Raw genomic sequence first — 115,543 nt, 5'->3', positions numbered from 1 at the left:
TATTTAGCAGTTATCCTTTCTTGCACCAAAGAGATTGACACAGATGGTTCTGACTTTATCATCTCTACATTAAAGAGGATACTAGAGCCTCGATAACATCGAACGAATTTACACACTGGCATGCCAATACGGTAAATAAATACGTACCTATGACGAGATCTGCAATAACGTCCGCATCGAGCTGTCTATGACCCTGGGAAATGTGCTCATTCACACATTCGTGTTTTCCACCCCATCTCGTAATCTTCCAATTTTCACGAAACATCGGTTTGATCGCCCTTACGCGCCACGGACAACCTTGATCATACGCACAACATTTCATAGACAACTTTGCAGGCGTGCTCTCAATTACAATGGCTTCTTGATGCTCCCTAATGAGGTTGTGCTTAAGTGCCATTTGGACATCTTTTTTTGTTGCAAATTCTTGATTGACAAATAACATGTCACCCAGTTGCCACGGACCTTGTATTGAAGCCGATCCAAAGACAGAACCATCAGCCGCACCCTGGAGAAGACGCCTCATTGGGGCGTCACATGTGACGCCCAAAAGTGGCGTCACATTGTGCAGTAGATGTGTAATTTTTTACAAAACATCATTAAATGCGTAATTATTTAATTTAAATGCATTATTTTAATTTTTTTACCAATGCATGTGAGATGTGACTAATATAAGTGGAGTGGAGTTGTATAATACGGATTACAATAATGGAAATTAAAAAAAAAAAAAAAGCGCTTTCCCTTTGGCTTTTTTTTTTTTATGTTCCGCCCATGTTTTACGGGGGGGAAAATTAGATAAGTAGTGTAGTAAAATCGGTAGTTAACATATATGATACTTTTTTAGAGAAATTCATTTAGGACTAAGATAACTTTATAAATGTTAACTATTCATTTCAGTATTTATAATCACAAGAGAAATATATATATATTTTTTTAGTGAGACCTACATCAAGTTCCAATAATAATAAAAAAAACATATTTAAAATGTAGCACTTGCATTTCTCTAATAAAAAACGCTTATCTAATATTTTCTACAACTTTTAGTTTCTTTAGTTATATCCAACGGCATCATCATATGTGATGAAAGCTAATACGTGTAAAGTGCATAAGATGGATGCAACAAATAACTAGCCATGAGCCATAATTTCCCTTTATTATAAAGATAATAATCTAAGAGAGCTAGCGAGTTTTTAGGTGTAAGAAAGTCAAATGAATCGAGCTCAACTATGAAATGAACTATGAATTGTTTTTTTAAAACTGGTTCGGCTTAATAATCAATTACTATGAAAAAATTAAATGAATTAAACGAAATTGCACCATATTTTTCTGAATCAATTTAAGAATTGAACAACTCTGAATCGATTCAATAATCAATCTACTATTTAAAATTGGTTCAATTTGCATGAACCGAACCGCTTTTCCTATTCAATTCAATCTGATATAAAAAAAAATCAAATCAAATGTAATTGAACTGTGCACACCCCTAAAGTTTGGACTTGGCTTTTACATGATTTTGATTTGAGGGTCCACCTGCTCCAACACACGTGACTAAACTTGATCCTAGATACCACCATGTTTTAGGTCGGTTAGCATATTAATTAACTTGTTCCTACTAATTAATGAATCCCAAAAACGTATGCATCAAAACGTGCTACATAATATCAATTTACTCGGCCATAAATTTGGTATTGCAGATGAAGGGAGATCGGGTGAGTAGGAATGTTTTGGTGATTGTGTTATACTTTTTTCAGTTTCCTTTTCTATAAATTTTTCTTTGTTTTGTGATTACACTAACACGTGTTCTAGACGAGTGAATTTTGGTTATCACCTTAGTACCTACAACACTTTCCAAATTAGTAAATAATAAGGACATAAAAAGAAATAAATAAAAAACAAGGAATTCATATGGTATAGAAAACTTTTAATTTTGGAAAAAAGGGATACCGAATTCGGTGCGGTATTTAAAAAATTTCAATTTTGTATGCATTTATTGGGTCTCACATTATCTATTAGTAATGACCTAGTAACAAATAAGCAACCAGCCTCGATACTTATTCCTTAATAGGTTGACTCTCATTCAAACTCTCACACTTAATTATAAGTAACTCTAGTTATAAATAATGGATTAAGTCCCTTTGTGCACAATGATCTATCATCTCTTGTAGCATCTCTTCCCTAAACTACCGCGAACATACAGATTCCATATTGACTAATCATAAGGTCTACATTAATGATCCTCTTGAATCGATCACGTTAGATTTCAGACATATTTCAAATAATAACAATATTATTCGATTCAAAAGTTATTGTAAATTTTAATAATAAATTGTAATAAGAGAGAAAAAAAAGTGTAGGATTAAAATTAAATAAATGACTTACAAAATGTAATATTTTTTAAATTGTTTACTTTTCTTCAATTATGAATTGTTTCACAAAAAAAAAAAAATCGTATTATTAAGTTTTGTTTTTCAAATATTTTAGGATATATTAAGCTATTTTATCTAATCACAATACAAGAAAAAGAAAAGAATTGGTTGTTGTTGTGAAAAGCCTCCTTTTGATTATGGACCACAAGATGGGATATATTTGCGTGCATAGAACAATTTGCTTAGCCATCAGGCAATCAACGCTGCATAAAAGCAAATTATGATGTGATATCTGTTGAGTATCAAAACGTCAATGGCCATTTTTGAATCCCCTTGCATCTGCAATGAGCAAAATCTCAAAACCTCTCACTTGATACAGTTATTAGTCCCTTCTCAATGGCCCATCACAGCAACACTTGATTAGGATCACTCACCGACCCACCCAATTCCCGATCCCTTAAATGGCCAATTAACTTGAGAGTGATTTTTTTTAAAAAGAAAAATTTAACAGATTGATAATTGTTTAATAATTAAACTGATTAAGTGAAGTTTATTGCAATTGGTGTATTTTGGTAAATAAATCTAGGAAAAAATATTTGTCTTTTTAAAGAAGAACTAGGTTATACTTACAACCTTTTTTTTATAACCTCTTACAACCATATCTTAACACCGTTGATTTCCACCAATCAACGGTTATGATTTTTGTAAATTAAATTTATTAATTAATTATTAATTCACAATAAATGATAACCGTTGATTGACGAAAATCAACGGTGTTAAGATATGGTTGTAAGAGATTGTAAAAAAAAAAAGTTGTAATTATAACCTTTCTCTTTGAAGAATATAAATTTATGTTCTTTCATCCCTTATAATTATATACTCTGAAAAATACATAGTTATAAGGGATAGGATCCGTCTTCCACCAGAGCCGAGCTTTGGGGATTCCTCCTCGGCCTCCAACTTGCTTGGGATGCGGGTATCAGACACATGTGGCTAGAGGGGGATTCTCAAGTGGCTGTCATTCTTATCAGTAAGAGGTGTGAGCCTCAGCATCTTTTTGAAGACCTCGTATGCATTATGGAATATGAAATATATATTTTGATGATGACAAAGGATTTACAAGAAGTCTCAAATTGAAGTTGGAGTTTGAAGATATAAGTGGTTAGGTATTTCTAGATATTTTGTTACACCTATATTATATCATATAGTATCTACCTAAGCTCCAATACATATCATTGCATTTCATTGATTTAATTTCATTTTAAATATCTGTTTTAATAAAAAAGAAAGAGAGAAAAGTATATTAAAAATATGTTTTAATAAAAACCAAAAAGTAAAAATAATATATATATATATATATATATATATATATATATATAAACTTTGGTTTTAATATATAATATTTTACCAATCCTTTTAAACGCCGAATTCATTCTGACTGAAAGAATAGAAAGCTTTTCAATTTATAAAAAGCCTTACAAATTGAAAAGGAATCACGTGGGTGGATCAGCCTTTTCTTTTTGTAGTTATTTTCAAATTAATATAAAAGGCACATGTGTGGACAAGCTAAAAGATCAATATACAATAAGAAGCCACTTGCCCAACAAGTGGTATCAGATCTTCGTGCTCTGAGTGATTGGCCATTGCCAAAGAGTTAAAGATCCTATGGCTTCTTTCCATCAGGATATTCCTCTTGAGGGTGGTTCCACCTATCGCCCTCCATTTTTCAATGCGATTGATTATCCCTACTGAAAAACAAGGATGCAGATTTTTCTTAAGTCGGTAGATCTTAAAATTTGGTATAGTGTAGAGGAAGGATATCAGCCTCCAACCACACTAGATGACAATGGAAAAAATGTGCTTAAAAAATACACAGAGTTTACTATAGCAGAATTAGAGAATGCCCAGTACAACTCAAAAGCAAAGAACTTAATAGTTAATGCACTTGGTAAGGATGAATACTACCGAGTATCTTCATGTAAGACCGCACGTGAGATGTGGCTTATTTTAGAAACAACCCATGAAGGTACTAGTGAAGTAAAGCGTTCTAAACAAAATGCATTATCTAGGGAGTTTGAGCTCTTTGAGATGTATGAGGGTGAGTCTATATTTGACATGCAAAAATGTTTCATGCATATAGTTACATCAATGAATGCTTTAAATATTTTTCATGATGATGAATTGTTAGTTAACAAAATTCTAAGATGTCTTACTAAGGAATGAGATGCAAAGACTTCAGCAATCTATGAAGCTAAAGATCTCTCCACAATGTCCATTGCTACTTTATTTGGAAAGCTTCAGGAATACGAGTTGGAGTTAAACAGAAGGGCTAAGCGTGAGCTTAACAAGAAAAATTCAAAGAGTATAGCTCTAAAAGTTTCTTTTTCCCAATCCAAGCAAAGTAAGACAAGTATTGATACTTCTTCAAGTGAATCAAGCACCGGTTAAGACGATGAAATGACAATGTTCGTGAAAAAGTTTAACAAGTCGTTCACCAAGTTCTTCAACAAGAAATTCAACAAAAGGAGAAGAAGGGCTAACAACCCAAGTAGAAAAGAAAGCAATTCAAACAATGCTTGTTTTGAGTGTGGAAAGGAAGGTCACTTCCAAAAGGATTGCCCGAACAAAAAGAATAAATATGAAAATGGCAAGTTCAAGAAAGGTAAGAGCAAAAAGAAGATAGCTTACATGGCATTTTCGGATGACACTTCAAGTACTACAAACTCCTCATCAAGTGAACAAGCTAACCTTTGCTTAATGACACAAATTGAAAAAGATCAAATTGAGGTATATTCTAGCCACTCTTCTAGTTCTATGTGGGATTCTGATTCGGTATGTGATTCTAATTCAATGTGTAGTTCTAGCTCCTCTTGTGATACATCTTCTATGGTAGGTCCATCATATGATGATTTGTTGTATGCTTATAAATGCTTGCAAGTTGAAAATGAAAAATTAACCTCTAAGGTTAAGAAAATTAAAAATGAGAAAAATTGCTTGCAAGACAAAGTTGATAGTTTGACCAGCATTGTAAGTGATCTAATGAAAGACAATGAGGATCTTAAAAATGAAAATCTTTTCATGAATTGTCTTGTTGGATCATGTGATGATGTGAAACCCCCTTCCACTATTTCATGTGCTAAATGTGTTGAATTATCTAATGAAGTGGATAGTTTGAAGGTAATGGTTGATAGAATGACTAGTGGGAGAGACAACTTGAATGTCCTCCTTGGTAGACAAAGGGTTGAATCTACTAAATATGGACTTGGTTTTCAAAAACCTCCCTTTGCTCAACCAAGAAAGACAAACCATTATCCCCCTAGGTTCATGTCTAAGCTACCATTTAAGAAATGTACATATTGTTGCATGAGTGGTCATCTTGTATATCAATGCAATATTAAGAAATATGGCCTAAAAGGAACTAATCTTAAGTGGGTTCCTAAGAGGACTATAAATGGGAGAAACATTGCTTCAACATCTTATGGACCTCAACCTAACACATCTAGCATGTTCTTTAGCCCCAAGGTTAAGAACATGATATATGTTCCTAAGAAAACTTAGTGAGCATGTATGCATCATGTGCCATGGACTATATTTTTTTATAAATCTTTTTGCACATGATGTATAATTGTTGTTTGGTGTTTAATATTACATGCATAGACTATTTTTAACACATCTTATGTTGTACATGTTCAATATAAATGTTCTATATGTGGATATAAAGCTTACTTCATGCACTACATGCCTATGTACTTGAATACTCCACCATTTTACTCTTATATTCAATTATATCAAAACAGGACAGCAAGCCTATTTCAATGTATCTTTCACAAATAATGCCTATTATTCATACTTGTACTATTTGATAAATGTTTGATCTTGCTAATATGCCGAGAAAGGAAAGTGTAAAAGATGATGTTGTAGGTATTTGAAAGAAAATGGATATGAATGAAAAGAAGAAGATCACATTGAAGAAATTGGCAAATTGAAGAACCTCTTAGACTAAGCCAAAGAGTTACAAAGAATCAAACTTGGTACAAGAAATGGTTAATCTTTGGATATTTGATATGTTTGCTATATACCTTATCCATCTTTAATCCTTATTATATGCTATAATTGATTTTGATGATGTCAAAGGGGGAGAAAATATAAATATCATCAAATTGAGCTTATGAGCTTATGCATATTTTTGAGGGAAGATTTGAGAAGTCTTGAGAACATATGTATGCCTTACTTTTGATTAGCATAATAATTCTTAGTATGCATATGTTTAGGGGGAGTATGTGATTACATGATTTTAATATCTTATGCTACTAACCCTTACTTGTTTCAATTTGAGTATAAATTGCCATCATCAAAAAGGGGGAGATTGAAGACCTCGTATGCATTATGGAATATGAAATATATATTTTGATGATGACAAAGGATTTACAAGAAGTCTCAAATTGAAGTTGGAGTTTGAAGATACAAGTGGTTAGGTATATTTAGATATTTTGTTACACCCTATATTATATCATATAGTATCTACCTAAGCTCCAATACATATCATTGCATTTCATGCATTTAATCTGATACGAAAAGATAAATATCATCAAAAATATAAATATCATCAAATTGAGCTTATGAGCTTATGCATATTTTGAGGGGGAGTTTTGAGAAGTTTTGAGAACATATGTATGCCTTGCTTTTAATTAGCATAATAATTCTTAGTATGCATATGTTTAGGGGGAGTATGTGATTACATGATTTAAATATCTTATGCTACTAACACTTACTTGTTTCAATTTGAGTTTAAATTGCCATCATCAAAAAGGGGGAGATTGAAGGCCTCCTATGCATTATGGAATATGGAATATATATTTTGATGATGACAAAGGATTTACAAAAAGTCTCAAATTGAAGATGGAGTGTGAAGATACAAGTGATTAGGTATTTTTAGAATTTTGTTACACACAAAATTATATCATATAGTATCTACCTAAGCTCCATTGCATATCATTGCATTTCATGCATTTAATTTCATAGTAAATAATAATGGTTAAGTTTAAAATCTAAAACAATTAAATTAATATAAAAGGCACATGTGTGGACAAGCTAAAAGATCAATATACAATAAGAAGCAGTAGCGTCCGTCTTTCTCATATATCATCTCTCTCTGCAAAAAGTTTCTCTCTCTGATACGAAAATCACATTCTTTCAAAAAAATCGATCACTGCATTCTCTCAAATTGCAATCGGCGCTCAGTGTGTCTTCACAGCGTAGTAATTGGTTGATACGCTAGTTCTGGAAAATCACAATTTCTTGGTTCTTTCTTGCTGCAAACTGAATCAAATTTTGGGGCTCTTGCTACATCTCTTCTCAGTGAAATTTCCAGGTTCTTTAATCAAAATATTTGGGGCTTTTTATGGTATACTCAAGAAACTCAAATCCTTTGTGAATCTTTGATTTAAAGCATTTAATCTGAAATTTCCAGATCTGTTATTTCATATGCTTTAGGGATTTTGAGTTGTTTAATCTGAATATTAAATTCTTGAGTTGTTCATTAGTATAAAAATTTATTGTTAAAATTTGGAATCTGATTTTTGCATCTTGATTTTTCTGTTTTGATTTTATGTGAATATCTTAGAAACCTTGATGCTCTTTGTGTAAGATTTGTGTTTCTAATTTTTGGGAAATATTGATTAAAAATATTAAATCTGAATTTATCTTTACATCTTGTTATACATTGTGTTAATTCAGATTTTTGTTTGAAATTTATTGTTTAGAAACCTAATCTTGAATTGTTCTAGAAATTTTATTGTGCTAATATGGAATATATATTTTGATGATGACAAAGGATTTACAAGAAGTCTCAAATTGAAGTTGGAGTTTGAAGATACAAGTGGTTAGGTATTTTTAGATATTTTGTTACACCCTATATTATATCATATAGTATCTACCTAAGCTCCAATACATATCATTGCATTCCATGCATTTAATTTCATTTTAAATATCTGTTTTAATAAAAAAGAAAGAGAGAAAAGTATATTAAAAATATGTTTTAATAAAAACCAAAAAGTAAAAATAATATATATATATATATATATATAAACTTTGGTTTTAATATATAATATTTTACCAATCCTTTTAAACGCCGAATTCATTCTGACTCAAAGAATAGAAAGCTTTTCAATTTATAAAAAGCCTTACAAATTGAAAAGGAATCACGTGGGTGGATCAGCCTTTTCTTTTTGTAGTTATTTTAAAATTAATATAAAAGGCACATGTGTGGACAAGCTAAAAGATCAATATACAATAAGAAGCCACTTGCCCAACACTTTTGGCTTCCTTGGTTAATAGGATTTTCGAGTTGCTTCGTAGACAATGGCAGACCAAGGTGTCGTATGCCTTCAGGGAGAGTAATACTGTTGCTGATAGACTTGTTGTGTTGGGTCATGAGTCTACAAATTGGGAGACGCATGTGCTGCATGTGCCGCCTTTAGGATGTTTGGATTTGTTACAAAGGGATGCGTTGGGTGTTTCCTACCCAAGATTTTGTATCGTGTAGTCTTTTTTATTCCAATAATTTCAACAACAAAAAAGGGATAGGATTGGATACAAATTTTTTTTGCAAATTACACTAAGAACGACCGGTCGTACACTGCATGACTAAAGTATGACCGGTCGTGCTTAGAGTAGTTTGTTAGAGTTTGTAAGCAAAAAAGTTTGTAAATATAACCTGCTCCTAGTTATAATTTTAAAGTTACTTTTTCTCTCTTTTCAGAATCTTTTCAGAAACTTGTCAATTGATGTGGAGGAAAAAAAAATATTTTTTATATTATAACTATGTATTCTTATATAATTATAAGGAATATAATGATATAAGTTTATATCCTTTGCACACACTCTAAACCCATAGATTTGAAAATGTAGGTTGAAATATAGATAAAACGATTTAAGGGGATTTTGACTTCAAAATCAAACAATTTCTAAAAACATTTCAGTGTCACTTGAGCAAAACTCTAAAACAATTCTTTTATTAGTATATATTTTCTCTTTAATTTCTTTACACGTTTAGCATTTTTATTTATCATTTTCATTATTTATTTAATTAGTTTTTATTTAATTTGATTTAATTTAATGTGATAATGTATTCCAAGTTCTATATATTATGTTTATTCTTTTTCTTTCTTCTTTCACATAATTGCATAGGCTTATCATGCACAATAAGCGCATTCACTATATCTAATCGACGTAAACCACATTCAATCTTCCTTTGGCTAAAACCTGTATGCTTTTCTTATATCTAGCTAGTATCTTAGGTGCTGTTTGGTTGAGGAGATCTTGAAAGATCCCTAGAAAAATCATCTTGGGAAAACACAAAGTCTACGTTTGGTACACAGATTTATTAACCTTGCCCATCTATTCCATTTGCATAGCCATTCTCCTTTTGGTCGATGATAGCCAGGCATTTGCACTATTTAGAAAGCATTGTTGGACATGGTTTTTTGTGGATAGCCAGCGAAATTGCAAAAAGCGAAAATGAAGCAACCGAAAATACCCTCGTGATATTATCTTTGTTGTGTGTTCAGCAGAAGCTTATCTTCGTTGTGTGGACATTGGGTAAGTCAGAGCAGAAGCATCACTCATCGTATCAGGAGGCGGTCCAACGTTATCTGTGAAGTCTGATTGGGTAAGTGTTCGTTGGATCCATTGTGTATGAGTTATATTTTTAGTTCCTGAAATGGTTGAGTCTTGAGTATACCTGTACATCCCAATATTGGTCTCTCTCTCTCTCTCTGTATATCTCTCTGTCTGTGTGAATCTGAACACCGATCTGTGCCATTGTTGTTCACCCCTGTGCACTGGAAAGGTCTTCTTCTTGTTTGAGCCGAGTATCCTTTTTTTTATGAATTTTTTTTTTGCTTGGGATACTGCTTGCATTATGCGACTGAAACATGCATTATGAAAATGTGAACCACACGAATTAGTTAACCTAAATCTCAATATTTTATATATAATTTGTCATACTTTCTTATGCATAGTTGTAAAACCTTGTTACTATGACTCCATTGATTATTATATTAAAACTATCTAGCTATGTAGCACTGTAGCATTCACCTATTTTGTCCCAAATAGTCCCTGTAGTATAGTCAAATACAAATACTGACTCTGGAAAATGATTTTTTGTATGAGCCATAACTGATACAGGTTGCAAATGAACATTGGGTGAGGTCAACTGATTTTACTTACAAAGCAATGTAGCAGGTTGAGTAAGAGTACAAGCCTTCATGTGAGTAATCGGTTTTGTGTCTTGAAGTTGTGATCCCTATGTAAGTTATGAGTACAAGCATTGGGTCTATAGCACTTTTATGCATCATCATATAATTATTTAAATCTGTTTTGGTTGATATGCAGATAATGATGTAGTATGATTGATTTGTTGCTTGTTTTACTGAATATGAATTCTACGTTACATTTGTTCCTATAGCACTGCACATCAGTATTTATTCTGTCACCATGATCTTCATTATTAGTACTATTGTAACCTGGAATGTGTTTAACTTGCATCACATTTCTGTGTTTGACAGTGTTTTTGTGATGCTACATTGGCTCCATAGTCATACAATGTGGAGGACATTGGAGTGATCGAAATCATGGGTAATGCTAATTGCATCAGGTTGGCTTGTTTGACTTGCTTACCTTCAAGGGTTGCTGATTATTGTCTTCGAACAGGCTACTCCAAAGGACATGTCATTTAGCAGCTTGTTGATAACTCTGTTTGGTTTAGATTGTATAATGTTGTATTATATAGGGGTGGCAATATGGGTTGAGCCCGGCGGGTCAACCCGCCAACCCGCCAAAACGGGGCGGGTTGGGTTGAGGTTTTCAACCCACCAACCCACCTCAACCCGCCCTGCCTGGAAGTGGGTCAAAACGGGTTCAACCCGCCGCGGGGCGGGTTGACCCGCCGGGTTATAATATATATATATATTTTACAATTTGATAGTATTTCATTAATCCTTAAATTTTTGTGATATCTAATTTTTTTTTATCTTAGTACTTCCTAGAAAAAATAAAGAATAACAATTTTATTTATGACAAATGTTATCTATATATAAATTCCTAAAGAATGTTTGACAAATATTAGTATACATTTAAGATTGAGACTAAAAAAATATAGAGAAGTGTGAAATAAAATAAAATAATATTAGAAAAATTCATAAAATACAATTTAATTTTGAATTTTAAATAATTTTTTTTTAATTGGAGGGTTGACCCGCCAACCCACCATAAAACGGGGTGGGTTCATTTTTCTAACCCATATTTTTTGGCGGGTCAACCCGCCCGGCCCCGTTTTTGGTGGGTTGGTGGCGGGGCGGGGCGGGTCAACCCAAATTGCCGCCCCTAGTATTATAGCAACGACTTGTCATGTAAAAGCTGTGGTGTTCTGAATTTATTAACCCTGTTTGTGGATTTGCTGTATCTTCATTGAAACTTTTCTATCCTTATCATGCATTGAAGTTTGGTTATCTGATAATAATTCAATGAGGAGAAGGGGCTACCATTTATTTTAAAACAAGTGTAGCAGGTTTTATAAAAGTCATTCATGTTTACAACAGGCAACAGGCAAAGGAAGTCTTCCTCTTTCAGGTCTGAAACTATCAATGTGCAATACAAGAAACGAGAACTAGAATCTGAAACTCACTGTGAAGCACAAGTGCAGCCCTACGAAACTTGTGCATTCTAGATTGTTAACAAGTGCAGCCAGCTATTAATTATTTTGATGAGCAATATCTGTAATGTTAATATCAATAACCTTTCACTTTTGTTAGTTCACCGTGTTGGCTGACCTGTAACTCAATCAAGTGCAATTTATTGTAAATGTAGTTATTCGCGGTCATTTTAGCCGTATGACTTGCATGTATCCTAGGAAGGAAATTGCTGTGAATGAAATTCTTGTTTTGTGGCTTGCTTCATAACTGAATACATGATATTACTTTGTTTACTGCTCTTTTGGTGAGGTCAATGAAGTACACCATCCGACCCTATAGGTTTACCTTATATAATTGAATCACGTATATCAGCTTTCTTTTTCTTTGTATGGCTAAATAAGAATTTCTGGATCTAGTTGTTGCTTCATAGTTTAGAGAACCATTGCACTTGTGATTTAAAATGAGGAAATATTAATATAGAATTTTACATATTTTCAGCATGTCAGAATGGGTACAACCATGGAGTTCAGTTATCCATTTCCCTCAAACAGAATTTGTTGAGCAACCATTTCCGTTTTCTTAATTACAGGAGTATATCTGTATAATAGTATAGGAAACTATACAAATATGTAACTGTACAAACAATTTACATATACTGGAGGGTGATATTATTATTTATGAATTGTTTGGACCTGGGTCGCTTCATCTTTACTCTTAAATTTGAACATGATTTTAGGCTCGTATAATTGTAGAAGCCAGATGTGTGAAATTGGAACTTATTTTGCTCGTAAACAACTTAATTAAACTAAAGCTTATATATTCATTTTAAATATTTAATATGATAGGATATAGTATGATTATGATTTGACCAATTCGTAATCTACTTCAGCTTTGCTGAGCTAGTTGAGTAGCTGGTGAATGGAAAATTGAGTAAGTGTGCGTTTGGATGGGCTTCTTGCCTTCCAAAAGCTACTTTTTTTCAAAAAAAAAGTACTTTTGAAATTTTGTAACTTATTTGGATGTGGCTCTTAATAAAAGTAAAACTCAGTTAAAAAGTTAAAATTTAACTTTTTTGAGAAGTTAAAAAATTTAACTTTTGAGAAAAGCAGAAGTTAAAAGTAACTCAAAAACCGTCCTTTCCAATTTTATCCATCTCTCTGCAACGTTCTTCTTCTTCCCTTCAGCCTTCATTTTTTTTCTCATTTCCCAACATTTCATACCTTCAACCAACTACAATATACATCACTTCAAAATTAAACAACCACAACACAGCTTAACAGTACCCAGCAAGAGTAGCGATAATTTTGGTAATTTCTACCTCAAATGAACCCTGAGAATGTTGATGGGTGGTTCGGTATGCAGATGACCGTGAACAAAAGTATCGATCAAATCGGTGTAACTGGAAAAAGGGTACGCAAAATATCCCTTTTACTTACTCCAACCAGCAGCAAATAAACATATCAAAATAGCAAATCAACAATACCAAACCAAACCAGCATCATGTGAAAATTGAAACATGAAGTCAGCCTAAACCAAACAACATCAATTATGTAGCGGAAAGACGTCGAACTAGATGGTGGTGTGAAGATGGGAATCGAAGGGTTTGGAGAGGGTGACTCTTGCTATCCTTGATATGTTTTAAAGAATAGGAAAGAAGAATTAGGGTTAAGGTGACAGGGAAGGAGAGATTTTTTTGGGAAAAAAAGGATTTTTTTAAGGGCATAATGATAATTTTATACTTTAAAAGTGCTTTTTTTATTTTAACATCCAAATAATATTTTTACTCAAAAGTACTTTTTAAATATTACATCCAAACATAAAATAACTTTACCTTTTAAAATAAGTTCTTTTAAAAGAAGCAACTCATAAAAAGTTCTTTTTTCAAAAGTCCATCCAAACGGATCCTAAAAGCAGTATCTTCCAAGTTTTACGTAAACAAATATTACACCAAGCCAACAATAGTTTAACCACACCCAATTAGATATATTATCAATGAAAAAACTGATTCCTTTCGGAATAATGTGTTTGTACATTGTTTTGATGCTAGTCCTTGGCTTAATATGAATCACAGGGACTAGGATTGTTAACGCTATCAACTATGCTTTCTTCTCTCGTCAATTCTGAATGCCAAGTTAGCAACGAATTCACGCCATGCTCTCCTCGGTTGCAAGTAATCTTGTTCGTTATAAAATCTATATTGGTTTCTCTCTATCTTCTTTTTGGTTTTGACATTTTCCATTGTCTCTGTTCTCTATCTTCTTTTCTTTTTCTTTTTCGTTTTAAAAATTTTAATAACAGGGATATTTTTCGTAATTGTCACTTATTTTCCCATCTATATTTTACCTCAAACCAAACACAGATTTTATAAATCTTACCTAATTTGCCCGGTAAAATTTGTTCAAACCAAACAACTTTTTTTACATTTTCCTACCTAACTCACTTTCCAACTATTTTCCTATCAATTACATTTCCCTAGTATTCAAAAAGTTTCTCCTCAACCAAATGCCCCTTTAGGTAAAAGAGAGAACAAGGAAAAGGGAAGTGAAACTAGTTTGAATTTTTTTTTTTTTAAAAAGGCGTAAATGGTACATGTAATGATGTAAAGATTTGGGGGTAAAAATAACATCACTCATAGTACAAATTAATTGTACAATACATACACTGGCGGACCATATAGTTGTCCGTGTGGGCAAGTGCAGACATAAAAATAATTTAATGTATTTAAAAATTTCTTTCTCACCCTTTATTATATAAGAAGTCTTGATTTGATTAATTTTAATCTCCACAAATTTCTAAACTGACATATTGAGTAAAAGAAAGAAAATGAGAAGTACATGCAATATCCCAAGTTATAATAAAGTTAAAAAGATAAAATAATGATTAAACCCAAAAAGAAATACAATAGAAGTTTTAATATATTTTTTAAAATTTAATATAGTTTTAGTATATTTTTATACAAAAAAAACTATTATGTGGACTTATATAATAGTTTTTTTTTGTTTATATTCTTTTATTTTTTAATGCATTTAAAAATTTATTTTAAAATAAAATTTGGAGACGTTGTCCCTGAACCCCACCACTAAATATGTAAATATAAATAAAATTTTCTAGATCCGCCACTGAATAGATATATTGTGTTGCGAATTGGTCCATGGCCGGCCCTATATAAATCCTTTGCTAATTTCTTATTACAACACAAAATTATCACAATAAGTAAATATTATCCAAATAACAACCTTGATCAGGAGATCCCCCAAATTCGTTTCCCCTTGCTCACTCTAGCAGTGCCAACTCTCCACATGCTTTACTTACTTCATATTCTACACATTTTTTTTTTTTTTTTTGGCTACAATAGTCTACATATATTAACTTGAACGAGTGTTTGTAGGTACACTATTCCTCTCTTGCCCACCGGTGCACACGGAGAAGCCGCTTGCAACCACCATCCGATCTCCATCAATAAAAGCTCAAACACAACATTTCATTATGTCGAGGTACATATACTTGAACACATTGTAATTATCTAAATGAGTCTTAGGACTCCAAATAAGCAAAATAGACGATAGATACACCTTCACACAGGACTAATGCTTTTAACAAAATAAATCTTCTTCATTGATCCATTCAAATCTGTATTCGTAACAGAGAAGATATCTCCATTACCAACAAATTAAAAAACATCCAAATATTTTGAATTTCAATCAAGATCATTGTATCTGTTTAATTAATCTATAAACGCAAAGATAGATTAATTGATTGGCTTCCTAAACGCGGGAAATCGCATTCCAGAACGCAAAAATAAGTTTGTACCACACTAATCGATTAATAATGAACCCCCAGTGGCTTGTAATATGTTAACTCTCCAATCTATTTTTTATTTTATTTTTGGATAGAACTCTCTCCAATCTATTATATCAACCCGAGGATGATTCCTTTAATCTCATATAATCGAATAGAGCACTTTCTAGAAACTATGATATTCAATTAGAAACAAGGCCTAAGTGATTAAGACCAACTTAAAAAGGGTTCTTTAAATCAAGGTTGGTCTGAGTTGTGTTAAATAATGCGCCCTATAATTGTCATAGCTAGTTTTATTTATTAAGCTTCATGAATCTTGGCAATAGAATGCTTACCTTTAGGTGTGTTTGGTACAAGAGAAATTTTTTGGTATCCGGGAATCATGATTATTGGGAATTCAGTAGAAATTGAGTTTACTTAGAATCTTACGAAAGAGGTGTTTGGTTCGCCAAAATATTACCGGGAATATAGGGTAAAAATTACTGATTTCATGTTTGGTTTAGAACGAAATATGACTTGGAATATGAGGTTATTTTACAAAAATAACCCCAAACTATTTTTACTTTTGTAATTGATAGATTGGGTCTAGATTTTTACGTATATTGGGGTATTTTTGTCTCAAAATTTATTGTTGTGTTTTCCCTTTACTTGGTATTCTGATTGGTAATCCGAATTACCATATTAGTTTTGGTAATCTGAATAGTGACTTTTCTTTATAAATTAAATTACCGGTAATCCTTGGATATCCGGGAATTGATTTTTATTTCTTCTACCAAACATAATAATTACATTTACCAAAGAAGGATTACCGGTAATCCTCTTCAAATACTTCAAACAAACACCCCCTTAAAGCTTTGGTTATGCTCTGCGCTACCTATAAATTCTTTTCAAGCTACGACAAAAGTTCTATTTCTACACATCAACTTATTATTACAAATTCTTCTCTAAATTCGATTATAATTGACCCCGTTGATAGAAACTCTATTGTCCCTTTTCTCACGTCGTCACTTATAATTGTTAGAACCTGAATAAATTTGTCATCATTGCAGACTTTGAAGTATATGTTGAAGAATTATCTCAAAAGGTAGGACCCAAAAAATAAAAGGGTGCAGATGATACCACGTTATTTTTCTCCTATTTTGTTTTCATTCTTTTAATTCAATATTTAAACTCAGTTTTTTCTTAATACGGTATTTAAAACTAGATTTCATAATAAAAACATTGATCGTTGAACATATTGAATTTATTAAAAAAAAAGTGCAAAATGTAAGCTAACACGTTAATGCTCTACATAGGGGTGTGCAAAATGACCAAAAAATTAAACCGAACCATAAATCAAACCATGAACCGAACTAAACTCCACTTAAAGTAACCGGTTTCTAAAAATCAGTTCATGAATCGAATCAGTTTTTAAAATCAGTTTAAAAACCGAACCGTTTTGAACCAAACTGAACCATTTTCAAATCGAATCAAACTTTTTTTTGTTACTTTATTTTTTAAAATTTTTAATTTTTTTTCTTTTCAGAATACGGTCAACCCGAATCGGTTCCAAACCGAATCAAACCGTTTACAATCAAACCGAACCACTTTCAAACCGAATCGAACCATTTAAACTAATTCAGTTCGATTTTTCAAAAAATTCGGTCCAGTTCGACCTATGCACACCCCTAGCTCTATACACCAATAGCCTACATTTTTATTTTTATTTTTATTTTGGTATGAAATTATTTTTTAATATAAGGAGGTTAATGATTAAAATAGCATTACGAGAGGGTTACTTCACTATTAAGAATGAATTTATTACCAAAAAGAAAGTGAGTGAATTTTTTATTACACAAATAAGATAGTGTACAAAGAACAACAGATTGTTTGCGATTTGAAAAGAAACATAAGAAGACTTTACGTTCAGTTTTCACTTTTTCTACGAGATGTTAAAAATTGAAAATAACATGTTTATAAAAAATAATTATTAATACAATTATTTTTATAAACTGTGTACATATCAGAAATGCATTTACTTCTATTCTTTCCTTCTTCTTTTTTTCTCTTTAAAGAATGTTATATTGTAAGAGATTATCTTGCATATCACTGCAGTACTTACCATTTATCACATTTACTCTCTATTTTTTATTCTATCTATCATTTAAAATTTTTTTCCCTAATTTTAACCTTAGTATTAATAAACAATAAAAAGATTAATAAAATAATACTAATATTTAATATATCTTAATAAGATATGTCAATCAAATTTATTCTTTTTTCATCAAGGTTATTTAATATTTCAATTATTATGTAGTTATTTTATGGGTAAAGTATTTCTCATTTTAAATGATACAAAATTATATCATTTTTAATGAAATTACGTTATTTTGGTGTGCTTTTACCTTCTCTCTCCTTCACTTTTTTTTCTTCCTAATTTTATAAAAAAAATGATAAAACACACTAAAACGACATTATTTCATTAAAAATGATATAATTTTGTATCATTTAAAATGATAAACATTTTTTTTCCTAATTTTAAACAATAAATAAATCAGAATGGAGAGAGTGTGATTTAACTATTTTATTTTTATCAAGTAGCTAGTTGCCTTTTTTGTGCGTGTTGTGACATTTTTTTTTAATCAATAGCATATTGTCTTTTTTTAAGATATGTATCTAAATTTTTATTTTTGATTTATTTTTTAAAGGAAGGAAGTGGCACATATAGTTTGCATTATTTCCATTTCTGGGTGGTCAAAATTTGGTCCATTTCTTTATAGAAAACAACCAAAGCACGAGTCAACGATAATATTTGACCATCGTGCTGACTGGGCCTGACCTATACCAACTTCTTCTTCAACATGGTCCAACTTCGTCGATTCATCTCTAATTCTATCATAATTCTTGTCATTTAGATCTAAGAAGAATCATAACATAAATCAGTAATATTATTTGAAACAATTTTTTTTATAAGAATATTATTATCAATATCTCTTTTTTTTTTTTTTTTTGGTAATAATCAATATCTCATTGTTAATTATAGTTAGATAGAAAAAAGGTAAACTTAAAAAATGATAAAAAATAATAATTAACCATTTGTATTATCATCTTTTAATATGGAAGAGTATTAATGTTATTTTAAAACAAATCTTGTACCAAAACGAAAATCATGATAAAACAAAGGATTTTACTTTTCTCGTATAATAGAAGAAAAATTATTTTATATTGTGAGATAAATAAAATGAAGCCTATCGAATTTTATTTTATTTTATTTAAAAAAAGAGACATATTTTTTTATATGAGATTAAAATATGAACCTCATACAATATGAGATGAGAGTATAATTTTCCTAAAATAAATAAGGTGATGTAGTGGGACGCTCCTAGGTTTGGAGTGAAAGCTTGGTGGCCGTTGATCTTGTGGCCATGCTCACATCAAAGGGTGCATATTTAGAGTCAAAGACCTATCTTGAATTCTTGATGTGTCTCTTTGTTCACCATGGAAACATGTTATTTCTTATTCAATTAAATAAGTTAATTAAAATTTCCAACTTTGACTGCGGTGTCAAGGTGTAGGGGTACACTTCGTTGAAAATGAGGAGCACTTGAAATTACCAACTTGGTCATTGAGCTCAATTTTATTTTATTTTTTCCTTTTAAGCTTGATATTTGGTATCATTCAAAATGTCCAATAGGTCCCTCTTCAACAAAGAAACATAGGTTTATCCCCCAAAAATAAAGTTCTCATGCCAATAAGCTCATGCTCCAAGTTAAGAGTATCAATGTAAGATCACAATGAAAGAGATAAAGGAGAAAATAAGATGAAGTTTTTTTTTTTTCAAAACCTTAATGGATCCGATTAATTTAAGTTCGAGTTTGAGTCCCTTCATCCTCTCCAAAGAGTAAATTTAATCTGCTTCCGACACACATGATTCGAAAAAAATAAAAAGAGACAGAAAAAATGTAAAGAGAGAGGAGGATCATTGAATTAATTTCTCTGTCCAAGAAAGGATATTGTCAAGAACTAGATTTAATATTTTTAAGTAAAACAATTCTAAAATTTAGTTAGAACATCACTGAATCAATAATCTTGAGTGAAAATAAAGTTTTTTATCCTTACATTACATATGAACATTCTTCTTTGATAGATTTATTAATTTCTTTTATATAAAGCCAAAGATTAAACCTTGGAATTGCGCACCGAAAGGTCATGTCTTCAAGCTTAAGAACAACTTTTTGATGAAATTGCTAACCCTCCTCGCAAGCAAGGAGTTTTATACACCCAGATTTGTCCTTTATATGAAATTAAAATTAAAATTTTTGAAATTTATTTAATGTTGGTTCATGGTTGCAAGTCACAATGAGTCTATGAAACAATAATAACTCTAAATTATCTTGTATCACTTAATCTCAACATTGATATATTGTAAAAAAGAGTATTTGTTCTTTTTTATTATGAAAGTGAAGTAGATTGATTGACAATAATAGTTGTAAAGATTTTATAAGGGCATAATTTGGGTGTAACAATTAATCGATCAGAATTAGTTCAACTAATAGAAATATAGAATTCAACTACTTTGATTTCTTCATTAATAATTAATTAAGGAAAATATTACTCTCATGTTACATGAGAATAGTTTTCTTATGCTATAGAGAATATTCAAGTGTGACTCACCATTAAAAAGCAGAAAAAAAAAGAGTGCAATTTTCGAAGTGAAAAAATATAAGATAACTATTTCATGTAAAATGAGAGTAGTATTTTTCATTAATTAATTAGACACTTTTTTACTATCTTTAAGTTTTTAATAATTAGAAAAAAAAGTATTAGGATAAAAACTCATTAGCATACCATAAAATGTATAACCCTCCACTGCTCCACATCATAACGCGGAATTGGATATGTGAGATTTTGAATATTTTTTAGATTTACCCTTGGTCTGATTCAGAAAGAAAATTTTAGAAATTAAAACATTCTTATTTAAATGGAAAAATATAAAGAAGAAAATCCAAAACAAATTCAAACTTTTCTGTTCTTTCTTGACATTCAAACGAAGAAGATTAAAATGTTCTCAACGTACCACTAAGAAAAGAATTAGTCAAAATTCAAACCAAAAGGTACACACCACCTATTTGTGGAATGTTAGAAACGGCTTTGACAAGCCGTCAAAGGGATATTCAAAGAGATCATTCAGACACGAAACAATAATGGCAGCTTCATTTGAATATATATATATATATATATAGGGAAATTATACTCTTATGCTACATAAGAGTCCTATCTCATTTTACACTCACATAAAAAGACGTGCCTCTTTTTTCTTTCTTTTTTTTTTTTTAAAAAATTGATGGGTCCCACTTAATTTATCTCACAACATGAGATAGCTTCTCTCATACAACATGAGAGAAGTAAAACCCATATATATATATATATATATTGTTTAGGGGACAAAGTTGGCAACAAGGAGTAAAAGAATTCCCATTTTTGTTTGTGTATTTTAGATTCTGGTAATGATAATAATATTAGTTTAATCACTAAATTAAATTCTGGGATTTTGATCACTGCTCATTGATTTTCCTTTCCCATTTGAGACCATTTGTTTCTTTCTACCATTCCATATTTCCACATATATATTCATCTCTCTTTCTCTCACAAAAAACATCACTTCCAGGCCTTTCCATTTTGCTTTCTTTGACTTCACAAGGGGTAGTTCGTGGTCGAACGAAAACCACAAGTTATAGTTTTCAGTCTGAGTTGCATGAACAGCTATCTTATAGGTGTGTTAAAGTTCCTTCCTTTGAGCTTTTGTTTTCATGTTATTTGAACCTTTTGTGTTGCAAAGTTTATTGGTTAGTTCATTTTTTCTGGTTTTTTTATCTGAAAAACTTTGGTTGTATTGTAGTTTGATTCATTAGCCAGTTTTGCTTCTTTCTTTTTTTTTAAATAAATAAATTGAATCTTGATTTATTTATTTTTTATACCGGGTTGAAATTTCTGGGTATGTCAAATCATTTGAGTTTTGTGAAACTAAATGAAATGAGTGGGTTTCTGTGAAATTTCTTTGATGTTATGGATCTGAATTGCTTTCCATGTGGTTGAATGGATGAGAATTCATGGGTGATTTGTTATTTTCTGGGATGAATTGGTTGTGCAGAGCTCATGACTCCATAGGAATTGAATAGTTTGGTTCATTAGCAAGAAAGCATTTGCCCACTTGCTTTTTGTTATTTTTGTTGTCAAAATTGGCCAATGACGTAGGAAAAATGAAGCAATTTATTGTTCTAATTTTAGGAATGTGATGCTCAATTCTTAGTATCTCTAGTATTTTTACATTTATTTGCTATCCACTGGTGAATATTTGACCATGAAGTATTAAGGGTAGCTGGGAGGAAGGAATGAGAGAGGGAAGGGGGAGATTGTTCTGAGTGTATTCATTTTATTAAGTTATGATCATTAGAGAAGCAAAGAATCAAAAAATAATTATATGATATCACCTGTCTTCTTAGTTAGACACATTTGCAAGAGAAAATCTCGTAGGAAGCAAATGCTTCACCATTTTCCCTTGTTTTTACCTTCTTCTTTTTTTCTTTTTCTTGCAAACATGAATATGCCAAGCACATCTAATATAAAAGAGAATCTTTTTTCCCCCCCATGTATCTTTCTCCTTTGAACCATTTGGTGAAATTTTCCATAATGACATTCTTTCCTGTGGGTTGTTAATCTATGACATGTTGAAGTCCACTAAGTTTGTTTTAAGCCATAGTTTTTTTGGTGCAGAAATAAACAGTTCTATACAAGATGGGATGTTTCACTGTCTTAAAGAGCAAGAAGAAAAAATCTGATCAAATAATGTACCGAAAACGTGTTTGCCATAATGAGCATGTTCCTACAGTTCTGCCTGAACCTCAAGCTCACTCTCGCTCATTGCAGTCTGCACCTCCTAGTTTTAGGACTCGAGTGAAATCCATTCACCCCATTAACAAAGTTAACAACAACAGAACAAGGGCATTATCTGCTCCATCAGCTCTTGATGCAGCAGAACAAGATGCTTTGGCCTCAGTTGAGTATGAGGAACAAGAAGAATCAAAACAGCGAACCGGATCAATGAAGGAGCAGCGTTCACCTAGTCCACAGCCTTTACCTCTTCCATCTCCTCAGGGCAGTGGTGCATTGAAGGCTTCTAGCAGCTTTAAGTCAGGGACTGCTAGTGGTCCTCTATATGCTTCTGGACCTTTACCTCTTCCACCTATTGGATTGCTTCGAAACTTTCAGTATGAGGAAATTGCTGCTGCTTGCCACAATTTCTCTTCGGATCGATGCATGTCAGAATGTCTTTCTTCCACCATATATAAAGCTTCCTTTGGCGATGATGCTTCAAGTTCAAAGAAGTTTGAAGCCACTGTCACGCGCCTTCACCCATCAACTCAGGTACTTTTGTCCACACTGTATTACTTTCATATCTTGGTCATCCAAATTGGTGATGCTTCTTTACCAAATATAGAGAATTAATGCCTTCTTATCTTAAAATGGCTAGAAAGCTAGAATTCAATGTTTTATGTACTTTTTGATATGAGGTGTGTTATGCAAGAGTTTAGGTTTGTCAATTGGTGTCATCCAACTTGCTATTTAGCAGCAGCTTCTAAACCTTGCTCTTCTTGCTGTTCTCCTTACTGTGTTATTTCTCCATGCATATTTGACTGTTTTCACACCATTGCAAAATCAAATGTTGAAATTTGTTATAAATTGAATTGCTGCTGTTCAAACATAATTATGATTTATTGTTAGCCTTGTATTGAGAAGTTTATGCTTTTTGTTGATTTTCCATGCTGAATTATTGTTGCTGAAAGTTTATGATTTGAGCAAAAATAATTGAAAAGAACTGAGAACTTTCTGATGTGGTCTACATACTTGTTATGTCTTCTTTCAGGGCTTGAAGGAATTCATAAATGAGGTTAATACTCTTGCATCTTTACAACATCCAAACGTCTGTAAATTGCTAGGATTTCATGCACGTGATGGCTCTGAACCGAGGATGTTGGTTTATGAAAGGCTATGCCATGGAAGCTTGGACCGCCTGTTGTTTGGGAGATTTGGTGGCCCACCTATTGATTGGAACTCAAGAATGAAAATTGCCATATGTGCTGCACGAGGTCTTACTTTCTTGCATGAAGAAGGGCCTTTCCAGGTAATGAACTTTATATTTAAGCTTAATTTGGTGTAAAATATATATCAAATATACAAAACTGAATAGCCTCGTTTGGTCATGTGTACTTATATGTATATATATATATATATATATATATATATATATATTTTCATGTGGTGTTTAGACCTCATTAAGTTAGTGCCATTGGTCCTGAGTTATCGTGTGTTTCTTAATATGGATTGAACAATTATAGGATAAGTGGATATTTTTATGTTCCTTTAATACATTAGATTTCAATTAAGTGGAATGTTTCTATGTTTGCTGATATACCTATTTCTCTCTTGTAGGCAATGTATAATGAATTTTCAACAGCCAACATACAGATTGACAAGGATTTCAGTGCAAAGCTTTCGGGGTATGGTTGTGTTGGACATATTCCAGAGGAAGAGATTTCAAGCAGTTCATCTGTAAGTTCTTTGACTCAGAAGTGCACTGTGTGTGTTATTATAAAATATTCATATACTATTTTCTATCTTTGTGTCTGGCATACATTGTATATTCATTCCATTGAATTTTGTTCTCATTATTGTACAGGCTGTTGGAAACCTATCAGTGGAGACACTGGAAAGAGGAATGCTTACTCCAAAGAGCAATGTATGGAGTTTTGGAATTGTTCTTCTAGAGCTACTTACTGGCAGAAAGAATGATGATATCTATTACCCCAAGCAAGAGAGGAACTTAGTGAAGTGGACCCGTCCCTTCCTGGCTGATGATCTTAGACTATCATTGATTATGGATCCTCAACTTAAGGGTAGGTTTCCTTCCAAAGCAGCAAGAAAAGTAGCTGACATTGCACAAAGATGCCTTCAAAAGGAGCCATCAGAAAGGCCTACCATGAGAACTGTTGTTGAGCATCTCAAAATGATTCAGGATATGAAGTACTCTTGTTGGTTCCCACTACAAGAGCCAGCATCCAACTATGGAAAAGAAATGTCAAGATCACCAAGTCTTAATGGTATCATATGTCACACACCTAGATTGAGTCTTTCTATATCACCATCATTTGTAGCTAGACCATGTGTTTCACCTCCAAGATGGTCTGGTGTGCCAACCTTGCTTCCTCTTCTCGCTTGTTCCTCACACCAAGCAAGAATTCATCATCCTCAGTATCTAGGAGAGCTAGTGTTGAAGGATATTGATTGTCTATAATGATCATTTTTATTATTTTCTTAATTAATTTTTTGGTGTGATTCAATACAAATTTATAGGAGATAAAGATGTGGTTCTTCCACCTTTGCATTCCTTAGTGATGCTGAGAAGATGTTCTTTTGTAGATAAATGCAAAGGTTGGTCTTACTGGGTTCATTTAGTTACCCCATTTATATACAAATTTACAATGGTCTAAAACACTTTGTTGCTTTTTCTCCACTCAACACCTCACCCCACTCTAACCAAATATATGAATAATGAACTGGTTTTGAAACTTTTTCTTTGGAGGGAGGCCTAGTCTGTAAGATGATTTGGAATGTGGCTTGACGATGCTATTTTTGACTTTTGACTTGGAGCATATTTGGTAGGTTGAATTTATTTATGCGCATTAGGAATAAGAAATGTTTGATATACGAAATCTCTATAGATTGGAATGAAAAAATTGATTAAATGACAAAAGCCTATGATAATAAAAGATCATACTTCAACAACTATGCAAGATTTTGTAGTAAAGTTTTACAAAGCAATGTTGAGCTACTATGAGAAAGAAAGAAAAGAAGACTTTGAGCACTCTGCAACTTTATGTGTAGTAAAGACTCATTTATCGTTTGTGTGGATCTTGGCACAGGTTACTAGATGTGGCTGTCAACTTTATAAATTTATGGGGATATTATTAAGGCACATCTTGGTGATTTTTCAAGCAAAAATTGTTGTTCAAATTCCAAATATTTATATTTTACAATGTTGGACAAAGTATGCTAAAAAGGTCACTGGATTTGTTGGAAGTGAAACAAATTTTGTCTGAGAGAGTAACAATTCAGCAACTATGCGAAGTATGCATGTGCACAATCAAGCAAGCATACTCTTTGATCTTCCTAAAAAATCCGAGAAGATATAGAGAAAAACTTGTGTGCACCGGAAGTACCGAACTCAGTGTTCCTTTTTATTATAAAGAGAAATTTTTTTTTCTTATTACACATGTTTCTTTTTAAGTCTTAAAAAATTTTCCTTTTTAATAAAAGGAAGCACCAAGTTCGATATTCCCGGTGCACCAAAATTTTTCTCGAAGATATATAAGTTTATATCATCAAGGTTGGAGAAAATGGACAAAAAAGGCTGCAATAATAGATTATGAAACGCAAGCTAGAAAGGCATACTTCTTTTAGAGACGAGTTGCCAAGATTTGATCATGTTTGAGCAAGTAAGAGAAGTCCTTGAATTAAATATTGAAGATGCACTCATCACAAACTAAAGGAAGTTTGAGGATGTCTGCCTTTGAACTTGTTCCTTGATCACATTTTCAGCTTTGTATGATTTTTGTTTTAGTTATTGGGGTGTCATGGAATGTACCACGGCTTTCCTATTTTAGATTTTTTAGAACTTGTTTTCTTCTCGCCAAATCTCCAATTAATTATTAAAACAGAAATTCAACTAATGTAACTTCCGACTTTCCTTTATAGGGTTAATTTCCTTTGAAATTGTAATTTCCGGGCTACTGCTAATAATTCATATATTAATCTCTGTTTCCTTCCCACTTTCTATAATGGGGTCTGCCCGTCCTCTTAAATGTGATTACTTTGTTTTATTGGCAAGTTCAATCTAATGAAAAGGATTGAAGCATAGTAGGGTTTGAGTTAAAGAGGAGTGCAATAATAGATAAGTAAGAATCACAATAACCTTAAAATTTCATTCAAGCACAGATTACAATTTGAAAAGGTGCATATGAATCTTGATTTGAATTTCACATATTTTCCTTTTAGTAAATTATTAAGTAATTGATGGAATGACCACGTTATTTGAATCCGGCAAAAGATAAAATAGTATTTTTTTTTTTTTTTTTTGTAATCTAAGGGGATTAACAACAACACCCCAAAGAGATCAATTCAATAAAATCGTTCTGAAATTACGAGACAAAAATAAATCAGCCCAATACAAAGGCCAAATACCAAGAGGGAGGTTTGAAAAAACACAAAAATTATTCTCAACAGTATAATCTAAAGGATATTTAGAAAGTCAATCGGCACAACTATTTCCTTCTCTAAAAACATGAACCGGTGAACTTTCCAATTCTCTTGTAAAAATTTACGAGTAAATGAGGAATACAAAAAAAATTAAAAAAACGTCTTCTGCCTCTCCAAAAGCTAGGCCAGAACTTGATGGAAAACCTTCTTTCTCCCTTTGCCACTTGGAAGAATGGAGAAGGGGAACCTATTAAGTAGAATATTAAATTTTAAAGACGCGTTAACCATTGAATGTGCTACAAGTTGAGCAGATGAACACCATCAAAAAAATATAAGCCAAAGGATCGTATTAAACAATTAATTCTCAGCTTTCTGCTTAAATATTTTGCTGAGAATCCCAACGTATAGTTAAATATGGCCCTAATTGGATAATTTTGGTAGAGGTAACAATCAAACTTCAGCATATCAACTGCCAAGACACATGATCCTTTGCATTTTGCAGCAAATTATTCCATTACAGTCTATACTTGCAGTTCCAAACCAGTTATGACTTCATCATAACTCAAATCACAAAATGCAGAAAAGAGCTTCCTTCTGCAATTTATTCTACCAAAAAGAATCAGGTTGTTTTCAAATACAATACTAAATGATTCACTACCATGTGATTTCCTCAACCAAATCTTAAATTTCAAGCATGCTAATTGTCCCTTGAAGTCATTATCAATTGGCAATATTCTGGTAACGATGTGGTTCTAATAACAGCAAAGGGAAGGATGCATCCCACAACAAAAAATCTAAATACCATTAAAGACACTGAATTAAAAATCTAAAAATGAACTTAACTTCTTGCCTATCCCCTAAGCCTCCCTACGCACAAAATACAGCTTGCCCACCACATGAAGGATGGCAACAAATGCTATAAAGCCAATGCTCATTACAAGAACCACATTTGGGGAAATCTTGAGTCCAGGGGCATCATCAGTGTAAAACTGAAGCATATTCCCAGCTGCTCCTCCAGAGGCCCCGCCACTGGTTGTTTTTCTTCTCCTCATGCTAGCAGTAGCTGCTGCACTTCCTCTTGGGGGAGCTGGTCCACCTAAAGCCATTTTCTGAAACACAAATTCATACATTTCGAATGTTAAACTAATACCTACATGCAATACCTTCTCAAAATCAATAAACACAATTTCAGCTTCTCATAACTCAAGACTACCACCCTTCAAGAGCAATTTGAAAAACAATTTTGTTACTAATCGTAAAGAAAATCTTGACTACTTAAGCTCTGAAAAGAATGAAAAAGTAATGCATAACATAATCACATAAGCAACAGAAATCAAGACTTGGCAGGTAAATATTGATTTTAATTTCTTATCCTACATCTTCTTCAAAATTCACAAAACTCAAGAAATTTTGATACAGTCCTGCACCGTTACATCTGCTATGATTGCATATATGCATATCAAACCAAAGGGTACTGATATTCAAAACTTAACAACGTTATAAGTCATAAAACTACAAGCAAAATTCAACATATGCAAAACCTTGTCTTCTCTCTAGCACAGGAACGTCCAAGCTCGAAATAAAAACAACCGATTTTGCCAAATTGGTGGCACTACTTTATTTTCTTCCAATCCAATTAAACAACTAGAAACCCTCAAAGCAAAACTTTCGATTAGAGAGATTAGAAAACCTCTTGTCAATTAGAACAAAAGCGCTTCGAATTAGAACCATATGGTAAATAAATATTAGTAGTTCATATCAATTAGAACAAAAGCGTTCCGAATCTCCCTATAATTTCAGAGCACTAAAAATTGCATGGAAAAACCAGATCTGTGATCAGAACTTGGAATTTGAGATAAATAAGAGAGAGGAAACCGAAACGAACCTGAAGGGTCTGAGATGGACGGAGAACTCGCCGGACACTGTTTTCGCGAGGTTCAACTGAGGGAGGATTTGAAGTGGCCCTGTTTGGGAATGAGATACCTAATTGCTATCACAGATTAATTGAACCAGGTTTTGATTAAAAAATTGTTAGGAAAACTATATTTAAGTTTAGGTTTTAATGTTTTTAAAGTATAAGTTCTAATACTGTACATTAAGAGGTGAGAATGAGAGCATGTATTCGATCATCTCCACTATTACTGTCATTTTTTGAGAGAAATTTAAAGTCTTAATATCAGAATCTAGTTCGAATTGGACTAATTACAAAATAATAGACCGAATGTAATATCTTAAAATAAAATAAAAAGGCAATTACTTGTACTAGAAGAAAAAGGAGGCAATAACTTGTACAAATTAAAGTGCGTATCACTTTCTATGCATGGAAACGTTTTAATAGTTAACCATCTGTGATTGAGAGAGTTACAAGTCAAATTAATTACAATAATATACTCAAAGATTGTGCTCAATCTCCAAAAAAATATAATTTTTTTATATAATTTTTATTTACAATAATATATATTTCTTAAAATTATCTTTCTTGAAAATTTCCCTCAACATATCCTATATCTCCTCTTGATCCCCGTATCAAAGAAGGATGTATAAAGATAATTAATCTTGAACCCGAAATATTAGATCTTGCCTTCACCAAATAATACCCAAATTTTCTCTCAAGGTTGGGGTTAGATTCCAAAATCTGAACATCTTGAAAAGAATATAAAGTTTTACGAGTTTATTCTAATTGACACTCATTCTGCAGAAGTAATTTCTAAAGTAGACTCAAATGATCCCTCTAAAATAATTATTTTAAATTAAAAATAAATACTATTTTAACTCCGAGTGATAGAACCAAAATCCTCTCACTTTCAAGAATTTCTATAGATCATGTCCTCCCTCTTCTTTTAATTATTTTGATTACCAAGAAGCTTGGTATGGTATATTACTTTCATTAAACCTCAAATATACCTTCTTGGTTTTTAGACCGATTTCAACAAATGGGGCAGGTTAGAGCAATGCTACCTATTATGGTAGTCCAACTTTTTGATAATTATAAAAAAGAATTGACACCTCAATTAACCAAATCATCTTAAATTCATTAAATTTTGCTCTCAAACGGGAGTATTGGTTTCTTCAAAATTTATATGAATACCATCCAGAACCAAGCTATCCCAAAATGTTAAGTCTAAAGATTAAAGTTTGTTGGTGGAAGAAATACAAAATTTAATTCTTTGAAGAAAAATTTAAGAATTGGAAAGAAAAAATTAAAGCTAATTCGTCAGGACCAACCAAGTTTCAAGTTGATGTTTAGGCAAATACTAAAGAACAATATAAGAAGTTTTTACAAGCAGCATTATCTTCTTCACGATCAGAAGATCAAGTAGAAGATTCAGAGCTCGAAGCAGAATTTAATCCTTATTTAGAAAATGGGGATGACCGACACAGAATTAAACTGGACCCCAATTTGACAAAATCTTAATTAGCGATCAGAAAAGAAAAAGATGCTACCCACATCAATGCATGAAAACAATAAAAAATAATTTGCTTTGACAAAATCTTTGATAATAAAGAAGGACGTGATAGATTTGAATATGAAAATAGAGGTACTGAAAATTACTGTTATTTTCATTCAGAATAAAAGGTTACAATATATAAACCAGAAAAGTAAGCTACGGGGAGAGGAAAAAAGGAATTAAAAAAGGATAACTATACCTAAGCTTCAGCCTATAGACAGAAAACTACCAAAAATAGAAAAAGGAATAAATTTGTAACTATTAATCCGACGATTTCGGGATTAATCCAATACCTTAATCCTTGTGATTCTAATTCGGAATCCAACAAAATCAACATCTTTTAAACATTTAAAATGATGTGACCTGAGAAGAAGAATAAAGGGTGGGGTCAGCATCCAAACAATATGGAATGATAAATTATCTCATCCAAATAAAATACACTCCGTACTTCAACCAATCCCTAAAGAACATAATAAGTTCTTTAAATCATTTCCATTCTTTAAATCTCTTTGACAAACGCTGATAGTGCTTCCTTTCCTGCACCGAAAAAACAAAATAAGTTCTAATGTTAATTTCAAGGGGAAGGATATTGTGACAACCAAGTTGTGTTACTACCAAGTGATTACCAATCAATCTGACCGTTAGATCGATTATATTGATCCAACGGTTATATTTATTTTCATCTTTGTATGGTTATGATTTCCCAAATTTAATACTTTATATTTATTTTCACCTTTGTATAGTTACTACCAAGTGACTACCAATCAAGTCTGACCCTCAAGTCGATTGCGGAAGCGAAACAATAGAATGCAAGAGGAAAATATATGAGTGAGGTGAAGAAATCCTCCATGTGAAAAAGAATTTGAATACCTCTAGGGAGAAGTTTGAGTGAGACATCTCTAAGGAAGTTTGAATACCACCACTGTAGGTGATGCTTGATTATTTAAAAGTACCTCTAAAGAGATGTTTGAGTGTTAGACCTCTTTAGGGACGTTTGATGTTACCACCATACTTGGTGAAGCTTGATTGTATCTCTAGTGAAAGACTAGGGAAATTTGATTGTTGTAACCCATTACTCTTATAGTGGAAGTTTGATTCTGGATTAATGTCCCGTGGATTTTTACTTCTTCACATTGGAGAAGGTTTTCCCACGTTAAACAAATTGACTGTGTTCTTCTCCATCTCTCTCCTCTTGCATTTTACTGTTTCGCTTCCGCAATTGACTTAAGGGTTTGACTTGACCCAATAGAGGTATCAGAGCGGTTTCAATCCAAGGACCAGGAGCTTGGTTGGAGACACGATGAGTACTTAACTTTGGGAGTACGAGAAGAGACTTCTACTTAAGGGGGAGCGAGTACTGATTATACTTGCTACGAAGGAGCCGATATATAGATCCCCTGATTAAGTCGAAAAGGGGGAGAATTGTTGAATTATTTCTCCTTAATTAGATACAAGTTCCAATGCATGGAAGCATGAAAAGGCTTCATGAGAAAATGAAAGGACTTTATGGGAGAACGAAGAGTTGTATTAAGATCCTCCACATTAAATGAGAGGTGTTGGGTCGTGCACTGGGAGCTCATGGCGGGGAGAGACCGCCAACCATGGGCCAAGTGAGCAACAACATTAAGTGGGTTTGGAACACCACAATCAAACCCAAAAACTTAAGGCATTAGGTGTATGGGACCAATATCAAGCATCTTAATCCATGGACCGATAGGATATGGAAAGACACTATTGACTCATGCCATAGCCAATGAAACCTGTCTACACCGATGTATCAGATAATAGGTAATTAATGCAAAATCTCGTGATACACTTTCATTTTTGTTAGATTCAGATCTTATTTTCTTTTTTAATCAGGTGCAAACACGACATTATGAATGTTTATGATGTAGCTTTGAAGAACGCTCATTCAATCGTTCTAATCGAATTTATTCATTCAATTAAGGCTGAGTCTGGAACAAGATAATTAATATCGTATATAGATGGCAAATAGTTGTTATATACATGTCGGTATGTAAAAGATTTAAAAAAGAAATACACCTTTAAGTATGGGATGAATGAGGTATTGAAGGATTTGAAGTCCAATGGGATCGGGCCATTTTTTCTCTCCAGAAATTGCTTGGAAATTAGGTGCGAGGCCAATACCAAGTATCTTGATCCATGGACCGCTAGGATCTGGAAAGACACTATTGGCTCATGCCATAGCCAATGAAACTCGTCTGCACCGATGTATCAGATAATAGGTAATGAATGCACAATCTCGTGATACACTTTCGTTTTTGTTAGATTTAGATCTTTTTTTTTACTCAGGTGCAAACACGACATTATTGAGGATTTTGATGTAGCTTTGAAGAATGCTCCTTCAATCCTTCTAATCGAATTTATTCATTCAAATAAGGCTGAGACTGGAACAAGACAATTAATATCACATATGGATGGCAGGTAGTTCTTATATACATGTCGGCAGCTCAACGATGTAAAAGATGAAAAAAAAATCTACACCTTTAAGTTCATGATGAATGAGGTATTGAAGAATTTGAAGTCCAATGTGACCGGACAATTTTTTCTCTCTAGAAATTGCTTGAGAATTAGGTGCAAGGCCAATATCAAGCATCTTGATCCATAGACCGATAGGATATGGAAAGACACTAATGGCTCATGCCATAACCAATGAATCCTGACTACACCGATGTATCAGATCATAGGTAATTAATGCACAATCTCGTGATACACTTCCATTTATGTTAGATTCTGATCTTATTTTCTTTTTAAATCAAGTGCAAACACGACATTGTGAATGTTTTTTATGTAACTTTGAAGAACGCACCTTCAATCGTTCTAATCGAATTTATTCATTCAATTAGGCTGAGTCTGGAACAAGATATTTAATATCTTATATGGATGGCGAGTAGTTCTTATATACATGTCGGCAGCTTCAGCGATGTAAAAGATGAAAAAAAAACATACACCTTTTAGTACGGGATGAATGAGGTATTGAAGGATTTGAAGTCCAATGTGATCGGGAAATTTTTTCTCTCTAGAAATTGTTTGAAATTAGATGCGAGGCCAATACCAAGCATCTTGATCCATAGACCGCTAGGATCTGGAAAGACACTATTGGCTCATGCCATAGCCAATGAAACCTGTCTGCACCGATGTATCGTATAATAGGTAATTAATGCACAATCCCGTGATATACTTTCGTTTTTGTTAGATTCAGATCTTATTTTCTTTTTTAATCAGGTGCAAACACGACATTATGAATGTTTTTGATGTAGCTTTGAAGAACGCTCCTTCAATCGTTCTAATCGAATTTATTCATTCAACTAAGGTTGAGTCTGGAACAAGATGATTAATATCGTATATGGATGGCGAGTAGTTGTTATATACATGTCGGCAGCTTCAGCGATGTAAAAGATTTAAAAAAGAAATACACCTTTAAGTATGGGATGAATGAGGTATTGAAGGATTTGAAGTCCAATGTGATCGGGCCATTTTTTCTCTCCATAAATTGCTTGGAAATTAGGTGCAAGGCCAATACCAAGCATCTTGATCCATGGACTGCTAGGATCTGGAAAGACGCTATTGGCTCATGCCATAGCCAATGAAACCCGTCTGCACCGATGTATCAGATAATAGGTAATGAATGCACAATCTCGTGATACACTTTCATTTTTGTAAGATTCTGATCTGATTATGTTTTTTAATCAGGTGCAAACACGACATTATGAATGTTTTTGATGTAGTTTTGAAGAACGCTCCTTCAATCGTTCTAATCGAATTTATTCATTCAATTAAGGCTGAGTCTGAAACAAGATAATTAATATCGTATATGGATGGCGAGTAGTTCTTATATACATGTCGACAACTTCAGCGATGAAAAAGATGAAAAAAAAAACATACACCTTTAAGTACGGGATGAATGAGGTATTGAAGGATTTGAAGTCCAATGTGATCGGGCCATTTTTTCTCTCTAGAAATTGCTTGGAAACTAGGTGCGAGGCCAATACTAAGCATCTTGATCCATGGACCGCTAGGATCTGGAAAGACATTATTGGCACATGCCATAGCCAATGAAACCCGTGCACCGATGTATTAGATAATAGGTAATTAATGCACAATCTCGTGATACACTTTCATTTTTGTTAGATTCAGATCTTATTTTCTTTTTTAATCATGTGCAAATACGACATTATGAAGGTTTTTTATGTAGCTTTGAAGAACATTCCTTAATTTATTCTAATTGTTTGTTATTGCAATGGAGAAATTGTCACACATTAAAGCTACTGCAACTAGTGGTGGTTTATGGAAGCCAATTCGGGTGGGTGTTAAGGGGCCTCAAATTTCTCATCTAGCCTTAGCTGACGATCTCATGATTTTCATGGAGGCCAGTGAGAAGCAGTTGGATGTATTAATGAAGTGCTTATGTTTGTTTGAAGAAATTTCTGGACAAAAACTTAGTGTAGATAAAACAACTATTTTCTTTTCCAGAAATACAAGTGATGTGGTGGCTGATAGGATATCTCAACGCAGTGGTTTTAGAATAGTTAAAAATATTGGTCGTTATTTGGAGTCTATGATGCAGCATAGGAGAGCAACTAGAGACTTGTATAAGAGTATTGTGGACAAAGTAAGGTCTAAACTTAATTCTTGGCAGCAACAGTGTCTATCGCAGGCAGGTCGTATCAATTTGGCTCAATTGGTAATGACAGCAATTCCATTTTTTCCAATGCAAAAAGCTGTAAAATTCCTCAAGCAATTTGTTTAGAAATTGAAAAAATCCAGAGAGGCTTCATTTGGGGAGATCGTGAGCATAATAGGAAGTACCATGACATCAGTTGGGATTGTATTTCGCGTCCTAAGTGTTGTGGCGGGTTGGGGTTAAAGAGACTGAAATTAATGAATGATGCTTTTATTGCTAAGAGAATTTGGAGTTATCACGTTGGATCTAATCAGCTTTGGGTTAAAGTGTTGCATGCTAAATATGAAGCAAGGAGTACCCGGAATAGCCCTTTTGCAGTGAAAAATGGTGATTCAAATTTTTGGAAAAACATGTGTAGACTCTGGGAGGAATTGGATTGCTGTCTCATCTAGGTTCTTAGAGATGGAAGGGAAATTAATTTTTGGCAGCATAGATGGTTAACGCTTCAATCATCTCTGCAAGAAGTTGCATCTAATTGGGATCAAAATATAGATAAAACAGGAAGGTGGCTGATATGATAACAGTGGAAGGGGAGTGGGACTATGTGGAGTTAAAGCGCTGGCTTCCAGAAAATATAATTAATGTATTTAGGAATACTTTGCCTCCGAATAGTCTTGATGGCATTGACAAGAAGATGTGGGAGAGTCAGTTGATTTCTCGGATACGAGCATGGATTCAGAAAGATTGGTCGGTTAGTTTCAACCACACGTTCAAGGAAGGAAATGCTTGTGCGGATTGGATGAAAAATTTTATCTTGGAGAATGATGAGGGTGTCCAATATCTTTTTTGTGATGAACCACCACCTGGCATTCACGTTATTTATCTGGCTGATCTTACTGGAGTAGAAAGACTGCGAGCTCTGGTGATCCAGTAGCTTTTGTTTCTGTTTTGGATTTCCTGTCGTTTCTGTTTTTTGGGCTCTGGCCCTGTTGGGTATAAAATAAAATAAAATAAGAATAAGTATGAGCAAAGAGTCATATATAAGGACATATTTTAGATGCATTTTTAAACATGGAAGTCATGAAAAAACAAAGAGTCACATGTTCTGAACCATGTGAAAGGTCATCCGTAATCCATGTGAAAGGTCATTCATAATCTATGTGAAAGGTCATCCATAATCCATGTGAAAGGTCATCCATAATATTTTACAATACCCCTTTGGATGTATTCTACAATTCAACACACCATTAGTGTGATGATTATAGCATATATCAAAGGTCATGAAAAACACATAGTCACGTGTTATGAACCATATGAAAATTCATCCATAATATTTTACAACAAAAATAAATTTTTCAGTAGTGATATGTTTTAGCAGAGATTTTCATCTGCGCATCAATAAAAATAAAATTTTCTATTGACATCTAAGCATGTTATACATCCAAATTTGTATTGAAACATATTGTATACAATGCACTTTAGTAATTTCATAGATAATAATAACTAAAAAGTTTTTTGTAACGGTAATAGTTAAAGAAAATCAATTATTTTACTTTTAAATATATAACATACTAAAAACAGTTATTCAATATTGGTATTAAGAAAATCTTTATTTGATGACATCATTTAACAATGAATTTAGTAAAAGTAGTAACTAAATTTTCACTTATATTAAAATTTTGTTTACATTTTCACTTGTATATTTATGTACAAATCTTATTTTATTAAAAAAATTAAATTATAAAAAATTTATAATTTGTATAAAATATGTTAAGTGTTAAAATTTTATTTGTTAAAATATTTTTTAAAGTATTGAATATGATAAAAAAATTGTGAAATTATAATTTTGGATGGCCCACGGACTGACCCTAACCAATTGGGTTTTTGCCCCATATGGGTCTTGATTATTGAGGTTCATTTGGTTTTGCGGGCTTTTTGGCTCTAACCCACACGAGTTAGGGCCAAATGGGACGGACTGACCCATTTTAACAGCTCTAGCATGTGCGTGTTCTCTTAAATGTGATTCCTTTGTTTTATTGGCCATGTTCAATATAATGCAAGAATTGAAGCATGGTAGGGTTTGAATTAAAGAGAAGTGTAATAGATAATTAAGAATGACAATAACCTTAAAATTTCATTCATGCACAGATTGCAGTTTGAAAAGGTGCGTATAAATTTGATTTGAATTTGAAATATCTTCCTTTTAGTAAATCGTTAAGTAATTGATGGAATTATCACATTTCTTGAATCTGGCAAAAAGATAAAATAGAAGAAAAATTTATAAGCCCTAGTTTAGATGTACAGATTATGATGTTATTATGATGTACATGTTAGTTTAGATGAATAATACTAAGGCTTTAATATTTCTAAAGTGAATGTAGATAAGTTATCTACATTCGTTCCCAAAACGACGTCGTTTTGGGTTGAAAAATTAAAAAATTATAATGAAAAAGATTATTATAACTCTAAAATAAATTATAATTATTAAAATATCTTGATTTTCGCCTCAAAACGACGTCGTTTTGGGCTCAATGTAGATAAGTTATCTACATTGACGGTAGAAAAAGCAAACCCTAATACTAATTATGTAATTTCTACACTTATAGTTATGCAAAATTTATGCATTGCAACTGGAGTTTAAGACGAAAAAAGTTTTAGTGGAGTATCTCAACACATTACGCTATTTACATAGTTATACATAAAGTTTTAGCGTAACATGTGCACAGGTGATGAGCAAGTCAACTATTAGACTCACAATTTAGCGCATGGCTCTAATGAACTAACTAGGGTAATGATGTTTCAATTTTTTTTTTTTTCATATAATCTCGAATTAAATCGCGTGAAATTTTCTGGCATATATAATTATAGTTAAATTTAAGAGCAGCTAAAACCATTTGGACCATGTGTCGTGCTAAATCTCGTGAACTAGTAGTATGTATGTTTTTGTATAGTTATTTGTAAATCCACGCTGCAATGCAAGTCTAAACATGTATATAGAAAGTCTTCTGGTTGCAAGATATTTTCTAACACAAAAAAGTAAAAGAATACTTGTAACTCAATGCAATATATAAGGTCTTTTTGGTTGCCGTGAGAGGAGCAAAGAACCACCGAACCCTGCTTGCCTCGTTTCCCCATAACATTGAAAAAGGAATACAAACAATGAATATTCAAACTTAACACATGTACTAAAGAAACAAAAACAGATGTCGTCTCTCTTTCTCTATAACCTTTAAAAGACGAAAAATGTTTATTCAAACTTACCACATTCCACGCATATTAAAGAAACAAAACTAGGTGTTTTATGACAACGCAAGGAGATGCTTTCCTTCAAACTCCTTGCCTCACTAGTTTACAACCTAAATCGCAAACCACAGCATATATAGCTTATTGAGTTTGGGGGGGAAATTCAAACCGAAGGACACAAAAAGACAACGCAAAGACAATATAGATATCCCAATGAACCTCCTATAATTTTATAGTTCATGCAATTAAGGTTTCTTGTAAAATGATTTCGGAGTTAAAAAGGAAAAAGGAAATGAAGGTGGCAGGACTTCATGCGAGTGAATTGTTTTGGCCTTTATCTTGCTCACTGTTCTCTTCAGGACTGCTTTCTTGTTCCTGAACAGCAGAAGCAGTATTATGGCAATTCTCATTATGTCTTCCCTCACTCTCATTGGTTGTCTCTGCCTGCACATTTGAAGCTGAATTTGTTTGCTGTTCCGATATCAAACTAGAAAGACCATTTTGCTTCAGGTAAGTGTCCAACGGGAGATTTGCTTCTTCAAGAAGACTCATCATGCTTACACTGTTTGGCCCAGCCTGCATGTCTTCTCGATCAGGTTGGCAATTCAAGTCTAATTGTCCCTTGGCAGCTTCAGCCACATGGTCTTGACTCCTTGAATCCAACTCATCTGGCACCCTTGCTTCATTCTCCCAACCATCAACTGGAGTTAAATGTCGAGAGGTGCTGTCTACTTCTGATTCATCCTTGGTACGCCATGATAGCTGATTTCTCTGAGCAATCTCCGCTTCACGTTCAGATTGACGCTTCTTTTTTCGCATCATCAGGGTTTTAAACCGACGTTTAACTGTCATGCACACATTGCATGTGCATGTAGGTTTGTGTTTGCCTTTCCCACTTGGTGGCTGGATACAGACAATGCAGGAGCACCCAGGTCTATGCCGAGGGTGTTTTGTAGTGGTAACGACTGGTGCACTGCCGCAGTCACTTGCATCATCTCCAAGTGTAGCAGCATTTGCCAACGCATCGAGTCCAGATGATGCATGTTCCAGGGCCGGTCTGTGGCTTGCTGCTAGTCTTTGTTTCTTGAATTCTGTTCCAAAATAATGGATTTAAGCATATTTGATATCAAGAATTGGTTGAAACGAAAAATGTCACCATGCATTTACAATCGTAACAAAATCATCATCCTTGATCGTGCAGCATTATTTGGTTTTACAGATTTGCCAACTTGTTCAACAAAAGATAAGGGTAAGCACAAAGGCCACGGTAGCAAGACAGAACTGGTTAATACAAGCACCAACTCTACTGTAGCAACTCCATAGAATTAATCATTACTGTCCAGCACAATTTTGTCATCTTACTGGCACAAAAAGTCAGTTCTTTCAAGTGGCGGCTCAAGATCAGTTATAGTTAAGAATGAAAAAGGTACTACCATGGCATTTTGAAGTCATTATGTAAAATACATAAGTATGTTTATTAGTTATGGTATATCAACAATTAAAAAAAAGGAAATATAAGATGCACAAGTCAATACTTCGATATTTCCTGTGCATATTTTAAGTTATTTTTAATTTACATAGCAGTTCTGGGGATTTTCAATTCTCCTAAATCTTATATGTTCAATAGTATTACATTCCCATGCCAAAATGCAACTCCAAATGACTTCAAAATGATTATACTGACATAATAAAGCATTGATACCCAGGCATTCAAACAAATGCAAATATCCTTGTCCTCAATAAGTATGGATGAGCGCCTATATAATGAATTGAAGTTTCCCTGTTTGGTGTCCAATTAATACAGTAAGTAAACGGCTAGACCAGTTTTGACTAAACTACATTGGTAAACAACATACAAAAGAGGCTTTTAAAATTTTCAGCTGTGTGTGTTTTCCTCTTTTAGAGAGACAAAAAGAGAAGAAAGATAAAGACAAAGCTAGGAACTTAAATACAGATAATCATCAATTATAAACCACTCATCAACAGCCGCATCTCATACCAATTTAAATGGGAAACCCATTTGAGAGCCCCAATCAACCAATATCCCTAAAAAAAAATATTTATTCAAAATACAATTTGTGTTAAGCTGTTAGGTGAAAGCTGCATTAATAATTTTATATTATATTTCTGTAACACATTTTCTTCACAAAAGAGTCCATAGAACTTGAATAGTGGAGAATGAAAAGACCCATCTATCTGTGCTAAAAAACTCCATAATATTAAATTATTTATCAATAGAATGGGGGAGGTGAAAATTGACCTCAATCACTTGATCATAGAGACTGATACCATGTAAAAAACCATTTTAACCCAACGTATGCAGCTATATAAAGGCCACATTAATGATTTTATAATATATTTCTCTAGCACTATTCAAAACTTAAAACTTTGCAAATGGCATTTATATTAAGTCACAAATAGAAGTTTGTGGATTAAAAGAAAGTCTAAGTAGTATGCTATGCAGACAAATTTCAGTACTTTTGCAGATTTTCTTCCAGCATTTATTGATCAGCAGTGAAACAACAATGGGAAAGTAATTAAACAAGACTTAAAAGGAGTAAGAAATAGATTGCCGCATTGTTTGTCGTAGGATGGAATAGAAGAAAGCTATTGGCACTGTGGAATAGTAGGCCTGTTATTTCATATGTTCAAAATTCTATATTTTTTTATTCATTTACTTTTTCTCTCTTGTTTATTTTTCTTTTCTTTCAATTTTTTCTTGCTTTTTATTTGGGTTAATTGACCAGTTTGAGACAAAGGTGATGTTGGTGTTGATTTATTTTCCAGCACTATCTGGAAAGCATAGTGAGGGCGAGCCTCGGGGTTTGCCCCTTTTATAACAAGAAAGCATAGTGTGTATTTAAATGAATGGAAGAAATGGAGAAATACCCTTGTTCAATCTCAGAAGATTATCCAGTTCCCTTGGGTTCAATTCATTGGGAGCAGAACATGAACACCTGCTGACAGCATTGCAGAAGTATAAAGGTCTTACCAAGAACATGTTTTCATAAAGACAAAATTGCACTAGAAATTCTTCTGCTCACCTGATCTGATCCCATAAATTTTCCGCACATGTCCACTTAGGGGGAATAAGTACATCAACTGGCAACTTCCGCCATTTTGAGCAATTATCACACTCTGTCCACTGCTCATTTATCCTAAATCATATTCCAAATTGAAAAACTCAATTGAAATATATAAGCAGCTATTATGAATCCAGAAATGGGTTTTGGGTTCTCAGGTTTAAGAGATAGAGAAGAGTAAAAAAATACTTTTGGGTTCTCAGATTATCGATCCGTATAACTAACTCTGACTTCATTCAAATCTATTTAGCTGTTATATTGGTATAATTTGTAAAAGAAATCGTAAAGTTCAATAGAATATAGAAAAGAAATGGGAGGGTTAGTAAGAAGGGGGAAATCTGGTGCATGCAATAAAAAGAAAAACCACTAAAGCAAATACTCATCCTACCCGGTTGATCGGACAACGAATATACTCCTCTTTCCAAAGACAGGAGGTTCCTGCATAAATTGAAGTAAGTCAACTCCTCTGCAGGATCTTAAACAGGCTGTATAATAAGATTTAATCCTTCTTTTTGTAGCCTTTGAGTGGAAACTTTAAGACCTAGAAACCAATTTCACATACCTATGCTTTACCCGTAATCCACATAAATCTAAGCACCACAATGCATGAAGCTTAAGATGAGCTGAGACACTAAAATTTGTAATCCTAATACTTGTTACTGCCTTGACACACACTGATGCATGTAAAGTCCTTTTTTTTTCAAAAATGACACAGGCATCCCCACCCATTAACTAACTTGTTTTTCTCCTATACATACAAACCTTAAAAGCAAAAACAGGTTTTTGTATAATATGAAACTAGAGGGGTATTTTGATAATTCTGCAGATTGCGAACCTGAGGGGAGGTCAACAACAGATGTATACTGAACTACCCAATTATGAGATTTCATACATTTTAGAAGTCATATTCTTATTTAGATTTAGAAGATTCACCTATATGGAAGAACTTTGGATAGCAGATGAATGCATTAATAAACTCATTATAACTAACAAAAGAATGGTATATTTTTGGGTCAAAGTTGGTGTCTGCATTAAACAGACACCAAAACCACCAACTTAACCTCGTCCACATATATATATATATATATATATATATATATATATATATATATATATATGAAGAAAAGAAGAAGTGGAAGAAGTGTTTTATCTGAATAATACTTTCTTGATTCATTGAGAGACCCAATGGGTCCTTTTTATATTGAGTATATCCAACTACCTCAACTACTTTAATAAATATACAACCACCAACTACATCAATAAATATACAACTACCAACTAAATATACAACTACCAACTACTTCAATAAATACTATCTAGAATATTCTACATATTCTACACTCCCCCTCAAGTTGGGAGATATATATTGATCATTCCCAACTTGCTGATCAAATTCTCAAAGGTCGGCTTAAGTAATCCTTTGGTGAGGATATCCGTCGTCTGTTCCTTGGTAGGTATATATGTCAAGCATACACTACCGTCTTCTAATTTCTCTTTGATAAAGTGACGATCAACTTCCACATGTTTTGTTATGTCATGATGAACAGGATTTTGAGCAATGCTGACAGCAGCCTTATTATCACAATATAATCTGATAGGTAGGGAATAAGAGATCTTCAGCTCCTCCAGAAGCCTTCGTAACCAAATTCCTTCACAAATACCATGGGCTAGAGCCCGAAATTCCGCTTCTGCACTGCTTCTTGCAACAACAGCTTGTTTCTTACTTCTCCAGGTCACAAGGTTTCCCCAGACATAAGTACAATATCCTGAAGTAGATCTTCGGTCCATTGCAGAGCCAGCCCAGTCTGCATCTGTATAGATTTCAATCATCCTTTTGTGCCCCTTTTTAAAGAAAATTCCTCGACCAGGGGTATTTTTGAGGTATTTGAGAATTCTATAAACAGCACTAAGGTGTTTTTCCTTAGGAGAATGCATGAATTGGCTAACCATGCTCACAGCAAAAGCAATATCAGGACGAGTGTGAGACAAATAGATTAATTTTCCCACTAGTCTCTGGTACTGCTCCCTATCAACATCTTCCCCGTCCTCAACTCCCATCTTGATATTAGCTTCAATTGGAGTCTCTGCCGGCTTGCACCCAAGCATACCTGTTTCTTGCAACAGGTCTAGAATGTATTTTTTCTGAGTTAAAGAAATTCCTTCCTTACTCCGAGCAATTTCCATGCCAAGGAAATATTTGAGAGATCCAAGATCTTTTAGTTCAAACTGGTCAGCTAAACATTTTTTTAAAGAGGTTATCTCCTCGCTATCATTACCAGTGACAATTATGTCATCAACATAAACGATCAGAATAGCAATTCTTCCTTTGTCGGAGTGTTTAAAAAATAAAGTGTGATCAGTCTGAGCTTGGGTGAACCCTCTTCCTTTAACAGCTTGAGTAAATTTCCCAAACCATTCTCTGGGAGATTGTTTAAGTCCATAGAGAGACTTTTGCAACTTGCACACAGAACCATCCCCTTTTTCAAAACCAGGAGGTGGATCCATGTAAACTTCCTCATGGAGATCACCATTCAAGAAGGCATTCTTAACATCTAACTGTTGCAATGGCCAATCAAGGTTGGCGGCAAGAGATAGCAGAACGCGGATAGTGTTAAGTTTGGCAACAGGAGCAAATGTCTCCTGATAATCTATCCCATGAGTCTGAGTAAATCCCTTAACAACTAATCTGGCCTTATACCTATTGATGCTATTGTCTGCATTGAATTTTATTGTGAACACCCACTTGCAACCAACAGTTTTCTTTCCTTTAGGTAATGTCACAAACTCCCATGTTCCATTTTTTGTAAGTGCATCCATTTCTTCTAATACTGCATTCCTCCATTTTGGGTCATCAAGTGCTTCTTGGATATTTTTGGGTATCCTGGTACTATCTAACATAGTGTTGAAAGCACGAAAACGTGGAGACAACTTTTCATATGAGATATAATGGGAAATAGGATGAGCAGTGCAAGATCTAGTACCTTTCCGAAGAGCAATAGGCATATCAACGTTGGTTGTACTAGTACATTCAAGTGGGTTGCTGGAACAAGGACTCGAGTCAGGATCCTGGCAGTCTAGAGTATCTTCATGTGTTTTGCGCCTGCTGTAAAATTTTCCCCATTTACCAGGAGGATCACAAGGAGGATAATTAGATTCAGGTATAGTTGCTCCCCCTGTTTCCTTCCCAATAACTCCACTTGTTTCCAAAGGCCAAAGTAAGACAGCAACATCATTTGGTTTCCCAGGCTTATCTTCATTAGATTTAGGTATAGTTGCTCCCCCTGTTTCCTTCCCAATAACTCCACTTGTTTCCAAAGGCCAAGGTAAGACAGCAACATCATTTGGTTTCCCAGGCTTATCTTCATCCATACCAATACCAATAGACTCCCCCTGAAGAGAAGTCGGGGAAAAAAAGAATTGTCTCATAAAAGGTAATATCCATGGAAACAAAAACCTTACGGAGAGAAGGTGAGTAACACTTATAACCTTTTTGATTAGGGGAATATCCTATGAAGACACATCTGATGGATTTAGGGTCAAGTTTGGACCTTTGATGGGGAGGAATATGCACAAAAACCACACAGTCAAATATTTTGGGAGGAAGAAAAGAAAGAGCACTGAAAGAGGGAAAAGATTTAGTAAGACGGGATAAAGGAGAATGAAAATTTAGTACCCGAGAAGGCATCCGATTAATGAGATAACAGGCTGTCAAGACGGCTTCCCCCCACAGATATTTAGGGACATGCATCGTGAATAAAAGAGCTCGAGCAACTTCAATTAGATGTCTATTTTTCCTTTCAGCCACCCCATTTTGTTGAGGGGTGTTAGGACAAGAACTTTGATGAATAATTCCATGCTGGTTTAGGTAATCTCCAAGAACTGAATTAAAATATTCAGTACCATTGTCTGTTCGCAGAATTTTGATAGAAGTCTGAAATTGAGTTTGAATCATAGCATGAAAGTTTTTAAAAGTGGATGCTGTCTCAGACTTATCTTTTAAGAAATATACCCAACATACCCTAGAATGATCATCAATGAAAGTAATAAACCAACGAGCACCCGAGACATTTTTTTCACGAGCAGGTCCCCAAAAATCACTATGAATCAATGTAAAGGGAGAAGATTCATGATATTTCTTAGGAGAATAAGTGACACGAGAGTGCTTTGCAAGCTGACAAATATCACAAAGAAGGGAACTTGGCTTTTTATTGATAAATAAGTTCGGCAATAACTTCTGGAGATAAACAAAATTTGGGTGTCCCAACCTACGATGCCATAACAAAACATCATTACAGTCATCTGATAAACATAGAGAGTGGTTCGAAAAAATCCTCTTTTCACAATGAACATCTGTAAAATAGTATAGCCCTTCTTCCTCTCTAGCACTGCCAATCATCATCCCCGAGTCCTGTTCTTGAAAGATACAAGCATTTGCAGAGAACTTAGCAACACAATGCAACTCAGCAGTAAGTTTGCTAATAGAGATGAGATTACAAGTAAGAGAGGGAACATGAAGTACTGAGTTCAAAATAATATGCTCAGAAAGTTTAATGGATCCCTTTCCCGCAATAGTGGAGAAATTCCCATCAGCTGTTCTTATTCGTGACGGGTGATAGTAAGGGGTATAGGAGAAAAATAAGGTTGCATTACCTGTCATGTGATCAGAGGCCCCTGAATCAAGGATCCAACGATTACTACGTTCAACATGGAATGCCATACCTTTTTGAGCAACATGACTAGTTGCCTCAGCAGGTTGAGACATCAATTTCTGAAAAGACGAATTTTCAAAATTTTCAACGTCCATGGTTTTCTAACAACAGGTACCCAGAAAAAAGTTCCTCCAAATACAATGAGAGCAATCTTGGCTACAGTGAAACAGTAATTGCTGCAGTAATGAACAGTACTGCTACAGTAATGAACAGTACTGCTACGGGTCTTCTGTGGGCTGGCTCAGAATCTTGTTCTGAACCTAATGGTGGCCTTGGTTTCGTGGTTGGAGGTGTCTAGGTAAGGATTCTGGCTTGGGCAGTGGCTAAAACGAAAAAAAAAAGGAATAGGAAAATGACTTAAAATAAATCAGAACGGGGAAGAGACTGGAATATAACCAGCTCTGATACCATGAAGAAAAGAAGAAGTGGAAGAAGTGTTTTATCTGAATAATACTTTCTTGATTCATTGAGAGACCCAATGGGTCCTTTTTATATTGAGTACATCCAACTACCTCAACTACTTTAATAAATATACAACCACCAACTACATCAATAAATATACAACTACCAACTAAATATACAACTACCAACTACTTCAATAAATACTATCTATAATATTCTACATATTCTACAATATATATATATATATATGCATATGAACAGATGAGAACTCTATAAAATAATACATAGAAAGAATTCACCAATAGAATGGGTTGATTTCATAAAATTACTGGTTCATATAAATGGTTTACTTACTTCATATTCTTCGAATACATGATCCTCAATCATGACAATGCTTGGCTTAACTGTTGGAGGTGGACGGAGCAAATCCTGAGCCTCTTCCCAAGTAAGCTTCAGCTCCAGTGCATCCTGGCTATCAATAAGCAACCTCTTACTTTTTGACCCAATATTCCGAGTTCTTTTCTTCTCAGGAACCAGCACAGGTGGCAAAGGCAATCCCTCTCTTTTCCTGTTTTCAGGCATGTCAATATTATGCCAATTCATGTCACCACCAGCTGAGTTCCAATTTCTAGACAGCGCATTTAGGTGGGTTTCTGAACATCCCTTTTGTGACTGAAGAAGGTCAGAGTAACCACTTAATACAAGTAGATTCTCATAAACACCAGAATAGGAAGTTTCACTTGAATGAGAACCATTGGGCATATTAGACAGAAGTCTTTCCTGCTTAATAGGCGATAAATATCAATCTTAAAAGTTTGAGTTTGCTATATGAACTAAAAGTGGCCGTTACCTGTATTGCAGCAGAATTTGTAGCCTTCCTATACCCCATTATAAGTTTCCCCTCAGGTTCCATACGGCTAAATGTTACTGCAGCATTTTCACAAAAAAAGATTATTAAACATTTTTGTAATCAAAATTTGAAGATTAAACTAAAATTAAAAAAAAAAAAAATGTTGCAATAGAAAGTTAGAAATGGTTCATAAATCAATTGCTTTTCGTTGAAGAGAATTCAGTTTCCTATATCACCAAAAAAGGAGCAGCATTTGGTTCAATGCAGTAGGAACTTTGTCCCAAGAACAGTTAAAAAAAATAGCAGCAAAAATTAGAAAAACTTCATAAACTCTCTCAGAAGATAAAGAAAAGAAAACAAAAGACTTTAGGAAAATTATTTGCAGTCAGTATCTTAAAGAACAAGTCTTCTAGGTATGATTATTGATTAGTTAACACATTGAGCCATAAATATGGAGAAATTCTGATGAATGTTTCTGTAGAAGACAAATGTAGAAGAAATATAATAATCTCCAAAGTGAGCAAATGTCGCAGTACAAAAAGACTATCAGAAAAGAAAAGTTTCCATGTGGTTTATATATTCTTAGAATTGATAATTTAACAAGTTTAATGATTCTCGGTAGAATATACCAGTATCTCCAGCTTGCAATTGCATAGACTGAATGCAGGGGGTTACACCTTCCAAAACATACATCCTGCTGTTATTATTTGGCCAAAATCTAAATTGAAACATCCATTCTTTTCCTTTCACATCTTGGATTCGTAAAGGAAGACCCTCTGGTTGAGAGATATGAGGGAAATATGCCTGCACAATGTCCTCCTCTTTCAGTTCTAACGAATTACAAGACTCATCAAGAAAAATAACTTTTAATGAAATTATTGTTTAATACAAAAATGACAACAGTAGATGTCAGTTCAGCAGCTAAGTTAAGAGAACCTACTTCAGCACATGCTTTTGGTAGAACCAAGCGACCAATTCGACCAGCATCACTTGCACTAAGCATCTTTTCAAATAGTGGCACAATGGTGGAATTTGAACTTGAACATATCATGAATCATGGTTAAGGAAATATTTTTCCAAGGTAAAGATTAATCATCAAAACAGTAACAGGTTTATCACCCTGCATAAGTATCCTGCCAATAATTAGCAATTCATAGAACTAATTACAATGCTGGATACTCTCCTGATATTTGCTGCAACTCTTGATCTGTAATCCTAGGCCAATAACGTGGAAGCAACTGATTCCTTCCCCGTCCTTCAGCAGGAGGCCTTGCTACTCGAATCTGGGACATCATGCCTACATTTGTTTCTAATCCCGTTGCAAGAGTTGACCTCGGGGGCTTAGGTAAAAGATGGCGAGAGCTGGACCCCAATAGAAGTGAAGGTGATGTTTTACTTTGTTCCCTTTCATCAACAAGGGCACTATGAAAGGGGTTTGAATTTCCTAAAGGAGCAGCAAGGGTCATACTCAGATTTGTCTGTGCCAAAGATTCATATATATCTCGCATTTCAGTATCTGTCTTACAGTTCTCTACTTTGGCAGCCTTAGATGATCCATTAGACTCACGAAGAAATTGTGATACCAAAGTGCTTCCAAGTTCTCCAACAGCAGGCAAAACTACTTCTGGTTTCACTTCTGTATAAGGCCCATTTGCATCAACATTATGAGGTTTGAGCCAGCACCTCAGTCCATCATTCTCTGCATAATGTCCTCCTTGCATACCCTTCACATTTATTTGGTTAGCCAGAGATGTGCACTGCTGTGCACTGATATTTTTTACCTTCAATATCCCAGATCCATTAGACTTTTCATTGCTTGCAATCTGTCAAATTATCATTGTCAATTTTGGTAACTGTAGTTAGACTCAAAATTTCAAGCATCAACACAAAATAACCTACATGCAAGATGCAACAACCTATATATGGCAAAACAGAATAAAATTGCAGAGCTGGCATAACAAAGTTTTTTTATTCTACCTAGATTATAGAGCATTCAATTTACCCTCTAAATGATAATAAATAATTAACTTTCAACCTTACGATAAAACAAGATTCAGTCAAAATTAACCTGAAAATTAAGACCAGCTATCTAAGATCATAAATAATAATTTATTTGCGGAAGTTGTGAAGATCAATAAAGGTAATGATATTTCATCTGTTTCAGTAGTGGTGAACATAAATGATTAGTTGAATTTAAATAAGTAAAATGATAAATTTATCTTACGGGTTGAAGTCCTGAATTACTTGTGCAGTTTATACAGCTTACACCACAGGTATCTAGTAATTCAAGCTGAGACTTAGAAGCAATGCATCCGCAATGGAGACGCTGCAGATAATGAACATATAGGATCATTAAGCATAGTGTAGCAAATGGAAATACCGAATTTGGGGTAAACACACACACACACACACACACACACATACAATCTACCTTGCCACATGAAGTGCACTCTCTCCAACCAGAATCGTTTGAGTGGAACATATCACAAAACGTTGATTGCTCATAAGCAGAACTAGAGAAAAGAAATTTCAAAGTGAGAATCTGACCATGAAGTTGTCTCTTGGTAATGTCCAACTTCAATTAAGTAAATAAGGTTTGCAAACTTATTGATCAGAGTCAATAATAATCTAAAGGACACATGTTATCTAGATAACATATTACAACTTATACAAGCACAAGTGTGGAAATGAAAATTATGAGAGCAACTTGTCACGATGTTTTCACTCAGTACTTGCTTGAAAACTATATCATCAGACCCCACTAGTGGAAAAATTTCAACAATCTATTATGGAATTATCATATAATGTGATCCCGTGCTCATTCTGTGTTTCCTAACCAGATAATTATTTTAGGAACCGCTCAAGTTCAACATGATTTTGAGAATGAAATTTCCAGCCAGAAGAAAACTCATTTCCAGTGTATCTCAAACAAGCTTCATATTCATACGAACCGATTATACAATTATCTGGTTTTTCATTTCTTTTGTTTTTGTTTCTTTTCCCATTTTTCAGGAAATCTTATGTTATTTCGTATTTATTACCAATAATTTATTTTGGTCATTTATTCAAAATATCAGGAAAATTAATACCGTATAACACGAATATGCGCCATAAACAACGTTTTAATCGTGGTCCGGAGCCACAATTACGGCATAGAGACCCAATTTTACCTATGATGACAACAACAACCGACTACACAATATTTCACAAAAAAATAAATAAAGAAAAAGAAAAAGAAAAAGAAATTAAAAAGCAAAAAGGTGTGTAAACACAACTACACCACCAACTTTGATAAATCGGGAGGAAAATAACAAAGTAGCCAAAGATAAAAAACTTCGGTTAAGAAACAATGAAAATAACAACTTTAAAGTAAATTTGGAAAAAAAAAAAAAATACAAAATACAAAACAACGACCAATTGACAATAAGAAAGTCGTAAATCACATATACTGTTGGGTCCGTACAATCTCATATCAACTCACGCGTGTTAATTTCAGCTGACGCGCATTAATTTGAAATCTAGAGTATCATTACCCGCACTTATCACAGAGATCGGCGAAATCGCCGGATCGCAGGGCCCAACCTTTGCGCCACCGAATCGACGTTGAGGTGGCGCATGCCACGTTCATGCAACTTTTTGACTCCATGTTCAACCTTAATTCCACAAGCTCCACTACACTGCAACATCCAATCACAACAAAAAACAAAAAAAAAATCAAAATTAAAAACCCTAACACTCCCCTCACCTACTCTCCGAGTTCGAAACAGGGAACGAAATCTAGCAACGGAAAAGCGACCATACCGAAATTAAACCGAAGAACGAAGCTCGAGTTGCTACTCCTAGTCACCGGAAGTTCACGAGAAGCAGTTTCGTTCGCCGGCGGTTTCTAGGGAAGAGGCGGCGGCAGCGCGAGTGCTGCGGTTTCGGATTCGCATTCGCGGAGCAGAGCGGGAGAGCGATTTTGATCGGGATATTGTCGGAATCTGGCCGGAGAAGCAGAATCAGATGGAGATTTGAATCGACGGTGACCGGAGAGAAGAAGCTAAGGGTGGAGCAGAGAGAAAGAAAGAAGGCGTGTGCATGCAGAATAAGAAAGGATAAAGAAAGAGGCACCAAAATGCATGCACGATGTGTCGATGATTATACTTCAAGACTCGGCCAACTCTGCCACTTGCTCCCCTTTTTTTATTTTTTTATTTTTTTTTTCATTGTTATTTTGGTAATACTTTTAATTATTATTGTCATTATTATTCTTGTTATATTATTGTTATTTTTTAATTTCTTTTTTAAATTATAAAATTATTAAATATTGATAACAAATAAATAAAAAATTATTTGACTAATTATTAGGTCGTGTAATAGTCTCATTTAATTCATAATAATCTAATAATTATCAAATAAGGAACATATTTATCTTATATTTTTTGTTTTCCTTTTTCTTTTGGTAAACATTTATAATTTTCACTTCTTGACAGTTTTTCTTTTATTCAAGCATTTACTAAGTTTAATTGGAGTATTGCATAATATTTTTTAATAAGGGAAAGGGATATTTTGATTATAGTGTAAGAATAAAAAATCTTATTCAATCATGAATCTCGATGGATTTAATTGTTGTAATTTATTTAGATTAATAATTAATTAATTGGTACAATACAAATAAGTATAATTGATAAATGTACATAGATCAATAGTTGAAATGTAACGTAAGGAGATAGATCTTTTGATTTTGATAATAATATTTTTTACTAATTATGTGAACGTTGATCTTTATGGATTTGATGGTTGTAATTTATTTAGATTAATAATTAATTAATGGTATAATTTAATAAAGGAAAAAATATTTCTCCTACAACAAAAGATAAAATTATCTCTAACAATCCTAAAATGAGTTTTAGGGTTTTAAGAAAAAAATACAGGGTTTTTTGAAAATTTTATTTTTCTCTTATATTATGAATTTTATTAAAGTATCCTGTATTTTTTTTTTAAACCACCAAATAATGTCTTTTTTGAGATTTGTAGTAAATAATTTTATCTAATATTACAAAAAAAAATCGTTACTCTCTTTAATAAATTATAACTATCAAATGATAAATCAATGATTAAGATTTGAAGTGACACTTTTTATTTTTATAACAAAATTAAAAGATCTTACCCCTCTTACAAAAGGAAAGAGATATTCTACCCGTAAGAAATCAAGTATTTTCCTTTTTCTCTTGTTTTTCATTGCGATTGATTGGTTAGTGATAGGGATTAACTAAAATTTTATGTTTTAACTATACCATGATTTTTGTTTTTCTGTCATAAAACACAGTAATTTTAACTAAAAATTTATGTTTTTTAAAATAACAAATACTAATCTCATATATTAAACAGCCGAGGAATGGTAAGAATTAATTAAGAATATTTTAGAAATTTTATTTATTTTTTTGTTATATGAATTTTACTAAAATATATTAATTTTCTCAACCTTTAAAACCATATAATTTTAAAGTTGTTGAATATAAATTTATTTCCTCCGACGAAAGGATAAATCCTTTTTTAATATACATAAAATATTTCAGAAGAAGTTGAGTTGTTACTTTTTATTATTATTGACTCGTTTATCAAAATTAATTAAATTAAAAAAAATCGAAAGTCCAAAGTAGCAGATAAATGGATTTATCATCTATCATTTAACATGACCACAAAAGATTTCCTACACACAACATTTTGTGGAGCTCGCAGCAAAAAAAAAAAAAAAACTTCAGCACGCAAAACGAATCTCTATAACATAATACAATTACTTTTCTTATAACATAATTTTTATAAAATCCCAATAAATACGTAGAAATAAAGCGTGTAAAGGGAAAATGCGACGGCTAGCACGGCAAAATGCGCCACTTAAATATACTTCCTTTTCATCAATTTACTATATTATCCTCCATTAAGACAGCATCGGAGCATGTATTAATAGATCAAAGAGGTTTGTCGTTTTTGGTCCATTAGTCCAATTTCAAATTGAATGTGGACCCAATTTGACATTGGTCAAGGATCGTGAATTGGTACGATTGCAATTTCGGAACCATGTTGCTAGTTACAATTTTTAAATACAAATAAACCATATATTAATTTATATTTAATGTAATTATATTATTTGAGAGGATTTAATCATATAAAAGTAAATTAATTATGATAAGAGAAGAAAAAAATTAAAATAAAAAGATAAAATTATAACTATTCATTTATTCGTTAATGGTTGAAATCATTTTACATGCCCATGTTTAATAACACATAAAAGAATTTATTTTTATTTATTATAATAATTATTATTATGACGTAATTGTATGGGGTGATGACGAGAGGGAAACGTAAATGATAATGAGGAGTCACGTCGATAGTTGAAGGACAATGACAGAGCCATCTCCATCAGAGTTTGCGGCACGCGTGATCGGTGCGGCAGCGAAATTTCAGAACGTTAACCAAACTTCTTCTTGGTTTCCGTTTGTTTTCCACTCACCTAATATAAAGTCACGATGTCATAATTTTAATTTTATTATAAAAAGTTTGTCAAATAAGGGATAGGATTCGTTTACAATTTTTTTTTTACAAATTACACTAAGTACGATCGGTCGTACACTGCATGATTAAAGTATGACCAGTCGTACTTAATTTAGTTTGTAAACAAAAAAGTTTATAACCAAAAAAGTTTATAAATATAACATGCTCCGTCAAATAAATAATATCTTTAACAAATAAATACGTGAAGGTTATATTTATAATTTATTTTTGTTTTTAATTTTTTATAATTATATTTTATTAGTTAATTTTTGTCAATTAACTATTATTATTTATTATAATTTAATAATTAATTAATTTAATTTGCAAAAATAATAATTTTTAATTGATAAAATTCAACGGTTAAGATATAATTATAAAATATTATAAACGAAAATAGATTATAAATATAACTTTCAACAATAAGTATATATATACAATGAAACACACAGCAGAACTTGTAGAGTTAGATTATAGTGTATTTTTATTATACCAAAAAAAAAATAGTGTATTTTTGTGGGGTTCGATTTTTCTGTATTTATTATAGAGAAATTGTCAATATTGAATTCAAAATAGCATCATTTTGAGACAAAAATTAAGATATTTTTATAATTATAATTTATTTCAGGATTATAATAAAAGTTTGATATTTTTCATTTTAAATGACATAAGTTATGACATTTTAAGAGATAGATAGACACAAGGAATGAAAATCATGGGAGAGAAAGTGGATGGTTTTTTGTTAATTTAAATTTTAAATAAAAATATTTTTTTGTGTTTATCTCTCTCTTAAAATGACATAACTGTATGTCATTTAAAATGACAAATACTTTTTTCTTATAATAATCTATCACATTATAATTTTTTAATTTCTTAATTATTTAATTCAAAAAGTGAATAACCAGAGATAACTTATCTAACAGAAACGTTAAAGCCATTTTTGGAAGGCTTTTTTTTCCTCATGACCTAACATTTTGTACGAATCATATTCATCAAAAAATATCTTGTTGTTATAAAAAATATATATATATATCTTGTTGATTTTATCTGGTTGTTATTGGAGTTGAATTCGCAAGAAAGGCAGAAAGTTTTGTCTTCAACAACCTTATGATCGAAAAAAGGACAGTTCATTTACGATGTTGGCACTTAATTGCTATTAATTGGTATTCAATGGATTTATGTTGCCGCAATCAGTGCCTTATTATCAAAGCATGGGTTTCTTTTTCTTTTTTCTTTTTTTTAATAAAATTCTTTTTGTTATGACAAAGTCGGTTTTTTTGACCTTTATGACCCTTAATAAATAATTAATTACCAATTTGTCCTTCATTTGAAACTAATTTGAAAATTTAACCCCCCTCAAAAACATAACACCAATCTGCCCCTGTTTGACCGTTGACTACAAAGCCTACCCGGGTACACTCCTTCCTACCCGGGTATTTTTTGAAAATTTTTATCTACCCGGGTATAGTTCTTGAATCTGAGAATTTATTTGAATTATTTACCCGGGTAGGGAGGAGTGTACCCGGGTACGATATTTCACTTGAAAGAAATTAGATACCGATTTAATTCAGCATCAAGCTTCTGAAAACTTTGAACAACGCATGCATCTCGAAAACCACAATTGCCCTTCTATGCAGATGTAGCGTTAATATTGGAATTCGTTTCTTTTTAATTCGGGAACATGCTTTAGAATGGATGGCAGGCATTAAAACTGCACTAATTTAAAAGTAACATTTAATACTAATTAAGCGTAACATTTAATCTGATAAAAGTGACGTCAACTTAATACAAACCGCCACCGCCAACATCAATTGTAACGTTAATTTTATTGACGTTTCGTCTTGTAAAGGGCGCTAGAAATAGTGTCTTTCTTATTTGCAAAAATAAAAAAGAAATAGTGTCTTTCTCATTTATTCGCAACAAAATATTCGACGTCACCACCTAAAGTAATGTTTTTGTAACCCGATTATTGTGCTTTTTTTTTAAAATTTATTTGTAATCTTTTTATTGATTTAGTTTTTTAGCCAGTCACGTGCATACGAAAACGAAAATAGAAGTTATGAATAATCATAAAAAATGTAAAATTTATATCCTGTGGAAATATTAATCTACACGTGATTGAACATAGTTCTGTGAGTTACTATATAATGATTAATTTATTTTGTATTAAAAATAGCTTATAATAGATTAAAATAATTTTCTCAATTGTCTTTTAATCCTTTGAAGATAGAGTTGAACCGATTGCTCGAGGCTAAATAGTTCGACGTAGTAAATTGACCGTAACTTTTCATTGGGACGTCAAATTTAGGTGATTGCACTTCTTTTTTTCCATATAATTTGCTATCTTACATAGGGCTTTGTCATTGATGAGATTTTTTTATTATACTAAAGATAAATCCCACTGATGAGTCAAAGTGATTAATGACGTTTGACTTTCAATTCACAAATGTTATTATTTTTTGGTTCAACATCCCAAGAGTTTTTTACTCATGGGGGGGCGCAATAAAAGATGCATATGTGGGAAACGAATGAATCGAGAGATATTTCATCGTAGTTCACCAGCAAAATAAGGGTTTGTTCAAGAAACAACAACTTTTATTATTTCAGATGACCTTAAGGTGAAGCCTGATGATTTTCAAAACTCTGTTTGTCTACCTATAAATCTTGGATCCAAAGACTTCGATACAATCAAACTAGTAACTGTGAATGTCACTCAAAAAGAGGTATTTTTCCATGTTATATTATATATATTTATGTTTTTACCTGGGTATACTCCTCCCTACCCGGGTAAATAATTCAAACAAATTCTCAGATTTAAGAACTATACCCGGGTACACCCCTACCTACCCGGGTAGATAAAATTTTTCAAAAAATACCCGGGTAGGAAGGAGTGTACCCGGGTAGGCTTCGTGGTCAACGGTCAAACAGGGGCAGATTGGTGTTATGTTTTTGAAGGGGGTTAAATTTTCGAATTAGTTTCGAATGAAGGGCAAATTGGTAATTAATTATTTATTAAGGGTCATAAAGGTCAAAAAGCCGACAAAGCCTGTTATTAATAGATTGGCTGAAATTAAGATGTTATCGCAAAAATATGATACGTAATAAAATTCAATTGATTGGGTTGCGTGTATCATGTTATTTTTTTAACTTGTATAAAAACTTAACAATCTTTTTTTTTTTTGGTAAACTATAGTTAACAATCTTAAACTTGTATAAATAAAGGAACGAAAAGATTAAGAATTTCTAGTGTTAAAGATTAAGGGGGTGTATTGGATTGAGATTTCAAAGAATTTTAATGGATTGTTTTTGGAAAAAAAATCTGTTGGTATTCGATTAGGATTTTAATGGATTGAAAATAAGTCACGTGGTATTCGATTAGGATTTTAAAGGATTATTTTAGAATCCGTTGGTATTCAATCAGGATTTTAAACAATGGAATCACAGTCTCGTGGTATTCAAAAATTCGACAATTTTAATGGATTTTCTATTGGTGAGACTTTTTAGTGAAAAATATAAATAAGATGTTTCTCTCACAATCTCAACCTAACCCCTAGGATTTCTTAAGATTCTTCTATTGCAGTGTTTTCTTCTTCCTTTGGCAGGTTGACTGCTCGAAATTGGATTCCGCCATGGGAGCTTAAAAAAAAACTTATTTTTGAGCGATTTTCATCACAAAACAACCCAGAAACAACAAACCAACGAGATTTTAATATAATCTATCTCAAAAATAACATATTTTTGAGCCATTTTTGAGAAATTTTGAAAGTTTAACAAGTGATTTTTCAAGCTATGGGTCGCGGTTTTTCTTGACACAAAAACGTGTGATTTTTGTATTAAAAACAACATAAAATAGTGAAAAAATAACAAGGGAACTAAAACTCTCAAATCAATTTTTGTGTCTATAAATAACTAAAAAAAAAATCCCAAAGCAATTTAAGGTTTCAATGTATCGACTGAAGAAATTTGAGAAATTTTCTAAACTTTCATGTAATTAAACCAAAAAATTTAGAATATTCAATGAAAATATGCATATTATGATATATGGTTAGAAAACTCTCATCACGTAAAACAAAAACCCCAAGGTTTTCAAGATCAGTTGCAAAAAATTCCAAACGAATTTTTTTCACGAACTTTAGGTTCTGTATGCAAATTTTATAATCATATATGCATAACTTTGATACCAAATAAAGAAGATAATTTTCAACCCATTTGATATGTGAAAAGCTGCTGTTTAGTAATTTTGAATGTTTGTTAAAAATTATATTATGTTTTACTAATTGAGAAAATTATATTAGGTTTTTTTTATTAATTTCATTGCATTTCTTCGTTATTTTTTTATGGGGAATATTATACTTACAACTTATTTTTGTTTACAATCTTTTACAATCATATCTTAACCGTTGATTTCCGTCAATCAAAGGTTATTATTTTCGCAAATCAAACTCATTAATTAATATTTAATTTGGAAGTTAACCGTTGATATATGGTTATTATTTTCGCAAAGCAAACTCAAACTCATTGAGAAAATTATATTAAATTTTATTGGTATGTGGAGAGTTGTTGCTTAGTAATTTTTGAGATAATTTCCAACCCGTTGTTAAGTTTACTTTTTTTTTATTAATATCATTGCATTTCTTTTTTATTTCTTTTTATTGACTCTTGTAATTTTGAATATTTGTTAAAAATTCATATAGTTTTTTAAAATCTTATAAATCCATACTGTCCTTTCAAATCTTATGAATTCTATTAAAATCCTTTAAAATTCAATTCTATGAAATCTTGATTGTAAAAAAAGTCTTTTAAAAAAGTCTATAAATTCTCTCCAATTCTAAAATATTTTTTAAAATTTGTAAGATTTTTTATCTCAAAAAAAATCTTTTAAAATCCTAATCCAATACACCCCCTAAATTAATAATACTCATTTTGTAAAGACTAAATTATTAAAGAATATATCTTTCAAATTCTACAATAAATTTTATTCGAAATTTCAAAGTAGTTGAAGGAAAACAAAGAGATTCCTGAGTCCTCTTCAAATAATACTCTGGTTAGAAAGGAAACACGGAGAGAGGGAAAAAAATATATTTTAAATAAAATTTAATTAAATCAACCTAATTTGCAAATTATTTATGAAACTAATGTAATAAATTTTTTTATACCAACTCTAATTACCTTTTTGAGGCTAATAGGATTTTCAGGATATTTTCATAAGTTTCGGCTCTTTGAACTGACTATGAGACTAATTCTGAATTTGAAACGAGTCATGGAATAAAATTTTATATCCCGCAAAGATAATATTGGTGTAAAAAATTATTTAGACGTAACTAGTTGTGCAATATAATAAATACTGAGTGAAGCATGTTTCTGAGTTACGGTGGAGATGCAAATTAAGAACTTGTGATCCTCTATAGTAATTAATAAGAAATTTGTCAGTCAATTAGCACGAGTGTTTGTTTCTCGGTACAAATGTAGCAAATGAACATTCCATGATTTTGCTAGCAAGGTCCGAATTCAAGACACCATATGGAACTCACGAGTAATATTACCCTTTGAGATAAGCATAGAGAGAGGATATTTATGTGAAGACGACATGAGAGTGGAAAATGGGTTGTATAAAGGACCAATTCATTAGTCCAAAATAGTTATTTACACATTAGTTTTTTTTCATTCTTTAAATAGAAAATAAGAGATACTCATTTTAACACATTTTTCTATTTTTATTTTGCTGATTTTTTTGGAGAATTCTTATTTTATTTTTTTGGAGAATATTATTTTGCTGATTAAAAAGTGTGAAAGGTAACATAAAAATTTGACGTGCAAAACAATACAGGTTTAAAAAACAAAAGAATTAAAAAAAAAATAACTAAGGTTCAAAAACGCTTGATTGCATTTGACTTATGCAATATTTTTTATAAGACACCACAAATTTAAAGGCAGATTTAATATTAGAAACATGCGTGAGTGCAAGTGTAATTAGTATGAGTCAAATTATATTGATGGTCACTGGTAGACCAATTTATACCAGTGAGAGTGCTATGATACTGAAAATTACGCCCCTTGATAATGTGGAAGTCAATAATTCGCTGGCTGCATTCTTTCCCCGCTCTCGGGAACCAACATTTGGGAAGAAATATAGTACGCTATTTGATACTTTCAATTTTGTTGATACGACCGCATCATACAAAGATATATTATTTCCCGAATATATTGTTGGGACCCATCAATCACATGCAATCGTAAAAAAAAGAAAAAAGAAAAAATAAAGAAAAAAATAATGATAACACAGTTGATACATAGAAATTGAGAAAGTAAGAGTGATCTTCTTCAGTATTATTTTTGAGAAAAATTTAAAGTTTTAATCATATATCTGTCCCAAACTCCATAGTAATCCATAAAAAATCTATGAAATTATCAAGATGAGAAATCCAAAAAAAAAAAAAAAAACTAGGGATACAAATTTATATTGGTTCATCGAGTTCTATTCAAAAATGTTTCACTATATTCTCATTATACTTTGTTTATAAAGGAAATATAAATAGATTTTAAAATTCTAAGTAACAAGCTATTCATGGTTACAACAAACCTAAACTACTAAAAAAGTGAAAAAAATAAAATAAATATGAGATTTGCAACAATATCAGCCTCTGCGGATGGTTTTTTTTTTTTTTTTGCATTCTATCAACAAAAGTCATGAACAAAAGTCATCGGAATGCTTCCCCCGGGACATAAGCGCAACGGAAAGGGTCGAAGCCCTAAGGTCTTCGTGGCAACAATGCACCAAAGTGTCCGGGTTCAATTCTTGCCCAGCGTGCACATCCCACAATTTACATCCTCTCAGGATTCACAAGGGCGTGGGCTTGAGGGCGGCAGTGATGGGCCGTAATCCAAAAAAAAAAAAATGTTATGGGAATGCTAAGTATGAGTTATATCAATCAAATATCATAAAAATATATTCGATCCGATCAATAATTATTATTTAAGTGTTACCTTAATTAGATATCGCGAAGACCAGAAAAAGAAAAAATATTGGAACAGCCGTTCTTATTATTCACTATTCTTGAACAGATTAAACTGATTTGGATTAAAAAGAAATAAATATTCAATCTCGGTTTATGCAATTCCTTAACCTGTGAATAATTGCCTTCAAGCTGCCTTTCAGCTTTTGAACTTTACACGTTCAGGGAAATAAAATAAACATTACATCGTTCAATAAAATGTTGTTTCATATAATTCGATTATAGCCTATATCGTATGTTTAATCTTGAAAGCATTGATCATCATAAACATTAAACAATGGTTAAGCCTTTTAACATTCAAAAACAAGGTCTAGTCATTTTAACGAAGTATGTTTCTTTCATTATTCAATAGTCACTACAATCTTCGCATACTAATTGAGTATAGTCAGATATGAAACTAGGTTTAATCATAAACAAAAAGACAAAAAAAAAAAAAAAAAGCAAAGAAATGAAAGAAGAACTAAAAAATTATGCACTAGCTCTTAAAATCGAATAAACTGATTTTATGTACCGAAGATTCAGTACATCTATCATTCGTTCTATAACACGTGAACAAAAAATATTACATCATCTGGGAAAAATGAAAATTAAATAACTGCTGATCAAATGATATGATATTTTTTTATCTATATGTTATAAAATGAATGTGAGATGCACTCAATCTTGAGTGTTGATTTATTCTTCAGAATCGTAGTGATCTGCCGAAGGCCTTCCATGAGAGTGGATTTTTAGGATCCGGGGCCTGTTTCCTTTCTCCACTCTTTCTACCAAAAATGGGTTTGAGCAATTTCTTGAGGACTTTGTGGAAACCTGACCTACGACTTTGCTTCACCTGAGTCAACAGAGGCATTGTTGGAGCCATGCTAATGAGTCTAGGCTGTGACACTGACCTTGGCAATCCTGGTTCTGATAGGCTCCTCTGCAGCATAGCTTTGTTGAGGTGAGACTCAAATGAAAGCCTCTCAAATTGGTCCAACAGAGTGCTCTGTTCATCTCCAAACCTCTTTCGAATCATTGCTATCTCATCCATTTGTGTTGTTTGTTGCAATATCGTTTTCACTAGCTGATATCTTTATAATGTAGCATTGGAGACTTAAAGGGGTGTGTGTTTTCTTTTGTATTATCTATTTCTCTTACTTTTTGAAGTGGAAGATAATGAAGTGTAAAAATGCTAGGACTCATTGTCTAAGTAAGGTATCAGATACATCAGTGGTCACAGGAGAAGTGAAAAGGCTGCCAAATATTTATCCCAAAAAGAATGATTAATTGGGAACGTCTCTTTTTCCTCTAAATTATAACAATGTCATTTAAAAAGCACTTATGATTTTATGCAGAGCTAGTTAACTTCTGCACATGTAACGATGATACGTGACTCGAGAAAAAAATTGTGTAGCTACTAGTTTTTTTGGTAATGTAGCTACAAGTTGAGTAAGTATTGATGGAATTTTTTTTTTTCATGTTAAATAACACAGGATTTAATATTTATTTTCATTTTTTTAATATATTTGAAGGAATATAATGAAACATATTTTTTTTATAAAATTTCTTATTATAATTTTTTTTATGATGAATAAAAATAGAATAAAGTTAATCATGAATAGTTTTTTCTTTTAAAGATATATTTCGGTTTTCCTCTCTTTTGATTAAATTTTTGGGAAAAGTTCACTAATACTGTGGTTTACTTCAGAATCACTTATGTCCCTGTGATTTTTTTCTTATCACATATACCCTTGTGGTTTGTAAAAGGGTATGTTTTTTTATCACATATACCCCTGTGGTTTCTTATTTTTTACAAAACACAGGGCATATGTGATAGGAAAAAATCACAGGGGCATAAATGATTCTGAAGCAAACCACATGGGCATCGGAGAACTTTTTTCTAAATTTTTTTATTTTTTTTTCATTTAAAATTTTCATCTTTAAAATATTTATCTTTTATTTCTTTTCACATTAAAAATAAAGATTATGAAAATTATTTCACCAAGCAATTTACTTTTATTTTGAGCTTTGAAGTAACTTTTAAAATACAAATTTTAAATAATCACCAAATAATTTTTATTTTATTTTATTTTTAAAAATGAGTCTAACATTATTTAATAACACCTATAATCTCTAACTCATATCCTTGCAACTTATATGTAAAAGTAAAAACAACCCTTTTTCAAAGAGTATAGATAAGTTTTAATATGCGATTAAAAAAAGTTATTGCTCTGGACTCAAGCAATATGTCTATGCTTTATCAATTAAGGGTTTTATTCATAAAGGGCTTTATATATTTATCTATTATATATAAAAAGTACTTCAGGAGATAATGGGTTTTACCCATTATATATTGGGAAAAGTGTCTATACATTTAAATTACACAACTTACATCCTTTCACTCTCACAAAGAGGTGGGACCCACAACTTTATTTTTTTTGTCAACTCTCTCTCCTCCTTTATCTATCTCTTTCTCTCTCTTAAAATGACACAATTTTACATCCTTCAAAATTATACACACTTTTCCTTTATATATTTATCCATTAAGGGGTTTATCCACATAAATGATCCACTTAATATCTTTGAATGACGAATATGATGTCACAACAAATAAAGGACAAATATGATGCCATTTGCCACCCATACATTTAAAGAATTGAAATAGGGGTTTTTTTTTTATTATCCTTTATTACACAATACGAATCGTGCATAATCTCTAATTCATATTGAATAGTATACACTAATTACCTAGATAGTAACTTTTTCTTTTTCTTTTACTTTTACTACAACATTTAAATTACATAGACAAAATGGATTCTTGAGGCATAAAATATGTAATTCAGAAGCTATAATATACACCACTTTATTCTTTCTTGCTTGAAAGAAATTATGTTTCATCTTTCACATGCTACTCTCTTTAGGAGGCTTATGTGCCAAACAAGTTGCACAAATGAACATTAATAATGATTGATTCGTATATTCCCTATTCCATACTAAGGTTTATTTTCGCCCTTTTAAGAAAGTAGAGTGGGAGCTTTGTCTCAATGGTAGCCTTAGTGCCTACCAAAATGTCAGAGATGCAAGTCAAATATCGAACTTTCCTAACTAGCTATGTTTAGCTCCATGAAAACAAAAAGAGGCCTTATTTGCTTCTTTGCCCCCTCTCTTTGCACATGTTGTGATTAATTTACCTTCATTGTTTGATTAAAACACATTCTACCCCTAAGGAACTGGCAAAGGTAAGTTTTCTGTTTTTTGTTGTTGTTGTTGGCGGCTTTTGTTTTATAGAAAAAACTTTAACAGCAAAAAGGGAAGCTAGAAAGCCAATTCATTGTAATTGAATACAGGCCCATAACAGGACGTTCTCATTAGCAAATCTCGAGCCCAAAATATAGGAACCATCCTACCAACAATCACTTGTGCCATTCCCAATTGGGCAGCATTAGTATGGGCTGTATGGCCAGTCGCAATCTTACATATTTAAAAAACATATTTATCTAAAGCTTCAAATAGTAATTATAATTTCACATTAACCCCTTAATTTTTATAAAATATTTAACTTAGTCACATTTCACTAATTAAATGTGAAATTAAATATCAATGGAGATTGAAACGTGAATAATGTACAAGCCTACTACTTTTAGTTTTATATGAGGGATGTATTAGAGAAATTTAATATAGAATTATTAATGTGGCATTTACTTAAAAAATTTAACATTTTAAATAAGATGGCCGCTTATCAATTAATTTATATTTTTTTATTATGTTATACGGGATGCATGAGGACATTTTTATTATATTTGGGATTTTAGCTCATGAGATATGGGAACTTCACATCCTAAAAGACATGAGGGATATTATTTATGTTAGTGTTTGGTTAGTGACTCGTTGGTTATGCTTCTTTATTTTCCTTTAATATGTGTACAAAGCTATTTATTCTCCTTTAGAATCATTCAAGCTATATAATATTTAAAGAGCAATCATAATTCATAAGTAGGTATCATGTGCTGAAGTACTTGTCTCATTGTAAATGAGTATTAGATTTGAAACTCCCTGCTCCTATGATAATGCATATATTGCCATAAAACTTTGAAAAAATTAGAAAATTAGAACAAAAACTTAGATTTTTTTAATCTCCAAATGGTTTTAGAGAGTCAGAAAATCATATTCATACATCATTTCGAAGTTCATGCATATATATCTCTTTGGCTCTTCTTTCTCTCACATACGCGTGGGTTGGCAAAAGGCATAGGCACCCAAGAATTAATGCGGTTCCATATTGTAGGGTACTCTTCCCCAAAGCCCAAGAGTGGCTTTGTTCAATTTTTTATGCATTATTGTTCATCCTCATTGAGGCTTTGGGTTGAGTATCATTGTGTCACCACAAAGTAAACCAAAAGGTAGGAGGGTTGCAGGGGAATCAACTCACATTTTATTGCACACATTTGATTACCAAGCTATAGAAAACTTCTGCATCAAACTTCATATTAGTTATTTCTTTCTTCTACCAACTCTTAATACTCTTCTTTTGTAAAAACTAATAATAGACAACATATAATTATTATTGAATAATAAGGACAAATCTCAATACATAAGGCTTCTCAACTTACCAGGGTAAAAGTGATAATTAATTGTATGCAGTCTTATTTTTGTATTTTTTTGTTGTTGAAAAAACTCTTTCTCAAGTTTAAATCCGTGATCAGAAATTCTTATCACAATGAACACACTTAACGTTGCTTGCTAGTATTATATTTTTATATTTTTATTAATAAATTAGACACATTTAAACATTTAGTTTTAGGATTTTATAGCTCTTTTGTCACTGCAAAAAAAAATTATGCAACAACACTAGAGTACGGTTTTGTATCTTGGCGTGCTTTTTTTTTTAAAAAAAAAAAAAGCAAGTGAGACTCACTTACTTGTATCTGCTGCCTCCAATAAAATTTTGCAGCGACAACAGAGATGCAAAACCCGTAGAAAGTACGTTAATTAGATAAAATGATATTATAGCTTCTTATTACTTAGAGTAAATACATTTTTTGGTCTTCAGCAAATTTCACGATTTCCGCTTTAGTGCCTAGCAAATAAAAAGGCCCATCATGGTCCCTAAGAAATTCAAAATGTACTCAAATATGGGTCTTTTTTGAATTTGTGAGAGACCACGATTTCAACTAAATAGGTTCATTTTGAATTTCTTAGGGATCACGATAGGCCTTTTTATTTGAGCACTAAAGCGAACATCGTGAAATTTGCTAAGGACCAAAAAGAATATTTACTCTGTTACTTAATTGGAGGTATCCGTTTTTCTTTCCATGCTAATAATGTTCTTTTGGGTCTTCTACATTTTCTGTCTTTTACATGTATGCATCATCATCTTAGTATATGGTAGCGTGAATGTAAATCAATAATAAGCTGCACCAAACATTATATCTGATTATTAAACTGTGGTATACTCTTTCAATTAGACAGCAGTAAGAAACAGTGCACCTTGTTGGAACATGGCCGTGATTATCATGCATTGCACCATATGTGGCCAATTGAAAAAGGTTCTAGTTGGTGGTCCTCTTAAGGATTCTTTGTGACTCGCGCTTTTGATAATATCAAAGAAGCATATTTGATAAGGTTGTGTCGTAGTCCTACATCTATTTATCCAAGCTGTAACATTAATTTTGAACTTTTGACGCATAATGCAAAAAAATAAATATTTTACTGATTCACTTTTTTTTTTTTACAAATCATTTATCAATCTAATGCGAGTCAAATATACATGAGGCACGACATATGAAAAAAACAACACAATGTAAGATGTGCATATTCGCACTCCGCATTCAAGTCATGCACATCTTGCAAAAAATGATGTGACAAATATGTTTTGGTGGCTTTCATACAAGTCGCGAATGAGGTGATGCGCTACTTAAACACGAATACATCACATGCACGTCTCACTCGCACTAAATTGATAAATAATTTATCAAAAGATTAAACAGGTAATATGTCTTAGATTTTTACTTCACATCCAAGCGTTTATTATTAAACTTACTAGCATAAACTCACATGCCAATTAGGCAAGTAAATTATTATGTTGTATGTGTTGGGAATGGAATGAGGGAGCCAAAACCCTTTGCAAATGGTACATCCATTAATGGGCCAAATGACAAACCACAATAAGTGGGCCGACACCACATCTCAACCCAAAATCTTAAGGCTGTAGGTTTATGGGTCTTTTGCACTTATATGGTCATCACTTGGTCTATGTCTAGTCTATGTGGTACTTCTTTACAACTCATACTTGATTATTTCCAACATCCTCCCTCAAGTGTGAGGCCCAATATCATTCTTACCCTAAGGGCAACTTCTGCGGAAGTCTTTTTTTTTTCTCTTTCAAATATTAGGGTCACACTAGCCCTCTGCAGAGGCCTTCCAAACACAGAGCCAGGTTGAGAGTTAAACACGTGAGGGAATTGAGTTGTGAAAAAAAAAGTGAAGAGTAAAGTGAAGAGTCATGGCCACAGATTCTAATTTTGTGCAAGCAGCCATTCCACGTTTCGATGGTCATTATGATCATTGGAGCATGTTGATGGAGAATTTCCTTCGATCCAAGGAATATTGTGATGTAGTTACTAATGGTGTTGCTGAACCAGCACTAGCAGAAGGAGCTCAGTTGACAGCAGCACAACGAGCAGCTCATGAAGCAGTAAAGTTGAAGGATTTGAAGGCGAAGAATTATCTCTTCCAATCCATTGACCGTTCTATCTTGGAAACCATTCTTTCCAAAGAAACTTCCAAGGATATTTGGGACTCCATGAAAAAGAAGTATCATGGCTCTGCAAGAGCAAAGAGGCAGCAGCTTCAAGCTTTACGCTCGGAATTCGAAACACTTCGAATGAAGTCGGGAGAATCAATTGCAGATTATTTCTCTCGCGTGATGACCATTGTCAATAAAAAATGCGAATTCATGGAGGCAGGACTGAAGAAATAACTGTCAGAGAAAAAATTCTTCGATCATTAACAGCAAAATTTAACTTTGTTGTTTGTGCTATAGAAGAATCTAAAGATATAGATGATTTGTCACTTGATGAATTGCAGAGCTCATTGGTGGTGCATGAACAGAAGTTCAAACAGGAAGACACAGATGAGCAAGCATTAAAGGCTTCTACCGATACTCGTTCCAACAATTTTCAAGGAAGGAGTAAAGGCAGAGATAGAGGCAGAGGCAGAGGTAGAGGAAGGTCCACTAATTTCAGAGCCAATAATGATAAATTTCAAGGCAGAGGCAGAGGAGGAGCCCTTGATAAATCCAAGGTAGAATGTTTCAGGTGTCATAAATTTGGTCATTATCAATCTGAATGTTATACTAGGTTGCCAAATAGCAAAGAAAAAGGAGAAAGTTCAAACTTTGCAGAAAAGGAGGAAGGTGAAACCTTATTGATGGTTGCTAAAGATGAAAAGAAAATTGAGCTAGATGTTTGGTATGTGGATACTGGCTGCAACAACCACATGAGTGGTAGTAAGTCTTCTTTCTCTCATCTGAATGAAAATTTTCAATCTACTGTGAGTTTTGGTGATCATTCTACTGTGAAAGTAATGGGAAAAGGTGACATTAAAATAAAAACAAAGAATGGTTTTGTGGAAACAATATCTAATATATTGTATGTTCCTGATTTGAAAAGTAATTTATTGAGTGCTGGCCAATTACAAGAAAAGGGTTATGTGATCACTATTAAAATTGGTGTTTGTGAAATATATGATTCTGTTAGAGGTGCTATTGCTGTTATTCAGATGAGTTCAAACAGATTGTTTCCATTAAAGATTGAAGGAATCCAATCTAGTTTAATGGCTGAAATGAAAGATCCTTCATGGTTGTGGCATTTTCGCTATGGCCATTTGAGCTTTGGTGGGTTGAAGACGCTCCAACAGAAAAATATGGTGACAGGCCTCCCTCAAATCACAATTCCTCATTCCTTAGTATGTGAAGAATGTGTTGTTAGCAAACAACATCGTTCTGAATTTGCAAAAGGGAACTCATGGAGAGCAAAGGGAATTTTGCAATTGGTGCATTCAGACATTTGTGGTCCAATAAATCCAATTTCTGATGGAGGTAACAAATATTTAATTACCTTCATTGATGATTTTTCAAGAAAAACGTGGGTTTATTTTTTACAGGAAAAGTCAGAAGCTTTCTCTACATTTAAAAATTTCAAAGCTCGTGTGGAGAATAAGACAGGAAGGATGATTCAAACACTTCGCACAGATCGTGGTGGTGAATATTGCTCAAAAGAATTTGATGTTTTTTGTGAAGAACATGGCATCCGAAAAGAGCTTACAACTACATATACACCACAACAAAATGGTGTATCAGAGAGGAAGAATAGAACCATCCTCAACATGGTTAGAAGCTTGTTGGCAAGAGGAAGAGTTCCAAAGACGTTTTGGCCAGAAGCAGTAAACTGGTGCATTCATGTCCAACCTTTGCAGTTCGAAATATGACGCCAGAAGAGGCTTGGGAGAAAACCAAATGTGGATCACTTTAAAATTTTTGGATGCATTGCATATGCTCATGTCCTGGATCAGAAAAGAAAAAGACTTGATGACAAGGCTGAAACTTTCTAGGTGTAAGTGATACATCTAAAGCATATAAATTATTTAATCCACTGACAAAAAAATTTGTGGTTAGCAGGGATGTTGTTTTTGATGAAGAGAACACTTGGGATTGGAATATGCAGTAGCCTACCCAAGTTCTTTGTGATATTGATTCTGAACAAGAACAAATTTCAGCATCTAGTTTTCTTGAAAATTCATCCATTGCAACTTCTTCAGCTAGTCAATCCTCACCGACAGTAGTTGGAGTCAACGAAGAAGGAACTCAATCTCTTCGTCGTGTTAGAAGAAGGCCTGCTTGGATGGAAGATTATGAGGTAACTGGAATTGAAGATCCAATTACTCACTTTGCTTTGATACCACTGTTGGGAATGGAACGAGGGAGCCCAAAATCCTTTGCAAATGGTACATCCACCAATGGGCCAAATGACAAATCACAATAAGTGGGCCGACACCACATCTCAACCCAAAACCTTAAGGTTGTAGGTTTATGGGTCTTTTGCATTTATATGTGAAGGTATATCATCAGAAACGCGGAAGCGCATCGTACCGATGTGATGAGGAATGAAGAACACCGCTTTGATTACCTGAGATGAAGCAGCGAGCGTGATAATTTCTCACGTTCTGTTCTCCTCCTCAAGCTTCACGATCTGCAGCAACGCACCACGAACGGTCGCAATTCTGCTCTACAGTTGATCTTCCAGGCTATGACTCAAGGGGATCAGGTGATAGTGTGGGCAACCGTTCAGATGATGAACGTCTGCCTCTTAGGTATGTTTCTGATGTCTGTAACCCTAGGAGGCACAAAGGATAAAAGAGTGTTTATATACCATGCCCAATCCAAAACTAACCCTAAACTTCATGGGTTAATATTGGACTTTGGGCTCACTCTCACTAAAACTATTGGGCTTAAGTAAAAAGAGCATACTAAACCTAACAATATGGTCATCACTTGATCTATGTCTAATCTATATGATACTTCTTTACAACTCATACTTGATTATTTTCAAACTTTTTACTATCAGAACACAAAAAATTATAGTTCTAGCTTTAAGTGTCAATAAAGCAAGCGAGTGTTTTTATTACCTTTATTTTTTCTTTTTCTTTGCCATTCCCTCTTATCTGCATTATTTATAGTCGTGGCATATATTTAAGTTTTTTGTTTAACATGCAAAGGAAAAGTAAAAGTAAGTTGTGTACCACTTTTTTTTTCTCTTTCTCCCAGATTCATGTGTCTCTGTTAAAACAAATAATTCTTTGATGTATTGCAAGTAATGGTCATAATCAATGGTTCATAAATATTTTTGAAATTAATTTAATCAATATGTTAATTAGATAAAATGATATTATAGCTTCTTATTACTTAGAGTAAATACTTTTTTTGGTCTTCAGCAAATTTTACGATGCCCGCTTTAGTGTCTAGCAAATAAAAAGGCCTATCGTGGTCCCTAAGAAATTTAAAATTTACCCATTTTAGTCCTTTTGAAGACTAATATGGATCTTTTTTGAATTTGTAAGGGACCACGATTTTAACTAAATATGTCCATTTTGAATTTCTTAGGGACCATGATGGCATTTTTATTTGCTAGGGACTAAAACAGGCATCCTGAAATTTACTGAGGACCAAAAAAGATATTTACTCTATTACTTAATTGGAGGTATCCGTTTTTCTTTCCATGCTAATAATGTTCTTTTGGGTCTTCTACATTTTCTGTCTTTTACATGTATGCATCATCATCTTAGTATATGGTAGCGTGAATGTAAATCAATAATAAGCTGCACCAAACATTATATCTGATTATTAAAATGTGTTATACTCTTTCAATTAGACAGCAGTAAGAAACAGTGCACCTTGTTGGAACATGGCCATGATTATCATGCATTGCACCATATGTGGCCAATTGAAAAAGGTTCTAGTTGGTGGTCCTTTTAAGGATTCTGTGTGACTCGCGCTTTTGATAATGTCAAAGAAGCATATTTGATAAGGTTGTGTCGTAGCCCTACATCTATTTATTCAAGCTGTAACATTAATTTTGAACTTTTGACGCATAATGCAAAAACATAAATATTTTACTGATTTAATTTTTTTGACATATTATTTACTAATCTAATGCGAGTAAAATATGTATCAGACGCGACTTATGAAAAAATCAACACAATGTAAGACGTGCATATTCGCACTTCGCATTCAAGTTGTTCATGCACCTCATGCGTATCTTGCAAAAAACGATACGTGACAGATGCGTTTTGGTGACTTTTGCACAAGCTGCACATAAGGTGATGCACTACTTAAATGCGAACATTTCGCATGCATGTGTCACTCGCACTAAATTGATAAATAGTTTACCAAAAAGAATTAAATGGTTAATATGTCTTAAAATTTTACTTCACATCCAAGCTTTATTATCAAACTTACTAGCATAAACTGACATGCCAATTAGAGAAGTAAATTATTATGTTTTATGGGGAGGAACTTTTTACTATGAGAACACAAAAAATTATAGTTCTAGCTTTAAGTGTCAATAAAGGAAGCGAGTGTTTTTATTACCTTTACTTTTTTTCTTTTTCTTTGCCATTCCCTGTTATCTGCATTTTTATAGTCGTGGCATATATTTTAGTTTTTGGTTTAACATGCAAAGGAAAAGTAAAAGGAAGTTGTGTACCACTTTTTTCTTCTCTTTCTCCCAGATTCATGTGTCTATGTAAAAACAAATAATTCTTTGATGTATTGCAAGTAATGGTCATAATCAACAGTTCATAAATATTTTTGAATTTAATTTAATAATCCATATTTAACCACAAATACCACATGTCAAGGTCTGTGTAATCTTTATATATTAAACCTAAAATATATTAGATTTTCACTTCTAAACTCAGGAATATCTAATTCATTGAGAATTTTTCTTACAGTCAGAAATAGTTTGATGTTATTTAGTAGGGTGCACTAATAAGATATGTGGGGGGTTCCTACCAACATGAAGCACAGTATGTCCCAACAAGAACATAAACCAAACAAAATTGCAATGAAAAATTGAAAAAATGCAATTTGTGTTTTGTAGGGAAAGAGTATAAGGAAAACACCATTGTATTAGCTACCAAAATGGTGAAGAAAAATCCAGTACTACAACTTGAGATGAACAAAAATAAAAGAAAAAGAAGAGAAAAATACAGTGAAACAAGTTACAACTTCAACAACAAACTAAAGTTGGGAAAGGAATTGACTGAATATTCTTTGTATGTATAGCTTTAAAGCCAACAAAATGGATTGTTCTTCACCAAGTATTGCAATATATATATGCTGTAGCCTGTATCTCAATCTCTACAACTTAAAATTCATAATAATTCCTATTATCCTTCTGAAGGGCATTGTATCAACTCTAATATGTTGACTACCTCAGCCATATCAGGACGGTTTGATGGTACTTGTGATGCACAAACTAACCCCAATTTCATCACAGGAATTGCTTCCTCTGCAGCAAAATTACCCAAAAGCTTCTCATCAACACATTGCTCTACCTTGCCACCCTCCAATGCACCTCTCACCATGTCACAGAGAACAACCACATCATCCTCCATATATTCCACAGGTCTTTTTCCTGTCACCACCTCCAGGACCAGGATTCCAAAACCATATATATCACATTTTTCAGTTACCTTAACTGTGAGGCAAGCAAACTCAGGAGCCATGTATCCAAGTGCACTTTGAATTTTGCTACTCAAAATGCAATGCTCTAGCATTGGCAATAGCCTCACCAAACCAAAATCTCCTATTTTTGCCTCATCAGAACAATCAATCAAAACATTAGTTGATTTTAGATTATAATGGATTATGTTCATTTGGTGCAAATATGCCAACCCTTTTGCCATTCCAAGAATAATCTTGAACCTTTGTTGCCAAGAAAGGACAATTTTGCTATTATCATCATGTAGAAGCTTGTGCAAACTCCCTCTAGCTATGTACTCATAAATAAGGAGTTGCAAGGATGAAGTCCAATAATAACCTTCAAGTGCCACAAGATTCTGGTGCCTAATCTTCCCAAGCTTATTAACCTCTCTCTCAAAGTCTTCTTGGGACTTGATAAAACCAGACACTGTAAGCTTCTTGATTGCAACACAATTCCCATCTTGAAGGACAGTGCAATAAACAACTCCAAATCCACCACGACCAATTTCATTGCCTTTGTTAAGAAGATTATGAGCCCCATCAGCAAAGTCAGCATCACCAGAAAACATCACAAGCTTTCCATAGTTTGGATCATTTGCAGGTGAACAATTATAGTCCTCACCACCAGTGAATGCAAATGGAGCAGCAGAACGTGACATTGAAGACTGCACATGGATATTTAGGACAATAACAACCACCACACCAATGGCAATAAAAATAGCTGCACCAATAGCAATAAGGACAGAGATACTGAGCATGACCTTATGATGAAGATTATGTAAGGAAGTTCTTGAGTTGGAATAAGAAGAATTGGGGTTTAGGACTAGAGGTTTTGGATGGAAAGGTGGGCAAGAGTGATTAACAACAGAACCACATAACAATGGATTACCAGATAGATATGAAGGAGAGATGGTATTGAAGAAGCCACCACTTGGTAGCTCACCTTGAAGGTGGTTGTATGAAACGTTAAATGTTAAAAGTTGGGAAAGATTTGTCAGCTCCTTGGGTAAGCTTCCAGAGAGTTCATTCCATGACAAATCTACATACTGAAGATTGGTTAGGTTTGCAATGGGTGAAGGGATTGAACCAATAAGCTTGTTGTGAGAAAGGTTCCTGTCCATTGAAATATGCACAAAGAGAGAAATAATTAGAAAAAAAATGTAGACTCTTGAACTCAAGATTTGAATTTTCACAACTAAAATACAATCAGCCATATTAAGTTATAAAGTATGAAAGATTTCAGCTATGATAGAGAAGCTCACAAAGAGTTTAGGGCTGAACATTTCTTAATTTGGCTTGGAATTCTCCCACCTAAGAAGTTCTTCTGTAGCTTCAGTTCACTAAGTGAAATTGCCCCTTCTATTTCAGAAGGAATGCTTCCATTAAGCTTGTTATCACTTAAGTCAAGAATGTACAAAAATTTAAGCTCTCCTATACTCAATGGAATAGAACCAGAGATATTGTTGGAGGACAAATTTAAGACTTGCAAGCTACTAAGACCTCCAATGCCAGATGGAAGTTCACCAGAAAATGCATTTGATGACAAATCCAAAACTTGAAGACCATGATAAGATACAGGTAAGGAAGTAAGTGAAGGATAACGGCTGTTACTGAAGCTGTTCCCAGAAAGCAAGGTACTTTGTAAACCCATCCTAAATATCCATGAAGGAAGAAGGCCTGATAAGTGATTGTGGCTGATGTCAAGAGTCAAAAGCATAATGCAGTTTACCATTGACTCTGGCAAGTTTCCTGTGATCTGATTCCTGGAGAGATTTAATCTACTCAGCAAGTCAAGGTTTCCTATTGATTTTGGAATCCAACCAGAAAATCTATTTGCAGAAAGATCCAACATCTCTAGACTTTTCAATTCTCCAATCCAATTTGGAATGCCTCCTGTGAATAAATTCCCTTGCAAACTAAGGGATGTGCATGAGGTGAGTCTTTGTATTGAATCAGGAAGCTTCCCAGAGAGAAAATTATCACTGAAATCAATGGACTTCAAAAGCATGCAGCCTCCAATATCTCCAGGAAGCCAACCAGTGAAACTATTCTTTCCTAGCCTTAACACCTTCAAATCATATAGACTTTGAATTCCTTCAGGAATCTCTCCCTCCAGCAAGTTATTTGAAAGATCAAGTGACTGCAGTCCCCTCAAATACCACATCCAAGATGGTAATTCCCCTTGTAGCTGATTAGAGGAAAAGTTCAAATTTGCCAATGAGAAGCAAGAGCTCAAAGAATCAGGAATCTTACCTGTAAGGTTGTTTTTGGCAAATGATACTACTCTTAGAGACCAACATTGCTGGAAAAACCCATCTGGGATTGACCCAACAAGGTTGTTCTCACTCAAATCAACAACTTGTAAATTCCAAAGGCTATGAAAATCAGGGTTTATGGTCCCTGTCAAGTTATTCCTAGAAAGAGACAAAATTTGAAGGAATTGCAATCTCAAAAGCCCTCTATCAATATGCCCAGAAAGAGAGAATCCATCAAGGACAAGAGCATAGACCCTATTGGTTGCAGGGTCACATTTGACACCAACCCAATTGCAGGGACTATAATCATCTTCATTCCATGTAGAAAGTTTACCTTTTGGATCTTCTAGACCAGCTTTGAACACAATCAACCCCATAATATCATCGTTGAAAGCTGAGTCTAATGAGGTCACAAAAAGTGGCCCAAAAAGAACAAGAAACAGGAATAGGATGAATTGCACTTGCATCATCACAGTAATATCTAGAATGCAGTAAAGTATTCAAAGAAGCTCCTCATGAATTTGCATAAAACTATTCCCTTTCAAGAACACTGCCATTCCATTTGCTTGCATACGGTAGAAAAAGGTAGGTGGGTCCCAACATAGTATATGAACCAACAACAACAACCACCACCTCCTTGTCACACACATATATAAGAAAGTTTCAGATGCAAGAAACAATAATGAGTAGAGAGAGAGAGAGAGAGAAGGTGCTATTACTACTTCTCCTACAGTTTCAAGGAACAGTAGCCACAGAAAGGACACAAAATAGAAGCAAGAGTTAGAGTCAAATCTCAGTGGATATAAATAAAAAGAGAAGAGTGAAAACAAACAAAGGAATAGACTAGACAGACAATAACCATGTGAGGGTGAAAAAAGAGAACAAAGTAAAGCAACTTCAGCACACTCACTTTCCACTTTTCAAAGTTTAGAATTTTCAAAGAGGAATATAGAGGCTATTGCACTCACAAAGGAGCACAAGTTTTGAAGTTTATGACACAATGCTTTTGGAGAAAGAAATCAGGAAGGTAGTGGTTGTGGAGAAAAGTGCAACTAAATTCTATGAGCTAATTAGATACAAAGGAAGATTTTGATTTTTGATTCAGAGAAGCGTTAAAAGGGACACATAGACAGGGAAGAGGCTAATAAGAAACTGGAAGGAACAGAATGAGTATTTCAGAATTGAGAGAAAATAGCATAATATATTGTGGTTCAATTCAAAGTCTTGTAGTTAACTGTTTCCAAAAAAAAAAAAAAAAAAAGTCTTGTAGTTAACTGACACAGAGTAAAGTGAGGCTTTTAAAGCTTCTAACGCCAAGTGAGAGAGACTTTCAGAAAATAATAGCATAATTGTGATGCAACTCGACTTGAGAGTTGAGATCAGTGTTATACATGTTTTATATTTGAAATGTAATTTATTTAAGATCATGGAATAAAAAAATAATCTTCCTTGTAGATTTTTATATCTAAGATCTCATTTATCCCAAAAAGATAATTAGGATTATTAATAAATAAATAAATAACTTCCATGCAGGTCTCTCTATATCTAATATTTGACTTGTCCTAAAAAAAATAATTAAAATTGTGGAATAAATTTTTTTTCCCCTACTGTATGCTTTGCTATGATTTGCATGGTGTGACACATGGCTCAGTGGGTCAAACCAGAATCATAGGTGAACTCTAGGATTGTTAAATTATGGAGTAGTTACGATTCAAAAACTCTTATGTGTCATATTTAACACTTTTTGACGGTTTAATATTCTTCGACACTTCAACACGCGTGGTAGAGATTCAAATAAGCGTTCAAAGGTTGCATTGCGTTGCACATTTAGTTCCAACTATTATATTTGTTGGTTACAATTACCATTTTATTGAGTTTAATATAAATATTTAAGATATCTTATGTTTTTTTTTTGTGTGCAAAATTGATAGGTATTATAAGTTTAACTTCATTTTTTGTTAAATTATTGAAATTAAATATAATATACACTATTTAATTAAAAATATTATTTGATATATTCTATTTAATTAAAAATATTATTTAATATCAAATCATATATTAACGTATCTAAATCTAACATTTTTTAGAATTAACGTGTTAGAATGTCACGTTGTATCCCGTGTTCTGTATCAATGTTGGTACAACATAGTTGTTAAATGCCTACCACTTTTCTTTTTTTCACTGACAATATTTCTATTGTAAAATTATTCTTTTAAGTCAGAGGTGATAAATAGATAAAAACTCAAGGATTTATTTTTGCTTTGACCAATTACTGCTAAACAAATATGTATCAATTTATGTATGAGCTCTTTTTTTAACTTTAATTATAGTATATTAGTATGTTTATGATATATAAAATAATTCATATAATATAAATAAAAAAAGTAGTCATTTTTATCTTTTTACAATCTCTTTGTACCTTTTATTTAGATTCATCTACTATTGACCCCAATTAATTTGAGATAAATATGTTGTTGATGTTGAAATAAAAACGTAGTACTTATTACCCCAAAAAAAAAAGCATAGTACTTATAAAATAAAATAAAATGGATTTTTTTTAAAAAAATTAAACAAAAATCGAAGTGAAAACAATGTAGTATTTTTGTAATTATCAATGAAAAAAATTCCTGGAACCATAGCTTGGAATGAACAATCTGAGTAGAACAATTCCTTGGAATATTTTCAACATATTAATTATAAAAACTTGCACCTCTCAGTCAACTTTCTCTTCGGTAGTCTTACACCAAATATGGGAATAGAAACAACCTTTATCTAATGCCTCTAAGCTTTCAATCGTAGAGCCTAGTCTGGAGTGCTGCCAATATATTGGGAAACATAATGGTGAAACCTTCTCAAAAGGGGTTATAAGGGGACCATAAAAGGGGTTACTACCGAAACTTTCTCAAAAGATAATATAATGAGATGTGGAAGAAAAGGGTATCATATTATAAGAAGGTTAACAATCAAATAGGAAAAGCTGGGAGAAACAGCAACCTTTTATACATGAATGTCTACTTGGGTGGATTTGAGGCTGTACTGATAGAGGATCATTGTTTGGGTCTTAAAAGTGGTTCCTGTTCAAACTAAGGTTAATACACTTGGAGCAATTTATGAACAGGGATTGATTGAAACATACCATAATTGGTTAGCTCAACATTGTCTTGTCCTTTGTTTGATGGAGCTCTTTCCCTTTCTTCTCTAAAATGCTCGTGGCCTTCAATTCTGTGGCAGGTGTGAAGCAATGTCTACTTATCCTCGAACTTACACTTAATTCATTCTGATTCAGTTTCAGCAATACAATGACATGTATATAATTATTTTGCGTAACAGGTTGTAGTTTTCAAGATAACGTTTGACTGAAAATTACAACAAAATTTTAGATATTAAATTAAATCCAAAAGTTTCATATATATCACATAATTGGTAAACAATGATAGTTTTTCTATTTACTATGATGATTGCAACTGAAATTTACTGTGCAAGTAAATCCCCAGTGCTAACTCTAACGATCTTAAAAATGCATTTCATAATTTCAAATCTAAGACGCAGTTTAAAAGACTCAAATTCTTTAAAATCTAATTAACCTGCTTCTGTGTTGTATATGTAAGTTGCCTCACTTATGTATAAAGAAAAACAAGATACAGAAGCCAACGATTGTAGTATTTGATTAGCAACTGAGATACACCACATAATTCCAACAATGTTTTCTAGTTTTAATTTCAAGTACTAAGAAGTGACCAAAAGAAACTAAACACATTTCTGAAAGTGCAGAAACAAAAGGATATAACAGAAATGTTTCTTCTTATAACCGCTAGTGCTTCTAGAAACTTAAGATCAATAAGCAAATATAAATCACTATTAAACTTAAAAATAACAGCAAAGGATTGTATGGGTGGATCCAGCAACAGAAAATCTAAATACCGTAACAGAGACAATGTATTAAAAATCCAAAAATGAACTGAACTTCTTGCCCTATCCCCTAAGCCTCCCTACGCACGAAATACAGCTTGCCCACCACATGAAGCATGGCAACAAATGCTATAAAGCCAATGCTCATTACAAGAACCACATTTGGGGAAATTTTGAGTCCAGGGGCATCATCAGTGTAAAATTGAAGCATAGTCCCAGCTGCTCCTCCAGAGGCCCCACCACTGGTTGTTCTCCTTCTCCTCATGCTAGCAGTAGCTGCTGCACTTCCTCTTGGGGGAGCTGGTCCACCTAAAGCCATTTTCTGAAACACAATTTCATTCATTTAGAATGTTAAACTAACACCTACATGCAATATCTTCTCAAAATCAATGAATACAATTTCAGCTTCTCATAACTCAGACTACCACCACTTGAGAACAATTTTGTTATTTAATTATAAAGAAAATCTTAACTACTTAACTTTCAAATGAATTAAAAAGTTGTGCAAAAACATAACCACATAAGCAACAGACATCAAGATTTGGCAGGTAAATATTGATTTTAATTTATTTCCCTTCCTTTTCTTCAAATTCACCAAATTTAAGAAACTTTCATCCAGCCCTGCACTGTTACATCAGCTATGATTGAATGATAAAAAGGATATGCATATCCAACCAGAGGGTACTGACCTTCAACTTAACAACCAATGTAAGCGAGAAAACTACAAGCAAAATTCAAGGTCTGAAAAACCTTGTCCTCTCCATAGCACAGGAACATGCAAAGCAGAAACCCTACCCGGATCCCGGAGCACAAAAACAACCGAGTTTGTTTTGGAGGGTTTGTAATCGTTTTCCAGATTGTTAAAACAAGGAAAAAATATGATGGCACCTTACATTGGAAAGCTAACCCTTACAACTTCAGTTGCTCTTTTTTCCAAACAGTTTTGGCAGGTTATTTTTACCTTATCTTAGTCCCATGTCATGTGCTGATATGAATAGATGACTCCTAAGTTAGGTAAAAATCTATACACCAAATCTGATGAAAAATGGCTTCTATGCATCTAACAAAGGCTCAAAGTAAGCACTTTCCAATACAGTAGAATTAAAACAACCTTGGATTCTAATTTCTATAAAGTGTTTATAAATTCAACTTAGAACTTAAAAAATAAACTTCAACCAAAATATAAAAAAATTTAATTGAAAGTGGTGATAAGTAAGAGACATAAGACAGAATACAAAAAGGGTTGTTCATTTCTCACTCTCACTCACAGCCAGTCCACTTGCCAGTTTGGAAATATTCTTTTTAAATCCAACCTATGCTGCCAACACCACCTCTTGCAGCATCTAGCATTCATTCAGCTTGTGACTGAGATCATTCAGGCTCTCACTTCCTTCATGAGTTCATGTTAAAATTCCTCTCAATCCAATCTCCTCTTATTTTCAACTTCTGATCTATACTGCTCTAATAAACTCTAGCCTGTGCACTCAAAGTTCATCATCAAGATTGATGCAAGACTCAATTGGAATTCCTGTTTGCATTTCGACAGCAGAGAAGCTGAGTGATGATCATGTGGTTATGACCATTGAGGTCAGTGTGTTTATATGTCTATATACAGAGCAAATGTTGCTGATCACTGACAGTTGATCACCATCACCTGGTGCAAAAACTTGTTGCTTAATGGCCTATCAGTATCAGTATAAGGTCCAGAAGGAGAAGCCCAGTACACATGCAAGGTTGAGCTAAAGCCATGGTACTTTTGGAGGAAACAAGGTTCCAAGCGTTTGATAGTACCAGAACCAACCTAGTACTATGTAGCAGAAGTTTGTGATGAAGAGATTGTGCTGCTTCTTGGTGACCTAAAGAAAGATGCCTACGGAAGTACCGGGTGTAGGTCAGCACTTACTGATCCCATTTTGGTTTCAAAGAAGGAGCACATATTTGGCAAGAAGAATTTCTCCACTAGAGCTAAGTTCCACGAGAAAGGTAGGTAGCATGAGATCTCAACTGAGTGCAAGAATATGGGCAATGCAACTTGGTCAATCACATCAAGCACTTGCAATGGAGATTTAAAGGCAACTAGTCAATTTATTTCAACAAAATTAGACTAAAGGTATATTAGGATGTTCATCATTGGTTCTCTAGTCCACATTTAAAGCATGCTTTATTATTTTTAAGCCAAATTTATCATCAACATCTCTGACATCTTCGTCACCACCATTATCGTCCTCATCGCCACCATTACCCAATTAAACGATGACAAACTCCCCAAATCAACAACAACAAATAACCGGGCAGGATCATTCGGGAACGAAACTCGAAAATCACAATTCAAATTAATTGAAGCAAAAAATAAATAAATAGAAGAAAACAATACAAATCGGATAATAGGAAACCACCGAATTATGCAGAACAGGTTGTAAATATAAATATTAAATTTCAGAACCCTAAAAATTACAGGGGAAAACCCAGATCAGTGATCAGATCAGCGCTTCGAATCTAAGAAAATAAGAAAAAAGAAGCTGAAACAGGAAATTGAAACGAACCTGAATGAGGAATTCCGGAAAACGAGGTTCGTCGGCGTCGGAGATCTGAGACGGAGAACTCGCCGGAATAGTAGAATTCTCTTTCCGTGTTCTTTTGTTCAAACGTTTTTTTTTTCTTTTTTTTTCTTCTAACTGTTTTTATAATTGAGGGAGAATTTGACTTCGTTATGTATTGTGAGTCCACGCGAAAATAACCAATCACGCTTTGCCATGTCATTAGACTTTGGACATCACTGATCAACCCCAGATTCACGATCTGGGCTTTTCGTCAATGGGTCAACAAAGTTGGGCCCAATTTTGGTCTTCTCATTATTGGACTGACAATTAGTTCAGGCCCATTAGTTGGCCAATTTAATCTCATTGGGTTAAGTTTTTGAATGCCTTGTATAATAATCAATTGTATTGTATTTTATGGGAAGTTATATTTAGCACCTGTTTTATCTTATAATCTCCTACTATTAATTTCATTGTCCTTATATCAAAATTAAATCAATGATTATAAACTGGTGTCAAGTGATCAGAGCCAGAGCCATTAATTTGATTTTAATCTAATGATAATAAAATTAGTTGTAACAAGTTGTAACTTATAAGGCAAAAGAGATGATAATTATAACTTTCCTCACTTTTATTATTATGAAAAATATTTTTTCTTTTAAAAGATGGTCATTAAAATTAGTTTTTTTATTTACAATTTACATTTAAAAAAATCTATTTTCTCCCAATGATTTTCATTGTGTATCTCTTTCTTTTACTTAAAAGGACATAATTCTTGTTATCAAAAAAAAAAAAGGACATAATTCTATGACATTTTAAAGAAGAAACACTAAACCCTTATTATTATAATCATAACTATTATTTTTGTTCGACATGGGACTTTAATTTTCTACGTTGAATACATAAATATATTATATATAAATATGAATATGTATTTTATCATACACCAATATTACCATAATAAACTATTAAACGTTGAATTACTTCCTCACTAATTCAATGGCCAATTCAGTTTTTAAAAACTTCGAGTTGTAGCTCAAGGAGAAAGAAAGAATAAAGTACCAAGTTATTTTAAGGCTAGTTTGTTTTAGCTTTAACCTACTAGGGGCAGATGTTAAATAAAACAAGTTCAATAATTTCTTATGATAAGTGTTATTGAATTTTTTTTCTTTTATTGTTTTTGTGAGGAGAATCTCATCTAAACAAGTTATTAGTGTATCTACCCATAAGATTCAAGGGGACTCGGTCCTTTATGAGTCATAGATGAAATTTATCTGAATATGTTATCTCATTTAAAATTAGTTCCCTTCTTCATCACTAGGTGTGTCTAATCCAGCTAGTAAAGACCACAAAATGAATCTTGCATCCCAAATTTCTGGTGCAAAATAATTGTGATGCTTTGTTTTTCAGTGTTTGTACCAATTAATAGACACCCACAAGCCCTGGCCACAATAACATTCTCATTTAATCTCATTAACTTTTTTGCCCGTCATCAAAGACACCCAAAAAGTTTGATTTTTCAAATAAAGGATCTGTCCCTCTTATTCGTCAAAATATATTGTATTCATTCCTTTCCCAAATAAAATAAAGGGTCTAATAATTATAAATAAATAAATAAACAAAGGATTTAATGGGGGCATTGCCCTTATATCTTGTACCAAAAATAAAAAAATAAAAAATAAAGGGTAAAATATTTCTCTAGTCACCGGAGATAACTTATCTCAAGTGATCCCCAAAATTACGTTGTTTTGAATTAATGACAGTTGTTTACGTAATTTTGTTTATTTTTTTGTCATATTAATTTTACTGATATATCCTTCATTAATTTTTTCTAAAATTACAAAAATACCCTTCATTAATTCAAAATTACTGATATTATCTCCCGTGACTTGGAGAAATACTTTACTCAGAAACAAAGAAGGGTTTAATATTTGTAGGAGATAAAAGTATCCCCTATACATATATAAAAGTAAAAGTGTGTGAAATTCATATTTTTTTTCTCTCTTGAGAGAGTACTAAACCCTAAAATAAAATCCATAACCCACCTTCTCAAATAACTCTAATAATTGTGTCAAAAAAACAAAACAAAAACAACCACATGGGTGAGCGTGATGGTTCAGCATCTCGTCCCTTAAGCTAGTGGTTGGGGGTTTGAAACCCCAACTCTCGTGGCCAGCTCTTTATCCAAAAAAAAAAAAAAAAACAAATAACTCTTATAAAATCCTTCTTACATCCTCGTTCTCCTCAACATTCTCCTCTGTCCATTACATCCTCCCCCTCCCCATCACATGAACAAAGCATAGCACAATTTTAGCTATAAACCTCCTTCAATTTCTCAAATGAATCAGTGTGTTCCTAACTGGGATTTGGAAGACAATAGTCCCACAACAACAAGAGTCCCTCTTCTTTCAAACTCCAATCACATTTCCCTTCATATTCCCATGTACACACTACTCTTTCTCTCTCTCTCTCTATATATATATATATATATATTTCGTAGTCCTAATAATTCTGTCATATATATGGCTTCTACATGTTGATGATGAATTCATGGAATTTGATGCATGCAGGTTGGACCATGAAAATGGGCGACTTTCCATGCATGGTTTAGGACCGCCGCCGAAGCTTCTTAAAGCCGGTAACACAGGAAACCCTACAACATGGGACAAACCTCGTACAAGTGGCACCTTGGAGTCCATATTCAACCAACATGTTGGTGTCGGTGTCGGTGTCGGTGGTGGTTGTGGGAACGAGTTGGTTCCGTGGCTTGATTGCCGAAGTGCTACGGCGGCGACCGCCACCGCAAACGAGGTGACTACGGACGCCTTAGTGCCGTGCTCCAATTGTATGGAGGAGCAGAGCAATATGAAGCAGGCTATGGAGATGGGAAGGGTTGGCGCGTGCACGGCACGTGTGGGGTCATGCAGTGGAGCTGCAACTAAAGAGTGCGACGGTTACCTCGTCGGAAATCAAGCCGGGGCGGTGGCGCGTGTGGCTATATCGCAAGAATTGAGTGGCTGCAGGGATCGGAGTGTGAGTGGCAGTGCCACTAGCCACATGGCCTTGTGTGTAGATTCGCCGGAAAACACCACCAGCTCCGGCAGGCAGGGCACGAGGACCACCAACAACGACGGCCACGATTCCATTAGCCACCGTAGTTCACAGGCAAAGCTCTTATGTCCTATCTATCCTTTGAAGAGAAAAAAAGAAAAAAAAGACCCTTTCCTTATTAATTGTGTTAATTTCTAAAAAAAAAATTAATGGGGTTTTATTTATTGATACTCTTGTGTTTTTTTATGCAAATTTGGTGATATATGATTATGTTATATATGTGATGTAAAATGTAATAGAGGGAGGCACGGGATGAGGCTAACAAGACCAAAAGCATAGAGAGATGTTCAGTGTCCACAAAAAGAAACAGAGCTGCAGCTATACACAACCAATCTGAAAGGGTTTTACTTGAGTTTCACTTTTGTGTTTGCAAGTATCGTTTTCTATATATTTTTATCATCAGGAATGATTATGATAATTGGTTTTCTTGTCTTTTTGTTTTTTAGAAAAGGAGAGATAAGATAAACCAAAGAATGAAGGAATTGCAAAAGCTGGTCCCAAATTCCAATAAGGTATAGTATATATAGTTGCAATTGTGGTAGCTGAGCCAGTATTCTACTATCAAATATTCCCAGTTTATGACTTTATTCAATTCAATTCAGTGAGATCCGGGGACATAATGCTATAACATCCTCCTTTCTCGCGCATTTTCCTAGTCACCAATTAATGGTCCCATGAGGATTCAGGACCACGATCCCCATTTCACATTGCATCTTCTTGTGGGTGTTTTTGTTTACTTGGATTGGCCTTCTCATAAAGCAAACCATTTCGTAAATCAAATAATAATCATCACCATCATAATTTTCTTAAAAACTTCTGAAAGCAATATTTATTACATTAACCTTGAAGTTTATGAATTATGATCTTAAATTTCTATTCAAGAGCCTTTTTACTTGAAGGATTGGTAACATTTTCAGGACAATTAACCAAACTGCATGCCTTTATGGTTTATTCCTAGAATTTTTGTCTCTTTTTTTTTCTAACATCCGGTTGTCTTTTCAATATGGACTATATTATTCACCAAAGCATCATGTAAGTATCATTGTTTTCAATAATCTAATGCAAATACTTGTTATGCCTTGTGTAAATGGCTAAGTATTCCATATAATATTATTTTCACTTCTTTACTCTTATATTTTATTCACATATTTCAAGTAATTAACTACATGACAATTTGAGTTCCAATGAAATCATTTTAATTCTAAACCTATTTTACAAATTTTTGAGTACAACTTTTTTTAATATTATCAAATTTGACAGTGTCAAACTTCTGTTTTAATAATTGCATTATGAGCAGGGGCGGACCCAGTAAGGGGGCTAGGGTGGGCTCCCGCCCCTCTCTAAAAGTTGGAAATTTTTTTTATAATATATGTAGAAAAATGTGATGATAAAATTATCGTGTTGTATACATTTTTTTCTTTAGTTCATCATGCTTCTATCCACACTCTTACCCGTATTTTTCTTTGAGAACATCATATCATCCTCTCTCTCTTTTCTGTGTTCCGTCCATCACCAACCTCCTTCTCCAGCCTTTCAATTTTGGCTGTGTAAATTTTAAAGCCAGGCAGAATCAACTTCCACCTTTCAAAGATTTGAATGTATGTATAGTCATAGACTATCTTTGATTACATATTTTGAAAAAAAAAATTATTTTGAATTTTAGCACGGATTCAATTATATTTGAGTTTAATAATATGAAAACACATAGAGCAAGAGTAAGTGAAGTGATATTAATTTTTGTAATAGATTTTTTTTCAATTTTTTGTATATTAAGTTTGTATTGTATTTCAAGTACTTTATATTCATGATATAGTATTTTTTATTTTCGCCTCCTCTTATTAAAATTTCTGCGTCCGCCACTAATTATGAGCACCCTTCTGTTCTTTCATGTTCAATTAAAACACTGTTAAAGCCCAGAGATTCAGATGAAGAGACACGTACTGTGTCGATGGAATATATGTGGTCACAATCGTCTTTCCAATCAAATGGCTAGGGGGGGTGTATAGGGCAGTATTTTTTTTATGTATTTTTTGTGTGTCATAATTTGAATGTAAAGCTAAATTTTACTTAGGGTGGTGATTGTTCTTTTCTCACAAGATATTTTTCTGCAAGCTTAAATCTATGGCATTATATAAGTCATTCAAATAATAATTTCAAGTTGCTTTCCACTCTAGGCCCTTATATATATGGGGTTGTATTTTGCAGCCATGAAAGTCCCCACAAATTTCTGTTCATTATTGAGACACCCAACTGCTCCCTGTAAACTCTTTCTAGTGGTAGGCCATGATATAATTTATCGCCTCAAATATGGATAAAACACTAACATCATTTATACTATATGATTTTAGAGAAAGGTTATATTGAAATTTTTTTTTTTTATAAACTTATAAATTACATTATGTCTGACCGGTCAAACTTTACTTAAAAGTGTCTGATCGGTCAGTGTAATTTATAAGAATTTGTAAATTTAAAAAATTTATAAACATAACTTTCACTATGTATATATATATTATGGGAGCTTCTTCGTCTTTGTATTTTGCAGACTGATAAAGCTTCGATGCTGGATGAAGTGATAGAATATCTGAAGCAATTGCAAGCGCAAGTTCAAATAATGAATTGGATGAAAATGTCCTTAATGATGCTGCCAATTACCATGCAACAACAACAACTTAAAATGGCTATGATGGCTCAGATGGGCATTGGGATGGGGATGGGTATGGGAATGAACAACATGAACATTCCGGCAATCCCTCCTGTCCTCCACCCTAATCCCTTCATGCCTATGCCCTCATGGGATGCCTGCGGTGGCGATCAAATGCAAGGAGCACCAACCACGGTGATGCATGCCTCACCCCTTATACACATTTTTTGCATTCTATTTTTCAGTCCTATGAGAGCATGGTTACATTCTTTTTCTTTTTCTTTTATATATATATAGGGATATATAGAACAAGAAAATTTACAATTAAAACTACCAAAAAAAAAAACTCTACTATTTAATGTAACATTTTTCATAAGCTTCCAAAGAATTTCCTCAAAGTATCATTTTACTTGTACTTAAGATCGGACAGGCCCGACCCGATCTGGTGAACCGGTCAAGAACTGCGGTTTGTAGCCGCTGGGATTCGAACTCAAGTCTCATGAAAATGTCCAACAACAACTTACCACTAGACTGAATTTGTTTGTTAGTTAATATGCATCATTATATATATATATATTATCATTTAATAAAATTATTTCAAAATAACATTTAGTGGAAATCGAACCCTTGTTATGAAGATATAAATTATAGTCTTTACCACTAAATTACTACATTTGGTTCTTAATTCACTTGCACCATTTAAAATATTTATTATATAATTGAGTATAAAATATAAATTTATATATATATATATCCGATTCATGCGGTTGAACCAGTGACCCACTGACCCGGTACCCCGACCGGGTTGATCACCGGTCCGGTTTAATAACATTGGTAATATATATATATATATATATATATATATATATATATATATATATATATATATATATGGCAGGTTATATTTACAAACTTATACAAACTACACTATGTTCAAAAATATATATGGGAAGAATCTGTTTACAAACTTTTTTTGAACATAGTGTAGTTTGTATAAGTTTGTAAATATAACCTGTCATATATATATATATATATATATATATATATATATATATATATATATATATATATATATATATATATGGGATTTATATTTCTCCAGCAGCTTGACATCTAGCAGTCAATTTCAATTATTTACCATATATATAGGTGACAACATTAATGCAGAGAATCATAATCATACATTTATCATTGATGGACGTCGCCAAGCAGTTGGAAAAATGATTTTACTTATATGTATGAGATTTACATTTCTCTATCTGCTTGACATCCACCGGTCAATTATATATATAGGGTTTATTGTTTCTCCATCAACTCTAAAATTATGTCGTTTTGAGGGTTGAGGGAATTAAAAGACCGTTTTTTTGGTAAAAACCTTTATTAATGCAAAGAAATTTTTTCATTAGATTTTATGATAATATAATTATTGAGTAAATTTCTAGGTATTATTAATATATGTTTATTTCATGAAATGATGATTAGTAAAAAGGATTAATTGCATGCAGCCCACGACCATGGATGCACAGAGTAGGATGGCTGCCATGTATCAGCAACTGCATCCTCATTCGGCTTCTAGTTCCAAGAACTAAGCTGCTACATATGTTCCACCCTTCTGACAACAATTAGCTGTAAAAATAGTGTGTATATTTATTTTGATGAGAAATATTGACGTGAAGAGCCAACAGCTTAATATAGTGACTTTGAGACTTTGGGGTAAATAAGTGGTTTCGTGGTTATTTTACTAATAATATTAGTGTTTATATTCTCATTAAATAGCGGGCGATTTGAATCAAATCCTATCATTTTTCTTTTCCGTTCTTTTGGTGTTTGCGCTCTTTTTTAACATTATCTATTAATATTCATTTTTATCATTGAAAATGCATGCATATAATTCAAGTATTTATTAGTTTTGAATATAATCCCCTTGCTTATTTTACCCCTCTATATATATATATATATATATATATATATATATATATATATATATATATATATATATATATATATATATTACATATAACCTTCGATTTCTTTCCCATGTAATAATTTCAATTTCTAGAGAGTTTAAAAGAGTGTTTTTGGGTAATTTAACAATTGCCACCAGTGGCGGAGCCATGTGTTGCCTGGGTGTGGTCTCGGCCTGAGCTAAATTTTAACAAATTGTATTTATTATGTATAATTATATAATTAATTATAATTTGACCGGGTTAAAATTATAATTTGACTCGGGCTACAATTTGTAATTTGACAATTATCTAAAACTTAAAATATTTTTGGTAAAAGATTTGGGTAAATTGTATTAGGTTATGTATTCAATTTTTAAATATATATTTTTAGTAAAATTAAAAAATATTTAATAAAATTATAATTCTTTTTAGTGCTGTCTGCTCAGGTGTCCTGTATTTAATATAATTTAAATATATTATGATATAAATTAATTAAAATTAAAAAAAATACACATAATTTTTTGGCCCGAACTCAAATTGGAGCCCGGCTTGCAACATCACCATTTTAATTTATTTTATGTATTTATTCTTATGAGGGAAAATAAATTTCTTCTTCCAACTCATTTGAGCCAAGCATATATACTATATGAAACTGATGATGCATTGAAGGCTTTTGCATATTGATATAATCGAGCTTTTGCTTTTCTCCTTAAAAAGAGAAAGATTCTTGCAAGTTAATCGGAAGCAAGGCCAGCTTTTTACATTGGAATTTGCAACATTCTTCCTCCAAGAAGGCCAACTTGGGAGAGTTGAATCGAATTTGATCCATCACACGTGAGAATATAGATCCGCTCAATATATTTTTTAGCGATAGACAATGTTAAGTCGAGTAAAGGGATTAAGTGATATATGCTTGATTTCGCTTAAACAAGTTCTTAAGTTTAAATCCTTGTGAATGTGAAAAAATTTCTTTGAAAGAGTTAGTCCTACCATGACGTAGATGTTCCAACTTGATTAAACTTACCTTTCATGAAGAATACCTATGATTTATAAATAAATAAAAAAGAGAGAAAAAATGTTAAGCCAACCAACAACACCGACAACCTTGCATTATTCACTTACTTATCTCTAGTACAATGATGTAATATTATTTTGAAAATCATATATATCGAAATTGTTGATAAAATCTACTATTCGTATAAGTTTATAATTCATAGCTAATATTTATCTCTATTTTAAAAAACTATTATATTAAAATAAAGTAATACAGTATAAACTAGATTTTAAAATGTATAAAAATTTGCAGGCTTACTCTACTATTTTTCAATTAGAAGTTAAAATAAAACAAATTTAGATTTGATTAATTCCATTTTTATCTGGATGACTGACAACTGCGAAACAAACATGACCTATATCATGACATGTTACTAATATGAAGAGTCTTTCTATGATCTCGATGCAAATCCAAGTTCAAAACCTTCCAAAATCACATTTGAATTTGAGTGAATATATACCCATTTCAACTACAATTTGTACATTGAATAAAACTTGTCTTCTTTGCCTTTTGGCCTATTCACCGATTTTGTCAGACTTGTCTGCTGTGCACAGTGCAACTGAGAGGCTAATCACCCCATGACCCCAAAGCTAATTTATGAATCAATCACCACGATAAGACTAGAGAACATCCTAATTAATAACGTCGTTTTAATTACAGATATTACGGACAATGAAGAAATCTAACATGCATTGTTTGGTTGAAGTTCAACGCATTAATTATTGAATATGAATACTTGGATAAAAGGTTCGCCTCACATATTTGTCAAAATGGTTCCACATGCATGCATAACATCGAAATTCCCATCCAATAATATATAGATGTTATATTCAACCTCTTATCACTGACAGGCAAACACATGCGTGGTTGGGAAATAATTTTTTTCGGTTTTGGGGACTTGGGGGTAGGAATATCTTGGATAACATTATGTATTTTTATTATTAGAGAATAATATAAATTATTAAAAAGTTTTCACTTGTAAACTTAAGTTTTTAGGTTGAATTGATTCTTTATATGATATTATAGCCTCGAAGTCACGAGTTCGATCTTCACCGTCCTCACTTTCTCTTTTAGAATTTTCTTAGCACTGATAAATGGTCTATGCATTGTCCACCCCTCAAGTCCAGCAAACTCTCGTGTGAAGGGGCGTGTTAGAGAATAGTATAAATAATTAAAAAATCCTCACCGACAAACCTAAGTTTTTGGGTTAAATTGATTGTTTACATTTATGATAAATTCAAATTTTAAGCATAGAGTCACGTACTTTCAATTATTTATTTTTTTCGTAAAACAATTATTTTCTCATTTTTAGCTCACTTCACTAGACATCACAGTGGCCAAATGTTGGTTGCACTGTGTAAAGATTGAGGAACCACTTTTAACACCTCTATATTATTATTTTTTATATTGTATATGTGTAAAGTAATATTTGTTTTAAGTCTCTTACCACCCCAATGGTCTCGTGTACTTCACATTTTTAGCTAATCTCAATACTGTTACGTACTGTTAGAGAAAAGTACATTAAGGATAACTATAATTAGATAGATTTAGTAACGTGTAGTTTGAACTTTTAGTGTATAGTTTTTTTTAACTGATCATAATTATCTCTTTGAGGCGAATCAGAATCTCTCGGTATCTTCACGGGTTTGACTTTTTGAGCCGTCTATGAGACTAATCCAGAGTTCAGGTGCGAGTCCAAGGATTACGGTACTTATGCTCCTCCCCAGATGGTGTTGGTAGGATTCGAATCGAGGTCATCTCCCACACTTTTAGTGTATAGTTAGAACGTTTACTTGATCATAAACTTGAAGTGTTATAGAAAGTCTATAAATAGGTATTGCACAAATAATTTTGATATCAATGAATCATTTTAAATCTTGAGTTCACTTTCTTCCTCCGTTCTTGTTTTCTCTCTTAGACAGGATTTCACATTATATCATTGGTGCTTTCATGATACAGCAGGTTTGAATCCCATGTATCATCAGTTCCCTCACCAATTAATTTTACATGTGGTCAATTTATTTTTGCATTCTATGGCAACAGACCAAGTGGTCGCACAACCTTGCCTTTTAATGGTAGACTTCTAAATTTGGAACCCAAAATTCCCCATCAACTTTTGAATATTTTGATATTAATTGATCAGTCAAGTTTTGGAAATATCGCTCATGCTGCTTAACAATTGATGTGGGATCCAAGAAGATCTTCAACTCTTCCTCTGAACCTTGAGAAGGTCTTTCATGTAGGGGAGGGAATGTTATGATAAGGAGATCAAGGAGGGAAAAGCAAAGCTCAATAGGCTTTAGGAGGTTACACGTTTTGCGACTGCATTAAGGGTTGTTAGAATTTCATGGATTTAGTTACGTGTAGCTGAACTGATAGTGTATATTTATGACGATTACTTCATCATAAGCTTCAAGTGTTCTAGAAAGTCTATAAATAAGTGTTGCGCAAATAAGGGCCCGTTTGGACAGGTTTTTTTTTTTTTCAAAAGCTGCTTTTTTTCAAGAAAAAAAGCACTTTTCGCTTTTAGTTCGTTTGGATATCTGCTTTTAAAAAAAGGAGAAGTCACAAAAAAAGCCAAAAACTTACTTTTTTCATAAGCTAAAAATTTTAACTTCTAAGAAAAGCAGAAGTCAAAAGTCAAATATTTTTTCAAAAATAAATATTTTTATAAAAATATAAATAGCTTTAACTTTTGTAAAAAGTACTTTTAAAATAAGAAAATGATAAAAGTTACTTTTTCTAAAAGGTGAAACAAACGACTTCTAATTCTTATATCAATGAATCGTTTTAAATCTTAAGTTCATTTTTTTCGTTGTTCTTGGTTTCTCTCTTGTATAGGATCTCATATCATGTTGAGATATATAGTTCCACATTGGTTGTATGAGCAATTAATGTGGAGTTTATAAGGTCTTGGGCACTCCCACCCTTTGAGCTAGCTTTTGAGGTGGTGTATCCCAAGGTTCTTTACATGGTATCAGAGCCTCGTCGTCCCCCCACTTTCTCTTGTGGAGTTTCTCAGCACAGGTAGGCTGGGCTTGTTGCATTGTCCACTCTTCAAGCCCAATGGGCTCTCGTGTAAGGGGCACTCTCACCCTTTGAGCTAGCTTTTGGAGTGGTGTATCCCGAGATTTTTTACATGGTATCAGAGCTTGAGTGACTATAAGATCACAAGTTCGATCCTCACCGCCCCTCACTTTAAAGTGGAATTAAAATAAAAAAGCATAAGAGGTAAACCAAAAATTGGGCCTGTGCAATATTCACGCTTCTAGCCCAAAAGGCTTTCGTGTGAGGGGGTGTGTTGAGATATATATTCCCACGTTGGTTTTATGTGCAACTAATGTGGAGTTTATAAGGCCTTGGGCACTCCCACCCTTTGAACTAGCTTTTGGGGTGGTGTATCCCAAGGTTCTTTACATGGTATCAAAGCCTCGTGTCCCGGGTTCGAACCTCATCGTCCCCACTTTCTCTAGTGAAATTTCTTTCTTCGCACAGGTAGGTGGGCCTGTGCATCGTCCACCCTTCAAGCCCAGTGGGCTCTCGTGTGAGGGGGCGTGTTGAGATATATAAAACCATTAATACAGCCTCACCCAACATCCAAGGTTCTTTACATGGTATCAGAGCTTCGCCGTCCCCCACTTTCTCTTGTGGAGTTTCTTAGCACAGGTAGGCTGGGCCTGTTGCATTGTCCACTCTTCCACTCTTCAAGCCCAATGGGCTCTCGTGTGAGGAGTGACTCTCACCCTTTGAGCTAGCTTTTGGAGTGGTGTATCCTGAGGTTTCTTACATGGTATCAGAGCTTGAGTGACTACAAGGTCACAAGTTCGATCCTCACCGCCCCTCACTTTAAAGTGGAATTAAAATAAAAAATCACAAAAGGTAAACCAAAAATTGGACCTGTGCAATATTCACGTTTCTAGCCCAAAGGGCTTTCCTGTGAGGGTGTGTGTTGAGATATATAGTCCCACGTTGGTTTTATGTGCAACTAATGTGGAGTTTATAAGGCCTTGGGCACTCCCACCCTTTGAACTAGCTTTTGGGCTGGTGTATCCCAAGGTTCTTTACATGGTATCAAAGCCTCGTGTCCCGAGTTCGATCCTCGCCGCCCCCACTTTCTCTAGTGGAATTTCTTTCTTCGCATAGATAGGTGGGCTTGTGAATCGTCCACCCTTCAAGTCCAGTGGGCTCTCGTGTGAGGGGACGTGTTGAGATATATAAAACCATTAATACAGCCTCACCCAACACCCAAGGTTCTTTACATGGTATCAGAGACTCGTCGTCCCCCACTTTCTCTTGTGGAGTTTCTTAGCACAGGTAGGCTGGGCCTATTGTATTGTCCACTCTTCCACTCTTCAAGCCCAATGGGCTCTCGTGTGAGGGGGCACTCTCACCCTTTGAGCTAGCTTTTGGAGTGGTGTATCCCGAGGTTTCTTACATGGTATCAGAGCTTGAGTGACTACAAGGTCACAAGTTCGATCCTCACCGCCCCTCACTTTAAAGTGGAATTAAAATAAAAAGCACAAAAGGTAAACCAAGAATTGGGCCTGTGCAATATCCACGCTTCTAGTCCAAAGGGCTTTCGTGTGAGGGGGTGTGTTGAGATATATAGTCTCACGTTGGTTGTATGTGCAACTAATGTGGAGTTTATAAGTCCTTGGGCACTCCCACCCTTTGAACTAGCTTTTGGGATGGTGTATCCCAAGGTTCTTTACATGGTATCAAAGCCTCGTGTCCCGGGTTCGATCCTCACTGCCCCCACTTTCTTTAGTGTAATTTCTTTCTTCGCACAGGTAGGTGGGCCTGTGCATCGTCCACCTTTCAAGCCCAGTGGGCTCTCGTATGAGGGGGCATGTTGAGATATATAAAATCATTAATATAGCCTCACCCAGCAGCTTAACCTTTTGGGTTGAATTGGTTCTTTACATATCAAATACATGAAATTTAATTAAAAAAGACACATGACTAATAAATGGAAATAACAATGATAAACGTCACTTCAACCCAAAATCGTAAGGTATTGGGTGAGGCTAAATTAATTATTTTTTATATCTCTAACACACCCTCAAGTAAGAGCCTTTTAAGCTTAAATCGTAGATATGACACAAGCTCATTATTGGTCTGCTTTGTGCTGTACAAGCCCATTTTTTTGGTCTGCCTTGTGTTTTTCTTAATTCCATCTGAAAGTGGGGCGATGAGGATCGAACTCGTGATCAATAAAACTCTGATACCGTGATAAGCGTCAGTTCAACCCAGAACCTTTAGGGATTGGGTGAAGCTAAATTAATTATTTTATATCTCTCTACCAAAAAATATACGACATTTTTTCTTTTATTAGAGGCCACAGTACAAACGTGTAACCATATCCCTTTAATTTCTTAAATTTTAATTCAATCACGCTTGATAAATTTGAATAGAGGATCTTAAGATTGATGGATTTAATATGAATCCTTTCTTTTTTTAATAACAAGATATAATGATGTTAGAAAGAGAAAACTATAAAATTTGTTATGCAAGAACTTAACATGATTAGTTAGATTCTAATTCTAAAGTCTCTCCTTGTCATATAATAAACAGGATCATGTCATGCAGGACAAACGATTCCCATATAACAGTGTCTCACTCATATCACTAAAATTACGAGAATGGGATATTGTATACACCTCCTTAATTGAAGGCATCACCTTTAGGCCTATAAATAACAATAGTTTAATCTTTTTTTGATTATGTTTTCTCTTTAATTTTAATACTTTACAAACACTTTCTATATAAATCGACTTGTGTTAGAGGAATAGCTTTAAAAGAACCCCCGCCGCTCACAGCCAAAAAAGCCACCTTCGGTAGACTCAACCACTGCTAAAAAATGTTGGGTAAGAAGCTTTTAATGGGTTAGCGTGGAAACAGGATAAAATATATGTAACCTCGTTGGGCCGAGATAGTGAAGTTGGAACTAGGAAGTAGAAAGAAAATTAAATAAGTTTTTAAAGTGGAAAAACCCCTCAATATGGTGAGTAAAAACCACATAATCTAATCCAAAAAATCATCCCATATGCAAAGTTGGTTACAAAATGTTGTTCTTCGCTACTACAATGCTAGATGTTTACACTCAATTCCTCACCCACTCTTAGAATGGATTACAAATGTTTATCTCTAAGGAGGAATTGTAGGGTTTAATTCAGTTTTTCAGAAATGCAGAAGAGAAGGTTAGGGAGAAAAGAGAGTTCAGGGGTAGAGAGAGAGATGAGCTAAATTCTTGTTACCTTTTACTAACTTCCAAGTTAACCTATAGTGCCAATTATCATTGGGTCACCTAATACGAATTCAAAGACATGAAAATAAAAAGGGGCCGTCAACTACAAAGCAGTACTAGAATGTATTAAAAAGGTCATAACCCTTTAGCCCGTCTCAAAGTCCTTGAGATAGCTAGGCTGTCTTCTAATCCTTTTGGTATCCTCCACCAAGTTGTGCGTTGGGCTTGATACTTCACAAGGGCCCGTAACATCCCCTTGGTGTTCAAAATGATCCTTGTCCACAAGGATAGTAGCTGAGTGCGGTCCAATAAGAAGCAAGGGTGGCAGTGGCGGGTCAATAAGTGTGGAGTGACTGATGGGATGGCCACTTGAATGGCTGAGTGAAAGTGGTTGGCATGCATGCTTTGGGGACACGCAAAAGAGGGGCTCGGGCAGTGTGTCATTAATTGAGACGTTGGGTTGAGGAGAGGGCATTAAGGCCGTTTTATTTCCACTCTCCAGCTGAAAAGAGTCTCTCTGTTTGAAGTCCTTACCATTTGAGTCCGAAACCAAAGCCCCCTGTTTGGTAAGATGTTTGTCGGAGAGAACCCGAGAGGAACTACAGTAATCCTTAAAAACGAACTCCTCATCCTCCCATGTGCAATCTTCGGGGGATAACCCACGCCATTGTACGAGAACCTGGTTAATCCGGTTACCTTGACGCCAAATTTCTCTGTTCCCCACCACAGCTGCTGGTGTGTGTGCCAACGGTGGATCATTAGAAAACGCAGGGATGGCGTGGATCTGAAACTGGCGGTCCGTTTTAAACGGTCTCAGTAACGAGACATGAAAAATCGGGTGGATGCGACCCAAAGGTGGAAGCTTTAAGCGATAAGCCACCGGACCAATGCGTTCAACGACTTCGAAGGGTCCATAAAATCGTAAAGCCAGCTTCTGGGAGGAGCGACGCTGCACGGACAACTACCTATACGGTTGAAGGCGTAGGAGGACTTGCTCCCCGACGGTAAAACTCGGTCTTTTCTCTTTTTATCCGCCTAATTTTTCATCTGTGTCTGTGCTCTAAGTAAATTTTCCTTTACGGTTGCGAGGATGGTTGCTCAGGAAGACAGGATGTCGTCAACAGCTGCGTTAGATGAAGAGCCCAAAGTGTAGGATAAGAGATTCGGTGGAGGTCTACCGAAGGTGATCTGATAAGGAGTCATGCCGGTTGAACTATGGAAGGACGTATTATGATGGTACTCCGCCCACGTTAGATATCGAGACCAAGCAGAAGGATTCTCAAAGGTAAATGCCCTCAAAAATTGCTCGACACATCTGTTGACACGTTTTGCTTGACCGTCTGACTGTGGATGATATGCTGAATTGAAACAGAGTGTGGTGCCTTACAGGGTGAAAAGGGTGGTCCAGAACTTGCTCAGAAAAAGAGGATCACAATCTGAGATGATGGACTTGGGTAGACCATGTATTTTACCCACGGTGTCCCAGAAAACTTGAGCGATTTTTGAAGCAGTGTAATGAGGAGGCAAAGCTGCAAAGTGCGCTCCTTTTGAAAAACGGTCAACAATAACTAGGATTGTTGTATGACCATGTGAAGGTGGCAGGTGAGTGATAAAGTTCATACTCAAGTCTGTCCATGTATCTTCCGGTGTTTGAATGGGTTGTAACAGACCATAAGGGGAGTGGTTGGGGGGTTTGATTTTTTGACAAGTTTCACAGTTAGCTACATATTCACGAATCGTTTTTCGTATGCCCTTCCAGGTAAAATTTTGGCTAATCCGCTGTAGAGTACCCATGAAGCCAGAGTGGCCGCCCTGTATAGAAGTGTGGAGATCATGGAGCAAGTGAGGAATGATGGAGGAGGCAGCCGGAAGAACAATCCTGTTGCGGAAGAAGAGCAACCCATCTTTATGTTTCTAATGCTGCCAATTTGTTGGTGCAGCTTGTACCCCTTGTAAAATCGTAGCACAGTAGGAATCTTGTTGTAATTCATGTAGCAATAGGGGTCTGTAATCGCTAATAGGACCACTAAAAGTAGCTAATTGGGGTGTGGTAGTGGGAAGTGCCCCTTCTGGAAGTCGTGATAAAGTGTCGGCTACAATGTTGGTTTTATCAGCTTTGTAGACAATGGAGCAGTCGAAGCCCAGAAGCTTTGACAAGAACGCTTGTTGCTCCGGAGTTTGGATAACCTGATTCATAAGGTTATGCAAACTCTTATGATCCGTACGAATGGTACTCCCAGCAGGTACTGTCTCTATTTGGCTACGGCCGATGTTATGGCAAACATCTCACGTATATAAGTGGATTTGGTCCGCATAGTTGGAGCTAATTTTCTACTGTAAAAAGCAATAGGACGCTTATTTTGCAACAAAACCACTCCCACACCGATGCCAGATGCGTCGGTCTCCACAATAAAAGGCTCGTTAAAATTTGGTAAGGATAAAATTGGTGAAGCCGTTAATGCATCCTTGAGTGTGCAAAATGCCTCTGCCGCTGTAGGGGACCAGCGAAACCCCTCTTTTGTGAGGAAATCCGATAACGGAGCTGCAATCGAGGCATAATGCCTAATAAATATGCGATAGTACCCTGAGAGGCCTAAGAATGCCCGTACTTGTGTGGCAGATTGGGGAATAGGCCATTCCCTGATAGCTTCTGTCTTGCTGGGGTCTGGAGCGACACCCGCACCCGAAATAATATGCCCCAAAAACTGAATGGAGGATTCTGCAAAGAGACACTTGGAAAGCTTTGCAAACAAGGAGTGTTCCCGCAATAAGAATAAAACCTGAGTGAGATGCGTAATATGGTCCTGGAGACAAGAACTATAGACCAAAATGTCATCTAAAAATATCACTACAAATCCGCGTAAAAATTCAGAAAAGACTTGGTTCATAGTAGCCTGAAAGGTCGACGGTGCATTTGAAAGGCCGAATGGCATAACTAAAAATTCGTAGTGCCCATGATGAGTGCGAAACGCTGTTTTGTGTATGTCCGTTGGGTTCATCTTGATTTGATGATATCCAGAGCGGAGATCCAACTTGGAAAATATAGTAGCACCATGTAACTCATCCATCAATTCATCAATAGTGGGGATTGGGAACCTGTCACACACAGTGACGGCGTTTAAAGCGCGATAATCCACACAAAAATGCCAGGTTCCATCTCTCTTCTTAACTAATAATACGGGTGAGCTAAAGGCTGAGTGACTGAAACAGATAACACCACTGTGCAACATTTCAGAGACCAGTTTTTCTATTTCATTTCTTTGGATATGGGGGTATCTGTATGGTTTAACTTGAACATGCTTGGCATCTGGGAATAATGGGATTTTGTAATTGGTCGGACGATCTGGAGGTAAGGCTAATGGGGTAGTAAAAATAACGACATATTGGTCCAATAGGGATTGCACTGCTGAGTGATGGGCCACGGGTGTGGGGGATGATGGGTGGGTGGGATCAGTAGATAAGCACATAAGGCATGCATCCAAGGAATTTTGTGAAATCATTTTGTGGAGCTGGGATGAGGTAATTAAACAGGCTGTAAGGCGTTGCTCACCTTGAAGAGTGATGCTGGCACCTTGGTGATTAAAGCCCATGGTCATGTTATGGTAATCTGTTAAAACTGGACCTAAGGTAGCCAACCATTGAACACCCAAGACAATATCAGCCCCCTGTAATTCCAAAACAAACAAGTCCAGTGGAAATATGTGACATTGAATGTCTAAAGGAACAGCTTGGCACATGGCTGAGAAAATTAATGAATCATCATTCCCAACTTGCACCTTAAATTGGGAAATTGCCAACATAGTTAAACGCAAGTGAGCAGCAATTCTGGGAGTAATGAAATTATGTGTGCTGCCACCGTCAATAAGAATTTGGACAGATTGGCTTAAAAGGGTGCCAGTCAAACGGAACAATTTGGAAGAATAAGTACCAAATAAGGCATTGAAACTTATCTCCGGAGCTTTATCATGTTCCTCAATTTGTGGTTCTGGTTCCTGCAAGGTGTCCATTGGGTCAGGAGGTTCATCCTCCTCAATGCCTTCTAAAAATAATAAGGAAGCTTGACCTTTGCATTTATGACCATAAACAAATTTTTCATCACAATTGAAACAGAGATTTTTTTCTCTGCGTACAAGCATTTCAGCTGGGGATAATCGGCGAATAGGAATTGCGGAAAGAGGTTTAGGTGAGGGAGTGGATGGCAAGGCTAGGGTGGATGTAGGTTTGGGCTGGGTAGGGGAATGAGGGTGGCCATAAGGGTTTGAGGCAGTATGTTGTCTAGGTATCCAGGGTCGTGGGGGTTTTGTCATCTGAAAACTGGTCTTCGAAAACCTTGGCTAGAGCCAAAGCTTCATGTCAATCAGATGGTCTTTGGGTGAGGACTGAACGCCTGATGCCAGGCTTGAGACCGGAAATGAAGAGACCCCGTTTCATAGTGGCTGATAAGCCAGGGACCTTGCTTGCAGAAGCTTCAAATGTAGCTTGATAATCAGTGACTGAACCCAGTTGGTGCAACTTAGCTAGGGTCCCAATTGGTTCCTCAAATTCAGAAGGCCCAAACCGCCTGTGTAGAGCTGTGATAAAAGAAGCCCAAGTAGGGAGTAAACCCTCCTCACTAAGACCCCTAAACCAACAAGCTGCAGGGTCGTCTAGGTGAAATGAAACAATCAGTAAGTGTTCCTCATCACCGATTTGATAATACTGGCAATACTTGTCAACAGCAAAAACCCATGAGGTTGGATCACCAGATGAAAATCTGGGAAAAAGAAGCTTAAATGGGCGAAGCTTAACCAGATCTGAAGTGCTGGTACTGGGTCTTGAACCTGGACCAGAACCAAGTAAACCTGCGTTAGAGTGTCCCACAGGAAATTGACCTTCCAAGATCCATTGCAGGGCGTGTTGAATTTGGGTTTGTGACTCATGGAGGTGAGCGTTGGAGTCCTTAAGATCCAAGTGTTGCTGCTCACGCACCAATTCTGCAGCACGCAGTTGTTGTTCCAAGGTGTCCAAGCGGTGGGTTTGGAGTTCCAATGTGTCTAATCTTTGAGTGATATCTTTCATACGGGTGTTATCACCCATGGGAGGTAATGTGGAGTAGTCAACGAGAGCACCAAATGTAGGGTTTAATTCAGTTTTTCAGAAATGCAGAAGAGAAGGTTAGGGAGAAAAGAGAGTTCAGGGGTAGAGAGAGAGAGTAGAGAGAGAGATGAGCTAAATTCTTGTTACCTTTTACTAACTTCCAAGTTAACCTATAGTGCCAATTATCATTGGGCCACCTAATACCAATTCAAAGACATGAAAATAAAAAGAGTCTGTCAACTACAAAGCAGTACTAGAATGTATTAAAAAGGTCATAACCCTTTAGCCCGTCTCAAAGTCCTTGAGATAGCTGGGCTGTCTTCTAATCCTTTTGGTATCCTCCACCAAGTTGTGCGTTGGGCTTGATACTTCACAAGGGCCCGTAACAGGAATACTCTCTCTCTCTTTTTAGGAAGAGAATTTTAACTTTCTCACACTAGGGATATTCCATAATTTTGATTTCTCCCCTACTTATAGATGGTCAATGGACCATTCTTCCCTACTTTTTTTTTTTTATATATACATTCCCTACTTATTTATGTTGGAATGTGTGGTCGCCTAAGTAATTAAGGAGGAATATTTTCAACAAACCGTTACTCAATTAATTATATATATATATAGTTAAGATTAGTTTCGTATTTTGATATTTTATATAAAATTTAAATTATCAGAATTATTATTTTTTCAACTATTATATTCTCACTTGAAAGTTTTGTAATAAGAAACATGAATTTAGCACCACATAATATTTTACTTTTTTCTTATAATCATTTTACTTATCTACAATAGGTATGTATAGTTGCTGGAATGAAAAGTCCTTTCCGGGAATTATTCTCTCTCACGCGTGATACCATATGTTGACATTTATCCAAATGATCACAAAGCTTTCTATTTGACAATCATGCATTTTACTGTATTGAACCTTATCAAGTTGGTCCTTTATCATGAAAACCAACAAATAAAACCTTCCATTGTGGATCCTTTTGACAAAAGCCAACAATCTTTGCTGGTGTTATGTCTTTGTTTAATTTAGACAATTATTTATCAACATTTTGATTCTTTCCAGCATATGGCCAAGATTCTTTATTATATCTTTCTTCAACATGAGCTCTAGTTTTCTTTGATGAGTAGACCGATGAGTCTTCTTCACATTTAATTTGAAAGCCTTAGGTTTATTGAATATTTTTATTACGTGGACGTAAATATTCTACCAGCACGAGTAGATGAATATTCTCTGATTCGAAATGCAAGGGAAGAAAATTATATGGACAATAACGAGTTAGAAAGGAACATCTACAGTTTTTGTTGTTGTTGTTGTGATATTCCAATCGGTTTTGTTAAAGAATAATATAAATTATTAAAAAGGCATTCACTCATCTTAAAGTTTTGGGTTGAAATAATTTTTTATACAGTAACAGAGTTTTAGTGACTATAAGGTCAAGAGTTCGATCATCGCTATCTCCTTTTTGTAATGGTGGAATTAAAATAAGTACAAGTTAAACCAAAAAAATTGAGCCGGTGCAATATTCACGTCTCAAGCTCGGCTCTTACGAGAGTGGTGTGTTAAATAATAATATAAATCATTAAAAATGCTTTCATCCAATATTTTAAAATTTTGGGTTGAAATGATTCTTTACAGATTTCATTATTTTGAGACTAGTCCGATTCGAGACGGGTCCCGATATTAAGGTTTTAAACTCCTCCCAAAGATAATACTGGAGAAAATTGAATACATGCTCTCGTCTCACCTACTCAATTTTCTAGCACCAACTAAACTACCATCATTTATACTTGGTACGAAAATTCGAGGCCATTGATGATTGAGTTCGAGTCCACCCGAATATGTGCATTTTGCGTTTGTTAACCTGTCCTCAAGGATTGCTGGCAATTTGTACGTGCTTCGATAACATTAAATGGAAAATTTAAATGTGCATATTTTTTGGTAAATGCCGACAATTTTATTTTTAAATATTTGTGTTTTGAAAACTCTATATTATTTTTTTAATACATTTTTATGGAGGAAAAAAGAGCTTTAACTATAACTAAGTTCCAATTCGAAATTATTCTCATAATAAGTTCAAAAAAATTGACACTTGTAGAGAAACCGGAGCCCAACCAGTTTCGAAGAAATAATTAGGATTGATATTTAAAAAATAAAAAAAAAAACTAATCCTATATATCATTCAACAATTCTCGTTAAAAGTAATAATAGTGATATGCTTATTATTGTCCTTAATTTGGGGTCGTTGAATTTGGCAAACAAACCCAACAGTAATAGCTAGACCTGGCATATTCAATTATTCAGAAATTCAACGGCCTATATGCCTCTAAAAAGGGACATTGACTAGCACGACAGTCCTAAAAACCAAAAGGGAGAAGATGCACGCGTGGTCATGATGAACTTATTTGTTTCAATAAAAGGAATGATGAGCATTAAGTATTGGTTAAACCTTGCACCCAAACATGTATAGCTGCATATGTAGAGGATAGCAAGGGTACTGTTCCCATCCCCGTATCAAAATGTGCAATTTTATGGGAATTCACTAAGTTTGGCAAGTAGTACAAAATATATATGCATTCACCCTTTGTGCTATCCAAGATGGTTCATTCTATAGTATTAGCAACATGAGTTAATAATACTAGGACAAGTTCTCTACCTTTGTGTCAATTTCAATGTTACACAGCATTTGTCTATGACTCCCCCTTTGGAATGAAGTCAATGTATATATGTATAACACTTGTTCTTGACCTTCAATGATGTCATAGTCGACAATTATCTCTCGCCACCAACTTGTAGACCAGTGATCATGGTGAGGGACAAGGGTTGAGTCACGAAATGTAAAGAATAAACAAGAAATCAAATGCCATATTGGGCACCCCATCCTTAATCTGTGGGAAAAGATTATTCTCCAATCATGCATGTGCTTGCTTACCTTTGAATGAAAATATCTCTTTTTGAAAGTGTCTTTTCCTCTACTACGTTGAAGAATCATTACTAGCCAACATTAATACCAAATTTCAAATCCAGATAAACATGGAAGCTATGTCTTTCTACAAGGTAAAATTGCCTAAGTGATCATGTTTGACTAACTTCAGAAATCTTGAATGTTTACAATGAACATGTTTCATATTAGCATTAGAACTATGCAATCCTTCAAGCATGAATGAGTGAGAATGACGGACACAAGAGGCAATATGAGAGAGAGAGAGAGAGAATTCCAAGGATAAGAAAGAAAGTGGAAGTTATCAAAATTAGGGAAGAAATGATATTCATATGTAATTTTAATATTCAAAAACTAATATAACTTATATTAATTCAACTATTTAATCATGAAATGAACATAAAAGTTCTCGAACTTCACCACTGGGCTTTTGGCCCAAATCAAAAGAATCGAGGTGTAGTCCTATTTGTTTTAAGACATTCTAGTCTCTCTTCTTGTTACGTGTTTTGGATCTTCTAGTAGTGGAGCATTCGGAGTTGAGGAGATTCCTATATTCTTGAATGGGTAGATTCTTCTTTTGGGCCATAAGTGTGTAATTGGGCCTGGATCTAAAGCCCGATTCAAAACAGTATTATAAATGTATTTTAAATCACAAGCATACCACATTTTTCGAAACACTATTACTGATGTACCAGACATTTAAAAAAAAAAAAAAAAAGTATGAGGATTTGAAGGAAAATATACAAAATAATTTGGATTCAAATGAAACCAAAATTTTTTAATTTGGAAAAATGTTGTGCCAAATTTGGAATAGCAGTAGTACCAAAAACATTTCCCCATGTAAGGATGCAAAAATCCTTCAAGCATTATGTTGTCTTTGAAGCCTTTCATTTTTCTATATCCTTATGCATCTCTTGAATGTTGTACCCGTTAAAAATTGGATCACCAATCTAGTGAATTGAAACATCTATGAATTGATATCTATCATACTAGATTGAGATTCTGTTACCTTTTCCTAATTGTTAAAGGATACAACCTTTCATTTTCTCCCCAAGCTTAAGCAATCTTCCCCAAATCAACATGCTATCCTCTGGGACTTTGATGTTCAACTGTCAAATGTAACTCATTATGATTTCTTTTTACCTCAATTTCAATTCTATACCGAAGCTTACCTTACCTACAATCAGTGTTTTGTTTCTGTTCATGTTATCTCATTCCAGTTATCCACCAGTACTGACTCTACATTTTGTTTATACTTTATAGCACATTATAAGCTGTATCTCACAAGTTTGACGGTAAATTTTTCCATTAAGTATTTTTTTAACCACTCTCATTAACATAAGATGTGATAAGATTGCTCTTTATAATTGAAAGTGTGGACTTCATTGGTATTCCTAAAATAGGGGTTATTGGGTAATTTTTAATAGTCTTTTGCGTTTTGTTCCTTTTGATGTCATTTGCGTTTTATTGCTTCAGTTTTGTGTATTGAATATATATATATAAAACTGATCTTCCTTTATTCATTAAGTGATCTACCCGATTTATATCTCTCTCTCTGTCTTTCTCTCTCGTTCAAAAAGGCACTCTAAAACCCTATCATAGGGTTTGCTGATTTCATCAAGAAATCACCCCTTCGGTTTGGCTAATCTTGTGATTACCTGTGTGCTTCTTCTTCTCCTTGTGTGCACCTTTGTTTTCTCGTTCTCTTTTGCAGGATTGATTGAAGATCAAGATCAGAAGCGGCTGGGTTGTTCGCTTGGGACTTGGTGACTTCAATCCAAGATCGTAGAAGCTCACTGGTTTAGCTGGTGCATGGGTATCTGATACTTTGTGTGATATTACATGCCAGTGTGTGTTTTCTTTTTGTTCTTGTAATCTGATACATGTTTAGATCTCTTAGGTGCTGTTCTTTAGAGTGTTGCTTTTGATTCTGAGTTGTAGATGCTTTATGTCTTTGTACATTGTATTGGGGTTCTGATTTAATGCAAGCTGATAAAGGGGATTTTAGCCCTTTGTCCTTGATGTAGGAAACTTGCTAATAACAAGTTTCTGACAAGTAAAAATCACTGTGCCTCCTGTAAATTTTCTTCTCTTCTGTTATCTTGTATCTCCACTATTAAATTTACAACTGAAAGATTATGGGTTCGAGTTTAAAAAATAATTTTTTTTTAAGAAATGCAAATAAAAATAAGTCCATACCTCTATTCTTTCAAGTCGAGAAGATGTGGATTAGGTTTTTCCCTTTAATGTAAGATGCAAAAAGCAATATGTTAATGAGAGTCCCTTCAATCATCCATTTAAACTTAGGTTGGGAGGGGAGTTAACTGGTGTACCCTTAAAAAAGGTGACCATTCCATGAGCACTTGCTATAAAATCGAGAGTATAAAAGGAAAAAGGTTTGTGGTTTTAAATAATACAATCTTGTATTATTTAAGTGTCTAACATTATGTTTTATTCGTAAGATATAGTGTTAATAATGTGAAAAGTTGTTTTTTTTCTCTTTCCTCAGTCACTCCAACTGATGTGGGGAGAGAATAAGAGCAATTTTTCATATTATAATTATATCTTAACGGTAAGACATACTGTTAAAAACTTAACCCATCAAACCAAAAGTATAAAGGGGAAAATGTTTGTGCTTTTAAAGGGCAGACAATAAACCCATAAAATAGGAAAAAAAAATCATTATTAACTTACTACCTATCTAATTATTATTTGATTAAAAAGAGATAATGCTAACAAGTTTTTTTAAAAAAGAGAAAATACTGATTCAATGGTGATTAAATAAATAGTAAAAAAATTTAGTAATAGAATAATTAATTGTCCGAGTGTACTTTGCTATGAAGTACTTTTTACTGACAATTGTTTTTTTAGGTCCTCAAAATAATTAAGGGAAATAATTGTCTCATTTTACATGAGATAACTATCTCATGTTTCTCTCACATAAAAAGTTATGACATCATTTTTTCTTTTTTCTTTTTTTAATGGATGGTGGGCTCTACCATATTATGTATCTATAGTAGGAGATACTTATCTCCTACAACATGAGAAAAATAGAACCCAATAATTAATTGTCTATGAACTTTGATAGTATAACTTCTTAAAATCGCTGATAACACCATTGAAATCCAGTATAATAAGGTTAATGAGTGTCATTCATGCAGGTGCTCGGAAGATTCAATAAAATATTTCAAAGTGTAGTTTTCTCTGCCTGATGCCAGATTATGTCGCCTTGGGCAAACTTATAAACATGGGAGTACGTCCTTCATGCTTGATCTTCTGGCCACAAAAATCCTGCTAATATATCAAATTGGTAGATTCGTGCCTTTCCATTTTCTCCTTATGTTTTATTCTTTTGTTTGATTAATTACTTTATATAAGTAATTACTTACATATATCAATGGATCAGTATTTCTCATATAGTAAAAAATAATTTTTATCTCCTAAATACACATAAAAATATTATATTTATATTTTTTTTCTCTATTCTCCTCATATAGCCCCACATATTTTTTTGTATACATGTGAGATAAAATTATCTCTTACAATATACATGAGAAACATCAATCTCATGAATCAATGGGCAATACTTCTTTTATTTAACTCGAAAGAGAAAAAAATTTCTAGCATTAACAAGAAATGTGGAGAACATAAATTAAAAAGAAAAAGAAAAAGAAAATACAGGCAAGTATTTCTATATCTCTGTGACATAAGATTAGTATCTCCTTTGGAGAAAACAATTTTCCTAAATCAATTATTTGTGTCGGTTCCTATTTTGGGTTAGCTTGAAGACGAATAGATATTGCGGGAGACAATGAAATCAAAGTCTCAATTATTGTAACAGAAAGGCGCCCATAATATAAATTTTAAGTACGTTTTTAACCTTTATTAGATCAGTTGAACGAAAATTTGGACATATATACATATATGAGATTTGAGTGATATTCTTGTAAGATTTTGTTCAACGTACAAAACTTTGGAGTCAAGTGCTGAAAATTCATTTCTTGTTTTCGTTAAAAAAACATAGAAATAATAAATGTTCCATATCCGTTTTAAACAAGGTTAGATCACAAGAAATTGGATCTAATCATGTATGGTATATGATTGAGCCTGGTTGAATGTATTCTAGTGCTGAAGCTTGTTATCTCCAAGATCGAGAGTTATTATTGATGTCTCGGGATAAAGTTTCAATATAATTAGTTGATCTGATGATTAGAAGAGAATTAGGGGGTGTTTGGTTGAGGGAATTTGGCAAGATAGATGGGAAAATTACAAGTAGGATTCTAAGACAATCATGTTTGGTTGAACAGCTTTTGAAGATGGCTACCTAAATCATTATCTCAGGTGATCAATTTAGATGGCTATCTGTGACCAAAAAGCAGGCCAAATAATCCCACTTTGAGGGTGGTATTGCAGTTTACCTAGCAATACACGTTTTCAAACAGTTACAACTTGGACGGCTATCTGTGATCAATTTGAACCGCTTTTTATTTTATGCTTGTTGGCAACTTACACGTTTACAATACGGATAAAGGGTACCAACCCTCTGATTCAAAATATTTTGACTACAGGGTTATTTTCGTAATTTCATGCATCTTTTCCATCTATATTTTACTTACATCCAAACATAGACTTTATAAATATTACTTAATTTGCCGAGTAAAATTTATTCCAACCAAACAACTTTTTTTAACATTTTTCTACCAAACTCACTTTCCAACCATTTTCCTATGTATATCATTTCCCTATCATTCATAAAATTTCTCCGCAACCAAACGCCCCCTTAGGGGCAGTGGTGGAGCCAGCCGATTCATTGAGCCAGGGCTAACAAAAATTTAAGTGGGGCCTAAGATTAAATTTTATCTAGAAACTTAGCCACGATTATTTAGTCATGTTAAAAACGTGGCTAATTTTCAAATTTTAGCCCAGGTCAAGGCTCCACCCTACCCTTAAGTGGCTCCACCACTGAGAAGGGGTGAGGTAACTGTGATAAACTATGGTGCTCAAGTTCATATATAAGAAAATGAGCTTAAATAATATGGAAAAGATAAATGTACATGAGTTTTGGCCTTTTTATTTATAGTGTACGACATGACTTGCTTGTAAGCTCAATGTACCATCTTTGAGTGGTGGCTTAGTTGATATGCCTTCTAAATGGTTCATTTGGATGGTTTTCATAACCTATAACTCTATGTGAGATGTCTCTCAATGACTTATATTATTGAGGCTTGGTTGGAAATTATCTTCATCATTCGGTCATTGGCTAAGTGGAATGGTAACCAGGTCTGAGCTGTTGAGTAATTCGCAAGATGACATGTACACACAACTTATACATTTCTTATTAGTTAAGGCTTGATTTGGGTTTAATAGGTTTAATCCAATAAAGTGTAATACCCCAATTTGAAACTGGCACACTACACTTAAATTAAGTGCATAATAGACAAAATGTAGTCGTTCACCATCACAAGGTGGAAGGTTACCAAAATTTTGCAGATACATTGTACCTCAAGTCATTGGCATACATATAAAATCTTTACAAATTTTTCAGGTAAAAAATGACTATTAGTTGCAACTTAAAGACTAAGGTGCAGTCCAAAATATCATCACATAATATTCAAGCCCACACACAACATTTAGGATACGCGTAGTTAAGCCTTTTCGGGTCTGTTGTCTCGATCCTTTCCATATGAAATAACCCCATTATGAATTCTTACCCTAATTTAGTGAAATTCAATCGTCCTTATTTTGGTTCAGACCAAAACTCTAGGACCCAAAAATGATTTTGGGTTGGATGCTTTTACTTTGTCTAATCAATATTAGACTCTCACCCATAAAATGCTCCGAGAAGTAAAATAAAATAAAATCAAAAGCAGTTGATCATATATTTATTTAAAAAGAATCATTAGCAAAAAATAACATAAAAAAGTACTTATTTCACTACAAAAAACAAGGCTTACAGGGACATTAGTTTAACCACATTTATTAAAATGTTGATAAAAATCCGAAAATACCCCTGATTAGCCACACTATTTTCAAAATGAAGTAAAATTATTTTTGAGTTTTTTATTATCTTTTATTTCTAAAAAATATTTTTCATTTCTATTCACTACTCTATTACTCTGTTCTATTAGGGATAAACACTAAAGTCTATCCTCCTTCTTTAGGCTTGGAACTCAGTTCCTTTCTTTAGGCTTCAAATCGTGGTAGAATTTCTCAGTGCTAAGATGACTCTAGTTTTAGATCCTTACAGATCTATGAATGTTCACAATATTTTTTAGTATTATATATTTTTATTTAATTATTTTTGAAATTTCAGGTTTACGTTTCATCTCTATGATTCGAAGTGCCGATCTCAGATCTAGTTTTTTCATGCAATTTTAAGGTTCTGAAATTATAGTGGAACTTTAGTTTTTAGGGCTCTGAAGTTAACTCTCTCTCATAGTCAGGTACTCTCTCTCGTTTCTTCTGTTTCAATAAGTTCTGTATATTTGTAATACTTAGTTAAAATTTACTTCTCATCGATTTCGAACCCTGTGACGTGTTGCGTCTCAACTTGAAGCCTGCGCCACACCTTGCTCCATCGTCCACGGTGAGTTTCTTTCATTCTTTTTGCGGCTGTGATGTGAATTTTATTTTTAAATTTGCCTTCAGTTAGAAATTAGTATATCATCATATATTACTTGGCGACTGTGCTTTTATTCTATCGTATGCTTTTATTCTTAATCAATTTTTACTGGGTTTATGTTATATGATGATTTTTTTTTTCTGTTATGGTTGGTGTGAAACTTAATGTGTGAGGTTGCAAATTGCTGCAGATACTTATGTCCTGAGCCCTATCCACAAGAAAATCTAGAGTTTCTTCACTCACAAAATATTCTGCTCTTTCAATTTGGAATTGAGGGGAAGACGGTAATTTTAATTTCCCTTTTTGTTCTGTGATATTAACTTTCATAATCATCAGTTATGCTAAAACGTGTGTTCTTGTGTTTTAATGTTTGAAATCTGGGTTATCAGAAATTTGGTTCTCTTAGTTTTTCAAATTTTGAAGACAAATTTTTATTGAAATGTCAAGACATTCAGTTCGAGGTTTAAATTTGTTATGCAGTTCTTTTGCTACTCATCATGTCATGCTTTTATTCTATCGTATGCTTTTATTCTTAATCAATTTTTACTGGGTTTATGTTATATGATGATTTTTTTTCTGTTATGGTTGGTGTGAAACTTAATGTGTGAGGTTGCAAATTGCTGCAGATACTTATGTCCTGAGCCCTATCCACAAGAAAATCTAGAGTTTCTTCACTCACAAAATATTCTGCTCTTTCAATTTGGAATTGAGGGGAAGACGGTAATTTTAATTTCCCTTTTTGTTCTGTGATATTAACTTTCATAATCATCAGTATGCTAAAACGTGTGTTCTTGTGTTTTAAATTTTTGAAATCTGGGTTATGAGAAATTTGGTTCTCTTAGTTTTTCAAATTTTGAAGACAAATTTTTATTGAACTGTCAAGACATTCAGTTCGAGGTTTAAATTTGTTATGCAGTTCTTTTGCTACTCATCATGTCATAGTTTTATATTTATTCATCTATTTGGGAAAAGGGGAATCTGGATTTTTTCTAAAATAAGTTTTGGTGTCAAGTGATTTTTTTGTAGAGCACAATAGCTGCAAAAGTTTTTTTACACATGGCTGTGCATTATGGAAGACTGGTTTTACTGTTATGATTGCATTAAACAATGGAACTAATGATCATGTTCATGAAATTTGATGCATATGGATTAAGGACTCAAATTTTGGTCTCCCTGTTAGATTTTTTTGATTCCAGAGCTAACGAGTCTTTGTATTATTCGCAGGAAGTTTCTTTGCCTATTCTCAAGGATTCTATCATGGAGGCTCTGAAAGTTTTAATTGGTACTGAATTGTAACAATCTCCTTCAACTTTGTGATGCAGTTTTTTGTGAATATCCCCAGCTTTTAATTGAAAGTAGACAACAAACACAGGTATGCTTTTATTCTATCAAAAGATTCAGCAATCAACTAAAATTGCAAAGTAAATAACAGTTTAAATAAAGTGAAGAGAGTAATTTAATAAATAATTAAAAGTAATTTTGTGATGCAATATGATGCAGGAACAGGTATGGTTGGATACCTACTCCTATCCAATGTCTAAATTTTAAACAAGTTTTCTTCTCTTGGCTTAGCATTATTTTCTTAGCTTTACTTCTTTTCTTTAATTTTTGGTATATATTAAAGATAAGAACCATTAGTCATTGATGGTTCATTTGCCTATAAGCTAAAAATGTGGATTTAAGGGGAAGTTGCATGCCCCCTGTACTCTTTGGTTCTCAGATTTGACAAATTCTAATAAATATTTATTAGTAAATATTTTGAACTTTATCATGAAGCTGGCCCACGCCTTTATGATTTTAAACCGGTGATGGGGTTACGCTTTCAAGTATGTCATATGTATCCTTTATTACCTTGCTGATTATAAAGTGTATATTTAAACATTGCTAATTGTATAATGATTCCATGTACTGATTAGCTTAATGAAAGTTGTTTCTAGATATAACATAAAAATATATTGTGAGGAGAATAACATAAAAATTAGGTCAATAAAAGTAAGAAAGTGGATGTTTTTATTTAATTTAAAATATATTGTGAATTTTTACCAAAAAAAAAAAATATTGTTACCTTATATATGTCCATAGGAGGCAGGAGATTTCAGCCGTGTAGATTGGCTCAGTATACAAATCTTGGAGGTGTGACCATCGACTCAATATATAAAGTGATCAGCATCTAAAGGTATTTTCTAAAGTGAATTTTATTTTATTTTAATATTTTATTATTAGATATTTTAAATGCCTTTTGATTCGATTTAAATTAAATTTGAAAACAGATTTAACTAATTATGATCGATAAGAGTTGGATTGAGAAGCCACTTAGATCAAAAGAGTACCTATATGGGGTAGTCCAATTTTTGGACTTTGCCTTTTCAAACGCATCTATTAATGGACAAATTTTATGTCCTTGCATTAAGTGTGGATTTCGTAGTATGTGTGATAAAACTGAAGTGTTAAGTCATCTACTTCAAAAGGGTTTTCCAAGAAAGTACACATTTTGGTACATGCATGGGGAAAAACATATTCAATCCAATGTTGAAGAAGCACAAGCACGCGAAGACCCAATTAGACAATATCCAATGCAAGATATGTTAAATGATGTTTTTGGTGTCTTTGATGATCATGGAATTGAAGATTCTGACACATCAAATCAACCTAATGGCGACCACACTGGGGGTACAAAAGATGCCAGTAAAGAAGAGTTAGAAAAAATTAAAGAATTGCTAAGGGATGGGAATCAAGAACTCTATGATGGTTGCACAAAATATAGCAAATTGTCATTCATTGTTCGGTTGTATCATATAAAAGTCTTATGTGGTGCAACTGATAAAACATTTTCTTTGATTATTGAACTTTTAAATGATGCTTTTCCCCATGCTAAATTGCCAACATCTTTCTATGAGGCAAAAAAGATGATTAAAAGGTTGGGTCTAAGCTATGATAAGATTCATGCATGTCCAAAAAATTGCATGTTATTTTGGGGTTCACCGGAGGCTGAGAAGATGGATAAATGCGAGAAGTGCAACACATCCAGATGGAAATCAAATGAAAATGATGGTGGTGCAAATAATATGATGGACGACACAAAGAAGAAAAAAACAAAACCAGCAAAAGTATTGCGATACTTTCCACTTATACCTAGATTGCTGAGACTATACATGTGCTCTAAAACTGCAGAGCAGTTGAAATGGCATGCTACGGGGGTAAACCCAGATGGGTTATTAAGGCATCCTAGAGATAGTAAAGCCTGGAAGGAATTTGACTTATTGTATCCGGATTTCGCTTCAGAGCCGCGTAATTTACGAATTGCATTAGCTACCGATGGTTTCAATCCATTTGGAACTTTAAGTTCCAATAATAGCATTTGGCCAGTGATGTTGTATATTTATAACTATCCTCCGTGGTGTTGTATGAAGCAAACTTCTCTTATCATGTCAATGATAATTCCTGGTCCTAAGATGCCTGGCAATAATATTGATGTTTACCTGCAGCCCCTAGTTGCAGAATTACAAAAATTATGGATTGGTGTAGATGCTTATGATTCCTCTACTGATGAAATGTTTCAAATGCGTGCTTCATTGTTTTGTACTATAAGTGACTTTCCAGGTCTTGACAACTTATCTGGGTGGAATACACATACATTGCTTGCTTGTCCATCATGTAATTTTAACACAGAATCTAAAAGGTTGAAGTTTGGTAGAAAAAATTGTTTCATGGGGCATCGTCGGTATTTGTCACCTGATCACAAGTACAGATACAACAAACATTCCTTTGATGGTTCTACTGAACTTAGGCCTGCGCCTATTCCACCATCAGGTTCAGACATGTTAAGACAAATTGAGGTGAGTCAAAAAAGGGTTGAGGATGAAGGTACAAGTGAGATTGGCCCACAACA

General features: G+C 33.7%; 8 protein-coding genes and 1 pseudogene across 9 annotated transcripts; 5 read left to right on the top strand and 4 right to left on the bottom strand.

The window, feature by feature from the left end:
- Positions 1 to 21,430: 21,430 nt before the first annotated feature.
- LOC133313406 (probable serine/threonine-protein kinase PBL18) lies at positions 21,431 to 25,220 on the top strand. Its single transcript, XM_061514771.1, has 5 exons — positions 21,431 to 21,606; positions 22,607 to 23,257; positions 23,757 to 24,014; positions 24,323 to 24,442; positions 24,570 to 25,220. Exons 2-5 carry the CDS (start codon positions 22,628 to 22,630, stop codon positions 25,182 to 25,184), a joined length of 1,623 nt encoding a protein of 540 aa, XP_061370755.1. The 5' UTR covers positions 21,431 to 21,606; positions 22,607 to 22,627; the 3' UTR covers positions 25,185 to 25,220.
- A 2,447-nt stretch (positions 25,221 to 27,667) lies between these two features.
- Positions 27,668 to 29,188, bottom strand: LOC133313405 (protein transport protein Sec61 subunit beta-like). Its single transcript, XM_061514770.1, has 2 exons — positions 29,031 to 29,188; positions 27,668 to 28,254 (listed from the first exon to the last, which is right to left on the bottom strand). Exon 2 carries the CDS (start codon positions 28,249 to 28,251, stop codon positions 28,003 to 28,005), a length of 249 nt encoding a protein of 82 aa, XP_061370754.1. The 5' UTR covers positions 28,252 to 28,254; positions 29,031 to 29,188; the 3' UTR covers positions 27,668 to 28,002.
- A 6,625-nt stretch (positions 29,189 to 35,813) lies between these two features.
- Positions 35,814 to 36,173, top strand: LOC133313381 (uncharacterized). Its single transcript, XM_061514743.1, has one exon. It carries the CDS (start codon positions 35,814 to 35,816, stop codon positions 36,171 to 36,173), a length of 360 nt encoding a protein of 119 aa, XP_061370727.1.
- Positions 36,174 to 38,505: 2,332 nt separating this feature from the next.
- Positions 38,506 to 51,454, bottom strand: LOC133313399 (B3 domain-containing transcription repressor VAL2). Its single transcript, XM_061514763.1, has 13 exons — positions 51,328 to 51,454; positions 51,060 to 51,203; positions 49,958 to 50,039; positions 49,751 to 49,852; positions 48,706 to 49,349; positions 48,467 to 48,563; positions 48,156 to 48,330; positions 47,527 to 47,603; positions 47,031 to 47,456; positions 41,954 to 42,003; positions 41,527 to 41,640; positions 41,372 to 41,439; positions 38,506 to 39,573 (listed from the first exon to the last, which is right to left on the bottom strand). Exons 2-13 carry the CDS (start codon positions 51,170 to 51,172, stop codon positions 38,792 to 38,794), a joined length of 2,730 nt encoding a protein of 909 aa, XP_061370747.1. The 5' UTR covers positions 51,173 to 51,203; positions 51,328 to 51,454; the 3' UTR covers positions 38,506 to 38,791.
- A 21,544-nt stretch (positions 51,455 to 72,998) lies between these two features.
- Positions 72,999 to 76,039, bottom strand: LOC133313380 (leucine-rich repeat receptor-like protein kinase PXC2). Its single transcript, XM_061514742.1, has 2 exons — positions 74,577 to 76,039; positions 72,999 to 74,427 (listed from the first exon to the last, which is right to left on the bottom strand). Exons 1-2 carry the CDS (start codon positions 76,037 to 76,039, stop codon positions 72,999 to 73,001), a joined length of 2,892 nt encoding a protein of 963 aa, XP_061370726.1.
- Positions 76,040 to 79,407: 3,368 nt separating this feature from the next.
- LOC133313404 (protein transport protein Sec61 subunit beta-like) lies at positions 79,408 to 82,146 on the bottom strand. The gene is made up of 2 exons (XM_061514769.1): positions 82,022 to 82,146; positions 79,408 to 79,800 (listed from the first exon to the last, which is right to left on the bottom strand). The coding sequence occupies exon 2, from the start codon at positions 79,795 to 79,797 to the stop codon at positions 79,549 to 79,551; it is 249 nt and encodes an 82-aa protein (XP_061370753.1). The 5' UTR covers positions 79,798 to 79,800; positions 82,022 to 82,146; the 3' UTR covers positions 79,408 to 79,548.
- On the top strand, positions 80,374 to 81,765 carry LOC133313411 (uncharacterized; annotated as a pseudogene).
- A 2,142-nt stretch (positions 82,147 to 84,288) lies between the features above and the next one.
- Positions 84,289 to 89,468, top strand: LOC133313407 (transcription factor UNE10-like). 2 transcript variants are annotated; one of them, XM_061514772.1, is made up of 6 exons: positions 84,289 to 84,458; positions 84,586 to 85,180; positions 85,366 to 85,467; positions 85,573 to 85,638; positions 87,669 to 87,962; positions 89,273 to 89,468. In XM_061514772.1, the coding sequence occupies exons 1-6, from the start codon at positions 84,355 to 84,357 to the stop codon at positions 89,354 to 89,356; spliced, it is 1,245 nt and encodes a 414-aa protein (XP_061370756.1). In that variant the 5' UTR covers positions 84,289 to 84,354; the 3' UTR covers positions 89,357 to 89,468. The 2 variants fall into 2 exon arrangements, with proteins under 2 accessions (XP_061370756.1, XP_061370757.1); XM_061514773.1 differs by having other exon boundaries at positions 89,257 to 89,343.
- Positions 89,469 to 114,080: 24,612 nt separating this feature from the next.
- Positions 114,081 to 115,490, top strand: LOC133313402 (uncharacterized; the record flags this gene model as incomplete). Its single annotated transcript, XM_061514765.1, has 1 exon — positions 114,081 to 115,490. A coding segment is annotated over exon 1 (1,410 nt), but the record flags the coding sequence as incomplete, so codon positions are not given.
- Between the last annotated feature and the right edge of the window lie 53 nt (positions 115,491 to 115,543).

The sequence above is a fragment of the Gastrolobium bilobum genome, unplaced genomic scaffold (assembly GCF_033153095.1).
Source record: "Gastrolobium bilobum isolate Gb01-03AN ecotype WA unplaced genomic scaffold, APGP_CSIRO_Gbil_v1 utg16668, whole genome shotgun sequence".
NCBI lineage: Eukaryota > Viridiplantae > Streptophyta > Magnoliopsida > Fabales > Fabaceae > Gastrolobium > Gastrolobium bilobum.
The sequence above is the reverse complement of the archived record's forward strand: the minus strand, read 5'-3'. Positions and strand labels throughout refer to the sequence as shown.

Bases quoted from the DNA above. Each gene is read 5' to 3' on its own strand.
- LOC133313406 (XM_061514771.1), top strand. From the start codon at position 22,628: ATGGGATGTTTCACTGTCTTAAAGAGCAAGAAGAAAAAATCTGATCAA. The intron at 24,015-24,322 runs GTAATGAACTTT...TCTCTCTTGTAG, and splicing joins ATGAAGAAGGGCCTTTCCAG to GCAATGTATAATGAATTTTC. The intron at 24,443-24,569 runs GTAAGTTCTTTG...ATTATTGTACAG, and splicing joins AGATTTCAAGCAGTTCATCT to GCTGTTGGAAACCTATCAGT.
- LOC133313405 (XM_061514770.1), bottom strand. From the start codon at position 28,251: ATGGCTTTAGGTGGACCAGCTCCCCCAAGAGGAAGTGCAGCAGCTACT.
- LOC133313381 (XM_061514743.1), top strand. From the start codon at position 35,814: ATGATAACAGTGGAAGGGGAGTGGGACTATGTGGAGTTAAAGCGCTGG.
- LOC133313399 (XM_061514763.1), bottom strand. From the start codon at position 51,172: ATGGAGTCAAAAAGTTGCATGAACGTGGCATGCGCCACCTCAACGTCG. The intron at 49,853-49,957 runs GTAGATTGTATG...CATTATCTGCAG, and splicing joins AGTGCACTTCATGTGGCAAG to CGTCTCCATTGCGGATGCAT. The intron at 42,004-47,030 runs GTAAGTAAACCA...CAATTTATGCAG, and splicing joins ATGTATTCGAAGAATATGAA to GAACCTCCTGTCTTTGGAAA.
- LOC133313380 (XM_061514742.1), bottom strand. From the start codon at position 76,039: ATGATGCAAGTGCAATTCATCCTATTCCTGTTTCTTGTTCTTTTTGGG. The intron at 74,428-74,576 runs GTGAGCTTCTCT...TTCAATGGACAG, and splicing joins TGTTCAGCCCTAAACTCTTT to GAACCTTTCTCACAACAAGC.
- LOC133313404 (XM_061514769.1), bottom strand. From the start codon at position 79,797: ATGGCTTTAGGTGGACCAGCTCCCCCAAGAGGAAGTGCAGCAGCTACT.
- LOC133313407 (XM_061514772.1), top strand. From the start codon at position 84,355: ATGAATCAGTGTGTTCCTAACTGGGATTTGGAAGACAATAGTCCCACA. The intron at 84,459-84,585 runs GTACACACTACT...TGATGCATGCAG, and splicing joins ATTTCCCTTCATATTCCCAT to GTTGGACCATGAAAATGGGC. The intron at 85,181-85,365 runs GCAAAGCTCTTA...AAAATGTAATAG, and splicing joins TTAGCCACCGTAGTTCACAG to AGGGAGGCACGGGATGAGGC.